The sequence below is a fragment of the Thermobia domestica genome, chromosome 16, assembly GCF_964235325.1.
Source record: "Thermobia domestica chromosome 16, izTheDome1.hap1.1, whole genome shotgun sequence".
NCBI lineage: Eukaryota > Metazoa > Arthropoda > Insecta > Zygentoma > Lepismatidae > Thermobia > Thermobia domestica.
The window spans coordinates 136,126,886-136,271,064 of record NC_137469.1 but is presented as its reverse complement, the minus strand read 5'-3'; the positions used below and the strand labels follow the sequence as shown (position 1 = coordinate 136,271,064).

The 144,179-nt window shown below is 36.0% G+C and overlaps 2 protein-coding genes across 4 annotated transcripts; one reads left to right on the top strand and one right to left on the bottom strand.

Moving 5' to 3' along the window:
- Positions 1-34,446: 34,446 nt before the first annotated feature.
- LOC145673445 (ribonuclease kappa-like) lies at positions 34,447-59,054 on the bottom strand. The gene is made up of 3 exons (XM_081743154.1): positions 58,868-59,054; positions 44,976-45,095; positions 34,447-35,213 (listed from the first exon to the last, which is right to left on the bottom strand). Exons 1-3 carry the CDS (start codon positions 58,934-58,936, stop codon positions 35,112-35,114), a joined length of 291 nt encoding a protein of 96 aa, XP_081599280.1. The 5' UTR covers positions 58,937-59,054; the 3' UTR covers positions 34,447-35,111.
- A 75-nt stretch (positions 59,055-59,129) lies between these two features.
- Positions 59,130-128,299, top strand: rush (pleckstrin homology and FYVE domain containing family member rush hour). Of its 3 annotated transcripts, none has more exons than XM_081743150.1 (9): positions 59,130-59,278; positions 103,230-103,294; positions 104,515-104,652; positions 108,639-108,702; positions 111,035-111,160; positions 113,665-113,771; positions 116,407-116,584; positions 121,440-121,537; positions 126,958-128,299. In XM_081743150.1, the coding sequence occupies exons 1-9, from the start codon at positions 59,203-59,205 to the stop codon at positions 126,991-126,993; spliced, it is 888 nt and encodes a 295-aa protein (XP_081599276.1). In that variant the 5' UTR covers positions 59,130-59,202; the 3' UTR covers positions 126,994-128,299. The 3 variants fall into 3 exon arrangements, with proteins under 3 accessions (XP_081599276.1, XP_081599277.1, XP_081599278.1); XM_081743151.1 differs by lacking the exon at positions 59,130-59,278 and adding an exon at positions 59,434-59,658; XM_081743152.1 differs by lacking the exon at positions 59,130-59,278 and adding an exon at positions 71,760-71,802.
- Positions 128,300-144,179: the final 15,880 nt, after the last annotated feature.

The following is a 144,179-nucleotide window of genomic DNA, read 5'->3' as shown; positions in this document are numbered from 1 at the left end:
GTGGGAGCTCATGTAGTTGTTATACCACTTTAAACTGTAGCGGAAACAAACGTAATAGTTTCGAAATTAAAGCTTATAATGCATTACTAAACACGTATTTACTTACTTTGTAGTTCCTTAATTAGCTACTATAATGAAAATTTTGCCTACCCATACTCCTTTATCGTGAAACTTCAGATTTCTGTGACACTACCAAAACTTGCAAGTCACTCAAATCACAATGTCTACTGATTCTCAGCCCCCAAACTTTGTAGGATTACTTTCTAATATCAGCACCTTTTCTTAATCGGAGTAAGTAATGTGCCCAACACAACACTTGGCTGTTTATGCTTCATAGAGACGCTAGAGACTTGGATGCCGGATTAGGGATAGGGGGCTGATATTGGTAACTTTCCTCTCTCTCTCTCTCTCTCTCTCTCTCTCTATATATATATATATATATATATATATATATATATATATATATATATATATATATATATATATATATATATATATATATATATATATATTCTCCAACATATTTAAATTAGAAAAATGTTTCAGAAACATTTCCAATTAAATTCATTTTAGGTATAACAAGGAATATGTACTTTTATTGTAACAAAAGTATATATTATGAGAATAATGTAAAAGTATTTCTTTGATATATAATAAAATACTATTAGCTAAAAGGACAAACTATATTTCATAAACATGATAGTAAACAGTTTCTATTCATTTTTAATATCTGTTTTAACTTTTTTAATTAAACATTAGATAAAATATTCTGAAAATAATTCTAAAATATTGTATGAAAATATTTTATTTAACCATAGGAAGTCCAAGGGAGGGGCTTCTCGAGCCTACTCGTTTGTATTTCTTGAAAAAACCCCGTCGTAAGTCTTGATGAAAATATTGAGAATTTTATTTATTTTGTATTATTACTTCTTTGATAAATCCACATCATTAATGTGCATTATTATTTAGTAACTTGTAAGTTAAAAATTATTTCTAAGTAGTGGCTCATCGAACCCCCTCCTTGGACTTCCATGTGACATATTTTCTACAAGTATATTTCCTGAACTTAGATTTTTTCGTTTGTATTTAACAAGGATTGTGTTCTTATGTTGGGAAACAACATATCAGCCACCAGTAAGTTCTGAATGCTTATTCTATATTCATTTCTTGTTTGATGGCATTATGTGAGTTATAGTAACTTATACTGTGGGTTCGAGGAGCCCCCCCTTGGACCTACTTGAGACAAAAAAATTCTTGGACTTCCTAGGGTTAATTTACAGTAGAAGGTAACAAAAACATTTCCATACAAAATTAATAGGTGTTTTAAAAATATTTCTGGAAAATATTTCTCATATTACGAACGAATTTATCTTGAAAATATTCGAAACATTTTAAAAATTATATTTCATACGTTTTCTCGTAACAATAGAAAAGATTGCAAGTAACACATTGGAAAACATTTGTAAAATCTATGAAATATATTTCCTATTCTGTTTTTTATATCATGTATGTAAACCGTTTTCAGTATTACTTTGAAAACATTTTCTTTCTCAACACTGAAAACATATTGCATTACATTCAACACAATAATAGAATTTGTGAAAATTTTCCTTAGATTATTTTCCTTCTAACGTTCTAAAAAATATACTTATTGTACTTCATAAAATATTTTCCAAACATTTTTTAAAAATATTTCCGGTAAGTATTTGGGATATTTCTCAAATATAACAAGAAATATATTTTCTCCAGTAACGGAAGAGTATATTCTGAAAACAAAGTAAAAATATTTCTATAATATATCAGAAAATGTTGTTCACTAAAAACACAAAATATTTTCCTAAACATAACGGAAAACATTTTCTATTCATTTTTAATATGTTTACATTTCCTTGTTTTAGAGTTTTATATTCAAAATCTGATAAAATATTCTGGAAATAAGACTAAAATATTGTACGAAAATATCCTATTTAAGTTATAACAGAAGGTTACCAAAATACTTTTGTTAAAATTAAGTAAACCTTTTTAAAACATTTTTGAAAAATATTTCTTATATTACGAAAGAATTTATTTTTAAAATATTCTAAACGTTTTAAAAATATATAAATTCAATATGTTTTCTTGTAAAAATAGAAAATATTGCAAATACCTATTAGAAAACATTTTTCAAATATAACTAAACTAACTAACTAACTCTATGGCCTATGGAACCCGGAGGTTCAGTGCCGCGTTCACAAAAGCTCTCCACTGACTTCTATCCTTAGCTAATTGCATCCAGTTTCTACTTTGTATTCCTATCTCTGCGAGATCCATCTTAATATTGTCCTCCCATCTGCGCCTAGGTCTTCCTAATGGTCGTTTTCCTATGGGTCTACCAGTCAAGACTTTGAAAACGTTTCTACTTTCTTCCATTCTAGCTACATGACCTGCCCACCTAAGCCTCCTAGACTTGACGACCCTAACAATGTTGGGTAAATCGTATAAACTATGTACTTCCTCGTTATGAAGCTTCCGCCATTCCCCATTCTCGTTCCTCTTGGGTCCGAATATTCTTCTCAGGATCCTGTTCTCAAATACTTTCAGTCTATGTTCTTCCCTCAGAGTAAGCGACCATGTTTCACAACCATACAGAACAACAGGCATGATTATCGTTTTATATATTTTAAGCTTCAAATTCCTCGACAGAATTCGCGACGACAAGAGATTCTGAACCGAATAGTAACACGAATTCCCTGCTTTTAGTCGACATTTAATTTCTTCGTGAATATGATTTTCGTCTGTTAATATTGATCCTAAATATTTGAAAGTATCCACTTTATCAAAAGCATTATTTAATATTTTAACGCCTCCACAATTTACCGTATTACGGTCCCGACGCACTTCCATGTATTTAGTTTTCTCTGCATTTACTTCTAAACCCATGTCCCTGCAAGCGTTTAATAAGATCTCTGCATTTATTTCTACTGTTCTCCTATCATCCCCTATTAAATTTACATCATCAGCATATGCCATAACCTGGTGAATGCCGTTCAACTCTAGGCCCTGGTTGCTATCTTTGATTTTCCTTATGGCGTATTCCAGCACAAAGTTAAATAATAATGGCGACAACGCATCTCCTTGTTTCAGGCCATTTTCGACGTGGAAGCTCGTGGACAAAAATTTTCCTACCCGGACTTTACTTTGGGATTCACTTAAACATATCTTAATTAATCTAATTAGCTTTCTCGGTATTCCAAGTTCTGTAAGAACGTTGTATAATGTTTCTCTCCTAACCGAGTCGTAAGCCTTTCTAAAATCAATAAATAGTTGATGTACCGGGGTATTGTATTCCCACTTCTTTTCGAGTATTTGGCGAATGGTAAATATTTGGTCGATAGTTGATCGATTTCGTCTAAATCCGCACTGATAATCTCCAATAATTTCATCTGCGTATGGGGTCAATCTTGCTAACAGAATATTTGAAAGGATTTTATAGGATGTTGACAGAAGAGAAATGCCTCGATAATTATTACAGTCAGTTTTGTCGCCTTTCTTGTGAATTGGAACAATGATTGATTCTTTCCACTCTTGTGGCAATTCTTCCTTGTTCCAGATAAGGAGAATGAGTTTGTGTATCTTGTTCCACAATTTTTCGCCTCCAGCTAAAATTAACTCAGCCGGAATTTCATCTACACCCGGAGATTTGTGTTTCTTCAATTTCTTTATAGCGGCTTCCACTTCTATTCGATTGGGTTCTGGAATATACGGTTCTTTGGTGTGTATCTCCTTTTCTCCACGCACATTAGTTTTTGGCTGCGTGTTCAGCAAATCGTCAAAGAAATCTTTCCATCTATTTAAGAGGCTATCCGTATCGGTATGAAATATATATATGCTTTCATTGTTTCCCATATCATATATTGAAAACATTTTTATTATCATTTCGAAAATATTTTCCTTCTCAATAGTGAAAACATATTAGATTACATCCAATAAAATATTTCTAATACATTTTGTGAATATTTTCCTGGATATACTTTCCGGCTGGCATTCTCAAAATGTACTTTCGGTAATTTCTAAAATGTTTTCTAAACATTTTTGGGAAAATATTTTCCGGAAATATTCGGAATACATTAGGGAAACCAGCATGGAAATCTCCAGAGAAGGAAAACCTTTTGGAAACCAAGCAAATATTTTCTTTTGGTTGAGAAAATATTCCTTGCTGTTTGGGCCATTGGCTCTTTGAGGTCTCGATGATTGAATAGGTGTTTTAGACGTATTTTCTGCACGCTGAATTCGAATCTGTAACTCCATTATCGAAATCGGGTCAAGTATTAATTGTTTATATAGCTGTAGTTTATTTTTGTTATTTTCTACAAGCAATATTTATGTTGACATCTACAACGTTTGTTTTTTCACGAAAGTAATATGAAAGCTGTAAAACGCTGTTACACTTAACACACATGTATATCTATAGCTACAATACCCAGATCGGCAAATTTTTGCTTCGTTTAGTGGAGGAAACAATCTGAAAGTTTGCGAAGGCAAAATTTCTTAATATTTATTAAAAGCTTTCAATATGATCTGCAAATTTTCGCTGATTTATAAAAATAAATTCACCACTGCAATTAATTTGCATCTTTTTTGAAAATATAGCGTCGAAAGTTTGCCGTCGCAAACAGTTTGCAACTCTGTAAAAAACTTGTTTCGAAAAACTTGCTGAAAGCAAATGTGATGATATTACCGAGTGCGCGCGCATGGTACCCAGAATTCACTGCGCTACATTAACTGTGACAAAACAAGCGGGAAGTGAGAATCGAGATAAACCAATACATCAGATGACTCCAGAATAAACTCACTGGTCTTTTATCCAGGGGTGCCCACAAGGGGGGGCTATGACGCAAACTGCGTCATTGAAATATTTGGGGGGGTTAAAAATCCATATAAATATGTTTGAGGGGGGGTAAAAATTAATCGAAAAGATTTTTTTTTTCATGGAAGAACACCTACAGATAGACAATTGAGGGGGGGTGCGTCATGGACATGAGGGGGGGTGGGCACCACTGTTTTATCAGATGTTTTTATTGACCCAGGTAGCCTGACGTTATTTTGTGAATGTGTGTGAGAGTAAGTACAGGGATATGATCGTTGAGTAAGTAGATAAATTGCGATATTCTTTGTCTGTGCGTTTATCGTTCGCAGGTTTTTTTATCTTTGCCAAGTAGCTAAAGATGTTTAATGCTTGCCACTAAGAAAAGACGGATATACATTATAAAAATTTTGATGTTTCATAAAGTTAGGTTTCACTTTATAAATTTGCAGCAAACATGATCTTGCGATCGTGAAAACACTTTCTGCAATGTTGCTGCAAACCTTTTAATATTTTCACCAAATTCATCAGCTCATTTCCGGAAATTTTGTCAAAGAAAATTTGCACAAAATATTTGCAGCAAAGTCCTGGTAAACTTTCTTGCTGTGCAGTCGCAAAGATTTCGTTTGTATTGGCAGATGTTTTCATTTTCTGAGGCAACTTTGCTGCAAATTCAGCCAGCGTCAACTTCGTTATTTGCATTGAACTTTCGGCAAATTTTCTCATTTGAAAAGGCAAGTTTTTTGCAAACTTTTTAGTTTGCCTTTGCAAATTTTTAAACATTTTTAAAAAGTTATCTATGCTATCTGGGTAGGTATACTCAATGTTAAACTTCGGTGTTTTAAAGCAAACACATTGACTTTTCGAACAAAACCCACAAGAATATATTTTTTTTTTCGATTTCATTGAAAGAAATAAACAAGACTTTTACTCGAACCTTTTTGCATAAAACGTCTTTCTACAGTTATCTAAACAATTAATTAATAAACATTTTTCTGCCCTTTCGTAAAACTGAGTTGCAGATTCGACTAATCGCAGATTCGTAATCAGCAATACGCGAAACCCATTATATCGGTGATACCAAAACTATAGGTATTTCAACACATACGTGCAACTATAAAATACAGTAATCTGAAAAATCCGTAGGGTAACTCGTGGGGGGGGGGGAGTGTCAAGTGGAGTAGTTTGATAGTGAAAACTGTTCTTGTTTGGGGTCCTTGTTGGGTTGATTAAAACAATCAATTGTTTTACATGCTGAAATCCCCCCCAGCTACTTGGAGGCGTTTTTTTTTTTTTTTTTTTTTTTGAGGGGGAAGGAGTGGATTTCGGTCTTTGTGCCCATTGAGACTTTTGATCTATTTGTTAAGAACTATCAAGCAGCGAAGTTTCAACAACATTAGCCGAAAGCCACTTTCCATAAGAAAAGTGCGAGGTCCTTTCTTAGGAAGTTGACTGCCATATGTATGCACACGGCTCTTCCGTGCAGCGCCTCGTGTATACATACACAAACTATATATTCCAAGTTTGTGTTCGTTCTATAGGTGTGTTTGTAATTAGATTCATATGGCGTAGAAGTCAAAATTTAATGTCCACGCTACGTATATGCAAAACAATAGACAAAGAAATTTATGAACAGACATTTATGGCGCTAAAACAAAGGACAAAAATAAAGAATTACTGGTGGATTGTTGCCCGTAGTGCACAGGTGATAACGGTTAACAGTGCTAAATTTAAACAAATAGAATTTTAATTAAGCACAAATTTAACTTATAGTGAACAGTGAGGAAAGCTCAGGAGTTCGCTAGGATCGTTACAATATCAAACCCCGTGAAATGGGGACCCGGACAAATCCGCCAATTACCAAATCTGCCAATTACCAAATGCGCCAAACGTGAAAATGACCAAATGCGCCAATTGTGAAAATGGACAAATCAGCCAATGGACAAATCTGCCAATTACCAAATCTGCCAATACCAAATCTGCCAAACGCGAAAATGACTAAATGCGCCAATGACGAGAATGGACAAATCTGCCAATTGACAAATCTGCCAATTGACAAATCTGCCAATTACCAAATCTGCCAATTACCAAATCTGCCAAACGCGAAAATGACCAAATGCGCCAATCGTGAAAATGGACAAATCTGCCAATTACCAAATCTGCCAAACGGAAAACACCGAACTCTGTTTGTATTATCATCAAATAACTGGATAGTCTAATAAAAAGCATACAGAAAGAAAGTATTTATGAATATCAAGCGATAAACTAAGAGTAATTAATAGAAAGTAATCAAATCATCGCCCAAATATTTGAGGAGTTGGACAAGATAACCATTTACAATAACATTAACGTTTACTCAGTATATGTAAAAAAAAAAAAAAAAAAAAAAAAAAAAGTTGGTTATTTTATGAAGACCGGAGAGAGATGATGTAAAAGTTCAATAAATCGTACATGCTCTAACGCAATGAGATAATTTGTTTGTTTTTATATGTTAACTTTGATGGATTTATAACTGTTAAAAATGAATGTTCTTGTTATTTGCTGGAGTGATTGCCCCCTTTCTGCACTGAAGTTATATTTTTGGGGTGCCCGACCTCTTGGACATTACACTATACTTGTTACAGTTGGCAATACTTCTTAAAATAACGTAGTTGCGAGAAATTTTTAAAACGATCGTTGTTTGTTTTCGTACCTTTGACACTTGACCAACAGTTTTTGGTAGTCGCGATTACTACATATTCTCCTAATTTCACGACTTTTAGCAGTATTGCCAACATTAACATTCATTATCACATCTTCTAAACCATGTAAAATAACAAATTGCTATTACGTGTTGTTTAACATTACTCGATTTTGGTGTTGTTTGCTACGGTATTGTTCTCTCTAGCTTATCTTATATCACAATCGTGAAGACTTATACAAAATCGACTTATAAGCTAAGGGTTGCCAGATGAACATATTATAATGATCAAATCTATTATATTATAAACAGAATGCATACAATACGAATTGTCCCAAGCACGTTATTGGGTTACTACGCTATCGGCTGTTAACGCCACAGTTAAATTTATTTAAGGTGAGTTCAAGCACTCAATATAATAATTTGTTTGCTTAGAAACTCTCCAAGTGCATTTTCAAAATTGATATTGCCTACAATTTGTTTGTGTTCGACTGTGTAGCCAACGTTAAATCTAGGCATATCATCAGGACTAACAATAAGGGGGGTATAGGAATCCAGATAAATGGGGACCCAAACCTTCTAGAAGGGGCGCGATACGCGATATATATATATATATATATATATATATATATATATATATATATATATATATATATATATATATATACAGGGGCGGATCCAGGATATGATCAAGGGAGGGGCTAAACCATATTTTGCCGTTTTATCCAGTGTAAAGCAGGATTGAAGCCCATTTTATCTAGTGTATACCTGGGGGGGCTATAGCCCCCATAGCCCTCCCCTTGGATCCGCCACTGTATATATATATATATATATATATATATATATATATATATATATATATATATATATATATATATATCGCGTATCGCGCCCCCTCTAGAAGGTTTTATAACCTTTCTAGAGATCAAATTAAAATTAGATTTAAAAATCTGGATTTAGCGATCTTTTAAACACCTTTGGTGAAAGTAGAAAAATTTAGTCTATTGGTAATACAAAAATTTAGTGACTTATGTATAGTTACTGGGGTATTTTCAAGTCCACACAAAGAGCTCCCTAGTGGATGAGCGGTTAGCGTAGGGACCCAGGTTCGATTCTTGGCGGGAGCTTATTTCGTTCGGATTCCACGTTAAATTGTAGGTCCACGTCTCATAGCCTCGATGCTGAACGGGACGCTAAGACTGAAAATCAAATCTGTCCCACAGAGATTATTAAAATACAAGGTCGGCAATCCCTCCATAGCCTTTCTGAAACAAGATGGAATGTACACGAATTGAAGTGGATTTGAGTTAAGCACCATTCTCCCACTCAGCAGAAGACTATGAGCCTTGGGCCTACAACTTAACATAGTTTCCGATACACATGAGTTTCCGCCGATAATCGAACCCGGGTCTCCCATACCAAAGGCTCCCGGGTACTCTATCCACATAACCACAAGGGAGCCCTGTGTACGATTTAAGACTATAAAAGCTATGGCAGAAGAAACGGGTAGGTTACAATTTCTCTAAGTTACAAACATTAATTCTCTCGGACGTTTGAAGATAAAATCTAGATCATATCAATGTAAGAAATTGAATCCCGCATTTGATACTGAACCACTCCGAGAAGAAATCAGAGAAGAACAATTTAAAATATTGGCTTTTTGATGTAATCGTACACAAGATCGTATCTCAGGTGGATTCTCGGTGTACAGAAATGAGATATATATTTACTTGACTTTTCAAGCAATTCTCAGAGTAAACACTTTGAATGACAGTGTCGCAATCAAGAAATTAATTACAATCTACTCTGATGACTTCAGTTGTAATTTTGTCAAAGAGAAACAAGTATATAAGTCAGTCTCTGTGCAGATACTTTCTCGGATCTTCACACTAAAACTTATAAATTGATGTTATATTTGTGTTTCCTGAACTTTACAAGGCGCACAGAATTTCCCCGCGCGATGTGGATTTTGTGGTGGACAAACAACAGTGTGTCTGAGGTTTCTCGGGGTTCTTCTTTCTCCCATTTTCTTCATTACACTATTTTTCATTCATTCTTATCATTACCATATCCTTTAGCTTACACGGCATAAGGGTAGGACGTAATTGAAATTGAAAACAGAAAATTATACAACAGGAGATAATATTAAAACTCCGTTAGAAGAGAAAATGCAATTATATCAATTTATTAAGTTATTGTGATATTAATGATGTTCTGTGTTCATTTGTTTTGAGTTTAATGTTCTCTTTCAACAGCGACTCTAATGAGACCTCTCTCGTCCCAAAGGCGAGAACATTTACCACTTGTTCCAGAGGATCAAAGCAGATGTGCCTGGCAACCCTTCCTCTTACTCCAGATGTGAGTAAATTTTCACGATAATAAGATATGATAAGATCGGAATGCAAATACTTCATGGCAAACAACACGAAAATCGAGTCGTGGCAAACAACACCGTTGCAAACAACACTCCACCCAAATTGCTGTAAACGGCATTATGATCATTACATCTTCTGAAAATAATTTACGTAATTAGATGTGATACTTATCTCAGCTCTTTTTCGAAACAAAGCCCTTTGCAAGAAGTCAAGTTTTGAATTCCTTGTAGATTTTTTCTTCTGTTGGATAGAAATACATCATATGCTGACCATAGTATTCGACACTAACTTGCTTTCGATGTGCGATGCACCATCCGTCTCACTTGCGTCCTTACTGTTGTAGAGGCCTCCAAAAGTGGGAAGTTTCTGGATTTTTGTGATACTATAGCATCCTTAGTTTGAAACACTGAACAATAAAAGTGGTATTGTTTGTTTTCGATTTGTATGTAGACTTAAAATTTGTAATAACTTAACGTAGTGCTATTTAAAAAAATACAACTTTGTGCTGAGTTGGCAACACTTTTCATCCGGTGATATTAACCAATACGTGGCTCGGTACACCAAAAACCCACCCACCAGTCACTATACCAGCTTAATTTCCTTTAATTAGTTGCAACCGCGACACCCGACTGTGTAGTCATCTTTTTTGGTTGCAATACAACTTAAGCATACACGTTAGTGACAAACAGAAATATAACGGACAGTGCAAATAACAAAGTATCTCTTACCAGGAATCAAGGCCGGGACCCCTTATAAAAAATGCTCACGTACTAGCGACTAGATTAACGCGAAGGCTGAAAGGGAGGGTTTATAGATATTGGAGATAAATGTGCAAAAAGGACTTTCAGAAGATTACAATATTAGTTTAGGACCATTTTAACTCTTATACACTCCGAAGATTACAATATTTGCTTTAGACCATTTTAACTCTTATACCCTTTGATGTCTGCCCCCATTCAAGATAAGTACATAGAATAAGAATTCATTCATCTATACGAAAGCTTGCTCAAAAGAAGAAGGGAAACTTGGTGTTCATGATTGCATCACTTGTTCGCATCAGACATATGTTATAAAGGCTGTAAAACAACGCATAATACTCATGTTAATATCACCTTCCAGCACAAATACAAGCTGCTATTTGAGCAGGTATGTAGTCTTAAAGTAGCTACCTGGTGGTCGTAGGAAATGCTGTCATAATCATGTGTCTGTCAGAATCGCATGCTAGGGCTATGTTTGATGAACCAAGGGTAGGTTATAAAACGAGGGTAGAAGGTGTACAGTGACTAGAATACACCTGATTCATGTTATGAAAACGTGTTATCCTCCTCGAAGATGAAATCGCAAAAAGTTGTTCAAATATTTATAGAGATGACAATTGAGGATGAAAGTACCCATAGCGGAACAACAGATGAGTGAGATATGTAGCTTAATGCCCTATAGTAAAAGTTTGGTATTCATCCTATATGCGAAATTCATACACACTCAATAGTCGTTATTGTGTTAAAGGGTAAAACGACAATATTATCGAAATATCAGCGTCCTCCATGTGCCTAGTCAATGACGAAGAACCTGTAAGCGATGAACAGATGGAGATAAAATCGTAGGAAAAGAACATAAACGTGCGATTCAATAGTAGATTGGTTACTGTTCGTGCGTTCACATGGGGCCACACATGTTCCAATGAAGTTGGTAGTGATCCAGGGGCGGATCCAGGGGGGGCGATCGGGGCGATCGCCCCCCCAGAACAGGAAACTTTTTAATTTTATATATAAATAAAATATATAGTTTATTTTTTGACGCCCTTAAAAGTAGCTCTAAGTAGCAGTATTACAACCCCCCCAGAAGTCCGTCCTGGATCCCCCCCGTAGTGATCGTCCTATCAATTATGGTTATCTGCACGTGTCTTACTTACGACTTACAGCGAATAACTATATACATCATTACCCACGAGAATGGTCTATAAATAAATACGTAAAATAGTGGTAAAATTCAGAGCAATATTTTAGTTTACTTTTAATAATTCAAATAATAAATTACTTTCTGTAGGAAGGAAATAAATATATCTAGAAGAATTATCTGTTTTTGCTTCAGAGATGAAAAGAGTTGAAAATTAAGTATATGTATACAGTTACTGTAAGCAATAATGAAAGTGATGTTTAATTTTGTATAGGTGAAAATTCTTTGCATCTCCTTAACATGCACAACGTTATGTTCAAAGAATATTTCTAACGTTAAATAAACCACCTGTAGACCTTGTAAACAAATTTTATATTTAACTCAATTGTCATGACAAGGTACAGCACTTTTTAATAAAAACACTGTATAAAATGAAGTTTCAATACTATAACAGTATCTTCACCAGACTTAACACACTTATCTAGAATGTTGTTTCTACTCTTTCTACATCTCGTGGTGTAGCTCAAGGTTGATTGCAATGATGTACCTAAAAGAACACCAAAAGCAATTCTACTAATGTAATGTCGTATAATGCATTGCCTTTCTTCCTAAGATGCCTCTATTGATACATAATGGGTTGTAGTAACTTTATCAAGAACGTGGTATGTATAAGCTTTAATGCATGACATTTTAACGAACATTTCTAAGACATTATAATATTTATATATGCCATTAAATTGTATCATTGTGACTCTATATTACGTTTGCAATTGTAAAAATGACACAGTACATTTTTTCTAAAAGAAAGTGACTGAATGAGAAATGGAACAAGAATACATGTTGATTTCGAAGTTATGACTACTTACTTTATAAATTTATAGTTTACAACTATTCTCAGGTTATCGAAATAAATAATGAAAAATATATAACTAGTTAGTAAATCAAAGAAATATGAGTCGAAATGTTAAGTTTTGTATAAATAAATTTATAAGTACAGAAAAGGGAACATGTCATACAGATCGTTATTTTAGAGAACCTAACCTATTCATTGAAAACCATAAAATAAAAATTGTATGTAAGAGAATAACACTTACACAATAATAAGAGAATATATATACTTTATATATGCTGTATTATAAGTAGGCAATTTGTGATACTATATAAGTTATAGCATTTGCTCCAAAGGATCTAAATATGCCCATGAATATATTATAATGAAAGAAATACAAGAGAATATAAAGATAAATATGTGAGTAATGTGTTGGCTTATCGTATATTATTTATTCTTAAAAAGAATCTAAATGTATGTCGAGGAAATATTATCTTGTAAAGGACAAACTGCGTTTCTTTACTAATATGACCGCAAAGGGGGTAACCGTGGCTAATATTGTGGAAAAACGGGTCTTTGGGGAGCCAGTTTATTTCTTTTCTTTGTTTATTTTGTTTATTCCGTTATGAGTATTTCCAGTTTGAAGTTACCGACGAAGTGCCTGTAGTGCATCAACATGTAAGTAGCCCAATATGAGAGGGATACCCTTTACACAAAAACTCTTTCAATTTTTAAATTTAAAAGTAGTAGAAGAAATAATAAAGAAAAAGGACTTGAACCATATACCATTGTTACTTGACTATTTCAACAAAAACGAAGTTGCAACTGCGCTGACAACCTTTACGGGGATGGAGATTTCACAAGTTTGGTTGGACCTCGCATAGAATTTGTGTGAAAGACCATGAAATCTACGAGCAGCCCTGTCTATGGCTAACCTAATTCATTAAGCGAATGTCTGCTTCTTTTTTACATTTTCGAAATAAACCAATATATGTATTTCTTATTATAAGTAGAAAAATGCAGTCGGTAAAAGCTAGTAATAAAAAGTCTTCAACAAGAAGCTATAATCTTTAACAGAAAATGGATAAGGAAAATAAAAAAGAAACGCAATTATTTTAGCAATAATAATATCGTTAATAAGTAGGCAGTAGTTAGTATAATCATGACTTGTTTGCAAACACGTATCTTGAGATCTTTTTTGAGTGCTCTATTTAGAACGTTTAGAATATTTAGTTGTTTTCTTTTTCATATAATTTATTAAGAGTCAGGTTTGCGGGGTTCTTAGATTGTAGGAACTTTGCCCATATTACAAGTAACTTTTGTCCTCTTGACCTGATTTACAGTCGTGAATTTTAAAACCGAAAGTTATAACAGAAAAAAAAATCTTTTACAACTATAAATTTTGGTATTTATTTTTTGTACGATCTTGTACTTGGTGAGAAATTCTAGTTTGTAATTGTGAAAGTTGTGAATATTTGAAAGAATGTGAAGAAATATTTTTCATAGCCTTGTAAAATATAAAGTAAATATTTTAAGTAAACACTTTTGTAATTTTCTTTAAAAACATTCTAAAGTGAAGGCTTATATTTTGATGTCCCTATTCAAATTACCCGTCCAGAAAACAGGTTCGTATTCATTTTAACCAATTTGAAAATACTTATTACCAAGACTTTTTAATTAACTTGATTGTTATCAGTCTTGGGAAGTAACGTAACGCAAGTAACGCATTACTTTTTAAGTAACGTTTCCTAGTAACGCGTTACATTTTTCCAAAGTAACTGTAACGGTTACGCGTTACAAATTTTGAAGTAACGTACCTAGTTTACGTTACTTTTTTCGCGTTACATTTCGGATGAGTAACTACAATATATGTATTCTTTTTTTTTCGGAAACAAATGTTTCTTTCCTGTAAGTAGGGATGCGCACGAGTCGAGATATGTCTCGAATTCGAGTCGAGACACACTTTGTAAAATTCGAGACGAGTCCAGACAAACGTACTTCTCGACTCGAATTTTCGAGTCCAGTCGAGATAGCTGGTTAAGATCTCGACTCGACTCGAATGTCTCGAAAATCTTTCTATAATTTTTAATATTATTTTGAAGAAAGTACTCACTCAGAAACACTCGGCACGAGAATTTCGGAAACTGCAGGACTTGTCAGGTGTTCGAGGAGTGCTGTGGTGATTGTCTTCAATAAGTGGCGAAACCAAGGGGAAAAGACGTCCAAATGTCGAGGGGTTGGGCGCCCAACACCTCATTACAGATGTCGGACGTCGTAGGCTAGGCAGACTGGTAAAACAGAACAGGCAGCGAACTGCGTCGGAACTAAGATCAGAGTTTAATGCTGGGCAAAGTATAAGTGTGTCTGAACTAGTGCTGTCAAATTTCCGGAAATTTTGAACCTGTTTTTTTAATACTTTTTTGATTTTCCGGAAAAATTCAAAAAATAAATATGTTTTTATTGGGTTAATTTTACTAGTAATGATATATCTTTTTTTTCAAACACGCGAAAAATGTAAATTCAAAAATTTCAATATTGCGAATATTAAAAAATAGCACTCGAAAATAAAACTATTCCAATTATTATCTATATATTTGGTCTAGGAATTCATTCGTGCGGTTGGTACGCACACATTGAAGCTGTAGTACAAACACAAAATACATAAATACCTTAAGAAAAATATTGTCCATCGCTAGCCACCACTTTCGCCCATCTGTCAGGCAATGTACGGATTCCGTGGCGAAAGAAGTCCTCATCCTTGGAAGCGTTCCAGTCAGAGACCCATGTTTCGATATCTTCTGAAGAAGTAAACCGCTGTCCAATCAAATCGTTGTTCATGCAATCGAACAAGTAGTAGTCCGAAGGAGCAACGTCTGGTGAATACGGCGGGTGGGGTAAAACTTCCCATCCGACATTTTCTAAATAGGTTTTGACCGGTTTTGCGACATGTGGGCGAGCGTTATCATGTTGAACAATAAGTTTATCATGTCTGTTCTCCCATTCTGGTCGTGTTATGGCCAGAGCTTGCTTCAAACGCATTAATTGTCGTCGATAACGTTCTCCATTCATTGTTTCACCCGGTTGCAGCAGCTCATAGTACACCACACCTTTCATATCCCACCATATGCACAGCATAACCTTTGCACAGTGAATATCTCGTTTTGGTTGTGATGGACCTGGTTCACCTGGTTTCACCCAGGCCTTTTTTCGTTTAGGGTTCTCGTAATGGATCCACTTCTCATCACCCGTAATAATTCGATGCAGAAACCCCTTTCTGCTCTGTCGTTGAAGCAGCAATTCGCAAATGGTTTTTCGTCTTTCAACGTCTCTGTCTTTCAATTCATGTGGAACCCAATGTGACATCTTTTGAATCATTCCCATGGCTTTCAAGCGTTTGGAGACTGTTGTTTGATCAACGCCTAATGCTGCTGCAAGTTGTTCCTGCGTTTGACACGAATCCTGCTCGAGCAATGCTGTCAATTCTTCGTCTTGAAATTTTTTTTGGCTGTCCAGCTCGCTCTTGGTCTGCCAAGCCGAAATCACCACTTCTAAACCGTGCAAACCACTTCTGACACATTCGCTCAGCTAGAGCATGATCACCATACACTTCCACCAAAATACGATGACTTTCAGTCGCACTTTTCTGCATGTTAAAGTAATGCAGCAGGACACCCCGCAAAAACACTTTATCAGGCACAAATTGCGCCATGTTCACTTAACTACAAACTGGTGTTGTTGACGCTTTAATCCATTGCCCTATACTACGAACGATACGCGATGACAGGGGTTTGCAACACATGTGTGGATACACGGAACTGTGGGACGCTCCGTTCGTTGCGCCATCTCTTGTCCACCCGCACGAATTAATTCCTAGACCAAATATTAAAATACTAGGTTTACGCGTATATGTTTCTCCTCAAAGAAAAGTTTATGTGTTTGTCTCCAATCCTTTCAACAATGAGATCTCGAACCCACAAGTGCTAGAAACGTGCCGTTTTCATTTGTCGGTTCCAAATTTTGTGTAAATTGTCCAGTTCTAATTGAATATTTTAAAAAAAACATGACGATTAGTTTTTTATTAGATTTTTAGGGGTACACTAGAAGTACTGTGGGGGCGAGGTGGCTCAGTGGTAGAGCGTTCACCTCCGGTGTTTGGAGTCCCTGTTTCGATCTCAGATCACGCCGTGTGGACTTTGTGGTGAACAAACACCGTGCTCGTGGGTTTTCTCGGGGTTCTCCCGTTTCCTCCCGCTTTCTTCATGCCACAATTTCATTCATTTCTCATCATCACCGTCTCCTTTAGCCTAACCGGCATAATCGTGGGACGTAAAACTAAAATATCATTTCACTAGAAGTACTGAATTTTTTGAAAAAGCATCATACCCTACAAGTTATATATTCCAACATCACATAGTTGTATATATGGGTTGTATATCTGTCAGGCGTTTGTTCCATGGCCAAATAATAATGAAAACGAAGGATAACCATTTCTCCAGTCTAAGATTATTCTTCATTGTTTGGAGAGTTTTTTTTCAATAAACACAGTTTATCACTGACATAATTAATTGTTTGTTTAATTTATTTACTTACTAAATAATGCATGCAAATGCATGCATACGCGATATGGGTATTCACTTTCAATTCAATTGAATTCAATTATCTATACAAGCCGGCCACGAGTCTTTTGATTTGGCCACGGGTGCAGTCCAAACTACTCTCCTTCTACCAATTAGGATTGAGTTTCTTACCGGATGTGTAGCCTGGCGAAGGACCACATAGATGTTATTGAAACTATTGTGCTATTGTTTCTTTGTATTCTTTGGCAGAAACTTCTGTAGATATCAAAGCCCGCCAGTGAAGAGAACTGAGGAATTAAGATTTTAAAAAATCTGATTTCGGCGACGGGTTTCGAACCACGAACCTTGTGGTTATCGAACCATGACTTTATCCATTCTGCTACGGAGAATTCTATTACTGGTTCACATACGTTTCCCTTAGCTGCGTTGAAAGCTACCTTAAGGGGATATTCCAAAAGTTGACTCGGTGGATGCGCCGTTCAGATAGGACGTAAACCTCTTGTAACTTAGTTACAATGTGCAAAATGAACTTCCTCTTCTTCAGGACACTTTTTAAAGCTTTAAAATTTGTTACTATTGTTTTAATTAAGTGACATTTGATAGAACCATCTGATAAAGTAGTGCCAAGCCCTGTGTGTCATTGTGTGTTAGGTGAATGGTTAATGTAAGTTACTTTTACGTGGATGGTCCGAGCTTCCAATCAAGAGCATTCTTATTGATTATTTGATTTGAGCTACGCTCATACTGTATATTCCACAAATTCAAGTTTGAAGTAATGTAGTCACAGCTAGTTTAATTCGAAATAATTTTCCAATATTATATTTGTTACTAAATTTACATGGCACTCCTCACTGTTTGTAGCCCTGCATAAATGCAAAATTGTTTTAAAAGTATATTTTACTTTCAAGCTTTAATGTTTTTTTTTAATTGTCCTTCAACTTTATTTTATAATTATTTTCTATTTCTTAATTATAGCATACGTTCTATTTATATTGTATTCCATGTTACACGTTTATTATTTATATTTTATGTCTTACCTTTGAAGAGGAGCTTTTGACAATTCAGAGCAGCAGGGACATACACAGGATGCAGGCCTTTGCAATCAAGAGCTTTTGCCCCCACGAAATCACTACTTTTTTTTTGTTTGTATATGGTGCTTTCCATCTCAATTCAGGCAGAGCATGTACCATCACCATCTCAGATATTGTTGAAACTTTTTTTTATAGCAACTAGACATGTTTTTAAGAGACCTATATTTTTTTGTTTAGTCGAAAAAAATTTTCCCGCCAAGTAATGGGCCATCAAAGACGGGGAGTACAATTTATGAATTGTAAAAGACATGGAAAATGGTCAACTTCGGAGCCCCACCATTTAGCTATGGTGACAGGTAGAGTTATAATTCTTGTTGTGGTATGTACATTGGGATATAAATAAACTATATTTTATTCTAGTTCGGTTTGCGCATGCGTACGTTTTTGTACATAAATTAACAAATGAACGTAAATTTATCTGAAAAGTCGAAGTTTGCGAATTTTTTTCGAGCACTTTCAGTTCGAATTTTAAAATTCTGTTTTCACGGTTGGTAAGACCAAGTTACCCGCTTTCCGAAAAAAAAATTGTATCGCTTCTGTGTGCAACCGTTTTGTCGCAAAAAATTCGAGAAATTGTAAATTTCTCAAAAATTGACATTTTTGGGCGCCATTTTCTCGAAAACACCATCTTTTAAAATTCTGAAATTTTGTCAGATGGTTTAACTTTACATGGATAGTAAACACACCAAATACCATTCTCGACCAATGCTTCATGAATTAACTACAGCCTTTTGAAGTTAGCAAAGTTTCGTTAACTTTGATATCACAGTTAGCAACACTGGAAACAATAAAAATGCAATGATTTGATGATGTTTGTGGTTCACATTAATTAAATGAAGAATAAAAGGTTTTCCTGACTGTTTTTTTATTATTTTGATCAAAAAAGCTCTCTGAAATAGTAAGATGAGCCTCCCCCTTACTCGTTCGTTTTCTTAAACCGAAGTAATCTGAAATGGAAATTACGATTACGAAACGCACAAATTTTAAGTTTACTTAAAATGGCCGTCCAATAAATTCTGATAATCTATAAAAAGCCTGAACTATTACCTCAGTGATGACTTGGAATGATTCAAACAAAATCTCAATTGAGTGCGATGTCATTACAGTGATTGAAAAATGACAAAAAGTAAAAAAAAAAAAAAAAAAAAAAAAAAAAAAAATCGAAACAATTCCTTACGCGTTCCATCCAAGAAAGTTACGGACTTTCTTTTAAACAGAACAATCTCAGCATAAGAATGGGTGATTCGGAAGTTTATAGTATTCGACTAAAGTGGGTCAGTCCGCAACCTGCTAGGGAAGTATGTGTGTGTGTGTATTCTGCAAATTTTAAGTTATCTGCTACTGCATTGCAACAAATCAAAGGTGCAACCTGTATTGAAGCTGTCATGAGTGACCTATTTCCTTTCCTTTAGTAGTATGATCCGCTGAAAATGACAGCTGTCTCCTACAAGAATGTAGTGAATGTCCTGGAATGATAGAATAAGTGTGGAGTCTTTGACCCTGCTAAAATGAAAGTGTTACGTACGCCATATGGGAAAGCAAGATCTCGTTAAAAAAAAAAAAAAAAAAAAAAAAAAAAAAACTGTGCCACTTTCCGTTTTCGTATCGTACATTGCTGGTTTAACTGTAAAAATTGTAATTCATGACTACATCAAGAAAATCCAAAGAGAATTAATTGCTACCGAAAAGCATCGTATAAAATTTCAAGATACAAATTCTATTTTACTTCATGTGGACTTCGTTGAAAACTGGACTGTTATTCTGCAAAGTGAAATTCAGTTATATCACCGGAATATGGAACAACTGACAGTTTTGTTGTAATAAGCGACGACAAAACATTCGATTCGGCTCATGTACTCATACCCATAGACAAGATTCTAAAAATACTCGAAGAAAAGCGAAAATATAGGTTATAGAAAAAAGTTCGAATACGTGGAAATAAGTGTCTACAATTTCCCAAACCGTGTCAGTGATTTATGATGGTGCTGCATCCCACTTTAAAAATCGCTTTCAGATGTTCGAGATGCAGATAGGTCCCATAAAGCAGTGGTTTTGCAGTGAAACCGGCCATGCTAGGGTCTCTGCGATAGTATTGGGGGGTGGGGTTGTAAAGAATGTGGCAACGCGGCATAACTTTAGGCAAAAACAGATACACAGTATTAAAAGTGCAGAATTCGTGAGTATAATGCAAGTACAAACTCCAGGTATTACTTTCGTTTTGTTGCCTGGAACTGAATTCGACAACTTCCGGGAGAAAAAAAAAAAAAAGCAAGAATGGGAAAGTATGCGACCGGTAACTGATATTCAACGAAGTCACCTTTGGCTTTCGGAAAATGGCGAAGATTTTATGGCAGTAACGGGTCATCATAAACTAACTTCATGCTTCCCGCAAAATCGAGCTTCTGCAATTCAAAGTGTAGATTTAAGAAGTCTGCAAAAAGGAACTTTTGTTACATACATATGCGCAAAGGCGCCGATTTCTCTGTAGATTTGGCGGAGGGGGGGGATTCAGATGCAGAAGGTATATATATGAGGATTTTAAGACAAATTGCATTCAAATTATGCCAAATATTGTATATTCATAAATACAATAGGGGGCCCACATCAGCTTGGGGGGGGGTCCGGTCCCCAACAGGATCGGCGCCCTTGCATATACTTATGATAACCAGTGGTGCGTAGCAGAAGTATGAATAAATCATGAATTGCGTACAGTTGAAGTGCTGTTTATGCTTCCACATGGACTTTCAGCAGGGTACAGGTTTCCAGAAGAGCATAAGAGAAGTGAAAATAAAGTGTTTTGTGATTATCGACAATGTGCTACGCAGGTGCGGATCCAGGACGAACTTCTGGGGGTGGTGGTGTAATACTGCTACTTAGAGCTACTTTTAAGAGCTCCAAACTCTGGAATGGGTTTTATTTATATATAAAATAAGAAAGTTTCTTCTGGGAGGGCGATCGACTCCTTGGATCCATCTCTGGACGAGTTGTGAGTGTACTACTGCTATTAGCGTAAGAAGACACCTAGCAAGCAAATGATTGATCCATGAGAAAAAAGTCAGTGAAATTTTGCTTCCGAAGACCATTTTAAGTAAGTGAACTTAAAATTTGTGTGTTTCGTAATCGTAATTCCCATCTCAGATTACTTCGTTAAAAAAAAAAAAAAAAAAAAAAACTAAGAAGGGGGAGGCTCATTTTACTATTTCAGAGAGCTTTTTTGATCAAAATAATAAAAAAAAAACAGTCAGGAAAACCTTTTATTCTTCATTTAATTAATGTGAACCACAAACATCATCAAATCATTGCATTTTTATTGTTTCCAGTGTTGCTAACTGTGATATCAAAGTTAACGAAACTTTGCTAACTTCAAAAGGCTGTAGTTAATTCATGAAGCATTGGTCGAGAATGGTATTTGGTGTGTTTACTATTCATGTAAAGTTAAGCCATCTGACAAAATTTCAGAATTTTAAAAGATGGTGTTTTCGAGAAAATGGCGCCCAAAAATGTCAATTTTTGAGAATTTTACAATTTCTCGAATTTTTTGCGACAAAACGGTTGCACACAAAAGCGATACAATTTTTTTTTTTCGGAAAGCGGGTAACTAGGTCTTACCAACCGTGAAAACAGAATTTTAAAATTCGAACTGAAAGTGCTCGAAAAAATTCGCAAACTTCGACTTTTCAGATAAATTTACGTTCATTTGTTAATTTGTGTACAAAAAGGTACGCATGCGCAAACCGAACTACAATAAAATATAGTTTATTTATATCCATCCCTATGTACATACCACAACAAGAATTATAACTCTACCTGTCTCCATAGCTAAATGGTGGGGCTCCGAAGTTGACCATTTTCCATGTCTTTTACAATTCATAAATTGTACTCCCTGTCTTTGATGGCCCATTACTTGGCGGGAAAATTTTTTTCGACAAAACAAAAAATTATGGGTCTCCTAAAAACATGTCTAGTTGCTATAAAAAAAAAGTTTCAACAATATCTGAGATGGTGATGGTACAATTTTATATTTTTTTGCCTGAGTTGAAATGGAAGGCACCATATATATCTATTTTTAGAGATGATGATAGCAGGGGCGGATTCAGGGGAGTGCGTTTGGGCGATCACATTCCCCAGAATAGGGAACTTTTTATACTTTTTATTTTAAAAATAAAACATATCCTAAGTATTTTTCATCTTTGTATTATAAACTTAAAATTAAAACCTAAAGTAGATAGGCCTTACTTTCTTAAGAAAGTTAATTCTGCAGAAGAGCTACTTCTCCTTTTCTAAATGTTTTTTCTTTTCTTTTCTTTCTTTTTTTTTGCAATCCGCTCTTACCTTGATTTGACTTCGAACGACCGCCCCTCCCAAACAATCATCCTGCATCCGCCCCTGGATGATAGACATTTTAGTAAAATATGCCCTCAATCGCTGAAATAAATTTCTGTCTACGGCCCTGCAAAACAGTGACTATTTTAGGGAGTGATCAGTTAGTAATGCCTCCCTGGAGCAACGACACTTCCCCAGAAGTCATATCTCTGATAATTCAGAATCTGATTTGTGCATTATCACTTTTCACTCTCAGTGTCTTGAAACGCACCAAAAAGGAACTGTTCTGAAGTATTTACTGGTTCTCCCTATGACCCCATTTCAATATGGCCAACCTTGGACACATACACATCTGAAATATCACCTTTTATGTCAGTGATCCCGAAAACTATCCATTCGACACAAATATAGGATATTTTCGATTCTTTATTCCTGTCACCCTCCCATTGTCAACTCGGAGCCAACCAAGGCTTATTTTGGACTTACGCAGCATCCACAGTGTCACTTTTCATCTTTGCACATGAATTCGACACTAATTTCGTTCGTATTTGACTACTTTTACATGTCACCTTCACCTCTTGGTAGGGACTTTGTCAGTATCTCGCCCCCACAACTATCTAGAAATTTCAACCAACTAAGTATAATTATAAATTATCATCTGAAACACAACAGTACGTGTGATTTTTTGCGCAGAGGAATTCGTTAACTTCTGTGTCAATATCAATGTATTGGCTTTTTTTTTTTTTTTTTTTTTTGCTCTGCATGCTGGAGATTGCCAAAGAGCTAAACTTCATTCTGTACTATTGTGCTATGAATATAGTGGTTTAATTCACTGAATACTCGCTTAGATGATGCTCTCGTCACAGGAAAAGTGAGATAGTTATAAAAGAAAAACGAAACGAAATATTTAAGTTTTACGCCCCACGTTATGCCGACTATGCTAATGGAGACAGTGATGGTGAGAAACGAATGAAATCGTTTAATGAAGAAAGTGGGAGGAAACTGGAGAAACCCGAGAAAACTCATGCACACGGTGTTTGTCCATAATAAAGTTCATTCAGCGCGAGCTGGGATCTAACCAACAACTCCATGCACCATAGGTAAAGTTATAAAAGAATAGGCGTCTAAACAAATACGAAACACTACTATCAATGAGTTGTATAAGATTAGATTTTTAATTATTTCATTCTAAGTTAAAATTTCAATCAATCTTGATCTTCATTACTGTTCGAAATCCGGACCAACCAGTATTCCCTACTAGGGTAAAGATTAATTGATCGCCAACAGAAATCCAAAATCCTCTGTATAACACCACGTTCCATTATCCCATATACACAATTGAGTCCAGCATAACCTACCAGTTAATAAGTTTTCTTCTTCTTCTTCTTATTTTTAACACCTCAAAAATATAGGCTCATAATTGAACCACTGATTGGAAAAAGGGAATAAGTACATAAAATATTTTTTCCACTTTTAAGCTTTTCTCACCAATTGCAGTGCTACAATACAAGATTCTTCTTCTTGTCTTAGAGTTTGTCAGTTCTTTTGCTACAATTAATCAGTTATACACGTGTTGAAACAAATACAAATACGCCTCGGGAAGGTTTTTTAGCGTTTCTGAAAACTTAGGTCTGATGTTTTTATTCCCTTTTGCTAGAAATAGTTGCTGCAAGAACGTGATAAATCTTTTCGGTAGACTTCACAGTCTATAGCTCCTTCACAACTTCCTTTTCATCTAAGGCTAAGTAGTTACATTTTAGACATTGAGGAAAAAGTGTGAAATTAATTATAACCCTTCAAAGTGGAGTTACGAATCTTCAATGGACCCCATTTTGCTGTTGGCCTCGCTCAACGCACTCCCGTCACTGTTCAGGGTGCACGATGGAGTTTCTCCCTTTTAGGAATACTTTCTAAGACAGTACTAGTTTTTCTTTTCTTTTCTTCTTTTTTTACAGCTGTTTCAATTGAGTTGTATTTGCTAGAACTGTCGGTTAAAGGAAACAAAAGATCCTATACTCAAACACAAATCATCTCTCTAGAAGCTCTAATGGAAAACGAAACGAATCGTCGTAAACATGTTACGTTCTTGAAGAGGAAAACAGCAAAACATTGATTGCACAAACGTATAATGGTATCATTTGCTTGCAAATTTAAAACTTATAGAAGTTGATGGCTTGTTAGGTGAGGGGTTAGTGAACAGGATTTTTGTACTGGTGGTCCAGGGTTCGAATCTCGTCCGTTCTTCTTACGTTTCGTTTCTTTAAGCTACACTGAGTTTGTTCATTCCAATTCTTTAAGCTTGAATTAAATCTAATACCAGTTAGTGAATTAAAAGTAGCTAACATTATTTTCAAATACGAGACGTTATTACATGCTTGTCACTAGCTCACAATACTCAACTTTGATATAAACTCTTGCAGCCTTCATTTAACTCATTTGTTGACGTGTTTTGTTACAAAACTCATGAATCGTGGCGAACAAAATTGCTTTACCAGATAATAGTGACTGCTTTGAAACCAAATGACAAGTATGAGAATTAAACGTATCATATCTGTAGTTTGCTGTGGAGAAGAAACCAAATAGCGAACGAAAGGTTTAAGAACAACCACGTTATTAATATAAACTATGCCAAAGATTATTGACTTATATGATTAAAAAAAATCGAAAGAAATTTTGAAAGAACGAATAATACTAACTTATAATTTTGTAACTGGAGGCAAGGAAATCTAATTTAAACACACTAAAACATACCATTTAGCGCATATAGAGCGTGGATCTGTGCTCAAGGCGCTAGCTAATAATCTGGAGGTTCTCAAGTCGGAACCATGTGTGAATATTTTGTTTAAATTTAGAATTTTTGGTGATCATTAGTCGGCGATGACACACGTTTAATTGTCTTAAGGTATTTGAATGTTTTGATCTTTCAATATTTGAATGATCAAATCTTCAATACTACTACTACTACTACTACTACTACTAATAATAATAATAGTTATTATTATTATTATTAGCAAAGTAATTCAATAACACGTTAATATCTTTAATTATTTCTCGATAACTACTCGAACTTAAGACGTCCTCGAATCTAAGTCGCACCCCGATTTCGCTGGGCTAAATTAAAGACAAATGTTATGGTTTTACTATTACTAAAGCACTCTTTGATATTGGTCATTTTCGATGATTTTATGTATCTCTCTCCCCTCTCCATGTTGGGGGCACGGTATGACAAAAATTATCCCAGGCCCGAATGTCATGTACGTTGAAAATTTGATCGAAATCTGTTGGATGGTTCAAGAGTTGTTCTATTTATTTTTATATATTAATCTCCCCTTCTCTTATCCTCTAATATGTTCTACCGTCAAAGTGAAAATATTAAAACAAAAGTTTCTAGGCCCGAACGTCGTCTATGTTGAAAATTAGATCGAGATCGGTCAGGTGGTTCAAGAGTTGTTAAGTTTTATTCATTTTTATAGATATCTCCCCTCCCCTCCTCCTACCCTACGTTCTACCATCAAAGGGATATGATAAAAACCACCCCAGGTCCGAACCTCATGTATGTTGATAATTTGATTAAGATCAGTTCGGTGGTTTAAGCGTGATGAAGTCACCAAGACAGCATTTTTATTTTTATTTTTTTACATAGTCCCCCCTTCCCCTCCCCTACATTGTGCCGTCAAGGCAAAAAATGAAAACATCCCAGGTCCGAACCTTATCTATATTGAATGTTTGATTGATTGGGATCAGTCGGATTGTTCAAGAGTTATTAAGTTTTATTCATTTTCATATATTTACCCTCCCCTCCTCTTCCGCAAGTTCTAATATCAAAATGAAATAACAAAAAGCTTCCCAGGTTCGAATTTCATCTATGTTCAAAATGTGATTGGAACGATCGGGTAGTTCAAGAGTTATTCACCACCGAACATTGTCACTTTTATTTTTATATTTATAGCTGTTATGTATCTTCCCCCTCCTCTACATCCTCTACGTTATTCCGTCAAAGTGAAATGGTAAAATCCATCCCTCGCGTTAATCGAGACGGGGACATATAGCCTCATTGCTGACGTCTCCATTAATCCCCCTACTCATACCCTTTAGTGTGTTTAAGTTAGGTTTTTTTGTCTTCAGTTGCAAATTTCTAAGTTATTTTTCTTTGTTTCAAAATTCTCGCATTTCTTGTATGATAATACAAGTTAATAATCTTTGACTTGTTTTATATTAATAATCTGAGTTGTTCTTAAACCTTTGGTTTCCAATTTTGTTTTGTCTCTACACCAAACTACAGATATGACAAATTTAATTCTCATACTTTACATTTGATTTCAAAGCGGTCGCCATGAACTGCTTAAAAGCACTTTTTCCGTCACGAAACACCCAGCAGAGGGCGTACGATATCGTCTACAGCAATGAGAGGAAACTCCGCCTTGTTACGTGACGTCACATGAAGCACGTTCCGTTCAAACACCTAAGCAAAGCTATCATTTTGCTTCTGGTGTGAAAATGGCTCACTACGAAGCTTTGTTAAAAGCAGCGTGATTGCTTTAATTGAGCATGCGGGCAGGCGCGAGATATGGCGTTAACCGTGCTACAGCACGAAGGTGGTGGAGGAGATATGAGGAAACAGGAGATGTAAGACGTAAAAGAGGAAGTGGGCGACAAAGAGTTTCCTCTGCCGACGAAGACCAGAGTGTAATTGCCCAATGCCGTGAGCACCCTTTCATGTCTGCCCGACAGTTACGAGAGGAAACCAATTTCCCAGGCGATGTTACGACTGTCCGTCGTAGACTCAAATCCTTTGGTTGAGATCATACAGGGCAGCTGTTAAGGAGCGACTAACAGAAGACCACATGGTTGACCGTCTGGCGTTTGCACAGTTAAATATTGCACGTGTGTGGGACGAGGTCGTTTTCACAGACGAAAAAATATTTTCCAGTGCAAACTTCGGGCCGAAGCGTGTTTACCCACCCCCTGGAAAAAGGTATGCCTCTGAATAAGTTTCTCGTTCTGGTCGAATGGGACATGTAACTGCCCACTGTTGGGCATGGATATGCAAGGCTGCAAATTTCGGAGGAATCTACAGGATTCCTGGTCGCCTAAACGCCCACAAGTATGTGGAACATCTGGATGAAACGCTTCCGGAAATAAAAGCTCATGTAGGTGACGGCATATTATATTTGCAACAGGACAATAGCTCGATACATAATTCAAATGTGGTTCAGACATGGTTGCAGAGGCAACCTGATGTCGAAATAGTTGACTGGGTTCCTCATGGAGCAGATCTGAACCCTATTGAAAATGTGGGCCTCTGTTGCAAGAACATTGTGGGAAACCTGGTCGAACAATCCTCCACGAACATCTAATGATCTTTGGGAGCGTGTTGAAGATGCGTGGTCGATCTGTTGCACCCAACGCTATATCTCTCGCCTGGTGGATTCAATGCCACGGCGTATGTCAGCTGTAATCGAGTCCCAAGGGGACTATACACACTATTAATAAATGCTCGCCCACAACACCATCAGCCCTCTCGAGGGCTACCTAATTCGACCCACTTATTAACAAAATTTTATGAAATACATTACGCGACACCAGTGAATGTAAGTGTCTCAGTATGTTCTGCATTAATAAAGAGGCTAACGTGCGAGACTAGTTGGCCGAGTGGTATTATGCTTGCTATGTAAACCAAAACCGCCTGTAACAGTGGTTCGAATCTAGTGAAGACGACCCCTACTTTTTATCACCAGGGATATTTGCAATACGCCTTCTGCTATGTCCGTCTTCGTACGGTCTATTATATGACACATAATGTGGACCGCCATAAGTTTTTACTTAGTAAACAATTTATAAATATATGAACAAATACCTAGGTATATTAGAGTAACAATGGAATATAGTACTTTCGTCCGACTGACGTCGCTCTGCAAATGTTCATTGTATTACACCAGATGAATTAAATAAAGACTGGAAAATTTGATATAAAAATTGATACGTAATAAGTTACAGACAAAATATGTAATTATAATATATTTGAAACTAATTTCGACTACAATTAATTCTCTACCTGCTTTCATAAATAATCCAAACCACACTTCGAGGTTTGGAATGCACAAACTAAGTGTAGCTAAGAGAAAAAAGTAACAAGAAGAGCAGAGATTCGAACCCACGACCACCAGCGTAAGAATTCCTTTTACTAACCCTTCATCTATCAAACCATGACGTGAACATGACTTTTGTAAGTTATAAATTTGTATCCAAGAAACACCATTAAGCGTATGTGCAACTACTGCTTTGCTCTTTTACTCTTCAAAAGCGTAACATGTTAGGACGATTCGTTTCGTTTTCCATTAGAGTTTCGAAAGAGATTATTTGTGTTTGAGTGTAGGATCTTGAGTTTCCTTTAACCGACACTTCTATTATAGCAAATACAACTTAATTCACACAGCAGTTAAAAAAAACCTCGTACTGCCTTAGAAAGTATTCCTAAAAGCAGAAGCTGCATCATACATCCTGAACAGTGACGTAACTAATGGCAGTGCGTTGAGGGAGCCCAAAGTAAAACGGGGCCCATTGAAAATTCGTAATTCCACTATTTTTCCTCGATGTATAAAATGAGACTACTTTAGCCTTACATGAAAAAGAAGCTGTGGAGGGGACTGCGAAGTCTACTGAAAAGATTTATCACTTCCTTGCAGCAACAACTTTAAGTTTTCGAACAGTAATGAAGAACAAGATTGATTGAAATTTTAACTTAGAATGAAATAACTAAAAATCTAATCTTATATAACTCTCATTGATAGTAGTGTTCCGTATTTGTTTAGACGCCTATTCTTTTATAACTTTACCTATGGTGCATGGGGTCCTTGGTTCGATCCCAGCTCACGCCGAATGCACTTTATTATGGACAAACACCGTGTGCATGAGTGTCCTCGGGTATCTCCCGTTTCCTTCCACTTTTTTCATTAAACAATTTCATTTATTTCTCACCATTACTCTCTCCATTAGCATAGTCGGCCTAACCGTGGGACGTAAAAATTAGATATTTCATTTCATTTTTCTTTTATAACTGTATATCACTTTTTCTGTGACGAGAGCAACATCTAAGCGAGTATTCAGTAAATTAAACCACTAAAACCTATATTCATTGCACAATAGTGCAGATGAAGTTTAGCCCTTTGGCAATCTTCAGCATGGACAGCAAAAAAAGCCAATACATTGATATTGAAACAGTAGTTAGCGAATTCCTCTGCGAAAAAGATCACCCGTACTGTTGTGTTTCAGATGATAATTTATAATTATACTTAGTTGGTTGGAACTTCTCCATAGTTGTGGGGGCGAGATACTGAAAAAGTCCCTACCAAGAGGTGAAGGTGACATGTAAAAATAGTCAAATACGAACGAAATTAGTGTCGAATTCATGTGCAAAGATGAAAAGTGACACTGTGGATGCTGCGTAAGTCCAAAATAAGCCTTGGTTGGCTTCGAGTTGACAATGGGAGGGTGACAGGAATAAAGAATCGAAAATATCCTATATTTGTGTCGAATGGATAGTTTTCGGGATCACTGACATAAAAGGTGATATTTCAGATGTGTATATGTCCAAGGTTGGCCATATTGAAATGGAGTCATAGGGAGAACCAGTAAATACTTCAGAACAGTTCCTTTTTGGTGCGTTTCAAGACACTGAGAGTGAAAAGTGATAATGCACAAATCAGATTCTGAATTATCAGAGATATGACTTCTGGGGAAGTGTCGTTGCTCCAGGGAGGCATTACTAACTGATCACTCCCTAAAATAGTCACTGTTTTGCAGGGCCGTAGACAGAAATTTATTTCAGCGATTGAGGGCATATTTTACTAAAATGTCTATCATCCAGGGGCGGATGCAGGATGATTGTTTGGGAGGGGCGGTCGTTCGAAATCGAATCAAGGTAAGAGGGGATTGAAAAAAAAATAAAAAAAAAAAGAAAAAACATTTAGAAAAGAAGAAGTAGCTCTTCTGCAGAATTAACTTTCTTAAGAAAGTAAGGCCTATCTACTTTAGGTTTTAATTTACGTTTATAATACAAAGATGAAAAATACTTAGGATATGTTTTATTTTTAAAATAAAAAAGTATAAAAAGTTCCCTATTCTGGGGGATGCGATCACCCCAAACACACTCCCCTGGATCCGCCCCTGCTATCACCATATATAAAATTAGACATATATATATATATATATATATATATATATATATATATATATATATATATATATAAACAAAAAAGTAGTGATTTCGTGGGCGCAAAAGCTCTGGATTGCAAAGGCCTGCATCCTGTGTATGTCCCTGCTGCTCTGAATTGTCAAAAGCTCCTCTTCAAAGGTAAGACATAAAATGTAAATAATAAACATGTAACATAGAATAACATAGAATAAAATAAATTTGGAGGACAATTTTAAAAAATTCAATAATACTTGAAAGTAAAATATACTTTTAAAACAATTTTGCATTTATGCAGGGCTACAAACAAGTGAGGAGTGCCATGTAAATTTAGTAACAAATATAATATTGGAAAATTATTTCGAATTAAACTAGCTGTGACTACATTACTTCAAACTTGAACTTGTGGAATATACAGTATGAGCGTAGCTCAAATCAAATAATCAATAAGAATGCTCTTGATTGGAAGCTCGGACCATCCACGTAAAAGTAACTTACATTAACCATTCACCTAACACACAATGACACACAGGGCTTGGCACTACTTTATCAGATGGTTCTATCAAATGTCACTTAATTAAAACAATAGTAACAAATTTTAAAGCTTTAAAAAGTGTCCTGAAGAAGAGGAAGTTCATTTTGCACATTGTAACTAAGTTACAAGAGGTTTACGTCCTATCTGAACGGCGCATCCACCGAGTCAACTTTTGGAATATCCCCTTAAGGTAGCTTTCAACGCAGCTAAGGGAAACGTATGTGAACCAGTAATAGAATTCTCCGTAGCAGAATGGATAAAGTCATGGTTCGATAACCACAAGGTTCGTGGTTCGAAACCCGTCGCCGAAATCAGATTTTTTAAAATCTTAATTCCTCAGTTCTGAAAATCTTTCTCTCCTTTCGTAATCATCTGATGCTCTAAAAAGAGTTCTCCACATTAATTCGACAACTGCCTAATGTGATCCTCGCAGTTTTTGTCATAATACGAATGCCGTCCGATCATTTTTTCCCCAATTCTAAATCTGTGTATACAAATCATCCCTCTGTCTCCATACTTGAATCCCCCTCTCTATCTCTCTCAGTGTCACCAAGGAAGTCATATGGCTTGAGATCAAACCTTCGACTCTTGAAACCAAATGTAAGCTCTTTAGCAATGTGCTATCGTAACTCTATAGGTTTGTTGTTAAAACCAATGTCTTTTGACTTTATTCAGGGGGGGGGGGGGGAGGAAGAGATTCTCCGGTGACATAAGATTTTCACTTTTTATTAGTGTATTACTATACATTTGATCAAAAAATACGTATTTATGAAGCTCAAGAGAGGGGGAATTACACCCTCCTGTCCTGCCCAAATGACGCCCCTGAAACATTTGCTCGCACTTACTGAAAAGAAATTCAATGAATCATTGAATAAAACTCGTTTCTGTCCGTAGATATTTTAGAGCTCTTGGCAATTTCCATAGATTTCTTAGGGAGCATCTTACATGCTTGCACTCTTTAAAGAAAGAAAAGAATGAAACTAAAGATATTTATGAAGCTCTGGGAAGATTGTGAGACTTTCCTTTAATTTAGGCTCTTAAAAATATTTCAGAACAAACGAATGGAAAAGACTGTTTTAAAGCTATAACGTTGTAAACTTGATTCCTGTTTTTTTTTTTTTTTTTTTTTTGAGCTGAATGGAAAGAGTGTACTACGTCACACACACTGCTTTAGACAAGGAGAGGTGGAGGACGGGGAGGAGTTGGAATAAATACTAGAAGCAACTAATCGATTGATACATGTATTGCGGGAATGCATAAGAAAACTGGGCAAGAGTTTGTTATTCATTTGGACTTTGAATTTTTGTAACAAATTTTATGCCGCGGACTGTACAAATATTGCGGCCCACGGATTAACACCAGTTCCCATTGCTCCATGGATAATATGCAAGCAGGATGTACCGAAATTTATCAAGATCAAACTTAGATAACATTAACCCAGTTCGAAAATGTTAACTGTGTAAATAATTACAGTATCTTGCGAACACACGCTAAAAATCACAGTCCCCATGAACACAACTGAATTAAATGTCTTTTACGTACTTTGCTGTTACTTAAGTACGGTAATCCTAGAAACCAACAGAGAGAACCTGAAAAGTACTAAAGGGTTGAGAAAGAGAGTTTGGACAGGAAATTTTGTATATATATATATATATATATATTAGGTTCTCAGTGGTTGGCATCCATGCACTCAAGATGCGATCCCTTGAGGGACTTGATATAATAAATCAATGGTTCATAATGGCATTACGTGTAAACACTTTTGAAGCTACGATAAATATATTCTATTATTTTTAAGTATTCTTCACTTTTTTTTCCTGGCCATGTTTATAATTTCCTTGACCTCTCAGTTTGTAGAATACCTCGTTTAACTATTAAAACAAAAATGACACATATACAACCATTCAATAGATCTCATTGAGATAGACAAAATGATATGCATGAGTGATAACCGCCCGATAAATTAACAACAAACTGATATTGAAGGTATATCTCGTCAAGCTTGGCGTTAGGACTCTCGCAAGGTGGCAGTACAATACCAGTACCGTATGATTGACGAGATATAACCCAAAATTATAATCAGCCCTTCAACTCCATTTTTTTTTTTTTTTTTTAATATATATATATACAGTTTTCTCCAGAGGTATGGAGATATGGACATGATTCAAACAGCTTACAATAATGATGTTCTTTCTCGGGCGAATACTTTTGAGCAGCGTCGTTTCCGTGAGGGTTACGAAGCGGTCACGGACGACCTTCTTATACCTGGTAGTTCGCTAACCGTTCGAACTGACGAAAATGTTGGAAAAACTGGGTGAAAATCATTGTCAGTCCCTCAGGATGATTACAGAGGACTTGCACATTGGTAAGGATACTGTTCGGAAGATCGTGGAACAAATCTACACAAGAGTAAGTCTTGTTCTAGATTCGTACCTCCACAGTCTGACAGCAGAACAAAAAGACGACCAGGTTTTATCGTGTCAGGAGTGGGTCCAACTGGCCAAAAATGACCCAGAATAGTTTAAGACAATCTTAACTGGTGATGAATCACTCTTCCCCCTTGAAAGGCAATTTTGACTCAAATTTCAGACATCCAAAGGACTGTGACGAAGGAACTCAACACTTCGGAGAAGAGAAATTCCAGAAAGGAACTCAGAAAGTATACAGCCGTGAAACTCCCTGTATACAACAAGGAGGGTCATATATTGAAGATCAGCAGCCATCAAGGCAATTCTCTTCTGCATTGTTTTCAGATAGTGCCAGTCTTAAAATTGAGTAGGCACTTTGTGTATATCATTCGCTCGTCCGGTGCAGTTGATAGTTTTCTGCTGGAATAGATTATTTACGTACTGTAGTTAAAAAATATGCACTATGAAGCAGCAGATTGTTGTTTGAATTCTCCTAATAGTCACACGCACATACTACCTATAAACGTAAAACTATGTCGACCTATACTTTAGGAATGAATCCAATTATTGAGTGTCATTGTATAGAATGAATAGTTCTGCTCATAAAGCAAGCAACTATAGAAATTACATGACCCACCCATACGCATATTAACATGTTTGTCGCTGGAAGCTGCTCAAAGTAAACAAAAGGATCTACGAAGAGTATTATTTTTTTTTTTTATTTGCATGATTATGAAGCGAGTTGAATCTTAAAAGTTGTGATTCAAAGAATACGACATACAGTAAGTTTTGTATTTACATATTTTATACATATACACTACTATGTTACAATCATAATTATATTACTTATATTTGGACACTGATACTTTTATACAAAATGTGGAATGTACATGTAATAATATAAGCTACAGAAAGAAACAGGATATGGAACTGCCATGAGGATTGAAATCACAACATTGTTTTGGAAGAAAACCTGAGGATGGTAAAGCTAACTGTAATCTACTTTACATAACATGAATTTGTTCTACACAATCTTTTACTTACAAACATCTGAGATCTGAACGAATTAGTTTCATAGCGTTTCCTCTCAGGCATTCAAAACAGAAGGTATATTTTACCTGTATAATTGACCATCGAGATGTTAGTATTAACAACGTATTGTGCATCTTTACTAAAATGAGATTAAAAACAAATTCCATTTACTCCCTAATATACATATATGTACACTTCGATATAACATATATTACAAAAAAGAAGTATAACGAAGGTTAGAACAAATAGAATAATACTGAACACAGATCTTTCATTTCAGTTCGTCTCCAAGTTCTCACTACAGCTGCAGAAATGAGTATTCGTATCTACTTCACATGCTTGTAGAAAGCCGATTATTTACGTAGAACTGATGGGCGGAGAATAATAACGTAAACACATATAAACACGCTGCTATCCAACAGTTGTAAGCATTCTGCAAGAAAGAAAGAAAAAAAAGTCTTTGATAAGTTTACAAAACATATGAGATCGATACCTAGTTTACAAAATGAGGCACATATACTTTCCCTTCCAATTCCAATTTCAATCCTCTTCCATGAACAGGTTTCATTTTATTTTGGCACAGATCTTGAATCTGAGTTGCTAATAATGCTAGAATATTGCTTTTATTTCATTTAATTTTTCGGTGGGTTTGAATTACCTAAATTTGTTTTCTGATTGGTAATATTTGAATGATTTTTTTATATCTAAAACTTAATACCCACTGAGCTTGACTATATATATATATATATATATTTAGGTGGCCCTTAATTTTCGATTTCCGAATTTCTTTGCTCCCAACCCCTAAATTGGTTCCGTGTCGGACCAAATTAATCTGTGAAAAAAAAAAAAAAAAAAGGTCTCAATCGAAGAATATTTAACCGACCCCCAAGCGACCTAAACATCTGCATGCATTTACAATGTATAGTATATGGCAAAAGTTTGTAATAAACTCTTGTAACTTAAAAACGGCTGAGGGAAAGGAATCATATCTTGGATAGAGGTTGTAGAAGTAGATCCATACCTGATACTGAGTAGTGACCGAGATGAGGCATATCTTTACGTTCACCATCTTGGATTCGGGCGCAAAATTTTAAATAGAAATGACCTCGTATGATATATCATTTTGAGGTAGCTTTTGACGACAAACAGACGTCTGCCTTTATTTTCCACTTATTTCTGAACATGTAATAATTATCAACTATGGAAAATAAAAGCTCCGAAGTAATAAAACTTAATATTCTGTGAGTTTATATCTCTGTACGGGCTGCAGATTTATAAGATTGTTGAATAGTTTCCCTTGAATTAAGCCATAAAGTAAAGAAAGAAATGCACATGCCCATCTACTTGGAAAGAAGATATGAACTTTCAACGTGGGTTGAATACATTGAAAAACATTGTGGTGGTGAATGATGTTGCAGAGAGAGGTGTGAAACTGATACAAGAATACGGGAACATTTTAACAAAGGACGAAAAAGAGAAACAATACATATTGCAGATAGTCAGTGAACACAGAAAAAACTATCCAGATGCTACAAAAATTGGCTTAATGATGCAGTAGAATTTGGCTAATTATCCACAGCCTTCAGCTTTCTTTTGATATCACTTTAAACATTCATTATATTATTTATATAATTTCATTTCATATAAATAATTTCAATATAGGCTGGTATGTATTTCGACGGGATGTAATTATATAACAACATATATAATTATTTCCTTGTATGTAATAGTTTATTAATATTTCAGTAACCTATAAAGAAAAAAACAATACTGAAAGATAATAAACTATTATTTCAAAGCTAAAAAGAATTAAATGACCAGAGATAAGTTGAAAATATAGGAAGATGTGTTTTTATAATGAAAGGTTACCCAAAAACGATGTCACAAAACATCATTTCCATTTAAAATTTTGGGTCCGAATACAAAATTGCGGACTTCAAAATGGCCGCCATCATGCTATTTGTCAAGGTCAGATGTGAATTACTTCCAATCCCTGTATCCAAAATTTGGTCCCCTTCCCTTCAGCCGCTTTAAAGTAAGAAGGGTTTATTCCAGACTTTTCCTATATATTAACATATTGGATATGCATTCAAACTTTAGGTCGCTTGGGGGTCGGTTAAATATTCTTCGATTGAGCCCATTTTTTTTCATGGATAAATTGGGTCCAACATGGAACCAATTTAGGGGTTGGGAGCAAAGAAATTCGGAAAAAAAAATTTCGCCATGTAATTAAGGACCACCCTAATATATATATATATATATATATATATATACACGAGAAGGGGCCCAAAAGAAACCGGACTTGTTCTAAACAATAATTTATTAAGTTTTTTTACAAAATTCTTTCCGTGTCCTTCAATGTAGTCTCCATTAAATGCGATTCATTTCTCCAATCTTTTTTTCCCCCACTGTTTAAAGCACCACTAGTGCTCTTCAACTTTCATATCGTCCAGTGCGCTCTGCGAAGTTCTTTTTATAGCCCCTATACTATCAAAACACTTTTTTTTTTTTTTTAAAGAAGAAACTTAATATATTGGGTGTATCCAATATATTAAAGAATATACATAAAAATTACATAAACATATTAAATTATAAAATAACAACATAAAATATTAATGGAATAAAAAAATAAAATAAAAGAATAAGAAAAATAACTGCTACAGAAATTAACAAGTAAATTTTCTACTTATAAGTGCTATTACTTCTCTAAAGGAATCCTTTTACTTTCCTTTACTTTTGTTTAATTCTCGGAAACTGTCATTACGTTGGTGAAAAAGTCTGGACCACTTTCAATCTGATTTTGCAAGACCTGGCTCAAATTCAGACGAATGTTTTTGATTTTGAATGAGCAGGCGAGAAAGAAACTTAGCGGCAACGTCTCATTTGCAAAACCTCATGCTGGCACGAGCTCCAACTCACTCCTGTCTGTTTTAAAATATCATCAATCATTAAACTGCGATCCTAGTTGATTTTTTGGCAGATTTTTTCGGTGTTTTCGTCTTTTCGAAATGATGAAGAGCACTCAGAACTACCATGATCTTCAACACTCATCTCACCACACTTCAAGCGTCCAAACCACTCAAAAAATTGTGTGCAATTCATATTATCTTTCTTGAGAGCATGTTGAAGCATTTGGTAAATATTTATTTCCGAGTTTCCAAGTAGGAAACAAAATTTCAAACACACTCTTTGTTCCTTTGATCTACTATAACGATTTCGCAGGCGGCAAACGAGAACAGTTGAGAATTAATACGATCATACGTTAACCTACGCAGACGCCGCTTGGTCAACTGATTTGGGAAGGTCTCTACTAGACCCACCAAGCGGGACAACTCTCCATTATGCCTAGGAACGGCAGTGCTCTTTCAATTTGGTTTCTTTTGGGTCCCACCTCATTATATATATAAAACAAGATTGTTACGCTGAAGAACCATAGTGCTTTATTATTTTATTCCATTATTTAATGATAATAAACTTTATATATAATATGGGCCATTACTTTTGTATTGATAGATTACATCAAGTAGATAAAGTTTTACATATTGTTAGGGTTGCCAACTCTGAAAAATAAAAAAAACGGATCCCCTCAAAATTCCCTACAATATAGGTCTAAAGTGTGAAGTATCTCTGTTCGGACCCATCTATGGGAAGGAAATATACTATCGTGAACAAAAGTGCATTAGCACCTGTATTCTGCATATCCTTAGTACATTCACTAATAAGCTTCATAGATACATTGTGCTATAAATGAGAAACTATAATCCACATTGATCATTTTCTTGTATTTACCAGTAACTGGCATTTCTTTAAAATTATTGAAACAGAATATCTTTACGTGACAACTTTGGATCTGGAAAATGAAATGTATTCTTTAAAATTATACTTTAATTACAGGAAATTGCTTGAAGGAATCCTTTCTAACTCTCAATAAATATATATAATTTCTTACAAGTAAATGTCAAATTTTCCCTGATACAGTCCAAGTCATCTCTTTAAAATTATCTAAACAGATGAACAAAATATTAATCGTTGCTAGATGGTGATAGGTGACAGTTTTGGATTTACAAAATGAAAGTTACTTTTTAAATCTATATTTCGAAGAACTAGATACAAATTTGAAAAAACCGGCCATAAAGGGGCTGGTAATAAGTTTGTACTGGTCACCAGCTTTACTCAAAGTAACAGCAATATTTCCGGTCAGGCCTGTGAAAAACCGGCCAATTGGCAACCCTACATGTTGTACTGAGTTTACATTGAAAGAATATATGGTTTAAATTACCTAACTCTTCCACCATACCAACACACTTTTTTTTTTTTTTTTTCTAATTTTGGAAAGTTGAGTTGGGGTTACTTCTCTCAAAGTGAGTTTCAAATAAGTTGTCTAATTTTGGATCTTGACAATTTTTTATTTTGTACCACGGTTTTGTACACAAACAGAATCAACAATCAAACAATAAATAATGCATTTTTAAAAAATGATTTATTAGATAATCCTTTAATTACTGGTTCATGAAATGCTGGTAAGATGGCGGTTAAGTAGTTCTATATTCATGTTTAAATCAATTATACTTGCAAACAATTTATACTTTTAACGAATTTTATTTTGTTATAAGTTTTTTTTATTTTATATGGATTAAGTTTCACACATTTAACGTCAATATCAAAAAGTATTTTACATCAATTTTATAGTTTTACCATTTCAACTAAGAACAGACAATTCGGCCTTCATCGGTTCAGTCCGTGCTTTATCGGCTGCAGTGAATACTCCAACTATTTAAAATTATTTAATTATTTATAAAACAATTCTAATGGCAGCGAGAGGGCTATATGGCTGCGACTTAAACTAAGAAAAACCTCTTAGTGTTTGTGAAAAAAAGAATCACTGGTTCAATTTGTCTTTGGGAAAGTTTTAATATTTACGGGCAATGAATTAATCTAAATATCACTAATTTCTTTTAAAAAGGCTTTACACGTATTAAAAAAAAAAAAAAAAAAAAAAAAAGAACGCTTCAAATAAAAACGAGGGAAGTTCATTGAAGATATCACCTGATCTTTTATAGTTAATGTATAATACTGAAAGTTCACATGTATATGAGAAACATTTCTGTGTTACAGGCACTAAAGTGAAAAGAAAGTGGCAAGATGGATCTAACTGAATCCCGAGGAGATGAAAGAGACTTATGAAGAGCAAGCTCCACTCCACTGAGCATCATTAGTCCAAGTGTGGATGGACTTCTGTAGAAACTGCTCCATTCCAGGACATTCCAGTCCTTCATTGTTGAACACATTATTGGGCAAATGGAAACCGCCATATTCAAGAATCGCTGCATAACCATACGCCAGCTTGCTGAAGATGTCAAGATAAGTGTTGGGTCTGTGAGGAATATAATCCATGAGCATTTGCATATGCATAAAGTGTCTGCCCGATAGGTTCTCCGGCTACTGACGCCTTTCCAAAAGCAGGAACGAGTCACTTGCTCACAGCTGTAGCATGAAAACCAGAAGGACTATCTGAAGGACTAATATCAGGATGAAACATGGGTTCTTCATTATGAGCCAAAGACTAAGGCCCGAAGCAACAGAAGCATACTTACTTACTAATTCCAAAGAAGGCATCTGGTTCAATCCTCAGCACGAAAGATCATGCTGACAGCTTTTGCGGTCAGCATGGATTAGTGATTATGGTTCTCCTGGCGAAGGATACTACAATTACAGGGACACATTATGCTTCACAGCCGTAGAAATTACGGGTTTTCAGCCAGACTAAAAGTCGTGCAGACATCTGTATCCTTCAGGGCAACGCTTCAGTTCACAACTCGCATGTTTCCCAAACAGACGCACGATCCTGCGACTATGAAATCCTTTTCTTATTTCTCGCACTCTCCTGATCCTGTACCACCTGACTTTCATTTTTTCCCAACCATAAAATCATTTTTGAAAGGAAAGCATCTCCAAGACGGTGAAACGCTGATTTCTGATGTCAAGTCACGGATTCTGGAAGAATCTGCGGACTTCTGTACCAACAAGGTTTCCGCAAAAGCATAAAGCGATACCAAGTCTGTATAAATGGAGGTTCCTATGAAGAGAAGGATTTATGTCTGTACCGAATTTCAGGGAACGGTAAGTAGGTTAGCAGAAATCTTTAACTTAATGAACACTCCACGTAATACTGATTAAGTGCTAAGCCCCAGTGCTCAGTAGTAGAGCGTCCACCTCTGGTGTGGGGGATTCCTACTTCGATCCCAACTCACAGTACGTGGGCTTTGTAGTGGACAAACACGGTGTGCGAGTGTTTTCTCTGGGATCTACCGTTTCCTCACGCTGTCACTCATTCTAATCATCGCTGTCTCCTTTACTCGAGCCGGCATAGACAAAACACGTAAAACTAAAGAATTAAAAAAAAAAAAAATATTAAGTGCGCTCTACAAATCGATTATTATAGGGCCTTTTTCAATTTCAAAAGATGCTTACTGATGACGCCTTAAACTGATGAAGTGTGTGAACGCTATAAAGTAATTTTTTATGGAAAAAGTTTGAGTTCTCTTTTCTTCGTTATCCAACATCAAGGTTATGAAGGACGCTACCTACTATTAACAGGGGTTCCGAATCATGTCCGGGGCTTGAACTAGGCAAGATTAATCCTTACAATATAGGTCGCACCCACTACACTAAGACACCTCCACAAGTACAACACAACCACATCACTGCCTCCAGCTGAATAGCGGAGGAAGCAAGTGAATACCATGTAATTATTGTTCTTATATACATGGTATCCTTAATCTTAATTTTTCCTCGATTAGGGGTTTTAAAATTACCTGTAGAATATTGGGTTAAAGATACTGCATTAAAAGCAGTAAATCATATTGTAAAGAAAATTTGGAAAGTAAAATGTGACAAAGATATACTTAACTGCATTCAATAAAAGCAAAAAAACTGGATATAAGGCATATATATATATATATATCAGGATTGCTGTTACAAACATGTGGAAGTGCATCATTGAAATAGGAAAAAGAATGTATTGACTAATTGTTTGTACTAAAAGTGTGTGAAATGACTGAACAGTGCTACAGTGCACATTTGATACAAATATTGTGAAAGAAAGGGAAATTCATTCCTCCCTTTCATAGTAAGTTCTTTTCCCTGTTTCAATGATTCAATTCCACATGTTTGTAACAGCAATCCTCAAAAAGGAATGAAAATAACATGTATCAATGTTGCCAATATAAATTTAGAAACAATCATACTGACTAACAAGAATAATGACCTGTATTGAGTATTGTTCGGAAAAGTAATGCGTGTCTAAATAACTCGAAAGGTGGATAATTGTGTAAATTCAAATGAATACATCATGAAACAAATGAAGTTGAATATAAATTCCTTTGGTGTTGCAGGTAAATAGTTACAGGCAAAAGGTTATCGATCTGAACCCAGATATTTACACAGTCAATATGTTGCAATGTTTGGTTTATGTTGAATTTTGAATCGGATCCCAATGAGTGCCCAAAATGCAACTTTGTGGTCTTTTAGTACACATAAGAGACTACAATCTGGACAATTTTGAAAAAATTCACGGACATTTCTGTGCGAAATTCAAAATTCAAATTTTACTTAGAATTTTTGAAGTATTATTTTTTATTGTACAGCAATATGATAGAACTTTTAGAGCAATCTTTAAGCCTCTCAATGGTGTTTGTTCCATGTCTCTAGTGCACATATTAACCATTTTAAGACAATTTTTGATAATCACTGTAACGGAAAAATGCCCTTTTTTTGACATTTTTGAATACCCTGTATGAGGACACTTTCAGGAGGAGAGGGAGTAATATTTGGGATATTTTCATCTCCCGCTGTAATAAAGCCGTGCACCAATTTTTACAAAAATCTCAGGTGGTCAAGTCTGATGGCTTATTGATTTGACATGGAATGTGTCAAATATAGTTTTCAGCGTGGAGGACGACCAAAATACAAACCACGAACCACAAAGTGCTATAGAAAACAGTTTCTGAATTTCAGATGGCTATTAAGGTATAGTTTCCAATGAAAACTCTTCGTTTAGCATGTATTTTCATAACGGAGTGGCTAACGCGCATCCTGTTATGTGCGTTGTCACGGGTTCGATTCCTGGTGATGACACTCGGTCGAAAAAGTGTAAAAGCTTTTCCAGGCCGCCATCTTGAGTGAGGTTTTCCTCATTCACACCGGGCAAATGCTGGGATGGTACCTAATATATAGGTCTCAGGCGCTTCCTTTCCTCGGATAGTGTGATCGCCGAAGGATGGCAATTCCTCATACGTGACGGGCTAACACGGCCTTAGATGTCGAAAGCTCAGAAATCAAATTCCTAATCCTAATTCCGATTCTTGGTGGAGATATTTGTCTGGATATAAATCCGAATAACTTCGGACTGCATTTTAGATGTACTGTGTATGTTCTGTCTTGTATGGCCTTGGTAAATTTTCTTCAATGGAAACCACGTTATTGCATGAAATTATAGCCGGAAGACTGATAATCGGTATTATGGTGAAACCGAAACGTTAAGAAACGGAAAAGTGGAACTTCTTATATAGTACCAGTTTGCATTATACACTTTTCACATCCGGTCGACACATGGATTAACCGTTATACGACAGGCATCTAAGATAAATGCTTATGTTCTACTTCCACAATATCCAAGTCATATGTTTTGAATTAACTCCCTATTAAAAATTGCTTATAACTTTTTTCTTTCAATTTTTTATTAAGTACTTCAACAATTTTCATGAAACAAAAGTTTGTTCTTCCTTATAGTGGTATAATTTATTACATGATCTCATTTATGTCACTGCAGATATTATGGTGCCATGACGCAACGTCTAACCTTGCGTGAATAGGCTCAGCTTGCATCCCGGTATGAAGTATGGCAGGCAGTCCGTGGTACAAGTACAGAGATGGTGGGGAAGTGTAAAAGGACTTCGTGCCTTAGTAGATGCAAAGACCACAAGAAATTGCCATTCGAAGTTAATGTATACAAGTTTCCCAGCAGGTATTAGGAGACGCGGTTACCCCTCAATATCCAGGACGAGGAAAATGTGCAAAAGGTTCGGGAAATGTTCATTCGAAGTCCTCTAAAATCACGAAGATAGATACCTCGCGAAAGTGGTTTAACTCCACACACAATCCGAACTATTCTGAAGGAACAATTGAATTTTCTTCAATGGAAACCACGTTATTGCATGAAATTATAGCCGGAAGACTGATAATCGGTTAAAGTATACGAAGATGATGCTTGCTTGATATGAAGACTGGTCCGATCTTTTCGGTAGTATCCTATACTTAAATGAAACTCTTGTTTCACGTTGGGAGATTTGTTAACCGGCACAACTGTTATTGGGCAGGAAAGAATTCGTATGTGGTCGTTGAAAAAAGCCAAAATCGTCCAAAAGTTACAGTGTGGTGTGGCATGATATCCACGAAAGTTGAGGGTCCAAACGTCATTCGGGACACAATGAATGCAGAACAGTACCTTGTAATGCTTGAATATTATGGTCACGGTATTGTATCCACGTGGAATAATTACGACGACCTAATCTTTGTGCAACATGATGCCCGCTCCATTTCATACGTCCTGTCCGTGCGCGGTTCGACACCGATTTTCCAGGATGCTGGTTGAGACGTCGTGGTCCCCTTGAATGACCAGCAAGAGACCTGACCTAACGCCTTGTGACTTTTTTCTCTGGGGTGGGTGGAATAGGCAAGTTGTTGCAAACGTACCGCTGGAGTATCTGCAAAAATCTATCGCAAACTCCTCAACCGTTTAAGAAAACTGGTGTTTTTTTATCTGGAATTTTTGCAACGCATAACAATCCTACAATTGTCAAGAATAAAATGCTTTGTGTTTCATAAAAATTGATTAAATATCAAAAAAGTTATAAACAGTTTTTAAAAGGGAGTTAATTCTCGCCCACACTGTATGTTTATGAGCAGTTATCTGAAAATATTCACCAAACTGGGAATACAATACGGTTATGTATTTAAGAAAAAAAAATACTATCATGGAAATATGTCTCTACAGTGAAGTCTCTTTCCGTTCGTTCGCAGAAGTTCTGCCAATCTGTGAGAACATTTTTCAGAACAAACAGATTCTAAAAGAATGGAACGTTTCTTGTACACCTACAGGGCAATTGAGAAGTTTAAATTAAATATTTAACTTTACCGTTTTGTATTTATTATCTGCGTCGAAATAGAAAGCGTCGACTGATTCATATACATGTTCTAAAGGCAAGTCCTCCGCCAGTGCCACTGCCCTCACATAATAAAAGATTCCCATGAGCACCTAAAAAAGAAAGAGAAAAAATGATTACTTGTCAGGTATGAACCAAAGATTTAACGATTTAATCAAGCACGTGATTACACAATTACAAGAAACTCACATTCATTCTTGCTTTTCCAAAGAAAAGAATAATTTTCTTTACTATGCTACATATATAGAAATGATCTTAATAATCATAATAAAATTAACAAATAAATGAACAGTACCCTGAGTATGATCCAGATATGCTAGGGCTCTGCAATTTTACACAATTTCATTATCTCAATAATTAGCCCAAAAGATTCTGTTGGAATAGGACTAAAGCTACAAAAGTAGGATTGTATCATGTTGAACAAAGTTGAGCATCCAATTGTGATCAGGTTCCTCTCTTTTTGAAGGAAAGCAGTCCAAAGAATCCATGACAAGATATCAGCTGTGTAAGGTAGGGAATGACCATCACATGAAATTATCCAACGATGGAAGAGAATTCAAATGTGCGAGCAGAAATCTATAGGATGTCCAAGAGAAAGGCTTCAAACACAACCACAGAACTATCGCAAATTTTGGAATAAAAATTCACGTTATCAATTATGTGCAAATGCTCACTGCTTATTATTAATTAACCTAAAACACACCTGTTGCAGTAATTTTACGACAATAGTGTTGCCAGGGACCGCGTTTGTCAAAAAACACCCATTTTACGGACTTGCATAAATTAGCCCTTTTATATGGCAACACTGCATTAACCTTGTCACATTTTCGCACCAATGGATAAATGTTGATGCACACTGTACATATACACAGGAATCGGTTTTCTGCAACTGAATATTGATTTTCTTCATTTTGCACATTTTTAATTTTACACTTACAGTAATTTCTTTCGTTGTTACACAAAAACGTTACAAGTTCCAGCATTGATCATGATCTCGAAAATATCTACATAGAACATGCTTACACTTGTTTCAAGTCTCAGGTCTTTATCATTCTTAGATCAAAAAATATACGCAATCAAACTTTGGGTTGCGCAACTTTACGGACAGACCATATATATATATATATATATATATATATATATATATATATATATATATATATATATAATCAAGGTCCTTCGACCCTACTGTTCCGCGCTTTTACAGGTCCCTTCATAACTCCTGTTTCTGCGTAGCCACTTTCTCCAGCTGTAGTGTGACGTCACCGCGGTGAAGCAGGGACAAATATCGTGTGCTAAGCCTATGTTCCGCCGTAGCGATTGCAGAGGAAAACAGTTTTTTAAATGCAATAAAAATAAAGACTACATCCAGATACAATATGTACTCACAATAGCATTGAGTAGCACTCGAAGAATAGCTTTGCCTCCACTATCTTAAAGAATATTCCTCCTGCGGAGTTTTTGTGTTTTTCTATTCAAAAACCGAATCCTGAAGTATGTCTTAGCCTTGTCGAATAGTTTCAAGAGCAAATTGTCTTTCTTAGGACATAAAACTGTCGGCCAATCACATTCTTTTTCTTTTCTTCGATTCACAGTTTTTTGTGAAATGTTCGAAATATAACTTTATACTATTTTATTGCTTCCATCCACCTGGAAGAAGGTGAAACGAGACCACCACATAGCCTCATATTGCCACCATTGAACTTCGAAAGAATCGCAACTATCTTGAATCCTGAGACTTCAACTTTCGATATGATTTCGAAGAGTAATTTTTTACTTTTTATAGTCTTATCGAAATCATAATGTACTGGCTGTTTCCACACATCTATTAAGCCTCGAATCACTGCCACATGGTCATTTCTGTGGGGTTCTAAAAATAAATAAACCTCTTGGTCATAGCGTACGCGCCTATTAACATTCAATTCATCAAATATAAGCACCGAAAATTTTTCCACACTCTTTAAGTAGCGCCCTTGCTAAGTCAAAATTTTCAAAACTGGGGTAAGAATACCAGGAAAAAAAAAAAAAAAAAAAAAACGGTAATTTTTGCATACAACGTCGAAATGTTGACCCATTGGGTACGGGGATTCTAACTTGTAACCGCAGATGATTGTATAATTTATCAATGAGGCGTGTTGCGTTAATGCACGAATGATATCTTAATCAATCCATCTTAGTTTTTTCTTGCTATTTATTAGCATATATACTTGGCCTAGTATAAAACTTTTTCGTAATATATCATCACCCAGTTATTAACCACTTTATTGAAACGATCACAACATTATATTTTAGAACTGGCCTTTGAAATTAATTCTTTATTATATTTGCTTTCCAATTCTTTTAACTTCGTTTATAAACATATTATTTTGGCTTTGTACATACTGTTGGACTTCAGTTTTTCCTTCTCTTTACGCAAAAAGAAGAGCTCTTCTTTTGGTTTATGCCCCTCTCTCCACAGAACAAACGGAAAATAACATAAACAAAGAGTTATTTTTTGTTTCAGTCACAATAGTTATTTCATCTAGCTGTACCCCAATGTCTGATTTGTTTTTTCTTTAAACATCTAACTTCCGTACATTTAATTCTTTCATTATTTACATCAACACGGTTCCGTATGGTAAGTTTAGTGAAGGCACATCTTGTTTCAACTTTTCCTTGGGTAGAATATTTAGAAGTTCACATTTTAAATTATGCCCATAAGCTTCGAGAATAAAATGATCGGAAAAGACGCTGGCGTTTTCAACTTTTTCCGACAGCATTTCTTTTGCCAAACTTTCCGCAAAGGATCCGAGGGAAATACATGATAAATAACTTTGGAACCCGTAGTACTTCTACTATAATTGTGACAAGTACTTAGTATACAATTCGACATGCTTATAGGCTAACACGAGCACTACAGTAATTAATGTTTTCTTAATACAGGAAAGCAAGAATCACTCTTTCCTGTAAAAATCAAAGAAACAAGCAAGGGTGAATGACAAGGACCTTGGGCGAAAGCTGTTTCTGCTCCCGCCGTGACGTCACAATTTTACTGCATGTTCGGTTTTCAAAGAAGGGTAGTTCAGTGTTGCCAGGTCTCCTGATATTCCAGGAGATTTCCTGGATTTTCAAGTTTTCTCCTGGTCTACTGGTTTTCCTTTAAAAAGTGTTAAAAACTCCTGGATTTGCGCGTCATCCAGAAGCTCTTAGAAAAGTAGACTTCGGAAACCAAAAAGAATTCGTATCTAAGATGAAATGTACTTTGCAACAAAAGTTTCCCTATCCATGGCATCAAGAAATCTCCAAAATTATGGACTGCAAGACTTTAAACTCAGGTGTCTTGAATTATATATTGAAGCAGTACATCAAATTCAAGAGAGATATGAACTCCTCCGTCGCTAAGCGTTAGCGTACACGATTTTGGCGTGGAAGGACTGGATTCAATTCCCGGTGGGAACTTATGTGGTTCGGATTCCACGTTAATCAGTAGGTCCACGTCTCATATAGCCTCGCTGTTGAACGGGACATTAAACTCAACTCAACTCGAGAGAGAGATACGCTTCATGATCCCGTCATGAAACATTTAGAGATGATTAGCTTATCAAATGAGATAAAGAAATCGGCACAATCAATTGCTCCTCTCGTAGCTGACTTTCCTAATGATATCGAATAGAGTAAATTGCAACAAGTAGACACAAAATGGCGGTTAGTGCGAAACACAGATTTGTAAACTGAAAATGAAGTTTCTGTTTAAGATTTTTGACGCTTGTCAGGAGCGTCATTTCAGATTTTGCTTAGGGGTTTAAGACCCTTTGATATAAGTAGAATTTCGGACATTTCATTGATTCATTACTATTCTATTGATAAAATCAATATAAATCTCCAACTCAGGTAGGGCAATTGCCCCTCCCCACCCTTCCTAAATGACGCCTCTGATGCTTGTTAGTAAGAAAAAGAAGTAGATAGTCTAACCAGTTAATAGGCCTATTTCCGAATTTATCCACATTTGTTATGTCTTTGCTCTGCCTTCCTCAAGTGTCACTGTAGAAAAAGTGTTTTCAATCATAAATTTGATGAAGGCGAAACAGACAGACTTGATACCCAAACTTTGCAAGGATTGCTGCACACAAGAAGGCTCACTTCTAACAACCCATGCTAAGATCCCCTGTGAATCGCTCTCTGATCAGCAGAGTCAATGTTGACATGTACACAGATAAAGATGATTAGCCTTTTATTGGTAAGTATAATCATTGATGGGTCCACTGTTTGCCTTGCAATAATAATAATAATAATAATAATAATAATAATAATAAACATCTTTAGATATTAAGTTGTATCTCCTGGATTTTTCCTGGATTTTGGATAATAATTTTCCTGATTTTTCGAAAAATTGGTTGGCAACACTGGGGTAGTTATGACGCGACCTTAAAAGAGGAAAGGAACAGTAGGGTCGACGGACCTTGTATATATATATATATATATATATATATATATATATATATATATATATATAAAGAGAGAGAGAGAGAGAGAGAGAGTCTGTGTGTCTTGTTAAAAAAAATTTGGAACTCAATATCTTTTTCGTTACGCTGACTTTTTTTAAAAAAAAATATATTATTTGGAAACTTCATAGAAGACTTTAATATTGTAAAATATTTCACTTAAAATGTAGATCATCTCTTACTATCACTAAAATGTTCTATAGAGAAAATTATTTCTGTGATACCGGTATTCAAATATAATAGTCTACTTTAATATAGCAATGAACAAAATGAAATATAGTACAAATATTTTTCCAACTTGTTTCATTATTTAACACAGCTACAAAAACCAATCAAGAATGCCCAAGTCACAGAATGGGTGTAGGGTGGTGTATAATAATAAGAGCAATCTGTAATTATTGGGAAAGGTTTGGAGACCGTAAGTGTGGATAATATACAGGATGTTTCAAAACAACACCGAAAACGTTTGGGAGGTGATTCCTGACACCAAGATAAGACAAAAAGTATAGACCAACCTGGGTGCACAAATGCTTCCTTTCGGAGTTATACGCTACCGAAAATGTGAAAAAAAAAAAAAGAACTTTAACGGTAGGTCCTACAGTTTTGGAGCTATGGATCTTTAAAGTTTATTTTTTCATGTTTTCGGCAGCCTATAACTCCGAAAGGAAGCATTTCTGCACCCAGGTTGGTCTATACTTTTCGTCTTATTTTGGTGTCAGGAATCACCTCCTAAACGTTGTCGGTGTTGTTTTGAAACCACAAAGGCACTGCATTAACAATCTTCGCAAGAACTAGTGTTGACTTACAAAGAGAAAGAATGTGAAGATCGTGTTGTAAAAAACACTTAGAATATCGTGGAGCAATTGTTGCAAGTGCCTATAATGTCTATATATTTCAGTGTAATACTTCAATTCAATGTGTTATTTAGCATAACATCTGCTCAAGGTCAGCATAATTGTTTAAAAAAACTTTTCTCAGAAGCTGGTAGCGACAAAATAACCTGGTTCTAAGTAGTCTTGGGAAGTAACGTAACGGAAGCAACGCGTTACTTTTTAAGGTTTCCTAGTAACGTGTCACATTTTTCCCAAAGTAACTGTAACGGTAACGCGTTAAAAAAATTTAAGTAACGTACCTAGCTTGCGTTATTTTCGAATGAATAACAACAATATATTCTTTCGGAATAAACGTTTTTTTCTCGTACGATAATTTCTCAGAATGAAGCAATGGAACATGGACTATGTCTGTGATCGACAGTCAGTTACCGACACACAGAGAAACAGATAAGATCTTAGTGCCACTTGCTGTTTTTGGAGGATGGGTACGGCCTCGGGAAAATTACGTGTAATGATTGCAAGCACCTGAAAGATTTTGTCACAGATTTTGACAGCTCCAAATCAATACATACACTCTGTGAACTGTGAGTGCAATGGTAGTCTAGTTTACTTTCGTTGATGTTGTTTTTATAAAGCTGGAGAACGAAAATATTTTAGCGTTCGAACATTTGTTGATGGTATGTGATATTGGAGTTCTTTCAGATCAGTTCGAGCATCCTAGAATTCCGTTGATTATAGAATTTAGAACAACTATCTTTAAAAAGAATGTATCGATTTTAGAGTTACTGGTAAGGTATGATTCACTTCCAGTTCAAGTGTGCTCATTTTATTAGTTGTAGTGTAATGCTTCTCTATATTCTCTATTTTTAATTGTACACAATATTATTATTATATAGTTTTTTTTTTTTTTTTTAACAGAATAATAATAAGCAGCCATTTTTATTCTAACGCAGCATGACATCTTAGTGTTACATTATAAGAAAATATCCATATAGCTGTCAAGTAAGAATTCTTGCATCTACATAAAGCGATTCAGAAGGTATAATATTGCGTTTATAAAGTCAGTGAAGGACATCAAATTTCCAATAAAGTAACTGTAAGCATAAAAGGATATAGCAGCGCTATTATTATCAACCTACAGTTCTAAACATTTACGATGATTGTGGAAAATCAGAACGTGCAATAATAATAATAATGGTGGTAGTTTTACTTACGGAAAACTGAAATAAGAATATATATATATATATATATATATATAAACATATTCAAAGTTTCGGCCCTAAAAGTAACGTAAAAGTAACCCGTTACATTTTCACAAGTAACTTACCGAAGACTTGTTCCAAGTGCCGCACAGGGATTCCGGGCATTAATTATTTTTGAACTAGCTATTTTTTAAAAATAGCTTCAGTGAGGTAGGTAGTTTTAACATGTTCTAAAATACTATATAAAAAATAATCACATTAGTTATTACAATAAACGATATGATTTACCAACGGTGCTACACCCGACCCATTTGTTATGCTATAGGGCAATTATGGCATTGTTCTCTTTTAGCGTGAATATAACATTTGAAGCAGAAAATGTGACAAAGCAATGCTTACTGGAACTCTAAGGTCTGCTAAATTCGAATGTCTTTGTAAGTAACTGTTACATAGATACCTACATTACAGGTGAAGAACTTCTTTTCCCACGCCCTTTTACCCTTGACGGACATGAATTATTTATGGTAGAAAACAATGGAATATCTCTAGATATAAAGATGCATTTTTCTCAATAAATCCGGACTCAGATTTTGATTGACAGGTCGCTAGTTACGTTGTGCCTTCAGCTAATCTCTCAATGTAACTGACAATATATTTTCCAACATATGCAGATACCGTAAGTATTTTAAATAAATTGAGGCATAATAATAGCAGTCTTTTTTACTCTGGCGTTTTTATTCATAACTTCCTTACAATCAGAGCTAGAAAAAATTTAAAATCACCATTTTAAAGGGCTAGAATAGGCCTATGTGACGACTGCCCAAATCAATGCAATGAAAATACAAAAGCAGCCAGGAAATTTTGGCGTAAGTCCTCCGTTCAGGCAATTCTAAGACTTGGGAGTTCAAAAAACAAATACTAAATTTCTCTTACAAGGGATGAAAATATTCCTTTTTAATCCATGCAAGTAAAATAGAACTAACATAGACGTAACATATTTGTCAAAATTAAAATAAAATATATTATTTTGGGATATACACAGTTAAAGTTAAGGTTTACGTCTACATGTCGTAATTTCCCTTCATCATCCCAAGGTTTTGTAATGAGTGCCGGAATGTTTCACTCGAAATATTGAAGGAAAGACTGAAGGATATTTCTTCGTAAGTGATTTGCAGTATTAAAATGTGTTAAACAAGTTTGTTAGGCAATTTATTTAGTTGATTCTCATTTCCCTTCAATTTACCTGACTTTTTATTGTGCAATGTTGACTATACCCCCCCCCCTCAACAATCGTACCTGTAGTCTTTCTAGGATCATATTTCTTCTTTGCCTCTTAAGTCTTTTAATATATTCCCCTAAATTTTATCTACTAGCAATGGTAGATCTTCTTTAAATGTTGAAAAATGTTAGAATGTGACCACACATTCTAAACTAAAATACGCAAATACTTGTAAAATAATAATAATAATAATAATAATAATAATAATAATAATAATAATAATAATAATAGGTAACCAAGGCAATTCTATAGCTTTTTGTGGAGGCCTGTGTTCAATTGGCCGCCACACTGTGAGTTGAATGCAAATGGAGATAAGGCGAAGGCCAGTCGTTGGTGTGGGTATATCCAATATACTACCTGGTTGTGACACTTCAGTTACACCGTGAACTTGCGTAGGACAGAGTGAACATGAGACCTCCACACAGCGTCATAAGGGCGTGTATGTTGTAAGAGTTCAAACTGCGATGAAACGCCGCTCCAGCAGGGTGGAAGATATGTCAGGCCTTTGGTGAGGATGTCGTGACTACGCAAACAGTACAGCGGTGGTTTAACAAGTTTAAGGACGGTGACGAAACACTCGAAGACGTACCACGTGCCGGAAGACCAACACATGTACAAATTGAAGCTATTCAGGCAGCAATTGAGGCGAATAGTGGTCAGACATGTGAGGAACTGAAATTATAATTCAGTGTGAGTGGAGAAACTATTCGGCAGCACCTTTATGAACTTGGGAATCACTACAATTTGGGTCAATGGGTCCCACATTATATGATTCCGGGCCAGAAAGCAAAGCGAGCAGACACCTGTGTTTCTTTGCTGTCTCGTCTGAAGAAGGAGACTTTTGATATGTTATGTGTAGTGGGTCCTGTACGAAGCTCCACGGCGCCGTCATCATTAGTTAGCATCCCATGCACCGGTTCCATAACAGCCGAAACCAATACTGCACCATAAGAAGGCCCTCCTATGTGTTTGGTGGACTGCTCGCGGCATCGTGCATCGGAAACTGCTATCAATTGGTTAGAGCATCAATGCAACTGTGCACTGTCAGCAATTGAGCCATGTTCAAGAAAAACTCAAAACACTGTAGCCGGCATTTCTGCATCGCAAAAGGGTCCTCCTGTTACAGGACAACGTTAAGCCCCACGTGGCTAGGATGACCCGGGACACCATTCTACGCCTTGGATGGAAAACCGTATTGTATCTGCCATTCTCTCCGGACATTGCATCGTCCGATTTTAACCTGTTCCCATTCCTTGGACAATTATCTTAGAGGATGCCAGTTCAAATTCCTAGAAGAGGTGCAAAATGCATTTGATTTCTTCGCTTCACGGCCCACCAAGTTCTACTTCGATGGAATCCATGGCCTTCCTGAATGTTGGCAGAACGTCGTCGATGGTGACAGGGACTATTTTGATCTTCCAGGTACGTCTTAGGTGACATCGATGTTCGAAGGTGATGGGTGAAAAAGCAAATTTCATTAAATTTATAATAATAATAATCTTTGGATCTACCTTATCGACTTCTTTCTCCTTTATTGACATTCTGCAACTGAATCATGTTACTTTTAATTAGGGGCCAGGCAACACTGTTAGCTCAGGGCCTCCAAATAGATAATTCCTAGACAAGGTCTAATTGGAATGAATGCTAGATAAATCGAGATTGCATGTTTTATCAGAAGCTTACATCACACAGCAGTGACTGTTCCTCCTCCTAATCGCCAGATCATGATATCACACAAAATTTACTCCCCTATTATTTTCAACTTATATATTAAGAAATAAAAGTGAGACCTCAATTACCAATTTTGAGGAGGTACTGTAAATTTTTTAAAATTCAACCAATATATTTTTCTCCCTTGGAGTGAGATTTCACTTCAAAATTTTAAGTGATAATACATGTTCTGTTATCTTCTTTGCAAGGACGCATGGTCTTTTATAACTGATAATTTCGAATGGCATTTATTATTTCTTCCAAATCCATCGACGGCTCTGGAGCCGGTACTGTGACTTACAGTGAATACAATGACCCACTGTCGGTGACGCGACTGCTTCCTACGGACACACCCCTCGCTACCACTCGGACCCTCCTACTACGTTCCTGCCTTGATTCAGTTAGATAGTATTCATGCTTTTCAGTGGCCACCTAGCACAAGTTTGTTTGTGTTTTGTGCACTGTAGTTTTTATGCCATATGTCCACATTATATTTATACTCATCACAGTTACAAATAATGAACCGTACTCAGTACAAATGAGTCAGTCACCGCTAAGTGATTTGGGTGAGAAACTAAATAATATCCATAATTTCTTTGAAGAAATAAATGCATGTGCTTTGAGGAAATTGTGTTTTAAAACATTTTAAGATGGTTTAAATATATTGTTTTGTAAGAGGTATTTTTTGATCAAATCTGACTGATCTGGGTTATTTATTTACGAAACTTTTAAATATTTCTACGTAATTTAGTACAAGGAATCGATTGGTCAAGGTCTCCATTTCTGGAGGTGATCACACTAAAATCGAAGATCAAATAGTTGAAAGCTCACCTCCAGAAATCGGGGCCTTCACCAACTGATTCCTCGCATCAAATTATGTAATAATAATAATAATAAACTGTATAATGATAATCCACGTAACTCCTGTTTAAACCTACTTTTCTAAAACATTCAGAAACCGCATTAGTCAAAACTATAGTACCTGTGAGCATATCAGTTATAAGAAACCAGTTCTTAGAAACAGTTTAAGGGGTAGTTTTTAAACTACTCAACAGAATTAGTTATTGACAATTCGCTTCACTGAATGCAAAATTCGCAACACTACAAGAAAATATTAAATGCCAAAGTTGCTGAAGGAGGAAGTATTCGAATTCATTGTTACTTTAACATCCCTAGAGAAAGTATATATAGACCTACGGTGAAAATGTAGCCTATATTATATGGAAATGCTTCTTTTCTGAAGGATTAGAGTAATTTAACTTACATACCGGTAGTTGATATTTTTAATTTGCTACTTCAGAGGTATGGCACCTGTGTTCCTCACATATTAGCTATTTTGTGTACCTATTTGAATCCATCTTTATCCTAAAGTTTCCAAATATCTGTAGTTAGATATTGGACGCTAATCTGTATCTTTTTTATTATTTATTTATTTTTATTATTTATTTATTTATTTTTTGCTTGAAGGTAGCACAAACCAAATGTAATATTATCGCCTGTAGCAAAAGTACGATTACTTCCAGCGGTGCTGGTTTAGAATTTTGAGCCACTGATTTATATAATTCGCAGAACAAATAAGTAATCAAAATATATGTGAATCTCACCTATGACATACGAAATAAGGTGCAAACTTAATGCTTATAACTACATAATACTGAGTACGAAAGTTATTTTATGTTTGTTCAACGCCCCACGATTATGCACAGAAGCTAAGGGAAACTACGATGATGAAACGAATGACAACAGTGGAATGCAGTAAGTGTGGGAAGAGGTGGAGAATCACGCACACGCTGTTTGTCCAAATCGAACTGCAGTGGTATGTGAAGGCAGTGTGCAAGTCATGATAATAACAATTTCTTGTTATGAGCGGCAATATGTTTCCAAAATGTATAGTAACATAGTATTTTTTCATACACAATTTTATCAGTAATTGTTTAGAAAAAGCTCCTTCTCATTTCCCGTGTACATGGATGCTTCTTAAAGTGGTACTACCTAGAAAACTGATTCTATTTCATGTACAAGTGGTAATAGAACACACAAGAAACCCAAATCATGTTGTGTTCACACTCGGAGTGTGAATACAGCGTGGTCTGGATTTATGTGTTGTATTACCACTTGTACATCAAATAGAATCATTTTTGTAGGTAGTACAACAGTAAGAGTACCCACGTGCACGGGACATACAATGTGTGTTTTCAGATCCCCCCACGCATAGTCATACATTAAGTACAAGGACACATTATTATTATTATTTCCATACGATATAAAAACAGATATCCCTAGAAAAACATCTTAAGTACAAGGGAAAATTTCAAGAATGCACTAATAAAAAAGTACCAGGCGGAAATGCTCACACATCAAGTACAAGGGCAAATTTCAGGAATGCAGCGAAAAAGAGAATAAGGACCAGGAAGCATTCATCTTCACATACCTCAAATCGTTGGTGGGTATATGCGACCAACTTCCAACAGTAAGTTGTGAAACCGCGTTGCGAAGGGATAATTTTTTTTTGAAAAGAAAGGGGGTCAGATGTCCAATGAAATGGTGTCTCTTGTTCCCGATAATTCTTCTCATACGGGAAGTGTCGGTCCGTAATTTTAACCAAGAAATATAAACCACTCTAAAGTTGATGCCTAGAATGACTTACTCAGGAGCATAGAAGTGCTTAGCGTTACTAGCAGGGTCGGCAAAAACCATGGTTTTTAATGAACCATGGCTTAAACCCGGTTTTTTGGGTTTAAATAATTTACTCTATGTATTTATATTATATATGGACAGAAATTATTATGTTTCGCCTTGGTGTTATTATACAACAACAAGGTTATGCTGGAAGAGGTCACATAAGCTTAAAGCGGAATCCAAATCGCTTCTCGGCTTCATCCAAGAAAAATAGTCCATTTCGACATGAAAGCGCGACTGATTGGTTACAAATGCGATTGCCGAGTCACGAAGGACTCCTGATAAAAATACGTTGTACTGATCTTTACATAGGCCTGGTTAATATAATTGTCAAGAGTCATTTCAGAAGGACAAAAAGATAAACAGTTACACAAGTAAAAACATTATACAATTATATATAAATCGGGTAACTACCGCCTTAGCCATTAGGAAAATCCTGTTATCACTTTAAATGTATTTGTATATAAAATTTTAAGGTCAACCTATCATAATCACTACGCTAAAACTGAGGTAATTAATTACAAATTTGGTATGTAGATATCATTCAATAAAATTAAAACAAAGTCAAATCCAAGCTGATGTTGGAAGATACGTAAGCAGTTGATAAATTTTGCCAATTTCTATCAATATATTTAAGCAACCTTGGCTTCTTTATAAAACAACAGGCATTCAGGCAAGTAGATATGTATAATTTGGTTTCGTTTCGTATGTTTAGGCTTAACATCCTTATGAAATACCAAGGTTATCACGGAGACTTTTCCTTAAAGGGACACCTCGAATCCCTACTTGGTTTACACTTGAAAGATGGGTTGTGGTTCGACCGAGAATTGAATACGGGACCCCTTGATTAAAAGGTGAAAAGTACATAAACGCAATGCAGATGGTTTCATGTGCGGAGACGTCACCATGAAGTCTTTTGGTTCTTTTTTAAAGCATTTTTGGCTCTTTTTTGTTTGCTTTAAACCAGTTGGTTTTATGAAAAAAAACAAAAAAAAACAGTTGGTTTAATCAAGCCAATCCTTGTTACGAGGTTGTAAAATTCAAAATGTGATATGCTGTTTGTTTACCTAATTATGATATTGACCTAAAATAATAATTCGTAACATGTTTAGAATTATGTACTTTTTCCTTTATAAAAATATCAGTAACAAACCAATTTGAGAATTCCACCTTAGAACTGTCTGCAGTGATGGCCATCGGCACATAAAGCAAGCGATGATTTCTAATACAATATTGAATACGTTTTCTGCCTTTATTACAGCTAAATAGCAAGGGGGGCCTGTGATTTAGAACCTTACCATGTATTTTTATGTAGATACGCATCGCACATATAATAACGCAACATATTTATTATTTATACTTTAGTCTATTATATTATTATTACAAATTTGTTCTGTAAACTCCACAAATCTGTAGATCCGTACAGTATATCTGCACCAGGTAATTTATTTCTTTGTACTTTCCTTAACAGATTACTTGTTTGTAAAATTTCGAAATTTAACTTGTTATATAAACACTGTTCAGAAAGTTTTTCAGTCTATTAAATGAGACATAAAATACCTATTCCGAACTTAAAATATTATTTACATTTAAAATAGTATGTATATTTAACTACAAGCAAATACTTCATCTAGCAGAAAATGCATCCTTGTTACTTGCGAACATATCGCTCTTACTTACCAGTTGAATTATTCCCCATACACTAACGATCAACCCACAAAGGGATAGTTTTGGCCCACAGATCTTCATAATTTAGCTATTTTATATAATTTATGGCTTATATTATAAATAAATTCAGTTAACCTCCTTTCCGTTCCACTTGCGCTCCCTCAGTCTACACCTTCATCTTATCATGTGATTGATGTCGTACTTCATACTCTCTACCACAGCGCATAATCCTTTCTCTCAAATTAAAGTAAAAATAAGAAAATTAATAGTTCAAATATGCATTGGAAATTTATACAATTTATATAATAATTATTTAGTGTATTCTGATTTAATTAGATATCATACGTATGAATCATCAATTTAGTTCTCGAGCACTGAAGATGAGCAATGGGGCAGGGACTAACAACATGGTTGACAGGTTGGGTAGGTGTTATGAAAGATGTGTTAATTTTATTATTTAACTTCAATAACTTAGTTTTATCTTTTGGTTTTGTATTATGATTAGATTTTAGGCTTATAGTATGTAGATTGTATAAATATGTGTTGAATAGATGATTGTGCTTCTGTAAATACTACATTTGCCGTAAAAGTGCATAGGACATTTGATATGCGTGACAGACAGTGGAACATACGTAGCTTGTATTATGAATCACACAAATATATGGTGTTAATCATCATTTTATTGTGATGGAGGAAACCGAAATTGCTATCTATTTTTCATTGTCGCATTTTATAGAGACCTTTGTTCTTAAATTATTGTTTCGGACACTTGATGATCACCACCGAATCAACCAATCGAGAAGGTAAATGACCCAACTGATTTTAGCACTTGGGAGTAGCGAATGTTGTTGAAGTAAATTACGATCGTTTTGAAGTTATTTTGTTTCGTGAGATAACAAACTTCGTAATTGTAATCAAACAAATAAATGTTGTAATTAAATGAGTTTACCGGCCGGCGTTTATGCTGATAATCTAACGATCAGCAAACCTTCACATCTGCTAATTGTAACTTTTATATTAATTTTTAGTAAAAAGACGTTTAAATGAAAGGAGTAATTCTCGGTAAGGTATATTAAAATAAAATTAAATGGTGGTACAATGCTCAAAACAAGTTCATCGGTATATAATACGGTCCAGCCATCTACAGAAGATTTACCGAGAATTTACATTTGTACATTATTTTAAGTCGTGTAATACCCGCTGATTGAATATCCAGGATATTTAATATGCTCGGCGATGGCAGACTTTTAAATGTTAATCACAGTTATTTTCCATTTTCACGCTTCCATTTCTTACTGGAACGTATTGATCTGTGTTGTATTACTGCGCAAAATTAGTACCTTCCAGCTATTGTGTTACAAGGTACGCACGATTCAGAAATAACTAAAAGGATGAATTCATTTTCTATGTTTCCAACCAGTGCTAGAATATTATGTAGACTAAACTTGTAGAGGGGAGATTGAGAGCGGAGCACCTATCAAATACAGCTTCCTGAAACATCAAAAATAGAGAGAGAGAGAGAGAAAAAAAGAAGTACTGCAGTGCATAAACCACTAACATGAAAACACAGACCAACTTAGGCCTTTATTTCTTTAAGTCCTGCCATGTTTCCAACATGACAATAATTATGAACTGGTTAAGTTAGATTAGAGTAGCTTAAGTTAGGTTCTGCCTGGTGGGGCTTATCGGAACTTAACCCTCAACTTGTGCTAGGTGGATATTAAAAAAGCACAAATGTTATCTAACCAAGTCAGTTCACAGCAGGGGGGTTGAGAGATAGCGAAGGGGCGCATCCGTGGGGAGAAGGCACGCCAGCGATGGTAGGTGTACGCATGAACTAGGACAATAGAAAAAGAGTATATGGCATAAAAACGCATATCTTGCATGTGACATAGCTTTGCGACCGTCATATGATTACTTTGTACACTCTTACCGGTGGGGGGGGGGAAAAAGTGAAATGAAATCTCTCAGTTTTACGTCACACGCTTAGGCTAAATTCGGTCGAAAAAGTGTAATACGCTTTTCCAGGCCAGGATCGCAAAAATACGAACAGTAAATCAGAGCGACACAAACTCCGTGGTATCGTTCATCAGAGTTATAACCCAGCTTGATCTGATGTATCATTACCAGGGTTGGCAAAAACCATGGTTTTTATTAAAAAAACCGGTTTTTTTGGTTTAAATGATTTGCTCTATATATTCATATCATATATGGACAGAAATAAGTTTGTTTCGCGTTGATGTTATTATGCAACAACCGGGTTATGCTGGAAGGGGTCACATAAGCTTAAAGCGGAATAAAGACCGCTTCTCGAGTTACATCTGAGAGAAATTGTCCTCCATTTGAACTCAGAACCAGGACTAATTGGCCACAAATGCGATACGTCTGCCGACTCACTCACGAAGGAATCCTGATAAAAAATACGATGTACTGATCTTTACCTGCTTCTTAATATAACCTGTCAAGAGTCATTTCAGAAGGACAAAAAGATAAACAGTTGCACAAGTGAAACCATTACACAGAATTACATATGAACAATTTCAAAGTACTACGGAGTACAGAAGAACTAATTTAGTTCAAGTTAGTTAACAACGACTTTTATTGGTCCAAATTAAAGAAATACACCGACTTAATCTGCATATCAATAAGAAAAGTGAATAAAGATACGAATTATTTGAGTCCACTTTGGCTCAAACTCATTTATACATAAATAGATACCAAAGATACTTATTTCACTAAATGCCTCTCGTGGGGTCTGTATGACCCCCCCCCCCACCCACACACAAAAAGTACGGCATTTTCGATGTATTTTATCAATAGTAAACATTGAAACGAAACAATATTTAGAATTTTTCTTCGATTGCAATTACATAATAATAACAACTACAAAAAATCACAAAATAAACATTTATAAACTTGTAAAAAAAAAGTTGCTTTTGTAGTGTAATCTTTTTGAGTAATGAATGGGGAATTTAGGTCTGAATATAATACGAATAATATACGGGAGTGAAACGTGATAACCCACAAATGTGTGTTCAAGATTTTACAAACACTTACACTTTTACGAACATTTTTTGTTTTTTGGTTTAAACCAGTTGGTTTTTTTGAAAAAACCAGCTGGTTTAAACCACCTTGGTTTAAACCAGCCAACCCTGATCATTACCTCATTATTTATGGATTTACACCTTGTAAAGCAAAAAGATAGGAATCGAACAAACATTCAATGTAACAAAATACAGAAGTTAACTACAGTGTGTGTAAGTATGAACTACAGTTCATTGTTGTGGGACTGCAGTTCATTGTGGTAAATGGAAACACGAGACTCAGTTCGTCCAACCTTTAAGAAACATTTAAAATTTAACTTTTGCATTCACTGATGCCCTCAAGGTAGCGACCAACCATTTCTTTTCAGATGTAATGACACTTTTCCGTGTTACACCCGAAACCGGTGCTAATATCAGGCCAAAATTGGATGTATAGAAGGTGGTTCGCTCTATATTCGACCATTTTCAATTCGGTGCTACCACTTGGCCTATCATGCAGGAACTATGGATTTGCTGATGGGAACAATAGTGTCTGACCTTGCAGGTGCCTGAGTGTTATCAAGTGGCGCCGAAAATCAACCGGTATTGGGAGGGTTCATTCCTTTTCCCGGAAGTTTTCGTACCTACGCATTGTGAAACATTGTCGGGAGAGTGGGTTAACACTTGGGGTGACAACTGCGAAAGCTATTGTGACCAGTTAGAACAGGCTCCCTTTGTGAAACATTCACCCACGAAAACTACCAGAAGGAGGACTGCAAGCAAAGAGATGGCCATAGTGCTAAGGGGGATGAGTCGATTGGATGCCGAGAAAATTCTCCAGCTCAACGTAATATAGACCACAGATTCCACCTCGCACTATCAACTGTGAACAAAACAATTCGCAAGCGCCTCAGGTTGAATTGTATACGGAAGGCCTGTGTACACTACCTGCTGCCGCGTCAGATTGCCGAATGTATGACGAACTGCAAGTAACCGTATGAAAAGTACCTGGCGGGTTCCAAATGGAAGAAAGTTGTCACAGTGGATGAATCATATGTACATTTCACTGCTCGTGGTCACATTCGGGCGATTATATCGACAGCAAGGGCGCAGCAACTTCGTTCGTCAGCGCAGGAAAAGTTTCCTTAGTGGCCTTATTGTTGTTACGGAATATGAGGGAAGTTAATGGTACGCAAGGTGGACAAAAACTTGAAGGTACGGACAAGGTTTCAAGTCATATCACCAGAACATGACTACGTTTTTATTACAAAAAGATGGAGGAATTAGGAATTCTTGTCATTCCGTTTGAACACATTCCTGTGAAAAGCCCAGATGCTAGTCCAATGGATTTTTGCGCATTTGGACTGTTGAAACGAGGTCTTTAACATCGCCGTCTGCGTACCGTGGATAATAAATGGAAAGCATGGAAGGAGGAGTAGGACAAAATTCCCATGCCTACCCTGCGCCGAAGCTTGCTGCAGTGGAATCTGTGATGCTGTGTGATAGTCCACAATGCTAGTGGTCCAATAGAATATGATCGGTGGTGGCGGTGCGGTATCTCCACGATATCTCGATGAGTACCCGCCAAAACTGGTCGGATATGAAGCGAAACTCCTTCTGTTATGTTTAAAATAGAACAAATAGATGATGTTTTGTCCATGACATCTAGGAACAATTTTCTTTAAAATTTACGAGATGAGATCAGATTGCCGTCTCGTCTCGTTGGCAACACTATTCGTAAATGTAAATACTCAGCGTAAACAAACGTCAGGACAACACTCAATGCAAACCTTAAATCATATTTATTTAACAATCACCAAATACAGCTCAGAGGCCATTTTATACTGGATATCCAACCACAACAATGGAAAGGATTTGGGAAGATATCGGCCAGGGCCTGTTTAGTAGGTACCATTTCGGCATTTGCCTGGTAGGACTGAGGGAAACCCTGGAAGACTTCAGTCAGGATGGTCGGCAGCGAGATTCGAACTCACGACCTCCCGAATGCGAAGCCAACGCTCTACCACTTGAGCTACTTAGCGGTTCGCTTTAACGTGACAAAACTTGACTTTAGTTTGCAGTAATAATCATCAGACATATTCTCGAAGTGATTGAGCCAAGGTCTTTCCTGAGAAGTAATATTTATTTTAACAAAAGCGTATTAGTTAAGTGACAAAGCTAATTAATTATGCGACAGTAACTGATGCTTGAATTTAAGGTTACCCTAATTATGTAGATATGAAATATAATCAATGGTTTCAATTTCTCGTACTTTTTAATAAATTCCTGTGTAAGAACTGAACGATCTTTGGCACAGAAATAAGTAAACCTTGCCCCAAAGTCGTGGCTGGCCACGTTCGAAGCTAATCGTGGATAACTTCACTAAGGTGTAGCCAACACGATAACTGCAGATTGAATATGTAATTTTTAGCACTGGCAACTTATTTTTCTCGTTTGGGTCGCCGACTTTCATTTTTAGAATGTGGCAACCCTGAAATCACTAGATTTTTAATTCACGACGCTGAAGTGTAGAATTACCCCGGAGCTCATTTAATTGGGGCACGGCGTTAATCTATATGTCCACATCTCATGTGTGCCTCGGTGCTGTAATCCATCGCGCTTGGAGGTGAAAGAAAATGGTGGAGATCAGCCTTGGTGGGTGACCTTGCATGGTGGTCTTTACCCACGTTAATATGAGGTTCTGTCCTTCATAACCTAAGTGTTACACAGTGATGTAAAACTAACAAGCTCAAATTTGTCTGTGAGCAGCTGAATAAGATAACTAGATATGTTTTATTAATAAAACATAATTCAAAATGCTATATCTTAAAACCTGGTTTACTGGTAACTGGTATTACAATAGCAACGAATTCTCTTCTTATAAGTTTATATCAATAGCTCTTCCACACACATTTCTTTATGCCAATACGGTCGTTAAGAGCTGTTATTATTTAAGTTCAACGTCCTACGATTATGAACCAAGGCTAAAGGAGACGTGATGATGAATAATGGTGGAAGGAAAACGAGAATATATCCTTGGTACAGGCTGAGATCGAAGGTCGTTAGGAGTACTCATGATACATAACACTGGTACACTTAACACATTATTATTAATATTATTTTCAGTGGTTTGGAACCAGACCAATGAAAATAAGCTCCAACAGTGAAACCTATTTTGGTCAATTAGCAGACTTCGTCACGTTCTAGTCTCCGAGGTGAAGCGATCCCGGACATTCTGACTTAGCGCGTGGTTCTAACCATCCTCTTGAGAAGACTATGCCTCATGGCACTGAGTATTCGGCATAATCACACCTGAACAAACGTTTAGGACTGTTAAAAATTCTTGTAATCAGATTTTCGAAGTAGGTGGTGACTATACCTAACCCTACTTTTATTCGTGAGATTGGAACAGTTAAGTTTTCTAAGAGGTTTTTTGTTATTTCTATTTTCCTGTTTGTTTTCAGTCTTGACGTGTTTTCACTTCCTTTGTTTTAATTTCTTAATTTGTAGAAGTTACATGAACCACCTGTCGTAGGACTCTTCAATGTGCATCATCGTGACGGTGACAAAACTAGCTATAATTAATCAATTTTTACTACTTGTAACACGAACACCATCAAATTATTATTGTATATCATTAATTACAGAAAATCCAACAATCCAATGTATTGATGAGTACAACCACCTATTAACTTAATAATGATTCACCTGTAATGTTTATTCAATGCGTGATCTTTTAGCCTAAACCGGGAAAAGCCATGGAATTATGTTAACTGTTAGGAAATTTCGATTTGCTAAGAGTGAGATTTAAAAAAAGAAAATGAAAATTTGAAATGTGGCAACTTCAAACATTGAAACATATCTGTGTTTTCCACAAACGATAAACATAGTTCTGTGCACATTATCGTTGTTTTCGCTTATGCAGTGAAATATCAGGCTTTGGTCAATCATCCATAATATGCAGTTGGATCAACGATCCAATGGAAATTCATTTTCGACGCACGTATAATTCTAATCTCGTTTCTTTTTCGTTCGCACTAGTTTCTATTTTATCGAAGTTTCCTGGCCTGCATTGAGTGAGGTTAACTTATTACACATATGAAATAATTTTTGAATACGGTACTTGAATTTGAATTTACAAAACTAGCTGATGAAGTTGAACATCAGCGTATGCATTGGGTCAATACTCAGTTGATAGCCGCACTAATTTCATCGGACTCTGAATCTTTAAATATGGGATACGTCTGTAGATACCAAAGTGAAGTTCCTACTTTGTGCTTCTAATACAACATTTATTGTTATGCATTTATAGGTACACACCTGTTCACAAAAAAACTGGAAACTCGTTCAGAAACTAAGTCCGAAAAAGTGAGCCTAGATCCATCACAATTCCCGCAGATCTATACACAGGGAATTGCATCTTCCCACCGTTCTTTATATAGACACTAGCTGCAAACCGTATTGTCATCCGAGCGATGTGAAAATGTAAAAACAAAATCAAACTACTTATTTCTGAGATTAATATTGATTGCACACCTCATGCACAGTTCCAATATGCAAAATCAACCATTATCTTAAGGAGAAATTGCTGAAAACGACAGAAAATGGATATTTAAACCTTTAAGTAGGAACCTGTGCTCGGAGCGATTCTATTATCAATATTATAACACAATCTCTTGTAAGTTGGGTCTGTGGTCAAGCGGGTTTAGTACTGCTGCTGACATTTCTGAAACGAAGGGCGACGGTTCGAACCTCCTAAAGTTTTTCTTCCTTTTTTTAAATATATGAGAATTTTTATATATATATATATATAAATATGAATTTCTGCTGTGAAGTGGTTGGAAACACATTATCCGACGAACTGTCACTTCAAATCCCTGTCACATTTACTAGCCCGCCATATCCATAATTCATATATGAAAAGGCTAAAATGAGAAATGTGAACACAGTTGGATACCTAAAACCATACGTCCAAAATGAAAATTATTCATATATATATTTCGGAGGGCTTTGCTAACTTCATTCTTGGAAATGTGAACATTCTACAAGATATTTCATTCACTTTACAATATTTTATTTGAATAAACATAAAATTTCGGGAAGGAGGGGGGATCAAGCCCGGAAGTCCCCTAAAATACACCTATATATGCTGTTTTGCATTACAAAAACTTAGGGTACCTCATAATCTGGATTCTTATAAAGCAATTTGAACAATTATTTAGAAAATATGTACTGCTTAAAATCGGATTAAATCGCAATGCCAGTAATCTGTAATATCTTACATTTGTATTTATTTACATTGAATGTGTACTTGTTTTGTACTGTATAGCATGAATATTAGCTGCTACATAAGAAACAATTATCTATAATTGAATTTAAGTAGGAAATCGATATATGTAGTTACCATAAGAAGAAGCTAGTGAAAATGAAGTGTATAATGGTTGTATCTGAAATAGATGTTGTGTAATGGTGTAATTGGTTACCCCGCCACGTTTGGAATACTGGGCTCTTCAAACTGTCCATCCTTAGGGATGCGCAGAGTAGAGTCGAGACAGAATTTTCCTGACAAAATTCGAGTCGAGACACAGCTCTTCCAATAGGAAATATACATTTGTCGAGCATATTGGAACTGTGCATGAAGTGTGCAATCAATATTAATCTCAGAAATAAGTAGTTTGATTTTGTTTTTACATTTTCATATCGCTCGGATGACAGTACGGTTTGCAGCTAGTGTCTATATAAAGAACGGTGGGAAAATGCAATTCCCTGTGTATAGATCTGCGGGAATTGTGACGGATCCAGGCTCACTTTTTCGGACTTAGTTTCTGAACGAGTTTCCAGCTTTTTGTGAACAGGTGTGTACATATTTAATCATTTCTCATTAATAACTACAGACTTGTAATGATTTAATTATGATGATTCGTCTAATAAGTTTTAAGAGTCGTTGTTATTCTTATTTTAAAATTATTCTGACATTAAAAATGATGCGGCAATTAGTGAACAATATTTGTGGAATATGAGTTCAAATAAAGTTTCAATCTCTCTCGGTTTAGTTATTCTTGGGGCCAAATTTTTGTATGCTTTTCAATGTCATTACGAAGTGTTCAAAGCTTCACGAAAAAAGAAGAAAAATCAGACAATAGGTGTAAAAAAAAAAAAAAAAAAAAAAAGGAACTGAAATGCAGCTTTTGAGAGAGTATTGGAGAGTGTGCTCCCATGGGTACACCCTGCCAACACTCCTCTCCAAAAGTACTTAACGAGGACTGGATTTCTTTACTTAGCAATTCGCAGGGGAGTGTGAAACAAGAAAAAGAGGCGGGAAGACTTTGCGATTCAAATTATTGTAAAATAATATTTCGTTTGTTTTCAATACACTGAGAAAGGAAGGAAGTTTCACGATGTCCAATTGTTGTTTTAGTGTTCACATCTTCATACGTTTACCGGAGGAAAAGAAAATCTTAAATGGGATCTCCATTATGATCTTATGTTATTGTTGTATATCTGAGTTTTCGCCAAAATCCATAGGTTTAGTAAATAGCGAAGCAAAATGAATTCCTTTTTATTGACTGATCATTGTCACGTGTTACATTGAATGAAGAAGACTGATCCAAACGATCGATCATATTTCATATTACGGGTTTGAAGTATTGTGCATGTTGATGCTAACTTAAAAACAAATTTGGTAATATAGTCGTTAGAGCGTTCACTTCTGGGTATAAAGTCTTTGCGTTCAAACCATAGGTGCGTGATATTTGTTTTGTGGTAGGTAAACACCGAGTGGGCTAGTTTCCTCGGGGTTATATTGTTCCTCGCTCTTTTAACTTCATTTCGTTCGGGAATTGTGAAACTACGAATTTGCAATAATTGACTTCTTTCACCCGTATAAATAATGTTTCGGGATACGATTTTATTATTCTCATGAATAAACTGTTCTCTGCTTGCTTTCTGGAATGAGGTTGTAAACATCCAGTGTGCGAACCTAATAGTTAATACAAAATAAGAAAGAGATTTATTACAAGGAATCACGAATGAATAAATAGCTACATGAGAATAAGTGTATACACTTTATTATCGTGTTAAGCATGCGATTGTATTTCATTGTTTACGTATTTTAGTTCATTTTCATTCATCATCTTAGAAACTTAACAATGCCTCAACACCTAGGCTAAACACAGAAATTGGCTCTGTTCCCAAAAGAAAGAGCGGTAGCTAATGCAAGTAGATTTATACAGTGGATAGAGGCGAGGTACGTTGCAAAAGAAATATATTTCACGCAATTATCAACAACAGATATGTACGACACACATTGTTGTGGTATAGAAAGGCGGTCACGAAGTGAGGGACGGAGTGCATAGTAACAGCTTTCTGCTGATTTAATGCAGTTCTTCAAATAGCAGAGGCAGAATCAAAAGTAAAGAGATGTTTTAGTTTTGGTGTTGTGTATTCCTTGTATCCAGTGTTCCTGTGCAAGTAAGCATATCAGCTCCAAATATTCAAGCCCACATTCAGTCCTTCCTGGTTGTTGGGACAAAATGCAGAATATCGAATGACACCTAAAATTATATTTTTCTTTTTACTGTTGTCCTACCTGATCAATGAAAAAAAAATGCGTGACGAAGAATCGAATACCGATCTTACGGGTGAGAGTCCTGCACGTATCCAATGAACCATTGAACAACACGCACTAATGCTCGTGTACTCTGTAAATGTATAACTAATAACCATAAAGTTCAAGTTTTGAAAGAACATAGCTTTTTATTGTCTTCTTTGTATTAAGTTTTATAATATTTCTATAAGAGAAAAATAATTCATTTATCGATTTTAAGAGTTAGGTCTCAAAAACCTTTAAAACATTTAATTAAATCGCGAGGTGGTAGAAAGGTACGTGTACCGGTTTCATTCTCATAGAAAGGGGCACAAGATACTATCCCGCGAAAACCATGTATTATCTTTTGTGACAGATTATACATACATCCACCCTTTTTCGGAGAGTGTCTCACTGTGACATTTTCCTGTAATGAATGACGAAATTTTCACCATGTGACTGAAGTTGCAGATCCAGGTTTCAAGAAAAGTGTTTAATTTCTTGCTTTGTGCATTAATTTTTATCATTTTGTGGTGGACAAATACCGTGTGCGTGGGTTTCCTCGGCGTTCTCCCGTTTCCTTCCACTTTCGTCATTCCACCGTTTAATTCATTCTGAAACCATCGTCTCCTTTAGCATGCAGACAACCATTGGACGTAAAACTGAACGATCTCATCTTCCGAATAACCTACTAAAAGCCGCCGAATTTCTTTCGAACCATTGACATAAAGTAGAAATCGGATGTATGCAAGCGTCGCGTGGAGAATGTAGAAAAAGCTCTACAGAAGAAGAAGGCAGAGGCATTTTTGATCGTGGTAGCTGAAATCTCATTTCTCACAGTACGTGAGAAATGATACCGAAATTCACTAAAAAGCATTTCAGGCGAGAAATTGATGATACTTAAAATGTTATGGTCTCCGTTTCATTTTCAGTCAGCTTCGCAAATTCAAAATTTCGATGTGGCGGCTAGAAGGGTTTGCGGACTGATAAATACAATTCCTTGATATTTAATGATGAACTGCTTCAGCGAAATATAGAGAACATGCATCGGATACTTTCAGCTGAAGTTAAAATTTGAATGTTGAAACTCAGTTCACAAGTTACACTTACCACTTCTGTAACTTTGACTTCGTCAAGAGATGCATTTAGTCAGATCTTTGGTCGTTACCAACTATGAAATGGTAAGGAAAAGGAATTAAAGGATTATGCTAATTATGTAAGTATCGTAAAATCCCTCAAATCGTAAAATAAAAAAAAAAAAAAATAAAAAATAAAAAAAAACTTGACAAATTTCAAGAAACTACTCTCTTTCAAACAGTATATAAGCTCATTGCTAATAGCGAGTCACTTTTTTTTTTTCTTTTTAACTAAAAGTTACTTTTTTTGGGAGATAAAGTGAATTTTTCTTGTGATTTATGTTTTGCATTGGCAGTTTTTTAAGAAAAATATAAAAACAAATGGAAAAAGGCAGAAACTTGGTACTCATTACTAGAGCAACCCAAAAGCATAAAAAGCGTAATAGCAATTTAGACATATGGTTGGAACTTTGAACATGGTTGTGGTTATTTAAGGGTCCAGAAGAAACTAATTTTAAAAGCATAATTTTAGAAAATAAAGCATAATTTAAAATATATAACACAATTCTTGGAAAATTATGTTTAACTGCAAGCTTAACATACTATATTAATATTTTTTAAAACCAATATTTACAAAGCAAAATCATTGAGAACATAACAATGCAACAATGAAAAGCTAATTTTTGTTTCTGTAAACTTTTCGGTGTAATCCCTTGATGTGGAGAAAAGATAAAAGAAAAAACTTTCTGCCAACAATGAATAATACACAAGAACTCCACATTATATTATTATGTGTACCTCTTGAACTTGAGTACTTTCTGTATTTTTTGGTGATATCTTTTACTTTCCCTTTCTGTATGCACCTCTAAGGCGCACACAAGTGAAACAAAAACTGACTTGAGTAAAGCATGTCTTTTTACAATGCATTAAGTAGAAGTTTCATTAAATATGAAAGAAACTGGTTACATAAAGTATTAATAAATAGATCAAGATATTTAGAATATTTAATGTATAGTAAATATTTTACATTATACACGATTAATATAAAACAATGACTGAAATTAACAATAAAGCATAATAATTTGGAAAAAAATAAAGCATAATTACACAAAAAATAAAGCATAATGTGGGTTTCTCTACTCATTACTCTTCAGAAAGCTTCAGTACTTACTGCCACATGTGAAACAGTCAGCTTTATTCTCACTTCAGCTTTTATTCTTTCTAAAGCACAGTGAATGGTTGGTGGATGCTTAAGCTCTCAAGGTGGGTTAGAGACCTCTTCTGTGTCTATTCTTCCTTCTATCATAATAGTCTTTTAGTTTTCTCTCGTAATAGTTAACGCTCCGCTCAACGTTGTGTGTGTGTGGTTCATCGTGTTCGTCTTGTGTTATGCTTCTTGTATGTTCTTCTTAAGAGTAGGTAATGAATTTGAATATTTCACGCCTTTGAGAACTCTCAGTGCTAAGTTAAATATAATGTCTGGGCTGAAGAAATTCGGAAACAGGCCAGAACTGGTTCCACTTACTCAGAAGCTTCTTACATCAGCTAAGTCTGCTTACCGTAACTACAAAACATACATAGAAAACCTAAGAAAGGAGGAAGCTCAAAAAGATATAAAGAAGAAAAGATGAAACAAAATAACAAAGAGAGAGGTGATAGAGAAATTGACAAAGGAAAAAAGGGGCATGATGAGATTTTGGTCACTTTCCAACTATTTACAAGAGACCAGACCACTATGAGCCCTGTAAACTTACTATATTAGTGTAACATATTAACAAGGGACATCACCCAAGTGTCCGGCTCCGGTTTCAATTGTGTGTGTGTGTGTGTGTGTGTGTGTGTGTGTGTGTGTGTGTGTGTGTGTGTGTGTGTGTGAGAGAGAGAGAGAGAGAGAGAGAGTGAGAGTGAGAGTGAGAGATAGAGGGCATGATCCGTCATTTTGAATTAAAGTGAAGTTTTGAAAAATGAAAACCATAGCATGTGACCTCATTTTAATAGCAAATTTTCCCAAAAAGCCAGTGGTATGCTTATTTGTGTTGTTAGCAATTTTTGCCATGATGCATTTAAAACGAAAATTCGTTTGTATGCGCGTCTGATTGTTCCCAGATAATAGTGGCGTATTTAGAGGGGTCCGATCCCTCTCCGATTTTTTTTTTTTTTTAATTTTATAACTTTACGCAAAATTTATGTATTTTATATACGTATTTCGTGCCGCAAGTTCCAATTTTTTTAAAATATGTCCCTGCCAAATATCAGGAACTTGTGTGAAAAAAAAAATGTCATGTTGGTAAACGTTGCTGTACTTTTTCCTTAATACTTAAGAAACATTGTTTAGGATTGAAATACGTTAACGATTGGTGATTAATTCAAAATTGAACGCCAATACTTTCACTTAAATGGCTTAATTAACATTTAATACTAATTCCTAATGTTTTTCCTTCAGCTCGCGACTTGTATTATACGAGGAGAAAGATTTGATTTAAATTAAAAAAATCGATTTAAATAAAATTAAAAAAATCAACAAAAATGATTTTTTTTAAAATATTTTTTTCCCACCCTGATCAGTATGAAATGGTCTTTAAGGTTGTATCTGGAAGATTATTGCTAAATGTACAAACGAAACAAAGTATTAGTTATGCCTTTACTCATAAACTTCAAGCTCCTCCCAAATAAAAATTAGGGTTTTAGAAAAAACAAACATTAATCAGAGAAACCTCCCAAAATACTTTCCTAAATCCGCTACTGATTATTTTCCACCCTGATGAGTATAAAATGATATACAAGATTGTATCCGGAAGATTATTGCTAAATCATTGCACAGCTACAGTATAACAAAAATGTGGAAGTACGCTCTGACGGATATATTAAAAAACACAAGTTTAACTTATGTGCTAGAAGCTAGAGTTCTAAGCTCTAAGAAATGAAACACAAATGACTAAAAATGAAATGATCTAGAGAAAAAAATAATGTTGATAACCCAGAAGTTAAAATAAAGTTAATTAGCCTCTAAAATTGCCCTCAAATACTAAGCACTTTGTGTTTACTGTAATTCATACACATTTTCCATCCCTGATGATGGTAAATTCCAGGGCAAGATATGGCATTTAAGTCATGAAATCTTATTTAACTATAGAGTATACCGTAAAAAAGCTATTTAGATCGAAAAATTAAAAATTTAATTTTTTTTCAAAAAAGCCTGCTTTTTATGTGAAAAAAACCATCGATTCAAAAAACGCCGGCTTTTTTGCATCTCTAGTCTGTATGCGGATTTGTGTGTGTGTGTGTGAGAGAGAGAGAGAGATAATACACTTTAGCATCTATCTAGCATTAAATATATATTGCAGGGTGTCTACTGATACTGGAAATACTTGAATTATACTGGAATTTAATTTTGATACTGGAAGTTTGATCCACATACTGGAAATATCATGAAGCTGGTAATTTGTCAACAATACTCTTTTGTAATTGTTTTAATAGTCTTAGAAACAATTTTGTATTCATTGAGATTGTAAATTTTTCCAAAGCAAGAGTTGTATACATTTTGTCATTGGACATTTAAAACAATGGGTGGAGTGGAGGGCTATGAGGGAAGTTGGGAGGCCCTTTAAAAAAAGTTAAAATATTTGTATTTCAAAAAAATCAAGGCTAACTAAATTTATTGAAAATAAAATATACTTTTGATGGTAAAACAGTTACAAACCTGAAATCATCAAGAGTCTGATTATTCTTAAAGAACTTTAAAAATATAATGTAATAGGTACTGGAATTTTGCTGATAGTTATACTGAATGTATTGGAAATAAACCGAAATTTTGAAAATGAAACAGTAGATGTCCTGTATTACAAAGGACTTACTTATGTGGAGCCCATATTGTAAACTTGCGTCTTATATATCGTATTCATAAGTGTATGAGATCACTTAAGAGAGAGTACACATGATCAGGTTTTGTGGATGAGACTTGTTGAATACCCATCAAAATGACATGTAATTTGTCATTTTCTTATATGACAGAATAAATTTGAGTAGTTTTAAATTAGAACAGTAATATGAAACTCATTGTATTTTGTTGTTAATACGTATAGTACGTGCCGCAATCCAAATCGTACTGAAATTAAAAAATGTTGGCACCAATAAAACATGAAAACAAAACAACGAACCTAAGGAGGAAGTATACCTTTATCAGAAAGTTGTCAGTGAATTTTTGCTTACGAATACATATGTCGAAAATTATGGAAACTCTTCTTAATAAGGAATGTGATGACTCCAAATTATTACCCAGATCCCACAATTGTGATCTGTATTCAAAATAAGGTAATTGATGAGCCGCAAACCCCGTTCTTCGGTAAGTTTTATTTTATTTTAAGATGTGGGTAGCATTCTGCTGTCCGTCTGTGTAAAGCATGTTAACACATATTTGATTGGGTTAGGTCGGGAATGCCGCATGACCATTCCATCCGAGCAATAAGGAATTTTTCGTGACATACTGTCTCTGAAAACTAATTCGGTGCAGCAACATCTAACGGTTAAAGAATCAGCATCAGTAATATGGAGGACTAGGGGTGATCCTCCGTTGTAGAGATCTCTGATGTTAGAAAAGGGCATCATTGTTTTCGGCTCTCGCCAAATAACCATATGTTGGAATCACTTCATGGGGCTGAACATGGATCCAGTCACGATGTTGTCGATACCTCTTTAGACGGCGTCGTCTTTGCGTTCGAATCTTGGATGAAGCCTTCGAGACACAGTGCATCTTGACAGTCCGCCCTGGGCCGCAGCGAGCTCTTTGGTCAGTGTACATGCAGAAAAGGTGAGGTGTCGCCTGACAATTAGGCCTAGATAACAGTCAGATAGATGTGTAGTCCTTGTGCAACCTTTGTTGAGTTTTTACGAGTCACCACCTGTCCGTTAAATTTTGTTCTTTACATTTGACTTAATACTTTTAGGTGCGGATTCATGTTCCTAGATACTTTTACCGTTCCTCCATGAGAACTCCAAATGATCACCACAAACACGAAACAGTACAAACACTTTTCCACTTGAACTGGTGCTCTGCGTGCTAGGCAAACAGAGAGGCTAAAAGCTATGCTGTTAATTGATCTACTAATAATATGCTTTAAATTTTTCGCAAGAAAATTGTGAGGATAACATAAGCTGTTCAGAGCAAACTTAAACCATAATATTTTGCGACGAAAATTCAAAATATTTGCTAGATTTGAGAATTCAGAATAATTTGGGTGGATATTTTCATCCAGATCATATTTCGGATTCCGAGATCATACTTTGTCATTTTCCTTACTCAAATAACTTTCTGCAGGCGTCCACTAACTTTATATATCGTCGCATGAGAACCAGAGGAACGTAACTCCAAAAATGCTCTTTCCGTGTTCTTCATGTTTGAACATAATTTTGAAAGCCCCACTTGGTGGAAATGGAACGTAACGCCATCTGTTCTTGATCACCTGTTGTAATGTAGCTCAATTACCATCTTATTAAAAACCCATCTTTCTAAGAAATGGTTCTCATGCGACGATATGTATTAACCGTATATCAGGGTGTCTATCAGTCACGAAATCAGAAAACGGTCATGAAAGTCAAGGAAACGTCACGAAATTTAGCTTTAGGGTCACGATTTTTTTTTTTTAAATCTGTACGAATGTAATTACAAACTGGAAAATTTTCAAAATTCACCACCAAAAATACATATTGTCGGCTTTAAACGCTACCAAATCCCAAGCAAAGCACGCTTCTATCGCATGCGTGAAAATTCGACCTAATTCACATTCAGATTCACTCTTGAGACTGTCCTTCAGCTGGCATCATTGAGCAGTGGCGGTACAAATCGCATCGCATCGCCGAAACCACGACTCATCTAACCAGTTTATTCAACTGAGAGAAGATAGCAACCTTGTATCACAGCCTTTGAAAATAAAGATAAGATAAAGATCAGTGCTGAAGAATATAGGTACTGTTATTAGTTTTTGAATGTTACGAAATTTTATGGTTTGATAAAGAAAAAGTCACGAAATTTCATTTTGGAATTTTAGTAGACACCCTATATATTGATATTGTTATACAGTGTATAAATTACCGACTACGTTTTATGGAACTAGTGGAAGCTGACATTAATAGATGCCATTCTGTCTTCTAATACAAATTTTCCGGTTATGGTAAATCAATAAAAATAACAATCCAGAATTGAGAATAAGTAATCCGTACCTATATATTGAATAATTTTTAGTTCTTTAGTAGCTACGTATATATTTATGTCGATATAGATTTCAAGATTTTCGACATATATATGTTCTAGTAATAATAAAAAGTTTTCCTTTGAATGAGTCAGAAGTTTTTTGTTAACTCGCACGACAAACTGGATGACTCATTTCACGAATTCGAGCCTACGGATGAATGAAACGTTACGAAATATCCCTTCCTTTCATATATATTTTTTTATCAACTTCCTTTTCATGTTTCCTCGTATGTTACTTTAATTCTGTGCTAGAAAGGTGAGACCTTTCTTGTAAACTGCAAAACATGCAGAAACTACCGATTAACTGATGGGCTAGTTAGTACACGTCGCAGGTTCAAACCTTAATGAGTGCACATAGATCCCACCTTCTTATTTGACGGGGGCATGTGGTAGAGCGCTTACTTCTGGTGTGTGTGTGTGTGTGGTCTCTGGTTCGACCCCGGCCATGTAAGTTTGTGGTGGACAATATCAAGTCCGTGGGTTTTCTCAGGGTGCTCCCGTTTCCTCCCACATGATCATTCCACCAATTTTTCCATTATCATTCACTTGCTTTGATCATTCGTTTCCCCTATCGTAAAGGACATAAACGTGGGATGTTAAACTGAAAGATTTCAGGTTTCTTCTCATTTAACTAATTCATCAGTCATTCACTAGCAGTTGAATCGTATGCACGAACAAACATCTATGTTACATGTCGTGCGTATGTAACATAGAAATTTGTTTGCACATATCATTCAGGCATATGTAACATAGAAATTTGTTTGCACATATCATTCAGTTATATAATGCCTCCTTCATCCTAAAGTTGTTTTGTCTTGTGATTGTTCTGCCAGAAGGCAGGTTCTAATCCGTAATATAACATACAGTTCCCACTTGTCCTGGAAATCGTGGAAAACCTGGAAATATCTTTGAATTGATTTTATCTGGAAACATCCTGGAAATGTCCTTGGAAATGCATTTCTGTCCTTGAAATTTACAGAAATACTGAATGTCAGATTTTTCATAATTATAATGGAGATTTTAATTAATTGCTATTTTTGTTTGCTTTTCCTGTTTTTTGTGCTGAATAATAATTTGTCATAATCCTACATGTGTGGGTTGTTGGTGGGGTTTCTTTCTCCCAACAGGGTGGTTGCCTGGGAGCATGGGCGTCGTTAGCGGGGGTCGCCCCCCAGATTTTAGTCAAATATATTTAAATAAACTATACTACTTTGTATATATAACTTTTGTCAGAAAGAGAATTTTGATTTTGATTCATCCGCCCTCCGCCCCCCACCCGGATTTAAAAAGGTAACGACGCCATTGCTGGGAGAGCTTCTCTCTTCTTTTTTCATCTCCTTACTAGTCTGTCAACTCATTCTTGGATGCTGTCTTCACAAGCACTATCCTCCAGAAACTGTGTTTTGTACCAGCATTAATCCTCCATAATTAGTCTATTTTCGCAACAGTACTTACTCTTCGGTAAAATTTCATATGAATATTTGTAACAAGATCATAAAACAGGAGGAAAGAGATAAGTGAAAATGTACAGCAGCTACAGAGAAAGAAAAGAAACTTGACGGAAACAAGTGAAGCTTTGGAGACTGAAGGAAACCAGCTTGTACATAAAGCAGAACAGAAGTCTTTGGTTACTTTATTTACAAAAGTCAAATGCTATCCATAGAGCAGCTTCGCTAAGGAAGGAAATCACAACTCTATACTCAATTGAAAAACTTGTAATATAATTCCTTTTCCCCCTAATTATATCTGTCACACTGTCACGCAATGAAAATGCCATGTACGAAAAATAGATTTTTGTTGTTTGTAAATTTGTTTGGTGCATAATTAAAATGTCATGTAGAGAGGATGAAAATACATGTGCTGGATGTGGGTGGATCGGGTGGCTATAAGAGAGTTGAGAGCCCCCCCTTCCCAAAAAAAGCACATTACGTTCCGCTTTGTGTATTTAATTATTGTGTATTAATACTGTACTTGCATTAATATTCACTTCATAAGCTGCTGTACTTTTCATTTCACTGTTGTGAGTTTTGAACCTACAGTTGCAATCCTGTTGTACCTTCCTGTATCGAAGTCCTGGAAAATTGATTTGTCCTCGAAATGTCCTGGAATTTTTTGGGGAAAAGAGAGTGGGAACCCTGAACATCGGTAGTGAGTAGAGTGGCTAGTCGCTTTTCGTTGGGTCAAAAGCGTATTTGGAAAATTTAAATTAACGAAACCGTAGCGAAAGTCACTTATAGGATTTTTTTTCTTTATCGTTGTCCCTTATGTATGTTAATATTGATTATAGCTGAATGGTTAGAATTGTCGCTTTGCAATCAGGAAACTCCTGATCTAACCCTACGGTCAGCCATCCAGGTTGAAGTTTTTCTATCGATGAATGTTAGGATGGTATAGTTTGTTTCTTCAACCCGAGTGCAGTTCGTATATAAAGAATGCCACCTTGTACGTGTGGTAGCTCGTGTCACAAATAAGTCATCGTCCGGGAGATTTTGCGGAAAACAGCCCGATAACTAAATGGCCAACCAGAACCCTCAATCCAGGGGTGCTCACAAGGAGGGTCTATGACGCAAACTGCGTAATTGAAATATTTGGGGGGTTAAAATCGATATAAATATGTTTGAAGAGGGGTGTAAAAATTAATCGAAAAGAATGTTATATTTTCATGAAAGAACACCTACGGATAACACAATGCATAATTTTTTTCTTCCGTCCTTTATACCACGATACTGACCATTTTGGTTAATGGTTGAAACGGTTTTAAGGTTTTCGGTTGCATTCCATACCTCAAAATCATCTTGTCTACGCCACTTCAATCTGCACTTTTTCTGAACTTTATTACATCAGGGGATATTTACGAACTTTTTTTTTTAAATTAGCTGATAGTTTAATTTCGATGTCGAAAGCCCTGTTAATTAAGTAACTAATCATCCAACTTTAGCTTGAAGGTCATGTGTGTTTTGTCCAGAGTTTGGAATATGGAAAGTGGTATTTAGATAGCAGATCCTTGATCAGTCATTACTCTTGTCCATGTTTAACCAGAGTCATAATCCTCTTTGATTAAAGCGTTGTTTTGATTTATATTTTATATGCGTTAAAATTCGTTTCATCAGACCAGATTGATATTTGAATTAGTTGGTTATAGTAGTTTTTTTTTATGTAACAGCATTTTAAATGTTTTATAGTGACGACAACTTCCACGTATCAGTAGCCTCAGATAAGATATTTGTTATCCTGGGCCGCTATCTTGAAATTGTTTCAGGATTTCTTTTTTACTTTTGGCATACTGTAGTTGAGCCTGAATTTTAGCCAATGTTCTTTGGATTTTGCTTGCTGAGAACTGCTTGTGGTTCGCAGGAAGAATTTTGTATCTGAACTTAAAATTACGGATAGTAGAACAGACGATTTGGCAAGAGAAAGTGTTTGTATATACATAACTTTTAAATTTGAATTGTCATGATTATACGATCAGGCTGGAAGGGGAGGGGGGTAAGTCAGACAGTTGGGGGGTGCGTCATGAACATAAGGGGGGACACCACTGTCATATCAAACAATTGACAGCCACTCATCAAATCCACGTGGAGTCTTCGTCACAGTTCCAAATGCTGTCCTTTAAGTTAGTGCTCGATTCCCTGTTCCCAAGATCAACTTCGTTGTCGTTAAATTGCCTGACATCTGTTTCATATTAGCCGTAGTGTTAGGGAGAAAGAACAGACATAGTGTGTGTTAAGACATTGCAACTCCGCAAATGCGGTCGAAAAAGGGGTGGAGGAAGAAAAGTATACTGTTGTAAAATTCAGTTTACTTCAAAGACATTTGCCAAACTGCACTCTTATTGAGTGAATACGCTTTACCTTTATCTATAGTACCTTAGACGACTTGCCTTCTAAAAGTCTTTCTCAGATTTCATTATTGAGTAGCTGTGTAAGCACCTGTCGTTGCCAACTCTTAATCCAGAACCTCGATTATAAGAGAGGAAAACGTCCTTATTCCATTCCCCAGTATTTATCCTCTGCTGTTATATAAACCCGCATAGCTGTGAGGTAATGGGGGTTGCATACACGCATACGATGTCAAAAACCGAGAAAAACTACTATATCGTCCCTTTCCGGCATTAATGCAGTAAGCGACATTTTCAGAATTTTACAGGAGAGCCGAAAAATTAAAATTTTGATGGTTTTTCTTGAATAACGTTTTTGTTTTCTGGACTATTTTCGTAAGAAAAATACAGCTAATATAATTAAACAAGCTCCGTCAAATAGGACAGTGACGTATATAATAGCTTAAAAATATTCACTTATTTTGGCGCTTAATTCATTTTTGCTTACAAAATTTTTAACAAATCAATGCTTCAAACGACATTCATTCAAATGTACTAATGCATTAAGGCACACGGCGTCATAGTGAGAATGCGTTAAGCGACATTTAGGGGGAAAAATAAATGGTAATAAATTGCTGATTCGTTAATTGAAGAATGTTAGTTGTATACTGATCGGTAAAATACTGAACGCTTCTTGAAATAATGCTGCTTAAAATAAATTTGGCAAGAAAAGTGCTTTGGCTTACCTCTCCTTTATATATAAAAATTAATCTAATCTTCTGGATAGTTAAGTTAATAATAACTAACACCATTATTTAGTTTTCTCATTTATTTTTAGCGTTTTTTTAATTTATTAAAGCTTAAAATATTGCAAATTATTACTGATATTTTAAGCTTACTGATACAATGAAAATTTGCATCATTCATTTACTAAAAAAAATGTAAATTGTCGAAACCACAAAACTGTAACTTTATCAATTTTTAACTATTGCGAGAAAAAATAAAAAATGATGACAACGTGTTTCAATCTTGAATTTCTTCTTCATCTTCATCTGTCTCGGGGAGGGTATCTTGTGCTTCTCCCGTGTGTGGTAACTGCTGGTAGAACTCGTGTAGATGCTTTGGTAGAATATTCTGATTACACAATTTGACAAGATCCTGGTGCTTGGCTTTACTGATAGGGATGGCTGCTGCATAAAGTCTGCTTGGCTGCTTTTGTCTTGGTGAGCGAAGCTTCAGTGTAAGATACACCGCGTCCTTAGTCATTGAATACTTAACTTTGCCAAATTAGCTATTTTTTGAAAAAGTGACAACTCCCATTTTTGACAGGAAGAAAGGTTCCCCTGACTCATGTTTCTTAGCACTGAAGATTTGGGCTGCCAAAGTTGACCAATTTCTAAAAGAACCATGCTTCCACAATTCATGGATGTTGCTTTGTTCTTGCCATTCTCATGACAGTAATCCACTCGGATGGACTTTCAGTTTTTTGATTATGAGATGCTATCTCAAATTGACTATGCACACTGTCCACAGGCATATGTGTGTGACCCGGTACCAACTAATTGATCTAGATTCTTAGTAAGTTTTTGGATTTTTCAAGTTCATATTTCAACATGGCCAAAATATTTCTATTTTTTTTTGACCGGCACAGTTATCGCAATACAAAATTACAGTTGAAACGTTACCTCGTTCGTCCACTACATCTATATATCTCGAAAGGATAGAGGCGATTTCATTCTAACCTCGTTTACCTTCGCTCTCACCCCATACATAATTGTTCTGCTTTTTGATTCTTATATCGAGAGATTGTATACGGAATGCTTTCGTCTGTAGTATAAAAGCATGGAATCGCCATGAGGTACGCTTAAAACTTTCTGCAAATCTGAACTCGCGACAAGTGTTCCTTCCTGACTACCTCTAACTCTGCTGCTCTGAAACGAGCCTTAGTTTCTTCTTCATCCTCAATATGTCGCGTGTAATCAGCCTTCTCTTTTTGGGTTTTGTCTGTCTTGTTGGAAAAGGCGATACATTTCTGGCACTTGTCCTTTTTGTGTCTATGAAACCCAAGGTTGAATTTTGAGTTAAATATATAACGAAAAACTCTTTCCCTCATAGGAATATTTCCTTCTTCGTTCATTGCACGTGAGTAAATCGTATAGAGATAAGTGACGTTTTTGAGATCCTCGGGAAGATATAGTCGTGTTGTTTTATTTCTACAGTAGAGGTAAGGCACTGCAGGAAGTCTTTGAATTAATTCAACAACGAGCTACACATTTCGCTCGGATGTCGCATTAGGGCGAACTGAGTGGCGTCCTCGGCCATCAGGTTTTGCTGAGCCTTCAGTGGATTTTGTAACAGTGTAATTCTCAAACTTTTGTGAGATATCTAACGTTGAGAGCAAGAATTGAAGACAAACTCTTCTATAGCCTTCACCTTCGTTAACAAAATACTGAAAAGATTATGCCCGTGGGCTCTCTCCCTGAATCCTCCTTCTGTTCACTGGAACTTGTCTGGTTGCTCCTAAGATCCAATTTCTTTGATCATTCGGTTTTAAAGACCAAAAGTGTCTAAATAAAAATTGGCGCCTCTCTTCCGTAATATCAGAACATTTATTTGGGCAAGACTTGCATTTGTTTGGTTGTACAGTATTTGTTTCTTCTCCACTCTTTCTTGCCTGTTTCTGTTGTAAGCTTGGCCACTCTGCTTTAATCTTTTTTTCTCTTTTTGAATAGTTTTCTTTTTAATTCTCAATCCCTTTTCCCCTATGATGTTCTTTTCTGGTGTAAAAGTAATCTTTCTACGTACAATCTTCCTCCGTTTCCTAGCACCGCTTTCCTCATTACAATCATCACCTGAATTTGACTATCCAGCTGAATTTCCTGAAACCCTTTTTCTCTTAACATATAATATACCTAGGTATATTCATCTGATGAGGTTGGTGTTTTGTTCAACCAATCTATTGAGTTTTTGGAAGGACAAGCCTGGTTAAATATGATATCATCGTCAAAGAAATAGTCTAAATAGCTCAGTCCCAAATTTGTTCTTTTTCTCAAGTTCCGTTTCTCAGCATAATAATGTTCATCTCTTTCTCGATTCTTTTCTAAAGTTCCCTCTTCATTCGGGTTTAGGGTCTCTTCCTCTACTGCTGTCTCCTGATGTTTGGGTTTTTCTTCCCTTCTTCAGTCTTCTCCTCATCCTGGTTTAGTGTCTCTTCCACTGCTACTGTCTCCTGAAGCTTGTTTGGGTTTTTCTTCCCTTCTTCATTATTTTCCTCATTGTGGTTTAAAGTCTCCTCCATTGCTACTGTCTCCTGATACTTGTTTGGGTTTTTCTTCCCTTCTTCAGCTTTCTTCTCATCCGAATTACGGTATCTTCCACTGCTACTCTCTTCTGAAGCTGGTTTCGGTTTTTCTTCTCTTCTTCAGCCTTCTTCTCATCCGGGTTTAGGGTATCTTCCACTGCTACTTTCTTCTTATGCTTGTTTCGATTTTCCTTTCCTTCTTCAGCCTTGTTAACATCCGGTTTCTAGGATATCTTCTACAGCTACTTTCTTCTGATGCTTGTTTGGGTTTTCCTTCCCTTCTTCAGCCTTGTTTTCATCCGGGTTTAGGGCATCTTCCACTGCTGCTCTCTTCTGCTGCTTGTTTGGGTTTTCCTTCCTTTCTTCAGCCCCAATTTTCATGATCTCACTCTTCAAACAACTAACTATATTGGAATATGTCCCGTTTGGTACCTTCGGCTTCATGACTTGTTTTTCAACTTGCTGTTTGGTTAGATTTAAAATCTTCCTCCCACGGGAAAACTAAAAGCAGAAAATAGCAAAAAAAAAAAAAAAAAAGAACCGACCTAAAATGTGATAAAAGTAATATTTTTTGTAAGTGTAGTGCAAAGTAATAGTTTTAAAAGCTTTGACTAATAGTACTTCCTGTCTACTAAATAAGTCTCACTTTTGAAGCTGGCAGAAATCTTACATCCATTATATAAATTAGGTAGCTTTGATTTCCATTGACCTAAAAGGTCAGCTATAAGTGATAGTGTAATTCGAAGCTTTAGGAAAATATCACTCTGCTATTTTTATCACGCTCTTTGAAATCGGTTTAATTTTTATATAATTAACACTGACAATTTGTTACCTGGCCTGACGGGTAGGGGCAACTTGCCTGCCTGCCAAACAGCATTGGATAGGTCGAATGTGAGCACGAACCTTGTTCTAGCCAGTCATCCAAACTGAAGATCTCCGTGATATTTTCCAGTCTTAACAGGCGAGTGCTGGGACGGCAATTCTGTAAGGTCAGAGCCGCTGGCTTTCCACATCCTTGCCCTCTATTCTTCTCCGGCCTGACCCTTAGTTTCCTAAAGGCCACAACTAATTGTCATTGCTAATTAGTTACTAAAAGCAACCTTTCTTAACAGCTAGGTTTTATATGCACAGAACGATCATTACAATAGGAATAACCGCCATCAAATATCGATAACACGTAACTTCCACGTCATGAGCAGGTAACATAGAAGACGCGCACGGCTACCGAACATAATAGCACGCAGCTGATGCCCGTTATGGGCAAACAAAATTATGTGAGTAAATTTTGATTAGCTCAAACTGTTGGGGCACAAATAACTGCCCCACCTGAGACAGTCGTACTTGTGGGATGTTCAAGCGCTACAGTGTCAAGATTTTACCAACAGTGCTCATGACGGTCAGTCAACCGCCAAGCGATCACACTTGGATCAGGTACGTGCGGTGGGCAGAAAATGAACAACGTATAGCACTATGGTATCTCACCACAGGCGTATGTCAATGGAGGAATTGACGCACCAGTACAATGTGGGCCAATAAATCCTACAACAAATTTCAACCATGACCATGTGACATACCTTACATCGGTTAGGGTAACAGCCGTAGACCAACACTATTACAATAACACAGAAATAACATACGGCTGACATGAACAAAAGCAAAGGGATCATTGGACTATGGATCAATGAAAGAAGGTTATCTGCAGTGGTAAGTCCCGCTTTTCACTTAACCATGTCGATTATATTGTTGGAAACAGCACGAGTATACGTCTCCGGGTTGCAGCATGGTAATTCAATAGGACGGTGTCTGGGTCTGAGAAGTGACGCACAAGTATTTCTTACTCGATTAAACTTTTCATGGCCCATACCTCCAAGTCCAAGAGAGCAGCGCCATATTCTAGCAGGAGAACGGAGGGTGTCATCGGGCTGCGTTTTTTACATAATGGTTGGAGGAGCATGAAAATGAGTTGTCAATACTACCCTGTTATCCAAAATTGCCAGACTTAACCCTATTAAGCATGTATGGAACATGCTGTGATGTTCTGTGCAATATGTTGCACATCGTCCAGTGTGCACCACTTGCAGGAACTGCTGCAGCATAGAAGGCTTGGACTGAACCTGCAGAATACAAGGAGTATACCTTGAGGAATCTATTCATAAGCGTTTAACTGCTTTGATTACCCAGAATGAACACGCTATTAGGTAAGTGTCCCTAATGTAGAGATAGTTTAGTCTTAGTGTATAAAATAATCATTCCTAATAACTTATCAACAATAGAAATATTTTATATAACATGTTTACTGAATTTTAACGACTCTTTCACGATTCCGTAAGCTGAACAGTGTTACCTAATGCAAAAAGCTGTGCTGAAATAAGAATTTTCGAAGATATTAGTGGACAAACATAAAATACATGCACACATAGAGGCATCCTAAAAAAAATGAATTATTGAAGTCCTACGTTATTTTCAGTGTGTGAAACCGGGATATTGTTCTGCACATTTCCATTTAAGTGATAGGATGTTAAGAACACACTTTTTGTGATTGTTCATATTTTACCTTGACTTTTATCCACTTGTACACAGGTAGTTTTTTAAACACTGAAAAACATGTTCTCGAAACTTTGATAATCGTTCATTAAGCAGAAAAATGTCCGGCTTTTCAACGATATTTTAAACGTTTTAAATGCAAAGTTTAAACTTCTAAGACCCATTGATATTCTTAAAAAAATCTTCAGTCCATTACGGTGAATATCAACCTATGTATGTTGATAGTAGTTCCCCGAGATCATAGGCGTATCGATCCTAACAGGAAAGTCTAGGATGGATACGGTCATGTGGGGTTATGGAATGCTCCATCAAAGGGGTCCTTGTATAATTGACATACTAAAGTTAACTGTAAAACAATGAATAAATAATTTCTAATAGTTCTTAATATAAACTTACTCAATAGGAAAAACAAAATCTCAGTTAAATGTATATTTCTGACTTCAATGAAAATATTTGTGGAAGTGGATGCAACTGGTAGAATTTAATGTCAAAAAATCATAATTATTTTCATGAATTTTGATTTTTCTAGGGATTTTCTAGACTTTGGTTTAGGTAAGGATTATGCCCCCTAGACCTGCTGTTTACACCTAAGCTACACCTATTTACACCTAAGTTTTCTTTTCTGCCCGACAACAATTACCGGTACCATCGTTAGGCTTATATTCACACAATGCCGTTGCATGTACTGTCTGCGAATATTTTGTTGTTTAGGATTTTAATTCAACTCCCAGAAGCATTGTTGTGCTAAGGTTAAGGAAACATAAATTTGCTTTCCCCCACCTATTGTTGAAAAGGACGCATATGTACAATAATTTTACCATTCTCCCTGAAACCATTAAAATAGCACCGACTATTTAATACACACCAGGCCCACTATGGAATTTCTGTTCCTATTTTGTTGACAAGTTTTAAAATTATTATATTTATTCTAAATGAAAACGAAATTATTGATTTTAGCGTACTATTTAGTGAAATGATGTTAAAAAATTGATATCTGAAACCATACAGTAAATGGAACGGAAACAATCATTGTGAAAACTTGCTAAAAGTTGCTTCAAACCTTACCAATGTTTTCCTCTTGCATGGTCAATACAAGTGTCACTTTCAGTCTACTGGGAAAAATGTATTAAACGCCAAGCGTAGAACCTCTTAGCTCCTTCCCCCTTACTTGCTCGCAACACACTATTTTTTTTCCAATAGGCGCTCTGAAGTCGTGTAAATTGACACTGTGCACCTTCGGAAGTTTTCGCCGAAGAACTTCTGCACCGAAATATGAAACCTTAAAATGTATTATACGACGTTACACACTGTTATTGCAAGTAAAATAGCAGTAAGTAGCTATAACAATATTACCGTTTACTTCAGAAGTGAGGCTGAGAGCCTCTTACGTATATTTTTAAGATAGCAAAATTGCTGTAAGGAAAAGTATTTGTTCTTAGCAGGTAAATAGAACTGCAACAAATACTGGAAATCATTGATATCATTACATCAAAATTGTTTCAAGCGACTCAGAACCAACTTCAATCTGTCGCTTACTACACTTTTGCCATGAAATATTGTAATAATCTTGTTCATACCACATTTATTTGCTCCAAGCACGAAAATAATTTGGTGTTTCAAACAATCTAGACTACAAGTTAGTTTCTTCGTTTTATCGGAAACATTTATGCAGTAAATACAAACGACTGAGTGTTACATACAACATTTTTGCCTCCAGCGAGTCTAATTACACCCGTGTAAGCGACATAGCTATCTCGGCAACGGTTAAAGATAGAAACATGGCGATTAGACCATTCGATGCGCCTTAAAATTCTGAGCCAAAAACTGCAAAAAAGTCAATTTCGAAAAAAATGTCGCTTACTGCGTTAATGCCGGAAAGGGACGATATGTTCTCGCATTCATTTTAACCCCCCCCACCGCCCGTTGACTATCCGAGCCGAAAATCGAAAAAAAAGGGGGGGGTTATACAAGAATAGATCTCGTCAAGCTGTATTTGTGTACAAGTTTCAGTGGTTGTAGGTTACTGTTTTCTATGAGAAAAGCTGATGACAGACAGACAGATACATACACATTGTTAAATTAGTATAGATCATGGTTTCTCAACCTGGGGATCGCGAAAGGGTTTTATGAGGTGAAAATAAGCGGAAGAGATAAACATAATTAAAATCTAATACTGGAAAATATTTTTAAATATTATTTTGAAGTTTGTTCTGATAGGCATATTTTTATTTTTATACATTCAATAGGTCTACTAAACATTTTGAACAGTTTTTTTTCTTTATCATATGACCCAAAATTAAGGGAGTTATGAAGTTTTAAAATTTTCAGATGGCCTTCATTTCGAAACAGTATGACGGATCGGATTCGATATTTGTAATATGAATGAACTGACGACCAAATTTGGTTTTAATCCATTAGCTTTTAGGGAAATTATTGTATACACTATATGCAAGAAATGGATTTTATTATATTATAGAAATAAATGGATATCGTGAAATCTCCGCAATAGGTATATTAAAAATTACACAAAAGCTAATTACAAACCAGAAATTATAAGGGGATCGCCGACAAGAGGATGTGATAAAATGGGGGTCGTGATGGGAATTAGGTTGAGAACCACTGATGTAAATTGTTAGGAGTGTGAAATAACTTCGCAAGTATGTCGATAAATTAATTATGAAATAAATTTTCTTTAGAAATCCATTGTGCGGGTGGGGCGGGGGAAATAAATCACACTTGAGGTTTTTGAAAACCATATAGAAGACGCCAGTTAGAATATTTCTTAAGAGTAGTATGATGTAATCGGAAATCACATGCATGTCTCTGCTGATGTAGTTTGACGCTTTAATTCATGAAAAGAGGAAATGTGTTTCCTGTTTCCTATTTCCTTTCCTTGAAAACAAAGTATTATTTCTAAAAATAGTGGTTTTACGCTAGTGTCTACATTCGGAATTTCCCTTGTAAAATGTTTAAATAATCACTGTAATATTCAGTTTATCGTAGACGAGTGACCATGCCAGACATTGAAAGTTTAGGTAAGTTACATAATTATGAATTATTTGTGCAGCTTGTTAACTAAAGAATATTCTTAAAAATTTACGGTTCGTGTTAAAGTGTGAAGTGAAATCGTGTCTCCTATACGATGATAAGTGTTACAATACTTCAGTTGCTACATAATATACCACGAAAATTTCTAGTAAGCATTGTAATGTCATTCAAAAGTGGTGTTACAGTAGGTGACCAACTTGACGGGTCGTGGTCATCTGAAAGCCTGCTTCTTAAAGCTTCGCATCATCATCACCCTTGAGACCGCGGTGGCTTAGTGTTAGAGCGGTCACTTCTGGTCCCCTAGTATATCAGCTTGCGCAAAGTGGACTTTGGCGGACGAACACCATGTACGTGGGTTTTCTCGAAGTTCTCATGTTTCCTCCACTTCATTCAGATCATCATTTGGTTCATTATCATCACCATCTCCCTGGCCCTCGGTACATAATAGTGGGACGTTAAACTCAAACTCATAAATTTTCCTTTGGGAGATACCAGATGGTTAAATGATTAATATTGCACCTTTGGCGGGACAGATGTAAGGTCTTTACCCGATGGGAGCTCATTGGTTACGGTCCTCGTCAACATTTCATACAGCCTCAATGCTGTAAAGGAACGTTAGATCCAGAATAACCCAAAACAAAAAACAGGATTATTGTACTTAAAAATCAAAATTAGAAACATTTGAATCTAGTTATTTGAAGAAAAATAGCAAAATTGATAATTTCCCGAAGAAAAATTTCTTATCCGTAACTTCCATGTTACTCTCAACCATATAATTTCAGATTTATCTCCTCTCTCAGTAACAAGTATCGATTTATTTGGATTTATTTTTGGATAAAGTCTTCCTTTTGCTATCTTTTTATTTAAAAAAAAAAAAAAAACTAGCTGAAATACCCATTCTTCGCGTGGATCAAATAAAAAATTTATGTAAACAAACTGAACAACGAAAGGAAAAAATATCGGTCATTTTCTACTTTCACATATCCCGGTAAACGCCCCCCTGAATACCCTGGTTCGAATTTAAAAAAAAAAAATCGTCTGGCCCCCAGCCGATGGAGGCTGTATTTGGAAGTCAACGCCTGTGGAGTATCACCATTGATCTCAGCGACCGCGAAAACTATGGATTTGACACTAATATCGGTCATTTTGGATTATTTTTACGTGTCTCGGTATCACCCCCGGTGATCCCCGACCCGCAGCCGAATGGAGGTAGTTTTAGAAGTTAATGCGATCATTTCACCATTGATCTCAGCGACTAGGAAAACAATGAATTTGACACTAATATCGGTCATTTTCTACTACACTTTTACATATTCTGGTAAACGCCTTCTCCCCCCTCCCCCTGAGACCCCTAGTTCGATTTTTTTTAAAAAACGCTTCCTCTTGGTCTGGGGCCTGGACCGAGTTACTCATGACTAAAATTTGGTAACTCTGTCCACTCGTCTGGTCCCCAGGCCGCACACACACAGACAGACACACAAACATTTTATTATATATATATATATATATATATATATATATATATATATATATATGTGTGTGTGTGTGTGTGTTTGTTTGTTTTTGTGTTTTTAGTACTTCCGTAAACGAGGTACGTAACAAAATATAAACGTACATTATGGTTCTGCGTTTTAATTATTCTATTGCTTTAAACAAAAAAATAGATGTTTTATTAAAAAGTCAACGAAGGTCCTGCTTTGTTCTAACAGATATTAAATTTCCTTTAAAATGGATGAATTATATTTTTAAAAATTGTTTTTTAATATTGCAGTTATATTAGCAGTCTGGAGACGTCATATTGACGTTGACTTACAGAACAGAACCAAGAACATTTTATTTTTATTAGTATTAACATTTCATTTGCTTTTACAATTCTTTCATTGGGTTATTGGTTTTATTGGAAAGACGCCTTTAGGAGGAAAAAAATACTATATTGTGGGACTTTGAACAAAGAGTTGAGAAAAAGACTCATAAAATGATGAGAAATGACACTGGAAGCTTCCGAAATGTGGGTATTGAGAAGAATGGAGCGAATTAGCTGGGTCGAGCGGAAAACAAATGAGAGGGTCTTACAAATGGTGGGAGAGAAGAGAAGAATTTTAGATGTTGAAGAGGACGAAGAAGAGGAAAAAGAAGTGTTGGGACATTGGCTAAGAAGGGTTGGGAACTGTGTCATGAGGGACGTTCTAGAGCGTATAGCCATAGTGGAAGGAAAGAGAAGTAGGGGCGAAAGAAACTACAATTAATGGACGATATCAAAACAGAAAAGTCGTACGTGAAGACAAAGAGGTTAGCGGAAGAACGTGCAGCATGGAAGCTTCTCAGTTCAGTAAGTGACCTCCCGATAATGGCAGAATACCTATTATTATTATTATTATTATTATTATTATTATTATTATTATTATTATTATTATTATTATTATTATTATTATTATTGGGTTACTTGTCTGTTAGTGTCAAACCTTCCAATGTAAATCTCATGCACTTTCATATTAGCTAGAGCTGTGAAATTTTATACAGTTTCGTAAACCAGAGGAAAATACAATATTTTCACATAATTTTTACTTTGCCTTACCGTCTTGCACTAAAATGAAATGAAATGAAATCTTTAGTTTAATGTTCCACGATTATACTCTTTTAAGCTAAGGGAGACGGATAATTAAGGCAAATAAATAAATAAATAAATAATAATAATAATAATAATAATAATGAAAGACTTGGTGGAATGAAAATGTGGGACGAAACGGGAATACCCCGAGAAAATCCACGGACATGATATTGTCCACCACAAACTTACTTCGCTGAGATCGAACCACGGATCCCATGCACCAGAGGTAAGCGCTATACCATTGAGCCACCGTGCCTCCCTTTCGGTAAAATTAATTATTTTAATTGCGTGTGTGCGTAGGCAGCCCGTTATTTCAATAAACACCAGAGTGGTTCGGTTCTATTTCGAGATCTGTTTATATCTTTTTGAAAACATTAGAATGAACTGTTTTAAATTTTGTGAAATGTCCTTAGAAAATAACACACATTGAAATCATGTAGTATTAGTATTTTCAAGTTAAAAGTTAGAGTAATATTATATCGCACTCAATGCTTTTAATCTTAGCTCCATATCTTCAGTTTACCTCCCTCCCCCCCCCCCGACACACACATACGTACATAGATACACACAAAGTAGTGAATTTTATAAAATACTAGCAGAAATGCCCGTTGCTCGCACGGGGAGAATAAGTTTATGGGAAATACTTAAATTCCCTTACCCTTAGAATATTTATTTTAATGAAAGTGGAATGATAAAAATACAGAAGATACTCTACTTTTGGCATACATATTAAAATACACTGCCCTCACAATATGCCTTTAATCAAATTGATATCAATAAAGAAAACAGCTCGTAATGAGTACTATCGTCAAAAAATCATTTCAAGCGGGTCAGACATTTTCCCGTGCCCTAAACTATGATTCGATACAAATCTCAGTTATTTCCGACATTTTATTTTTCACCTATGCTTCCCCCTCTTCCTGCGGATAGAGGCGGACTTAAACGACATTGAGAGCGTCATTGTTCATTTCAGCGACCCCATAAACTATAGATTGCATACAAATATCAGTCATTTTGCATTATATTTAGATGTCACTCCTTCCAACTTCACCTATTGTATTCCCAGTGTATATTTTTCCAGATTCAACATATGTCTACCGTGTTTGATTAAAATTGTGAGAGCAACGCCTTTGGCGTTACCTGTTGCCCTTGTATATTCCCGATCCAATTGTCATACTCGTCCATGTGTAAACTTGAGATTAAACGTTATTGCAATTGTAACCCAATAGCTTGACGAACCCAAACTATGGATTCGTACTAATGTCAGTCATTCAAGACATTTTCTTTTCACCCCTTCTCACCTTATACCGATGAATACTGAACCACTGCTCGAGAGTGTAATTATTAATCTGTGACATCGAAAAGTCAGTCAAATGTAATTATTAATCTCGGCGATAATACAATATTTTATTGAAACTTCCTAATGGCTATATGCGTAGCGTACGCGCCTTCGGGTCGGAAGACCAGTTCTGTTTCCGGTGAGAGTTCATGTGGTTCGGATCCCACGTTAAGGTGTAGGTTCACGTCTCCTATAGCCTTGGTGCTGATTCCTAAACGGGACGCTAAACTCCAGATCAACCAGTCAACATTATTTCATTTAATTCCGACCGAGGTTCTGTACGTTAATTACGTCAAAAATAATCTTTTTGAGAAAGCAAATATCACAACATTAATTTTTCAATAATCGTTATGAGTGACAAACCGAAGTTTGAACTTCAACAAAATACATTTTTTAAAAAAAGCCTTGCTCAGCCCGCTTCGTGGAATCAGTTAAACAAAATGTAACTGATACTTAAAAATAAATAAATAAATAAATAAAAGTTAATGAAAAAGTTTTCAGGTGATATGAAAATAAAGGAAAATTAACAAATAAGTCCAGATAGAAAGAATTGTACATAGTAGGGCAATAGTCAACAGTAAAAAGCATGTGCAGAATGAGTGTCTATTACAGTATTGGTGCAATTTCTATGGAATTTAAAAGCAATGCACATGCACCGTAACCAGCCTCAAGATGGTAAATGGGGTCCATTGTAATACAGTGCACACTTTGATGACCGATTATCTCAGCTTATTGATAATTGATTATCAAAGAGAAATTGTATGAAAATACTTCCCATTATAAGCGATGACTATGTTCAAACTTTCAGCCGCTTTGTTGTGAAAAGGCAGCGTGTATGGTCGGTTTCAAATTTTTTTGTAGAGCTAAAGGATCTTTGAGTGTCATGATTTGATTCAAAAGTTCGCTAGAAAATAAATGTTCTCTATTATTTGTGTCCGTAATTTTTAGTATGCAACGAAAAATAAATTCTTATAGTTCTCGTAATATAATTAGTGTGATTAAATTTGTAGGTCAGCGATCCAGTGTTATATTTTAGTGATTCTTATTATATTAGTATTATATATCTTATTTAGCGATTCTTTTAGTGTGGATGTAAAAGCTTCAACGCATTGAGAACATTAAACCGTGTATCGCCATAGTTTGCTCAAATTCCTTGTAAATACTAACAAAACGCTGAGAATTTGTGATCATTCAGAATATTTCTTTGCAGGTTTTTATAGTCCAATAACTTTCTTTTGCATCAATGTAGAGGACGCGCGGTAACAAGCAATTCGTCCGCTTAGTTGTTGTCTTTTATAATTCGCATGCCCATGAATACGAGCAAATCACTCGAGTTATTCACGCCATTAATTTCAATAGCACTCGAGTACTCTTATCTTCAAATTGACATGAATACGTGAATTCCTCTACGGTAGAATTCAATGAAACTGCTTAATATGTGTTGTGTTCTGAAGAACTGAGGATATGGTTAGGTTTAATTTCTAGTATTAACGTGACAAGCAATATTTAGGAAGTAAGCCACGAGTCAAGGAAAATTTAGTTCGTCCCAGTCATCGGAAAAAATTTCGTAAACAGTGTTCCAAAAACGTCAAGTTCATATTGTGTCATCAGAGTTAATAATGATATGTTAGAATAATGTCTTTTGCCGACAGTAATTTTAAAAAACGTGGAAATTATAAGGAAATTTTATGCAGTTACACAAATTTGTTGTCCTGCTACTGGCTGTTCCAGTGTTTCCTTCTGATAAACAGTGACTCAGTGGTAGAGTTCCCATTTCGAGTGTGAAAGGTCTCTGATTCGATTCCAGGCCAATTGTTTGAGGCAGAGCAGAGTGTTCATGACCTTCTCGGAATTCTTTCTAAACGGTTACTCCTCATTGTCTTTATTTAGCTATTCTTCCGTTCCCTCCCACATTCTCATTCTATGATTATGCTCCGAGAGTAAGGGAGACGGCAGTGATTATAATGAACAAAATGGTGAAACGAAGAAAGTGGTAGAAAATGGGATAATCGGAAGAAAAACCACACACACGGTGTTGGTGTACTACTACAAGCCCACTTGGCGAGAACTGGAATCGAATCAGGAACCCCACACATCGGAGGACCCTTCTATCACTGAACTACTGCGGCCCTAATCACTTATATCTTTTAGCTTAAAAGGCGTAATCATGAAACGTAAAACTGAAAATTGACTTACGGAACAGACGCAAGAGGATTACTATTTGCCGTTACATGGTAACATAAGAGTGTACGGTACTGGAATGTTACTAGTACTGCTACCAAAACAACAACAAATCTTATTCCTTGAGAGACTGTGTCATGGTATCTCAATATTACATATAACATCTAGTCTTAAATATGTCAGTAATATCAGAATCTTAGAGTAAAACTTGTTCCAAGCGGTACCGAATTATTTTTCCAAATTGGACAAGTTTCCGCATTATACAAAATTGCATACAAAAATTACTATAAATCTAACTGATTTTATACTAATATAAGTACATACCAATAGGCATGTCTGTTGTTTGGAAGTGTAAATTTTCGTTTATTTCATTCTTACACTGATAAATGTTAAATCTCACAGTACATTTACTAATGTTAAATCCCACAGTACACGTAATTATTTGTTACTCTTGTTTACTAGATTTCATATCGTATTTCACTGTACTACAATCCTTGTACTACATCAAACTATACTGTAGTACATTTTAGGAGCTTTATTTTGTAATATTGGTCGAAATATGTGCATATTCTTTGACTTTGCATTAGTAAACCATTCCCAAATGACTTCGTTAACTTCCTCGTTGCCGGTTTTCTTTGGTTTCTTCTTGATTTGACCATTTCCTTGTAGATGTTGACTTATTTTATCTTTACGTTTTAGCACATCATAAATTAGAGCTTTCCCGCATTTAAATCGCGTTATTACTTCCCACATAGAGATTTTCTCTTTTTCTTTAGCTTCGATAACTTTATTATTAAGAGACAGTAAAACAAAATGGCTTCAACACCTGGAGAACAAAATGGTTTGCTGAAATGTAAAAAGGTCATTGGATTGTGCTGTAAAATTAGAGCCCTTCTATTTCAAATGTGCCCTCGGAAAATATGTGAAACATACTTTGGCTCCATTCTCTTATGGAGGAAACTCTTCCTTTGCTTTGGGGAAAGAAGTGAATGACCTCGGCTATGTTGCTAATTTGTCATTCAGTCGTTTGGTCTTGTCGAGTGAAGATGGTAGGCTACTTTGAATGGCTAACAAGACAGTGCACAGCGAAGTCAGTGAAATAATTCATTGGGACAACATTGTCCGCATCCAACTGTAGACTGAAATAATGGGACGTCACATCCGTTTCGTTGCCATGGTGATCGTAGTTTTATTTTCTAAACAACATGGCCTAAGTACAAAGCGAAAACAGTGACGTGTTAACTTCCGATTGCAAACATTAGAGTAAAATAAACACTTGTTTATGTTTAAAACAAAGTCCAATGAATGAAACTACGGGAACAGAAAAAGTAAGCAATTGGGTAAATAGCATGTTAAAATATGTCAGGCATTGAAAGTGAAACGTTTCCCCTGATACGGTAGATTTTTGATTGATACATTTGAAAGTTACGTTAAGTGTCAAATTATACTTAGCTTATTTATTATCGGATATTAAATTTAAATAATTCTGGAAATTTTTTATTTAGTACCATCAGTATCACATATTACATTCCAAACGTGTAGGTCTACAGAAATAGTGTTCCAAACTTATGCCGAACTACTCATAATTAGATGTTTTCTTGTACTCTCAGTATATATTTTTAAGAAGAAAAAATCCGATGCACGTTAACCGATCAAAAACTGGTCCAGATTGAAAATTGTCAGAACACATACGGTTACAAGCTTCATTTTTTGTCTTTTTTTTTTATTGATTGTTTGTTGCTTTATTTTGTAGCCACTGTAACTATGCACTCATATTTTAAAGGGTCAGCTAAAAATATCTAAATGCGCCAATATAATTATAATTATTTTCATATGTTCTATTTTCATTGTGCGGAAAGCTCATCAGTTGTACCGTAAGAGTTTATACATTGCGTATAGTTGCTTTTGTTCATTGCGCATTACGTGGTAATGGCTCTGGCATTACTTGTGCAATTTCTTTCATATCAAGTTACCTAGAGATATGGCCCCTGTAGAAAAAGGTTCCTTATATGTTACTTCGTTAATTACTAGATTTCACTTGTAAATTTTCTAAGTAGTGAACTGATATTCTTAATCTGTATTTTTTCCTGTCAACTTTACTTTGTCCTCAAAATACTGTAAAATTATTATAAACTGTGTGTTCTTATTAACAGTATACTTCATAGTATTTCTATCGCTTCATGCATTTGTTTAGAAAAAAACATGATGATCACCATGGTAACGAAGAGGAAATGACATCACTATTTCAGTCTATTGAAAGATCTTGGCCACAGCGACTTGTCCCTCCTCTTTCGAGGGAAGTACGGGAAAGCAGCGCCAGCAGGGGCACGCTTGAAATAGAAAGGCTCTAGTAGGCTTAATAGAATATTCTCCAAATTATTTAGATGTTTACATCCCCTCTTCCGTCCCTTTTAATTGTTGGTTTGGAGTATTACGCATAAAGGCACTCAACATTGACAAAAGAAAGAATATAGTTTGGACTTTCTCTCAACTTTGGGTGATATCAATACAAATAAGTAACTACTCGTGAGAAGTCCTGCTCGAGAATCGGAGTAACTACAGCTGGAGCAATCTCCTCCCTCAATTTCGTACCAATAAAACAAGCCACTACTCAGGTCTAGACTGCTCCAGATTTATGAACGTTCACTCGCGTTTCCTCTGCGCGTGGCAGTGAGTCGTATCAATAAAAGAAGTGATTACTCATTTCTCCCATCCGTCGCGCGGTCATTTCGTTGTTTTTAATCTATGGCGTAATATCCTAAACGCCACGGAACGGGCAAGTAGCAACGACAGCTTCAATCAAATTGCATTTGTGGATGTTATAAAAGAGTTTCCAGTGGTACTTTCAAAGTCACAGTTACCAGAAAGTAAACGAAGGAAAGCCGAAGCCTTGAAGGCAATTACAGTGAAATGCAACGAAATATCAAATACATCGACGACTGAGACACAAATCCAAAAGAGAATATTTAATATTCGAGCGAAAATAAAGCAACAAGAAAAAAACGGGAAACAAGAAAGTAACACCGAAACCATGGGAACGAACCTATTGGAGCTGATGGATGTTGATTCGCGTTTATATCAAGCTTATCAGCAATATCAAGATTAACACGACAAGTGCATATCACGTGTTGTCCAAGGTCTTTGTAAATTGTTTGGCTTTAAGAACGAAATCAGACACTTAGCCGCTTTGTTTCCTTTCAAAAAAAGTCAAGCCAGTCACGTCATAAAGCACGTCCATCTGATGGCGTTTTCTACACCATGCGTGTCCCCTTTCGCCTTGACATAAACAAAATACATTCTCATGTATACACCCTTCCTATCAACGTTGAGTTGAGTTGATTTTGAGTTTAACGTCCTTTTCAGTAACGAGGCTATATGAGACGGGACCCACTGACTAACGTGGAATCCGAACCACGAGCTCCCGCTGGGAATCAAACCAAAGGCATGTACGCTAACCGCTTAGCCACGAATGAGCTCTTCCTATTAGTGTATTCGTCTCCAAAATACGAGGTTTCTTTATTGCCACGTGTGTATAGTCAAGTGCTCCGTTAGGACCCGGAAATGTATATTGTTCTTGCCACTCTGCCTTTGCTGTTTGCATATTACTCGCACTTCCGGAAACAATCAATTTTCAGATTTCGCAATAATCGCATCCATTACACTTATAGTAGTCATAGACACAGTACTTTGAGCCACACCAGAGTCCCCTGACATCCCGACCTGGAATCCCGGATCACTCACGTAACGCAGGAAAACCCGCATCTTTTCCTCATTACGTAGTGCACCACCCCGAATTTCGGTTGATTCTCCTAAAAAAAAATGTTGTGCTAATCACTCTACATTTTCTTTCATGAACCTATAATGTTTTTTGTAATCTCCATTTGCAACATTTCTATGCAGTTTATAAGTTTTTCTACGTAGCAAAACAATCATATACTCTGCCATATTTCGCACGGAGTCACCTATTTAGCTTGCTCCACAAATTTGGAGAAGTTACTAGCATCACAGAGGAGTCTGATTTTTATTGATATCAAACGCGGAGTAGTTATTCGGCTCGAGAATAGAGGTCTGGTTACTTCAGAAGGGCGGGGCTTCTGCGAGGTCAGCCGAGAATAGTAGTGCTCAGTTCTCTCTTTATTGGTACCAATGCGAGTAACTACTACAAAATTGGGAATAATGAGTAACTTCTCCGTTTTATTGATATCACCCTTTCTCTCGTTTTTTCACTGTCATATCATTATTCGTACCCTGTCAAAAGGTTTGTACTAAGTTACCCGTACACAGCGTCTAGCAGGCGAAGATGAAGAAGACTGTTAAAACATCGAATATACAATACTAAAAGTAAAGTTCTGTGTCGTGGATTATTATTCTAAAAATTTTACGAAGGAATTCTTCAGTTACTGCTTTCCGTTTCCTTGTTCGATAGTTTTCGTATTATGCAAAATAATAATAACGTTGCATAATCTATTTTCTGGCTGAGACCGTGGAATTTGTTCACAGGGGGCAAGTGTACGTCATATCGACGTTAAACCTATTAAATTGCGTACAAATTTGATAAAATTATAAATGGAGGCAACTTAACGTCACTTTAATGACACTTTTAGTCAGAAACAAAAGTAATGGGGGCAAAGGACAAAGAATGTCCTTCACTATTTGTTTCGGCTGTTAGTTACATAAAGTTTTAAAAAGAAACTTTAGTTATCATATTTTAAAAAAAAAAGTTACAACGAGTGATTTTGAGAAGTTGAAATGATAATTATGGAAAATGACTTGATGTAGTGTTTCATGCCATGATCAGACAACTATTATTAGCAACTATAACTCATCTGCATATGAAGGTAAAGAAGTGTAAAATGTGAATATAAATGATGAAATAAGAAGTTGTAACTATCACAGATCTGTGCAGAAGTAATATTGGATTACAGGTGTCTTCAAAATAAGTTAAGGGCTCCTTCGTGGCTAAGCGGTTAGCGTGTGCGCCTTTGGCGTCGTGGTAGACCCGGGTTTAATTCCCGGCAGGAGATCATATGGTTCGGATTCCACGTTAATCAGTAGATCCCGTCTTATAGCCTCGCTGCTGAAAGGGACATTAAACTCACAATCAACTCAAAGTAAGTTAAATTATTTATAAGTGTAGATAAGTAGTTAACATGACTCTGTAAGCAGTATCTTGCGAAGTTCGTAAATTGAGATACTCTGTGTGTATGTACGCACTGTTCATAACATTATATATATATATATATATATATATATATATATATATATATATATAGGGTTTGTCCGGGAAGTAATAGGACTGATTTTATTCCGCCATGACTGTACTTCGGAGCGTGCGCGCACCGACTGGATCCGGTAGAAGGTGTTCCTAGCTAACGAACGAGCGGCTGGTCAGTTATCTCCGAGCACACGGAGAGTCAGGACAGGCTTTTTCGCGCGACGTGTTTCTGTGAGTGGTGCAAGCCGAAAATGCAGCGTTCGTTAGAGCAGAGGTACGCGATTAAATTCTGTGTTAAACTCGGTAAATCTGCGACAGAGACGTTTGATATGATCAAGCAGGCTTACCCAGATGATGCTTTAGCAAGAAGTGGTGTGTTTCGGTGGCACAAGGCCTTTTCGGAAGGCCGGGAAGAGGTCGCCGATGAAGACCGTGCTGGAAGACCTTCGACTTCGACAAACACCGACAATGTGACTCGTGTACGCGAAGTTTTGAACTCAGACCGTCGACTAAGTATTCGTTTAATTGCCCAGATGTTAAATTTACCAAAAACTGTGGTTCATGAAATTGTGACGGAGCATTTGAACATGCGCAAGGTGTGCGCGAAGGTTGTCCTAAAAGTGCTCACTGACGACCAGAAATTGCGGCGAGTGGAATTGTGCCAAGAAAATTTGAACATGTGTGAAAGTGACCCCCAATTTTTGAATAACGTAATCACAGGTGACGACGAATCATGGATCTTTGAGTATGATCCCGAGACAAAGAGGCAATCTTCCGAGTGTCACACGCCGGCGTCTCCTCGCCCAAAAAAGGGAAGAATGAGCAAATCCAAAGTGAAAACGATGCTCATTGTCTTTTTTTGACATCAAAGGCATCGTCCACCATGAATTTGTTCCTCCTGGACAAACCGTCAACGCCAAGTTTTACGTGGAAGTGCTCAAGAGACTCAAACGAAGGGTCAATCGGGTCCGACCAGACATCGGAGCCGATTGGAAGCTGCACCACGACAACGTCCCGGCTCACACCGCCTTTCTTGTGAACAGCTACCTGACCAAGGCCGGCATCCCAACGCTTCCGCAGCCGCCCTACAGCCCAGATGTGACCCCCCGGACTTCTTGTTTCCTCGCCTGAAACGCCCGATGAAAGGCAAGCATTTTGAGACGACAGAGGGGATCCAAGCAGCTTGCACCGCGGCTCTCAAGGCTATTCCGGAGAATGACTTCCGTGACGCCTTCAATGCTTGGAAATCGCGCTGGCAAAGCTGCATCGACGCAGAAGGAGCCTATTTTGAAAGTTTTTAAAGAATTGTAACGATTGGCTCAATATATTTTTTTTTTTTTTTTTTAAATCTACTCAGTCCTATTACTTTCCGGACAAACCCTGTAGATCAATTCGTCTCAAACTCGTCGGAGCACGTCATTGTTAATACTGTGAATTGTCGTCCAAGTTTTCTTTCGTTCTTTTTTTTCTTCCATCAGTGGAAGGACAAATACTTTCCTATGCTATAGGCGCTTGATCGCATATTGCTTTAAAACGCTGCTGTAGAGCAGCTTGCGCTAATTTAATTACACAATAAGCTCTTTCGGCGGGATTAGTGGCAGTCTTGTTAAATGATCAACAGCTGGTGCTGACGTATTTAACAAACTGGCGTCGTTCAACTTTCATTTTATTTCCGTTGCAACGCATATGAAAGATTTCTCGATAACTTGCAATTCCTATCCCGGATGACTTTCACATTTTTTTCCAAAACTTAAATTTTATTTAGTAATGTGCAATCCATATGAGGAATTTATAATCTCAAGTACGGTGCAAAACAAGTCGTAATAGTAATGTGCATTTCTGGTAGAGATGTTGCACTAGTGTAACTAATACCTTCCCAGGCTGTGCTGAATGGAAAAGTTAAAGTTTGCTTTATAAAGTGACAAGTGTATGTTAATAATGTAGTGGGATTTATATCCTCCTCCTTTGTACTGTAGATAAAATAGGCGAACATTTTCTAATTCGAGTAGATCATGGTCCTCTTTAATCCCGATTATTGGGTGTTCATAATCGGAAATCTGTTTATTGAATAATTCAATAAATTAAGTTTATATATATATATATATATATATATATATATATATATATATATATATATATATATAGTGTTAGGAAGTGTTTTACTTTATTGTAATAACTCTGCATGACTGATTCATTACAAGTAAAAAATAAATAAATAAACTAAGGATAATTCTATTAAATTAACTTGCTTTAAGCTGAAATTTGTGTATTAAAATAGAACATACGTAGTATCGTCCAATAGCATAAAAATCATATTGCTGTATGTTATCTTTTTGTCTATTTTATTAGTCTGCAAGAAACTTATAATAATAATCGGTAATTCTTTTCAGTCAACAGCGAAGCAAATGCGCGACGGATCGCCATGGTGGAAAGCTGCTTCGGCAGCTCGGGACAGGTATGTGTTCTTTATACATCTGTGCTGATTATATTTATCTCAACAAATGAGTCATGTTGTTTCAGTGTTATATGCACTGTTTTCCAACTAAGAAAAATGTTAAAATCATGTTTTATTTTATTCTTTATTCACATATGCATGTAGAAAAAGGGCCAACTTCTACACTCTTGTTCCAAAGTAACTATTTTTCACCCTCAATTTTGTAAAAGACTGTATTCTCAGAACTATAAGTAGAACAATTCAGCATATTTGGCATGATATGAAGATATCAAACATGCAAAAGCATGCTTGTTGGATTTATTTTTCTTTTAGAGAATAAGGCATATTAAAGAAAAATGGGTGACTAGAATTTTTTAAACAAGAGTGTACATGACATTTGTACAGCTAATTGACCTGTTTGAAATATGTCAATCTCAGGAGGTTTGTCCCATTTTTTCCTATGTAATTAATTCCTTTGAAATAATTAATGGACCTAGTTTCATACATAACTGTTAAGAACAATATATTCCAGTTTCTTTCGCATCTTATTATAAGAATTGTAATGCGGACCCTTTTTTCTTCTCACCTCCTTCCATTTTAGGTTAAATATCAAAAAATACTAAAACACGGGTTTAATTATTTTAAATGAAAAGTACATACTCCGAATTTCATTTCTCTAACCATAAGAGTTTCCGAGATGTGAACATTTTAGTATAATAATTGTCCCAAAAACCTTTCTTTAGTGGCACTTGCATCACAAATTCTGTGCACTGCTTAAATTTCAAGTTTCTAGTTTAAGTGGTTTGGCCTGGACGTTGGTTGTCACTCAGGACAACTACTTTTATATAGAGAGATAAGATTAGTGTGTTGATCTCTACAAATTAAATTACATAATTCTGTTTAAGATTTCATTTAAAGCGTTGTTAGTTAAAGCTACAAAGCATAAATTTTCAGTAGCAAATAAGTAGAGTCGGATGACCAGGGGGAAATGGAGTCAAGTTTCAATAATAAAATATTTTGTTGTTAGATTTAAGGATGAGACTGTTGCACAGTTGAGGTTTTTTCGTTTGTTTGTTTACTCAGACTTAATTCATTGTTCGGCACAGGTAAATATGTTTTGGAATATGTTTATTAAGCATGGAATGTAAATAGAATGTGTCACATTTTCAACTGAAGTGGAATTAGTTGAAAGTCAAGAGTGCAAATTTGTTTATTAATGTTTCTCTTTTTTTCTTTTCCAGCCTTTGGCAGTTCCAGGGAGAGTTCTTGTGGGTGAAGGAGTACTTACGAAAATGTGCCGAAAGAAACCAAAAGCTCGACAGTTTTTCCTTTTTAATGATATTTTAGTATACGGAAATATCGTTATTAATAAAAAGAAGGTACGTTTTGTATATGTTTGGTCGTTAACGTATTGTATTTAAAATGATCGTCGTTTATTTGTACTTGTCCAATCTAATTTGCTGCCAGAAGCTGTAGAATAGATTGGACCAAGCCAGACGTCACTTGTTCTACTTAGGTAATTGTGCTGAAGATGAATATGTTGTAAAGAACTAGCATGTTATAGTAGCACAGACAAGTGTGGCACGAACTGTTAACAAACACTTTCTGAAGGCTTTTCGCAAACTTTGCCTCCACCTTTTTGAATTTTAGAGAAAGACAATGAATAGTATCAAAAATGTAGAAAGTAATCCAGATAATACCTACACAATGCTATTCTATGAACTAATTATTGTTTTCAAACTTTTTTTTTTTACCGTATAAATTTGTGTGCTCAAGTTATGACGTCCTAAACTGTCCACCCAAATTTCTGGTAACAAAAGATTTGGAATCAGGTGTTATTTGATAACATTTTGTATAGTGCGTTTACTCAATAGAAGTTTAGTTGGGCAAATTTCTTTCAAGCTCCCATGCTGATTTCTACAACAGCATCCTTTCCTCCCTTCAAACCTCTTTTGACCATATTTATGGGGTTGCAACGTCCTAATACCTACTGTGTCTCCACGTGGAGTTGACTAGCGACTGTCAACTGTGTGAGATGAGGGTTTTGGTTGGCCATTTAGTTATCGGGGGTATTTTCTGCAAGATCCTTCGGACGATGACTTATTTATGGCACGGGACACCAGACGTAAGGCAGCATTCTTTATATACGAACTATAAATTGTACTTTGGTTACTTTACACTTTCTTTTTTATATGCATTCTTCATTGTCTTTAACTTATTCAGTAAAATTTAAAAAGTTGGAGATGAGCTTAGCAAATAGTCTTAAATGTATTCAACACCTGCACCGTCTTAGTTTTTAGTGCACTGGTTATATGAGATATTATTTTCTCCGTTTTCTTTGAAATGAAGCGGAATTTGAATAGTACTGATTTCTTCTTCAGATTCCGTGGCCCCGCATAGGGTAGTCGCTGGGGCTCTCGTCTTTAGTTCGATCATTCCCGGTGGGGACACTTGGTTGCAAAAGTGTTTTCCTCATTCACACCATACAAATGCCGGGATGGTATTTGACATGCAGGTCCCAGGCCGCTTCCTTCTCTTTCCTCGGATAGTGTGATCCCTGAGGGATGTGACAGGCTAACATGGTCATAGATGCCGAAAGCCCAGATATCTAATTCCTGATCCTAATCATCTTCAGATCTCGTACTTCTTGAAAATTAAATGTTATTTTATAGACTGAAAGTATTTGAGAACAGGATCCTGAGAAGAATATTCGGACCCAAGAGGAACGAGAATGGGGAATGGCGGAAGCTTCATAACGAGGAACTACATAGTTTATACGGTTTATCCAACATTGTTAGGGTCGTCAAGTCTAGGAGGCTTAGGTGGGCAGGTCATGTAGCTAGAATGGAAGAAAGTAGAAACGCTTTCAAAGTCTTGACTGGTAGACCCATAGGAAAACGACCATTAGGAAGACCTAGGCGCAGATGGGAGGATAATATTAAGATGGATCTCGCAGAGATAGGTATACAAAGTAGAAACTGGATGCAATTAGCTAAGGATAGAAGTCAGTGGAGAGCTTTTGTGAACGCGGCACTGAACCTTCGGGTTCCATAGGCCATAGAGTTAGTTAGTTATTTTATTTGGTCTAGGAATTAATTCGTGGGTTGGTACGCACACATTGAAGCTGTAGTACAAACACAAAATACATAAAAACCTTAAGAAAAATATTGTCCATCGCTAGCCACCACTTTCGCCCATCTGTCAGGCAATGTACGGATTCCGTGGCGAAAGAAGTCCTCATCCTTGGAAGCGATCCAGTCAGAGACCCATGTTTCGATATCTTCTGAAGAAGTAAACCGCTGTCCAATCAAATCGTTGTTCATGCAATCGAACAAGTAGTAGTCCGAAGGAGCAACGTCTGGTGAATACGGCGGGTGGGGTAAAACTTCCCATCCGACATTTTCTAAATAGGTTTTGACCGGTTTTGCGACATGTGGGTGAGCGTTATCATGTTGAACAATAAGTTTATCATGTCTGTTCTCCCATTCTGGTCGTGTTCTGGCCAGAGCTTGCTTCAAACGCATTAATTGTCGTCGATAACATTCTCCATTCATAGTTTCACCCGGTTGCAGCAGCTCATAGTACACCACACCTTTCATATCCCACCATATGCACAGCATAACCTTTGCACAATGAATATCTCGTTTTGGTTGTGATGGACCTGGTTCACCTGGTTTCACCCAGGCCTTTTTTCGTTTAGGGTTCTCGTAATGGATCCACTTCTCATCACCCGTAATAATTCGATGCAGAAACCCCTTTCTGCTCTGTCGTTGAAGCAGCAATTCGCAAATGGTTTTTCGTCTTTCAACGTCTCTGTCTTTCAATTCATGTGAAACCCAATGTGACATCTTTTGAATCATTCCCATGGCTTTCAAGCGTTTGGAGACTGTTGTTTGATCAACGCCTAATGCTGCTGCAAGTTGTTCCTGCGTTTGACACGAATCCTGCTCGAGCAATGCTGTCAATTCTTCGTCTTGAAATTTTTTTGGCTGTCCAGCTCGCTCTTGGTCTGCCAAGCCGAAATCACCACTTCTAAACCGTGCAAACCACTTCTGACACGTTCGCTCAGCTAGAGCATGGTCACCATACACTTCCACCAAAATACGATGACTTTCAGTCGCACTTTTCTGCATGTTAAAGTAATGCAGCAGGACACCCCGCAAAAACACTTTATCAGGCACAAATTGCGCCATGTTCACTTAACTACAAACTGGTGTTGTTGACGCTTTAATCCACTGCCCTATACTACGAACGATACGCGATGACAGGGGTTTGCAACACATGTGTGGATGCACGGAACTGTGGGACGCTCCGTTCGTTGCGCCATCTCTTGTCCACCCGCACGAATTAATTCCTAGACCAAATATATAATTTTAAGACTAGAGTAATATGAAATTTATAATAATAGAAATACATTTTTTTAAGAAAATTAAGAAACACTTGTGGAAGAAAGTAGTAAAATCTCATCATTTAAACTCCAGTTCATTGCAAACAAGAGCGCACATAGATTTCATGAGCCCCACTGTTGCGAACTTGAGTTTTTATGAAAATAGCCGAGTAATTCAAAAGTCCTTAAATCTATATTTTTAAAATCTAATTTTATTTCATTCAATCTCTACAAAACTACTGATTATTTTCTTGCTGCCAGGAATTTCAAATTTGAAAAATTCATAATTGATTGAAGTAAACTTTAAAAATATATTTTTTAATGAGTCCCTCAAAGGTGCGTTGTCCCCTCTTATAGACAGCCCTGATTGCAAAAGAAACAGGAAAAAAAAATTACGTATGTAAATCAGTAGGTTGAAACAGAGATGGCAAAGGTACTCAACATTTACAAGGCTTTTCGTCGCGGAACGACGAATAGAAGGGCCTGCCATACGTAGAAACAACGTGTTTACTAGTTGAACACTTGCTCGATTGTGATCGCAAAAGATTTTATTATTTTTAAACAGAAGCCCGAAAGTCTTTAAATTGTACTCTGGTACTTGTTTTCATGTATATTGTGACAAACGTGATTTGTACATATATCAATAGGTCTCCAGTTATCTTCTAATGCAGGACCAACACTTAACCATAGCATTTAATAAGCAGTTGATTACACACAAGTACGGTAGTTTCCAGTATAAAATGAGGAATGTAAACTTTTCTTTCAACTAGAATTTATTGTTAATAGGTATATGTTGTCAATTAAAGTGATTTTCTGCTCGCTTCTGGATATAATACAATATATATATATATTTCTGTAGGCCGTAAAAAAGATTTTAAATATTTTTTACACGTAAGAATGTTTTAATGACCGGTATTTGCTTTAGCAGTACAACAGTAGTGATATTGGTAAACCTTACCTGTAGTTTTCTTATTTCAGTACAATAAGCAACATATTATACCTTTAGAAGAAGTGAAACTGGAGTCACTGGAAGATGATAATCGTAAGTATTTTGACTGTATTGTAGCTATGTAAAGCTTTAATTTTTTGTTAAAATCTGCTTACAGCCACGTGTAGAATGTTTCATACTTCGAAATATAATTAAGATTAATCAGGACGCATATCGATGGAGCAAATCTCGTATTAATAAGACATTTTCTGCTTCTGTAACACTACTTGCAGTTCCTTGTCATAAATGCGTGTGGAGAGACTGGGGGCTCTGCGCAGCCAGAGACCGAAATTGAATCCGAACCATAGGCGGAGTAGTTACAAGTACTCTAATTCACATTGGGCCATTGATTGATAGTGCACACTGTTAAACAGTGAAGACTCCAGTTCCATAAAAGTAACAGCAGACATGTGGTGGTATGTCTTGACAACCGCTTGGTCCGGCAGATAGAAAGTTACTTCTTGGTCTGTTTCACTTTTTTCTATCTGAAATAGATGTTGGCCATTTTGTTGGCCTGATCCTCATATGTTGATTGTAACGTCCTTTCGCTTGTACTCTTATGTGCGGTCGTCAGTTCTTGTTGCATTGTTCAGTAGCATAGCAATTAAATCTCAGACGCAACGTGTACCTGTCCTCATGCTTTTCCGAATTTTTTTTTACACAACTAATGCGTGTGGTTTCTGTATGTCGCGTCTTATGTACTATTTCTGAGGGAGAAATCCGTAAAAGATAATAGTTATTGAATCACATTCTAAGGGCCGCGGTGGCTCAGTGTAGAGCGTTTACTTCTGATGCATGTGTCTGGTTCGATCCCAGCTCGCGCCAAGTGAATTTGTGGTGGACAAACACCGCGTGCGAGTGTTATCTCGGGGCTCTCCCGTTTCCTCCCACTTTCTTCATTCATTTCTCATCATCACCGTCTCCTTTAAGCCTAGCCGGCATAACCGTGGGATGTAAAACTCAAAGATTTCATTTCATTTTTGAATCACATTCTTGCCTGGTTTATTTTCACCCATATGTGTGACGAATACTTAATTTTCGTATGCGTTACAGAATCCTTAGACACTTATTTCCAAACTGTTATCATATACAAATGCTTATTTACAGGCTTATGTACAAAAATCTTTTGTTACTAACTAAAATATTTTTGTACATAGGCCGGTAAATAAGCACATAAATTTTATAATTTTTTGTAAACAAGTGTCTAAGGATTTTGCAGCTCAACCGAAAAAGAAGTATCCATCACATATACGGATGAAAATAAACTAGGCAAGCATGTGGCTCAATAACTTGATTTTCGTCAACGGATTTTACCCTCAGGAAGTTCCCAGCATAGGGAATGAAATTTAAAGGTAAATAAATAAGCGTAAGGTATGATTTTAAGATATATATATATAGCTGCGTAAAGTCAAAATGAAAACCTCAACTCTTTATACGTGAAGTTCGCTGTCTCGCAAGCCAAAGCAACAGAATCCCTTTTCAGCAAGCTGTGTCTTGTCTGTTAGTTGTTTCAGAGTTTTTCCTGTCTTAAAACCTTCATGTCAACATGTCGCAACACTTTCTTGGACATATATAAAGATGAATGTAGGTAAATCTAGTTTCACTCTGGAACTGAAATAATGTACACTCATGTCCAAAATTATTGTCGCATGTCTATAAATATGTTGTTATAGAAATATAATTTGATAACAAATTCGACCGGTATTTCTCATAATGTTAGTATGTGTATAATCGGCAAAGACATGTATGTGGCAAATTTCATGTCAAAAGAGCAGTAAATAAAAACAATAAAACGAAAATAAAATTTTCTTGTCCATTTAGCAATATTTTATTTTACTCATTATAATTTTCGTATTTATAATTCTTTTCTGATAAAATTTACCAAAAATATACATTTTCAAATTATACACATAGCATCAGTATTAAAAGTACCGTGCAAAATCATTATCAAAATCATTTTATATTCTTATAAAAAGACAGTTATAGATATGCGACAATAATTTTGGATATGATTGTACATGTAATCACAATACAATACTGCTTGAGCTCAGTTTTTACGTATAGGTATATAAGTAGGCTCACTTTGAATCATAGATTTTTAGGTTTTGCGATAAAATTCGAAAAGAGAAGTACAAGACTGAACCTCTTTGTATAGCTTCATATATAAATTTGAAAAAAGAAGAATTCCAAAATATTTTGAAACTGACGTATCAACTATATTTACAAACGACGTAAAAGAAAGATTTAAAAAAATTGTTTTCGTATGTTTTGAATATATAAAACTTTTCAGGTAATTTGTATTACTACTTCACAAAAATATGAAATTACTTTCAAGGTTTCATTTATGAAGAAAGGTTTCAAGGTTTCTTTATTTCGTTTATTGCAGAGTATCGCAATGGGTGGCTAATATGCACCGCATCGAAGTCATTCGCCGTGTATGCTGCTACATCTACAGAAAAACAGGAGTGGATGGCACATATAAACAAATGTATTGAGGATCTTCTTAGGAAGAGTAAGTATTTTGAAAAGTTAACTAGTTTCGTCATGAGTAGATTCCGGAAATTCTTTCCAACCAACCAAATTGATGTATAACAATTTGTATATTGGTCAAGTTATTTTTTGACACCTTCTTAGTCGAAATACCAGTAAAAAATAGTTTATTTTAAGAGCTGGAAGCGTATGTAAATCTGAAGTCTAGAACAGATGGATAGATATACCCGGTCTTTCAAATAAAACTTGCAGATATTTATAAATCGCAAACGTTTGGAGATAAAAGAATAGAGATTAAAAGTGAGATAGAAAAATGTCAAGAAGGTACATTGAATGGAGCGCTCTGCGCTCTGATTGCTCAACAGAGATCCCGAGACGGAAATTTTAAGTTGGTAGCTATGTTTTGATAACACATACATCGGCATGGTGTGCCGAATTTCCCGGGTTCGAATCCCGGTCCAGTCAGTCACGTTTTCACTCTTTGTTTGTTATAGAATCCACACCTATAGAGGATTCTGGTGTTAAAAAAAAAAAAAAAAAAAACTTTCCTCCTTTTATTAGTATGTTTTGATACATTATTAAAAGGATCATGAAAGAAAAAAAAAATTGTAGGGAAAAGACTTCTGTGCAGGACATCTTTTACCAAATGGCCAACATTTCATTGTGATTGTTTTTGGAGTCAGATAAAATTCATAGTTAAATGGTGGCTGTTTCGTAAACGTTGTCCCACAAGAAAAACTTCTTCCTTTTTTTTTTTTTTTTATGATAATTTCAATGATGTAAACATTGACATACCTTGCTATTTAAAAACTTCTGGGTGACACCTCGAGGCTTAATGATAGGGGAACCTGTTCAACAACCAGACGACTCCATTCGCTGCGCGCTCTGACATTTTCCTAGCTCACTTTTATTTCCATCCTTTTTATCTTCCACTGTCTTATGATTTATAATTACTGGGCGTTTTATCTGAAACAGCCGGTACACATGGAGCAAACAATCCTAAAGAGTAATGGAAAACAAATTATTTACATTATACAGACAAAGAGTACGCTATAGGCGTTTCGCTGAGCGCATCAGTAGATAGGGAAGGAAAGTAGGTGTGAAGCGTCCAGCTAGACGCCGGAGTGAATCTTCTATCACGTGATAGTTTTGCTAGGGTGAAATTGGGAAGTTAGATTAGATAAAAACTTAATGGAACGAGTTCATTGATAACAAAACAAAGGAGATTTTAAAAAATGCATAATATAAAATAATAGGAAAGGTACAACGTATAATAAATCATAGCTTTTAATAATAACGATTAATTAGGTCCGGTGTCGTGACTATGTATATATTGATTGCTTTGTATCTTATTATTAAACTTCATAATGAACATCGAACTGTGTCCCAAATACATTTGATGTTCCATTCTTGTGGTGGAATGCGTCCCTCTGTTCGCTTTTCAACCCATTAAATGAATTTGTAATAAAATATAGGAACTTCGTCCGAATGCACTTTAATTGCACTGATCTTTTTTGCCTTCGTCAGTAATTTTGGGGAACTACTTTTTAAAATTTCATTTGTACTTTTTTTTGTGTGTCTGCCAAATTGAAAAATATTTGTTAAAACTTTTGTGAATGTAAAGGCGTTATACTCGAAAAACCCTTCTTTTCAACGATCTGCCACTTTTGGACTAGAGTTTCTTCTGTAACGACATGCGTAATGTAGAATTAGTTGTGTAAAATTGTGTTCACCATTATATAAACACTTGTAAGGTTTCAGTTATAATTATAGACTTACGAAATTCCGTGCTTACCACTCGTAAAATTCCTATATCGACATGTATTTTGAGTTTCAGACTGTGAATCTTCCCAACTTTTTTATCTGCACTAATATTAATCGCCGTAGAAAACTTGAATTAGTCTGTGCCTGCTTAGTTAGCTACAGCATGTTTCTCTTTAGTTACAAGGGCTGTCTATAGTTTATTGAGTTTTTGGTTAGTAACCAAATCTTGGCGATTTTTACTGATCGTTGTAGACATTGTATTCGGTTTTGTGGGGACGTATACTGTTTTCAAACTGACAAACACAGTTGATTGTCTTTCGAAACTAGTAGAAATAAAGAAAACTGGCAGACGATAATTTATTCTTTTGTGGAGGTAAAAATAGTATAACTTTCAAGAGTGGAAATATATTTTACGCTTTATATATCAGATACGTTCTCGTTTTTTGATACGTTATCAATCAATATATGCGTTAAATTATCGTATATGTAATTTCACTTTGTTGTTTACTGTGAAAAGTACATCAAGCAAAGTTTATTAACGGCGTATAATTGATTGCTGTATAACAAAAGAAAGTGGACATATAGGAACCGTCAAACCGATATCATAAAAGATTTCGAAATATGTCTTTTGTTTCAAAATGTTAATTCTTAACAATGTAAAAGCTCTTGAACTTGATAGAAGCAATAATTCGTGAGATTCTGGCTGGACTGAAATTTTCTGTAAGATGAAGCAGCTCTGAAAAGTATAAAATGTGTTTTCAGGTGGGAAAAAAGCTGTAGAAGTCCATGCTGCGGTCTGGGTACCGGATTCAGAGGCTGCTGTGTGCATGCATTGCAAGAAAACTCAATTTACTGTGATTAATAGGAGGGTAAGTGTGCTTTTATTATGTTTTGCTAAGCACAGCAACGTGAATGTCATAATGCACTAGGTTCGTGATACTCATCTTACGTTACATATTTTTATTTGTTTTCTGATTTCTGTTGAATTTTTATTTTATTTGTTATACAATATATTTATGTTGTTAATCAATTATTTGCTGTGTAATTTTGTTTATGTGAAGTTCTGTAGAAATGTTACCGTTGATCAGGACGTAAATCTGTCATGCAGATTCCAAAAGTGAAAAAACAAAACATGTAATACATCGTGAAACAAGATATAATCAAGATTCACATTAAATGAACTGCAAGTTTAAAAAGTTCACTTTTGAACTTATGCAAGTTAAATAACTTTTAAGCTAATTGCATTATTTGAAATGCAGAAAAAAACGTTGAAGTTAGTAATGTAACGAGAAATTGTAAGCGTATGAAAGTTAATTAGCTCATTGTGCAGGAATTTGGTCTAACTATTAGTACAGTAGAGTCCCAAAAACTTGGTTTAATGAGGACCGAAGGGTAGTCGAGTTCGTGGAAATGCCTGGTTATCGGAAATCGGGGTTAAAAAAAGAATAAGTACGAGTGTTTCCTCAGAAAATACAGTACTGTATTTGTATGAATTGGTTGCTTGAAAATACATCAGAAAATAAACTGCCCAATTGCACTTAAACAAAGGAAAAGTCGTATTTTATGAAGGCATAGAGCCTTTATTATACATGAAAGTGATAATGGATATACAGTGTACAGTAATTTGCCTGGTAAGACAGACCTCAGAAAAATACCCGGCAGTGCTTGAACGGGTCTGCGAGCGGGGCTTTTTCATCCTGCCAGGGTGTGGCCGAGTTACCCGGATTGCCGATCAAGAGTGTATAAAACTTCTTTCTCGTACTTGCTAATTGACAAATATATTTACTGAGTAAAATGACAGTAAGTAATATGTTGCAGTGCTAAATTTCGCATCGAACCCAACAAAGTCGTTATATTTTATTTACCTTGAAAGAAAATCTAAAAATGTCAAGATAGCTAAAAATACGTATCTTTTGACATCTCAAGGTATGGATATAGTAGTATACATTCTACTTAACATTACGGTACGTAGACCTAGAATTCAAGCTATAGGATTGGTCACCAGGAGCTGTAAAATTAATAAGATTACAAATTACATTAGTTCAAACCCTATTTTGAAGAAAATGTTGCTGGATCTTCGTTGTGTATTTCAACACTGTTCATTATTCGTACGATTTCTTCTTAAAATATTTTCTTACTGCCGAAGATGTCGCCATAAGACAGAAAAAAAAAAAAAATGGGGGGGGGGGGAGATATGTAAGACAATTTCTGGTGTTGATGCAACATCATGAGACGATTAGAAAGCACTAAAGAAGTAGCGGTCTCGGATTAGAGATATATATATCTTATAAATAAATTCACTATTAAAATGTGTAGGCAATCCATATTAGTACTGGAGAGTAAGGGAATATATATTTTTCTCTTCGAATATACCTAGCGCATCTTTTGTTTGCTTATTGTATGCTAGTATTTATATACTTTCTCATAAGTAATGATGATGTAGCTTCTTTTTAACATCGCTTGCTTTTTCAGCTATACAATGTATTATGGGGTCTACCCAAAATTATTGGATGTGGGGATTTAATTTTTTCTAGCCAACAGGAAGTAATTGTGACTTCCATTAGCAGGGACGTTGGTAGGATATATAAGGTATGCGACGCGATTAGATCAACTGCTTCTGAGCCTTCGAAGTGTGAATCGCGCCCGAGGTGAGCAGTTCTTTAGTGGTGTCTTCAGGAATCGAGATGTTAGGCGATTTGAAGATGAGGGAAACATGTTCCAAACTGTTTTCTTATCTTTTTCCGGACAACGGAAGAAACCCGAATATTGATTTTGTGACAATATCGTACCTGGTGACGAGTTGCTGTCAAAGTACAACGTGGAAATGCTGTTTCAGCCTCTACAGTCCAGATGTGGTTCCGGCCGACTTCTTTCTCTTTCTTCAGATGAAATGGAGCCTGAAAGAACGCCGTTATGGGGATAGAAAAAAGTGCAAGCAGCTTGGACACAGTGCCTGATGAGATTTTGGATGTAGACTTTCAGGGAAATACCAAACGGGAAGAAGCAGTGACCACGATGCAATGATGCAAAAGGATCTTGTGTTCAAGAACTTTAAATCATTCTGTATATATCTGCGATAATTTATTTTTCGTGAATGTAATTCCAATACTTTTTGGATAGACCCTGTATTATACATTAATTTACGGACTTTATGTGTAATCCAATAATAAAGATTATAACTTCTTACGCTAATGAGTAATTCTATTTGTTCCCATCATTTCTGTTGTACCATTATGGTGCCTTAAGCAGGTCTGTTCTTCAAATGCTGGTTGAAACTAGAATGTCTAAGATATACAACATTATAATGAAATACGTTTAGGCCACATTACGTTGTCTAAACAAGGAAGTCAAACTATGTAAAAGAATTTTGATTTCGACCAGTATTTGAAAAATAGACCAATCGAATGAAGGCTGCAGGATTTAAAAATGAAATTATACGGTGATTAATGATAAATAAAGTTACACGTTTCAATGACCCAATTAACATAATTATTTATTTTTCAGCATCACTGTCGTAAGTGTGGTGCAGTTGTATGCGGTCCATGTTCTAACAAGAGGTTTCTGCTTCCTTGTCAGTCGTCCAAACCCTTACGTGTGTGCCTTACTTGTTACGATAAACTATCTAGAGCCAAAGCCCAACAGAATAATATTGGGGGCTCAACTGAAAATACAGTAAATAAAGGTAAGTGGGTAGTTTTTTAAAAATTTATTTATTTATTTATTTATTATGAAGGTTGTTCATAAGAGATAAATTCTACTCATGTGTTTTCTCAAAACATTGCAGAGTTGATTAAAATTCAGTAATTATTCTACAACTTAGAAAATTTTGAAGCAATACTTTTCAGTGACTGTCCTCAGTGGTTTGTAAAGTTAGTAAAATGTCTCGAATTCTGGATTTTGTGGGCGATTCTGTTGCGTTTGTCAATAATTTATTTTGTGGTGAAAATACACGTTCTGTAGTCCTCGAGGATTTAGAAAACTTATACAAAATAGTATTACAATTTTGATCATTTCTGAGTAAAACTATTGATATCGACCAATTCTGTAATAATTAGTGATGTATCAGCACAAAAGAACTATCATGTGAAATGAAAAACCGAAAGAAGGAACAAAACTACTACTAATGTTGATTGATAGAAATACTTCGGGGCATGTACTTTGTGACATATGCAAAGCAGCTTGAAATCTTGCAATTTTATAGTCACGTTCATCCTTTTTTTCTTGAAATATCTACGAGATCTGTCCACAAAGTATTGCATGAAACTAATAGAGAGCGGACAGGATTTTTAGTTTCCTGTCTGAGGCAGTTACACACTACTTCCAGGCCCTCTTCCTCTTTCCAAAACACTCTTCGAAATCTTTCCTTCGAATTGTCGTCTGTTCTCGTTGTGTTCTCAGTCGCATCAATGGCATGAAATATTTTCTTATATTAGGTATATCAGAAATCGCAGGCGGACTGATTTGAGTTGTAATCCAGCTGCGGTACTGGGATATTGTTTCTTGTTTTTGTTTGACGCCCCACGATTATGCTCCGAGGCCAAGGGAGACAATCTAACGTAATTTGTTTTGCTTGAAAACAATACCCTAAATGAAATAAAAAATGGGCTGAAGCTTTGTAAGGGTCGACGTGTCAAATTACTAGTTACAGATAAAAGGCTTTTCTTTGCACTTGGCCATCAACATGGTCTTCTACAATTTTCGACCACCGCTCAAGTAGATGTACCACTCTTACATTTACGATGCACTCATTGAATTGTCGTCCAAGGCCTCTTTTCTTTGATCTTCACATATTCCACCAAGGAATGCTCCAGTTTGGCGTAGCATTCGATGTAACTTAGCTATTCTACTCCGTCGGTTGTTGGTAATACGATAATCTTACTCTATATACACTCACTCAGTGGTGTCTAGCACCAAATTGCTTCAGATCGTTGAGTTTTGATATAAGTACTTGTTTTGTAACATAATAATTTTTTTGTAAAAATTGGTGAAAATAATGGATAGTGATGAAAAATTGGGAATGAAATGAATTTTTAAAGATGAAAACTACAGACAAAAATGTTAAAAAGAAGCTTGAAGAAGTGAATTGGAAAATTTTCTTCTATTTTAATGCCGCACGATAATTCCGTTAGGCTTAGGAAACGGATGATTAATGAATGATTATGAAATTAAATTTATGTGCTTTCCTATCGGGAATCAAACTCAGGGTCACGTGTATCAAAGGCACACGAGATAGCCACTAGACAAGCGGTGAGGGCGAAGAAGTCAATTATATTTCATGTATATTTAAAACATATGAAACACATACTTATTTAAACCAGCGATCAACACACACACACATGATCATAAGCATGAATGTGGCGAAAGATACATAAGCAATACTAAAATTAACGAATGTTCTACATACGGAGCATTTATGTTCGACAGTTTGAAGTAACGAAATGGTTTTATATTTTACGATTTGTATTTACCAACCGAACATTACGAATTCGATCGCTAGTGGGGTGGGATTGTCTTTCCAAGGCTTAGGAATTCACCCAACGTCCATAAAATGGGTACCTGGGAAGTAAACTCCAGGTAAACGTGGCGTAGCATGATGTGAACTACATCATATCTTGTACGTGTTCAACTCAGCTGAATAGTTATTTAAAGGCCAAACGTGTGCAGTTGAGTACAGTGACCAATCCAAAATTCAGAGTTATAGTTATCTGTGAATCCTGTTAACTCTCGGAAGCTCAATAGGATACATTTTGTACCCCACACTTTCAAGTTTGCTTCTGTTTCATGTATTTTTTTCGATTTTGGCTGTTCATTTCTAGCTCAATATTTTTGACCCTTCTATATTTTGTATTGAAAGCTCCGGTGAATGTAATTAATTTTTGTACTACTAGGGTCCAAAATGTACTCCTATGAACTTCCATGTAATAGTTTTTTGATGGCTCTGTTCTTTGTGATATTAGTAAGATGTTATTCACCAGTAATGCAAATATTCGAGAACTTTACAAAATTTAATGTAAATGGATATTTCCTTCAATCTCTTGCACTTTTGTTCCTTGGGGTTTGCTTTTCTAGGTCCATGCTTTATTTTATTCAGCAAAATCTCTTGTTGTTATAATAATCGTAATTCTCTTTTTGCTTTTCAGAATATTGTATCATATTATTTGAATTTATCAATATTATCAATAAAAGCTGTGCATGGAAACAAATAATAATCTTAATGCTTTCCCCTAATATTAAAGTAAATAAGTTGGGATATAAAATGTACCACACTAGGCTTTTGCGAAACAAAAGAAGCTAGGGATTCCGAAGGTTAAACCTGAATTGTTTTGTTCCTCGAACTATTGATTTACGTGGTTCATGTTTTAAAAGCAACATACCTTTGCTACAATCGTGTTAATACTTAAGAGTACAGAAAAGCTCAATATTGGTAACAATGGATATATTTCTCTAATTTATTATTAGGTTAAATCGATTCATTTCTTATCTGAGTAATAATTAAATATGATGGGAAAACTTAACTGGTATTTTACAGCCATGAGCTAATGATAATCTCATTTAATCATTAGATACGTATATAAAATTTGTTGTTTGTTATCTAATGGAAATCTAAATTCAGTAAAATCTGTTATTTATCGTATTGTAAATAATGCAGAAAGAATATATGTTTAGAAAAAAATCTTTAAATTTTGTACATAGAATATTTAAAAAGATCGGGTGAAAGTTGGAGCGAATTGGTTGCGAGGTAGCATACGCGTTTTCCGTACTGGGTTTGATATCTGGTAATATATTGAACTGTAGTTTACATGTCACATAGGCTCAAAGGTAAAGTTGCTGTTGTTTACAAAAAACTAAACGGGTTAGGCGAAGTAGTTTTTTTCTTTTAATAAATTAATTGTATTTTCGTATTCAGACAGGTTTCGATTTTTTCTCATTATTTTCAAGAGTTGCAACTGAATTTACATAAATTGTTATATACACTGCGTTTCGTAACAGTAATACCAAGAAAGGCACATGAGAGTGGAATGAAACGAATTCGTTACATGACTACAGAAATGGAAACAGTTTCTGAATTGTATTAACTTTGCTAAAGCAATACAGTGTGAAACTTTCATTTGCTATAAACAGAACCTCTGAACATCGAATCAAACAGTGGATGCGTTCATAAGGAATAAATAGCCGCGAGTCCACAAGACATCACTGTCTGCTAGAGAACGGTGACAAACAATGTGTCGACCAACCATATTCCGCACGTGTTCGCTACGCGACGTGCCAGACACATACCACAGACTTATTTGAGCGGAAATCGAACCAGCCCCCCCCACGAACCAGAGGTAAGCCATCGTGCCCCCCTCCCCTTCCTTGTCCAAAGAATGTTAATTGAAGGTGTGATTCCAGTTGCAGAATAACCTCTTCAAAGTGAGTACGCATGATAATCCAGATCCATGTTAGGGATATAGAGTCAATTTCAGACGCTGTTTTAGATACGAGAAAAAAATTCACTGTACAGAGTGAAATCATGGTCCGAAAGCGATTTAAAAAAAAAAAAAAAAAAAAAAAAAAAAAAGCTATGATTAACAATTGCAAATCACACAACACTAAACACAGTATTTAATAAAGTAGGATAAGAAGTGGAGCTATCTTGCAAAAATCTACTGAGAATCAATAAATTTGTGTCTGAGAAGTTGGAGATTTAATGATGTTGCTAAACGTACTCAGATAGCGTTGACAGTTACTGCCTCATCGAAACACTGTGGTGCTATCTATTCATGGCTACATAAAATATCTAAAAGGCTATTTCTGTCTCTTGTCGAAGCCATTTAGTTTATTATTATTATTATTATTATTATTATTTCTTACGTACTAAAATTAGACATATTGATCATTTGTTCTCATCCAGGTTTCTAGGAGTAGACGAATAGAGCACTTGGCTAGATGTGCGCGTAGTTGCGAACTCAAAACTTGCTGCGAAAGAAACCCGGCCAGCAGGCCGTATCTCTTTAATAATACATTCCATTCTTCATAACATGGTGTTAATTTTTTTTTAACGTAAAAAAATCTATATTAATTAAAATGGTGTTAATTAATATAGGCAAAATTGAAATCACGTCTCTCCCAAATATATCACGCTGTACAATAGAGAAGCCTGAGAACGGCCATGGCTCAGTGGGGATAAAATGAATTTGTCGGAAATTTTAGAGAAAAAGTCGAAAATCTAAAACATCAAATACTTACATTTTAATTGCAACTCGAAGAAATAAGGGCTGATAAGATAAAATATCAGGTAAAAAGAACCTCTGTTGAATAACTTCAAGTATATAACTGTTTTAATTCCGCTCTCTATGTTCAAGCATTAAGTAGGTATGCACGTAGCAGTTTAGCATTGTAAATGAACTTTGTCAGTTGTCAATTAGCGTAATAGTACGTGAATTGTAATGGGAGAATTTGAGTGGAGTTATTTTTAGTAATTTGTATTGATTGACAGTCTCATGTTCTGGTTGAAAGAGAAGAGACTTTAACGCTGTTCTTTTCCATTATTTCAGAAAAGGAACGCAGTGGATCGGCTGATTCGTCTGGTGAAGAAGATTCCGATGATGATGATGAAGCTAACCGGTCACAACAGGAAGCCACACATGATGAGGTAGTTATTTTATCCCATTCTATTTTCCTAGATCTCTTGATGATGATACATACTTAAAAAGGATAGAAATTATGAGCGATGTGAAGTATGAATAGTGTTTTCAGAAGTCAGCAAATGGCTTGCATAGTCGATTGTTTGAAGCGCTAGGCCAACGAACATAGAACGTTGATTTTATCATCATTTCATAATTTCTAATCACAATTAACTTTGGTTTGAATTGGAGCTTGACATCCCTTTCAGCACCGAGGGTATATGAGATATAGTCCTAAAGCTTAACGTGGGATTCGAACCACGTGAGCAGCTCTCTCGTGGCTATATGATTACCATACACGTCTTCGGCGCGGCAGACCCGGATTCGATGATCACACGTTAAAGTGTAGGTCCACATCTCATATAGCCTGTATGTTAAACAGAACGCCAAACTAAAATAAATAAAATCAAACCACAGGAGATCGAACCTAAGTCTCCCAAGACAAAGACGCCTTCGCTAATCATATAGCCATCGAGGGAGCTCTCACAAGTAATTTTATGTAACATAACTCTTAATATGTTGGGCACAATAGCGAAAAATAAAGGGAAAACAAAACAATGTAAAATCAATGCAGACATTATGTTCCGCGCAGTTGGTTATGTTTTGAATAAGGCTTTTCGAGCCTGTGTGTGTCTAAGAAAAATTCTCAATATAGTTCTGTAACATATCGCACACCCAGTGGAAGAGTGTTATAACTCAAAAAAAAAAAAAATGGAAATTTTGAGTTATTATTGCTCAAAAGAGAATGGAATGAAGACAGCTGTACCTGATGGTATTTGCGGGAAACGGAACTAAACAAATTAATCCCTAGATGGCAGAAATGCCAATATTTCAGGGAGTGATTTTAATAGATTAACAGACTTTAAAAGTTCTGTTCCCACAAATGTGTATTTTTGACTTGTAACAGTCTTCCACCGGGTGTGCGATATAGATGGAAATAACACTTTATGCAATTAGTACAGTAAATATTAGGAAAATACTTGCTGTAATAAATGGATGTAACTTTTGTCCACAAATTTACATGGTAAATCATGTAATGCATATATGGATATTGAGACTCTGTTGTGTTTTTATAACCACAGATTAACCGTTGGAATATTCAAGGGAATTTAGCAGAATGGAACACGATGAGAGCAACTGTTATTTAGTACGCTCTTTTCTTGGTATAAATAAATTTTTTTGAGTGTGATTGAACTGAATGTAGAGTAGATATTAGTGTGCTTAGTTAATACTCAGTGCCATGGATGCATTGAGCACAGATAGCATGTAACTAATATTTCTAAACACTAGAAAACTTCGGTCCAGTGTTTGATTAGTGCCTGAATCCTCTTGATTATAAAATGCGTCTAGTAAGTTACGTTTTTACTTTAAAATTTCTAAAGCGTTGTTTTTGTTTTGTTTCACCCACCATAATAAGTAGACATGGGTTGCATTTTCCCTGCTTTCGAAAAGAAAGAACATGCATGATCAAGTCCCTGGAAATATGGCTTCTGTAATCTTTGCTTCGAAAGCATGTTTTTACTATGATGATAATAATCATAATTTTAAAATTATCTTATTTCATGTCTCGTAATTAACTTTCTATAAACGTTGCTATTGTACTTTGACATCGGGGCAGGATTCAGTTACAAAGTGCTCAACTCCGGTCCGCGGGGTTGGAGGTTGCTCCCAGTGAGTATGAGGAGGTGGTGGGGAACATTGTAAGTTCATGTGGGTACTTAAAAATAATCACGTGTTGTGTAATCTACATAACATATGCTTGGGTCCTTTACTAAAAGCTCAATATCATTCGAAGTATTGAAATTGTATGATGAACTGATATAATTATAACAGAGGGAAGGGCATTCAGAAGCTAACTAACATAGTTACTGAAAATTTAGAAAATCATCTTCGAAGAGGTATATTGCTTTATGAAAAGCAACTGTCTTTGGAGAGGCGAGCGGTAAGCCTGCTTGCCATTGTTGCTTGGCTTCGTACATTCGGATCCCTTACGTCTGATCGTTGGTGTTGATCAAGAGGTAATTGGAAAATACTTAAAATATGACCAGCAAATTGGGTTTCAAAAATCAAAATTATTGGCGATGAAAATCGATATTTTAATTTAGCGGTACCATATCCATCATTGAAATTTAACTTCATTAGCATGTAAATGTAAATGGTGAAAAAAAATTTACTCTACCCTAGTAAATTCTCACTCATAAAACCACCTCCTTGCACTATAAATATTTTCTTTCCTTTGCTTGTATGTTACTGAACTGGTACCATATTCTATGTTAGAATTGTTAATCTCCTGCTCTAATTCAATGTCTAAAAAATGGAATTTTACACCTGAGTTCATAAGTCCGTTTTATGAGTAGTACGTAACCAATCAAAAGTTTTCGTTAGTAGTAGAGGAAGCAATTGGGTGTGATACAAAATCTATTGATTCCTACACTTATCATAACGACCAACCTCCAGCTCGCGCCAAGTGAGCTTTGTGGTGGACAAACACCGTGTGCGTGGGTTTTCTCGGTTTTTTCCATTTCCTCCCACTTTTTTCATTCCATCATGTCATTCATTTTCTCATCATCATCACCACCTTTAGCCTAACCGGTATAACCGTGGGACGTAAAACTTAAAAGATTTCATCTTTTTTTTATAACTACCAATCTGTGTACTGGGAATCCTATACAAAATAATCATTAAAATTATCTTGAACAGCATTCATTGAGATTTCGATTTTAATTCGAGAAAAGAACAAGACGTTTTCGTATCACGAAAAATCTTTTGTTAATGATAATATTTCCAAATCAGTGGGATGAGATTTGCTTCTACTGGAAACAAAGAGGTGGCCGTTAAAAATAAGTAGGCGAGGGGTTGATATAGGCTGCGATAGATAAATAAAATAAAAGGAAAGAAACCAAAGTTATAAATAAATAAATAAAGGAAAGAGAAAAGTTTTGTTTTTAAGTAGTTTTAAAAGATTATTTGTACCTTGGTCATTGTATCTTCTCTCTTAAGAATGATCGTTCTTCAAAACTTGGCGTGAATTGCTAGTCTGGATTTTTCTTTTAAATACCAATTTGCTACTAAAAACGTCTAAAAGTCAAGGCGTTACGTAAGGTTACGTAGGAAAGAAATTGAAATTGGACCATAGGATTAGTTTCTTTTGTTTAAAACTTTACGTCTTAGACGCGGAAGAAATTTAATCAGCTCAGACACAAATACATAAGCATAACGAAAGTGTCGTTGTACGATGTCAGTGAACACATGCGGAAACATTTTGTTGTATTGCTTCATTTTTATAAGTCTAGTACAATAATATTTTCAGATCCAGAAGAATTACAAACTAGAATCAAAGAAGTGAGGGTTGAAAGTTTAATAAAAGAATTAATTAAAACGATAATTCACAACCAACTTGTGGAAAAGAAAGGTTCAAGTGCACGGAGATAAAAGATGGCAACAGCGGATGAATGAATATCTGCACATAGGTCAGCTAGAAACATTGAGTATCATGAGGAATAACGATTAGTGTGTGTAATAGCTGTGGCTTAAAATTGTATGAAAACACACATACCAATACTAAATATACATGGTTTCTATATTCGCCAGTACCTCAATAAAGGCCTTGATTATAATTGTTAAGACGGACAAATGACTGTCAACCCTTAAGAAGTACAATATGGCTCACAAAGCGTAATTACAAATTAAGACATATTAATATAGAAATGTAGAGATTCCATTACCAACCACGAATAACTAAAATAGTAAATAAAGGTGTGTAGGAATTAAAGAAGTATAAGAGCCAACTTCTCGGAATCAAAATCAAGCAATTCTTTCCCTCTTAACATTTCGTTCTTAATTATTTATTATCTTCTCTATTTCGTTAATTTCTTGCACGAAACCGAGAGATCAAATAGACGATCATTAGGATACAGACTTCAATTGTTACAAAAAAATTCTAATTGTTTGGGACCTCGTTCACGGGTGATGAACCTCTCTTAATTTATAAAGGCTACTTTTATCACTTACGGCTAGCCTAGCCTAGGTCCCTATTCGTCATTTAGCTTTATGAAAGCCAAAATCACTATCAAGGAATTCTACCTAAAGTCTCGTAAAGAGTAAGTTTGGCTAGGTAAAGAATATTACCTCTTATTTGAGATATTTTAGTCCGCACTCGAGACTAAGGCCATTGTGGAGTAAAGGCTAACACAATGAGAGTGAACGCTTCTACACCATCGAACAGGCTGATTACTAACCTGCCTTCAAAAAGGCAACACGAACTAAGTACATTGACTTCAAAAGCACATTTCCTACGAATGGTTCTTATATAGAGCCAGATTTCTAGAGAGCTCATTCAAAACACAATTTCCTTATTTGGAATGCGGTTAATATAACAAAAATAATATCTATTCTAATCCATTCTTTAATAAAAGTCTAATTAGCGGTGAAAAGCTAGCTTACTAGAAACAAGCGTAATACTATCTCCTAATTAAGACAGCATAGCTTCCTTTAAATATTAGCTATCAATGAAGCTAACATTTATTCCTGCCAGCTAAATTCAAAACTAGAACCAAACACGACTACTTAGAATCATGATCCCAAGAACATAACATTTCATGTAAACGTAAATTCTTTAAAACAGCAATATTGACATAACTGCTATGGCTGAAACAACTGAAAATAGCCCTTAGATCGAAATGACATAAACAGCAAAGATAATAATTACACCATTTCCGTTTTTGTATTCTCTGGATTGTGACGTCCCATCCACCACAGAAAGAGGAACTTTACGGAGCGGGGCAAACTACCTTCTTCTAGTCTTCCTTCTTCTCAGCAACTCTACTAGCCGGCAGAGCGATGGAATAGCTACGTTGCTAACTTCTGGAAAAATAGCTGAGAGGAAAAGGAAAGATTTTCCTGTAATGTAAAAGTTGCGCTAACTAAAAATATACAAGGATTACTACATATACATATCAATAATTATATACTATACTAATAAATATTTACCAGTAGCCACTTATGTACACAATTAAGATATCAAAACGTAATAAATTATATGAATTAATATATTCGAAAATTATGATAATCAAATAAAATAACAAACAACAAGAAACAGCAGCACCAGAATGGCCTGTTGCAAGTGTATTAAACCCTCATTGCGTGAGCAGTTTGATTGATGGCTAAAAATTGCCCCGGCTTGAAGTTAATCGTTGGCTGCTGTATTTTATTTTGTTAATATTTTGAATGAAAGAAATTATTCCATACCCTTTATCGTTTCACATTAGGGATCTGTCAATACAATTTTTTTTTTTTTTTTTAACCCTGTTGCGAGATTACCAGTAAATTTTCATTTGTTTCCCATGTTCCTTGTGATTTTTACTTAACAATTTATTTCTTTATTTTTTAGGCCAAATTCTATGGCACAGGTGGTGGCGACAAATAGTTGGAAAACAAACTAACCGAGAGCAGGCAAGTTGTTTTACTAAGAAGCAATGGCAGCAATTGGAGGAATCAGCCTTCTAACGAAAGCAGTACTGATCTCCCGAAGTATAAAATGAACGATTTAGAAAGAACTGAATTGACTTAATTCATAGGCATAATATTTGTGTGTGTACGTGTGGTATGTATGTATGTAAATGTATAGATGTGTGGGAGTGTGTGTGCAATGGCGGTAATTTTCGTAAAGCTGTTGTGTAAGAAAAGGAGATACGTACTTCTTAAGTTGGGATTTTTTTCTTGTACTGACTTCTTGAAGTAAGATCCCCTATTAAACCCGGTTCCAATTTTTTTTTTTTTTTTTTTAATAGCCAATATCTATTGCTCCATTCCTATCTCAAATCATCTGTTGAGAACTTCTAAAAACTCTCCTGAATCTCAGTATACATATCTTGTTGGACTGATTAAGATGTATATATACTTTCGAAAAACTATCTATATATATATATATATGTAGGATATGTGGAAGGGTTTGTGGTTACCAATCTTTTTATCATACACACGAAGAAGCTTCTGTGAATAAAGCTGGGTGCTTAAAGGAGAGATCAAGGCGAGCAGATTCAACAGCTTCATTACGAAACTTGTCAATCAGGTTATACTGAGAGCTTTATTATTTGATGCAGAGTGGTACCGTTTGCATAACCAATAGATTAATTATCATCATTATTATTGCTGTTATTGATATATCCTCCTGTTGTATGTAGCAACTTCTTTTCCATCCATTTGTATTGTAATGTATCATTTTTAACAAAAGAAAAAAATATATAGAACTGATTTTTGTCTTCCTACCAATCACCGAAGTTTTCTATTTTGTGATATGCTAGGAGTAAAGATATGTCTTAACTGCTGGGAAAGTTTTGCTAACTCTGCTGATGCACAGATAACTATCTCATTTCTATTGAGAAACACTTCGGATGTATTACTACATGCCATTGGTATTGTGCCTTTTTAATAACTTAAATGTAGTGTCATATCACGTGGAAGTTGTGTTTTGATTATAATGCAAAGAGATGTAATAACATTCCTTCAGTTTTCTGTTATTACACCTATTGAAAATATTCTCTGTAGGACACTTATTACAAATTTAAACCATATATATATATAAAATGATATACATGGCGTACATCTGCTAGTTTTTCTTGTATATAAGCTGTTAGTTATCATGTGATCCATTTTTCAGCAAAAGGATAATGGAGGTATGAGTGTGCTTACACTCGAAACTAAGCAATAAAATCGTCACAAAAGTTTAAGAATTGTTTTTTATTTACTTTAGTTTTACTGTACACAACCGTGTAAAATAAGAATTACAGAGTCAAGTTGCTGCTGTTTCAGTAATGGACAAAATTATTTAATCATGAATGCAAAAAATCTACGAAATAACCACCCCTAAGAAAATAATTATTTTTTATTCAGCATGAATGCTGCAGAATTTGCCATATAAGATGCTTTTTTTTTCTTTCTTTGAGAATACCTAAAACTGAATTCGTCTTACACGCCAATACATAATTTGATTATTTCAGTTTCAGTAGTACACCCGATTATGTTCTTTGATGTCTTTATTTCCTTACGATGTATAACAGAAAATGTCCCCCTATTTACCATTTCATGGTATATATGCATTTATCTGGACGAACATGGCCTATATATAGACATCAAGTCGCACGTTTGATTCTACATTTATTTGAGCATTGTAAACTCCGCATGTAGTTACTAACTGTGCTCTTGAGTACATAGTCCAAAACTCAGAAGTACAGAAGATTTTGAGCTTGTAACTCCGCATATGTTTCCTTGCTAAAAATGTAACTTTTAAAAAAATACAAAGTAATATATGCAATGAGAATATTTTTCCTCGAAGTTGAATACAGAAAGTGGAATGCGTCTTATATGTTGGGAAATACGATAACGTATAATAGTGCGCAAAATATTGGAATATTTCACGAATACCAATGGTTCTTGGACACACTTCTCACATATGATTATAGAATCAATAGTAATGTAGGGTGTCTTATCGATCACGAAATAAGAAAACGATTATGAAAGTCAAGAAAAGTCTCGAAATTTATATTTTGGGTCACGATATCTTTATCTGTACCAATATAAGTAGTGACTGGAAAATTTTGGTCTATAAAACGTCAAAATTCACCGCCAGAAATGTCTGTGGTCGGCTTTTAGACGCTACCAAATCGCATGCATGGAAATTCGGCCTAATTTGGCCAAATTTGCTCTTGAGATTGTCCTCCAACTGGCATCATTGAGCAGTGACAATGCAAATCGCATAGCATCGCCGAAACCACATATTTATCTAACCAGCTTATTCAACTGCCGTGGAAAGTTGAAGCAGAGGAGGAGATGGAAAAAGCTCAAAAAGTTGTAAAACAGTATCAGCCAACTTAAAAGAGAGAATCCATTAGTACAACTGTTTACAATCAATGTTACATTTTTAAAGGATTGCTAAGGATTTGTCAATATAGGTGCATCATATGTATTTAGATATCTAATTTTAAAATTAGTGGATTTGTGAGTGTTTGGTGTTGGTTAGTTACCGAACAAAACAGACTGTGTACAGTAAATATACTTAAAGTGATGTGTGAGAAGACACCAAATTTTTATCGCTCCAGGGAACAGCCTTTGAAAGTAAAGATAAGTGCTAAAGAATATAGGTACTGTTATTAGCTTTTGAATGTTACGAAGTTTTATGGTTCGGTAAAGAAAAGTCACGAAATCTCATTTTGGAATTTTAGTAGACACATTGTAATGGCATTTGTTGTTGAGAATAAGCTAAAAAATGATGATTTTGTTCGAGTAATTTAGAGGTTTGTTACAATACTTAAGAGGTTTGTTTTCTCGTCTGTACCACAAAATAGCGAAAACTATCACACAGCACTTAAAGGAACTACACTTAAGCTCACACCAATCCCGATACAGATGAGAATTTGTTACACTCTTAAGCTCTTTGCTAACCTTCATCAGATAGATAAGAAAGAAATGTTGCCATCTTAAAATGCGTTCCGATTGGCGTTTTTCCCTTAATACTTAAATCCTTCCAACATATCGTTGACCTTACTTACGGCACCATTTTAGTATACTACTTTTTAGCTGTCCGAGTTGCTGTATATGTTCCGGTGATAATTCGATGGTAAAATCGAAAGTCGAGGAATTTGAAGCTTAAAATATATAAAACTATAATTATGCCTGCTGTTCTGTATGGTTGTGAAATATGGTCGCTTACTCTGAGAGAAGAACGTAGACTGAAAGTATTTGAGAATAAGATCCTGACGAATATTCGGACCCAATGTGGATGAGGAATGACGGAAACTTCATAACAAGGAACGATATAATTTATACCGTTTACCAAACATTGTTAGGGTCATCAAATCTAGGAGCTTAGGTGGGCAGGCCATGTAGCCAGGATGGAAGAAAGTAAGAGGGCTTTCGAAGTTTTAACTGGAAATCCAATCGGGAAAACGACCATTAGGAAGACCTAGGCGCAGATGGGAGGACAATATTAAGATGGATCTCGCAGAAATAGGAATTGGATCCGGTTGGCTAAGGATTGAAGTCAATGGAAAGCTTTTAGAACACGGCATTGAACCTCTAAGTTCCATAAGTCATAGTTTTTTTTGTCGTCCAAAGTATAAGTCTGGTGTAGAGTATCGTTGGTACCTTTTAACCATTTTTTTTAAGTAAAGTTATTGATTCCTTATATTGACATCATGAAGATGTCCAATTTTGGAGAACTTTCCAGTTTTTCTTCCTTAAATGCAATCCTGCTGTGAATTACATTCTTAGGCGGTGACTAGCTGAACTTACGCTCTCTACACAGCGTATCATTTACATATGAGCATGAATCTCCTTGTCATTCCTCACATCATCTGTATATGTCCCTTTACAAACAAGTGAAGTCATGATAAAACTCGGCAGGGGGTACCACATAAAGTGGAGATTTTTCTATTATTTTATTTATTTATTTTCAATATATCTCACCGTTAGCAAGACTTGAGCCTGCTTTCTGTTGGAGTTTCTAATTCATATATGATCAGTTTTCTTTCTTCTTGCATGCAGTATGTAATAAGCAGATACAGTGCATACACAATTATAATGTCAGTGATATATGGTGTTCATTGGACAAAACACTCCAAATAATATTCACCTTAGACTGGAGAAATGGTTATCCTTCGTTTTTCATTATCTTTTGGCCGTGAAACAAACGCCTGAATGACATGCAACCCTTGTATACAACTATGTGGTGTTGGAATGTTTAACTTGTAGGATATGTTTTACTTTTTTTAAAATAAATAAATAAACACTTCCAGTGTACCCCTAGAAAATGTAATAGAGGAATAATGGCCATGTTTTTTAAGCATTCAATTAGAATTGGGCAATCTACACAAAATTTGGAATCGACCAGCGAAAATGGCACGTTTCTAGCACTTGTGGTTTTCGAGATCTTATTGTCGAAAGGATTGGAGACAAAGATATAAACCTAGCATTTTAATATATAGACTAGCTGAACCTGCGCTCTCTACACAGCGCATCATTCGCATATGAGCATAAATCTCCTTCTCATTCCTCACAACATATGTACATGTCCCTTTACAGACACAAGTGAAAGACGTCTTGATTTTTAAAAAAAATCGGCAAGGGGTATCATAAAGGGGAGATTTTTTCGATTATTTTTTTCTCAATATCTCGCACCGTTTGCAAGATTTGAGCCTACTTGTGGTTGGACTTTTTAATTCAGCCGTTTTACTTTCTTCTTGCATGCAGTATGTAATAAGCAAATACATTACATATACAATTAATTATAATGTCAGTTATATATATGGTGTTCATTGGGCAAAACACAAAAAATAAAGATTTATCTTAAGACTCGAGGAATGGTCATCCTTCCTTTTCCACTATTATTTGGCCATGGAACAAACGTCTGAGACATAAACAACCCCAATATACAACATTGTGGTGGTAGAATGTATAACGCATAGGATATGATGCTTTAGATTTTTTTTTTTAATTTGAACGCTTCCAGTGTACCCTAAAAAAATGTAATAAAGAAATAATGGCCATGTTTTTTTAAAAAAATATTCAATTAGAACTGCACAATCTATGCAAAATTTCCAATCGATCAGTGAAAACGTTATCTTTCTAGAGCCTGTAGTTTCCGAGATCTCATTGTCGAAAGGATTGGACACAAACATATAAACATAGTTTAAAAGAACTCGGAAGATGGAAGCACAATTCACATCTATTGATTTTAGAGAAGGCTTATTAAAATACAAAGGCTTTGAACAATAATTTTATATCATAAACTTTATGAAAAATATATAGTTAACCAATTTAGACTATTTAAAGTACAAATACTTAAAATGTTTCTCTCTGTTAAACGTGAAATCACACATAACCGTAAATGAAAGATTTGAAAGCCAAAGTTATAGGTTGGAGCTCAGGCGCTTTTATTTTATAAACCTAGCATTTTAATATATAGACTAGCTGAACCTGCGCTCTCTACACAGGGCATCATTCACATATAAGGATGAATCTCCGTGTTATTCCTTACATCTGTACATGTCCCTTTACAGGCACAATTGAAAGACGTCTTGATAAAAGTTGGCACGAGATACCATAAAGGGGAGATTTTTTTGATTACTTTTTCAATATCTCGCACCGTTTGCAAGATTTGAGCCTACTTCCGGTTGGACTTTTTAATTCAGCCGTTTTACTTTCTTCTTGCATGCAGTATGTAATAAGCAAATACATTACATACCCAATTTAATTATGTCAGTAATATATGGTGTTCATGGGCAAAACACTGCAAACAATAAAGATTTATCTTAAGACTCGAGAAATGGTTATCCTTCGCTTTTCATTATAATTTGGCTATGAAACAAACGCCTGAGATATGCAATCCCTGTATACAAATGTGGTGGTTGAATGTATAATGCGTAGGGTATGATATTTAGTTTTTTTCTTTCAACACTTCCCGTGTACCCGTAAAAATGTAATAAAACAAATAATGGCAATGTTTCTTAAATATTCAATTAGAACTGGACAATCTACGCAAAATTTGCAATCGATCAGTGAAAACGTCGTCTTTCTAGAGCCTGTAGTTTCCGAGATCTCATTGTCGAAAGGATTGGCCACAAACATATAAACGTCCACAAACGTTTAAAAAAACTCCAGAGATGGCAGCACAATTCATTTGCATTGATTTTGGAGAAGCCTTATTAAAATACAAAGGCTTTGAACAATAATTTAAAAAAAGACAAACTATGAAAAACGGATCTATTTAAATTATTTATTTAAAGTACACATCCTTTAAAATATTTGTCTTTATTTAAACGTAAAATTGCAAATAACCGTAAATCAAAGGTTTGAAATCCAAAGTTATACAGTAGGTTGGAGCTCAGGCCCCTTTGTTGCTCGTGTAGCATTTTAATAGATAGATGATTTTTTGTTTATTGTGGTAAACTCTTAATTTTACATTCCATGAGAATTGTTAAATCTAAAGTTCATTGTATTATTCCATTGCTTGTCCAAATTTAACTCAGGATTCTTTTGTTCTTATAAAAGTGCGAATTATGCATGTTTCTCTACACAATCAGAGATATTTTGTGTAAGACGTTCGCTTCTTTGAACTTATTTCGTGATTGGATTGGATTGGATTGAAGTTTAGCATCTTTTTCAGCAGTAACGCTATGACACGTGGACCTAGAGCTTGAACGTGAGATGTGAACTGCATGAACTCTCACTGGGAATCGAGCCCGGATCTCCTGCGCCAAAGGCTCGTACTCTCTCTCTCTCTCTCTTTTATATATATATATATATATATATATATATATATATATATATATATATATATATATATATATAGTCACGAAGGAGCTTTCATCCTGAATTATTAAAGTGTTCAAGTAATCCTGAGATCACTGAATCACCGTTTGTTCCTGAATCCTAATCCATCTATACCGTTTGGCTACATGATCACATTCACAATGAACTTCATAGATGAGAGGATCGAATCATTCTTACAACCAGTCTTCGCGGGATTTGAATGAAATCTTAAAACCATACTCATTAGGTATTTTCTTTAGTCTGTATTTTAAACTTGTCCACAAGAAAAATGATATTAATTTTTCGGTAGATTTACAAGTAGAATGTGCGTCATTAAAAGCAGAGAATTCGTGTTATTATTCAATTCAAAATCTTTTGTCGTCGAGGAATTTGAAGCATAAAATATATAAAACTATAATCATGCCTGTTGTCCTGTATGGTTGTGAAACATGGTCGCTGAGAGAAGAGCGAAGACTAAAAAGTATTTGAGAACAAGACCCTAAGACGAATATTCGGATCCAAGAGGAATGGGGAATGGCGGAAACCATAACGAGGAACTACATAATTTATACGGCTTACCAAACATTGTTAGGGACATCAAATGTAGAAGACAGATCATGTAGCCAAAATGGAAGAAAGTAGGAACACTTTCAAAGATTTAACTGGAAATCCAATTGGAAAATGGCCATTAGGAAGGGCTAGGCGCAAATGGGAGGACAATATTAAGATGGATCTCGCAGAAATAGGATTACAAAGTAGAAATTGCATCCGGTTGGCTAAGGATAGAAGTCAGTGGAGGGGCAATCCAAATGAAATCGATTAATTTCCAGGTCAAAGGTTGCTGACAAAATTTATTTACTTGTTAATTTTTTAAGATTGTACCACATTAAGGGAGTTGTAAACGGGTATTCATTTATTTTTTAGCTGCGCAGGTTTGTTTGTAGCGGCCATTTTGCACTTTTCAGAGGATTCCGTTAAACGCTCTAATTTTTTAGGTTTTCAAGATATTTAGTTCAAACCGAAACTATATGAAAGATAATGAAGTGGACAACATTCTATATTCTGTGCACATTGAGACGTACTTTAGAACGTCGGACAAAAAAAGCTCTGAATATTAGGGTTGGAAACCTAGAAATGGCCATTTTAGAATGTACAGTTTGAAACGGTCTAAAAAATAAGACTCACCTTCATTTTTTTTCCCTTACACACACTAGGTAATAGACAACGTCCCAAACAAGTTCAGATCTGAAAACTATATACTTAATGCTTTGGAAATTTTTAAACATTGCGAATTTTCGAAAATCGAGTATTTTCACCATCAAATATCTCATGAAGGACGTAAGTGAAAATCTTAAATATGCACAAAATAGAGCACAGCAACAAATGAGTAAAATTGCATCACTGAGACGAATAGTTTCTGACATTAGTTATTGCAATGATGTGAAATTCGCGATTTTAACAGCTGAACATTGTACAGGTTTTGTGTTGATGGTATCTCAGGCATACAATGTATCTGTTTCATCAGAAGTGCAGTCAAACAGCAAGAAATTAGAGGTTCGCTACTTGTAAAAGAATTACCAAGATCATATCATAGATCTGTACCTCTGACGCAAACACAAATCAGATGTTACGAATACTCATAATCAGATGAATTTATTGATTGCAGTACTTCAGTACTTCCAGCACATGGCATGTTGCAATTTGCACTTAATGATACCGTAGCCTGTATTTACAACGAGAAATGGTGGATTGGGAGAATTAAAAACATGTCAGGAAAATGACAATCTTTTTGTTCACTTTTTCCATTCCCATGGGCCAAGAACCTCTTTTAAACTATATACGAATGATGAAGTGTGGGTGCCAGTTACAAAGGTTCTCCGGAAACTCTCACCCACAGAGTTCACAACTCCTACAGGTCGTACTCTCAATATCAGTGCCAAACTCCGTACACAAATTAGTTAACTATTTACCTCACTGATGTCTTAACAGCAGCGCTATAGGCAGAAGAGAAATAACAGACACGTTTCGTTTTTTGTACAAGATATGATTCATAAATTATGCACCCATTTAACATTACTGTCGTGTTGTTTTGAATTTTGCTACAAAGTTTATATTCACTCCAATGGCGCTTCATGACATTAAGTCCCAGTGAAGAAAAACCTTATAACTCAGAAACTACTCGAGTCTCAGTGATGCAATTTTACTGCACAACTATCGTCTATTTTGTGTAAATTTGAGATTTTTCACTTGTGTCCTTCCTGAGATATTTGATGGTGGAAATACACAATTTTTGAAAATTCGGAATGTGTAAAATTTTCCAAAAAATCAAGTATGGTTCTCAGATCTGAAACTTGTTTGGGACGTTGTCTATTATCTAGTTTCTATGTAGACAAAAAATGAAGGTGTCTCGTTTATTTCGTTTCAAAATGTACATTCCAAAATGGCAATTTCTAGTTTTCCAACCTCAATGTTCAGAACTTCTTTTTCGACGTTCAAAAGTACATCTCAGTGTTCACAGAACATAGAATGTTGTCCATTGCATTATCTTTCATATGGTTTTAATTTGAACTCATTTAGTTTTGTGCGACATTGTCAAGAAAAGACGAACAATAGATATAACCTGCTACTTAACAGTTCATTATTACAAAAACAATAAAGAATCTGCTGCAGCAAAATGAAAGCTATCAATTATTATTGGCAACGAAACACATTTAAAGAATGAGTTTTCTCTTTTCTTTAAGAACTATACATGAGAATACCCCAGACATCTCATTTTGTTAAGTTAAATGTGGTTAATCAATTAATACGTGTTTTTATCTTTAGGCAATATTAAAATTAAATGAAAAAAATTAAGAATGAATTCTAATTTGGGCTGTATCTCATTAACCATAGTTTGTTGTGTCTGATGTTATCTCCAGTAAAAGTTTCTTCTTTTGACAGCTGGCGTGATTATCGTACAGCATCAGCTTTTAAGAAGTTCAGTTTACTAAAGTCCTTTATATATTTACTGTTCGTCCAAGAGATAAAAAATCTTAGGACCTACTTCGCTCAGTGGCAGAGCGTTCACATCTGGTGCATGGGATCCTTGGTTCGATCCCATCTTGCGCCAAGTGAGCTTTGTGGTGGACAAACTCCGTGTTTGTAGGTTTCCTCGGGGTTCTCCCGTTTCCTTCCATCGCCGTCTTCTGTAGAGCCTTACCTTGCATTATAGTAGGACGTAAAACTAAAATATTATATATATATATATATATATATATATATATATATATATATATATATATTGTAATATCCTATGTGATGTAAACAAACAATTCCACGAATCAATGTTTACATGTTTACAAACATCATCACGTGGTTCGGCAAGAGGATCTCCCACCAGATGGATCTACAGTCACATGCAGACGACGTCTTCTGGCCCCTCCCACGGAACAGAAGACGACATCGGAGCAGCAGCGCCACCGCCACCCAAAGGACTCTATAAATTGGATGGACGAAGACAACTCGATACCAGTTCTCTGGTGATCCTCCTCTAGTCTGCTTCGGGACTTTAGGAGTAACCTAACCCCAGGGCCTCCAGTCTGCTACGGGACTCGCCTATCCTTTCTCCTGGCTTAGCCTGCTTCGGGGCTCTGTCTGGGAGTCCTAACCTCAGCCGCTTAGCCTGCTTCGGGGCTCTGTTGGCCATCTAACCTACCCACTGCTTCCTTCGGAGCTTTGGGCACCTAATTCCACTCCTCTTAGCCTGCTTCGGGGCTCTGTTAGAGATCTTGTCTGCGACCTTACGGTCAAAGACCACCTATAACTAACCTTTGATATTAGAGAGATTAATTTGTACAGTATTTTATGGAAATACTTTTATAGTGGAAGCTTTTATAATAAAATTGGTAGTGGGAGATAGATTCCGGACGCTCTTTTTATTAAATGCTCTACCCACAAATCCTATATGAGACTGTTTTTTTGCTAGCCGAAGGCTAGCTCCCTTGCGAGGGTTACGCCCTCTATCCGGGTTGATAGGTGAAATTATTGGGTCAGAGAGTATATTGGAGCTGGTCTAAGGGATATGTAGGAAGACTGGAACATCATTTTATATATATCACTTTATTATATGTAATCTTTATTTCATTATATTATGGAAGTATGGTATCCACTTGGTCATTATGATTTTGTGATCATAATCATTAGGGCTGGGAAAGATGATGATGAGGTGCACTTGACAGGACAAACACAAACAAGTTGTTAAAAACACGAATGCTGGTTATCTTCTTGTCCAGGGGCTACTCTGGACAGTGATGAAGACGAGTGAAGCCCTGTTAGTATGATGAGTTTACAGTGCAACATATGTGGGCGAAATGTGATGGGGAAGATGGTCGGAAGAGTAGGCAGAAGCGACATAATGATCGGGGTGGTCAGGGGGAATTGTTTTCAGATAAAGGGAGAAGAGCCAAGATAGAGGGCAAGTGACGAAATTATATCCCAGATCGTAGTTGCGGTCGATGTCCATTGTGTCTAGAAGTAAAGGATGTCTTTGCTGAAATCGGGTGGTAATGAATTTGAGCCTTAACTTTTCTATGTGATGAAGTATGGTAGGAAACGTTATGCGGTCATACAACTCCTGCGTTGGACTCGGAAGCTTGATTCGATAAGCTAAACGGAAAGCATGGCGTTCGAGTACTTTCAATTTGGCATAGAAAAAAAGGCAAAGCACTAACCCAGACAGGGTGGCCGTACGTCAAGATAGGACGTAAAAATACCTTATAGGTATTCAGGACTGTAGTAGGCTGTAATCCCCAGGTGGTGCCAATAAGACGTTTAAGTAGATGTAGACGATTGTAGGCCTTACGAATGATTTCTTTCAAATATGGCCGTCAAGTTAGGTGATGATCGATAGTGAGACCTAGGTAAGAAATCTGTTTGGCGGTTTGAATCCGTGTGCCATCGACACTGATGTCAAGAAGATTCGGATTTTTTTTTTTTTTTTTTTTTTTTTTTTTTGTATTCGAGAGTGCTTGCGAGATGGAATAAAGACTATTGCCTGCGTCTTAGTGGAGCTGATGTGAAGTCGCCACGTATTACACCATCGAAGGAAGGAGTCAATCGCTATGCTGAGAGAAGAATTAATATGTTGAATGGTCCGGGCTGTGCAGAGAAAAGCAGTGTCATCGGCATATTGAAAAGTGTGCACATTGAGAGGAAGTGTCGGCATGTCAGCTACAAACAAAAGGTATAGAAGGGGTGAAAGAGCGGAGCCTTGAGGTACACCAGAGTGAATAAAAATAGGATGAGATAGAGAGCTATTGATGGTTACGTAAGAGAGGCGGTTAGAAAGAAAATGAAAGATGAAGCGGAGATAAGATAATGGAAGCCGGAAGCGGTGAAGTTTAAACATGAGAGCTAAGTGCCAGACTTTATCAAAAGCTTTTTCGAGATCGAAAAGAATGAGACAAGACGGACGTGCAGTATTATAATGATTCGTAATGAGATTTATGAGTTTGAGTAATTGGTCATTGATGCTAAAATTAGGTCGGAAACCAGCCTGATGCACAGGTAACATATTATGGGTAGTGAGATGAAGATGAAGTCTGATGACAATGATGCGTTCTAGGATTTTACTAAGTACGGAGGTTAGTTGAATCGGTCGGTAGGATGCAACAGAAGCTGGAGGTTTGTTAGGCTTTAGAAACATGGGGGTAGAGGAGGTTTTCCAATCTGGGGGAAAGTAGCCGGTACGGAGAATGAACGTAAATATATAAGAAAGAAGGAGAAGAAGACAATAAGGTGCTTCTTTGATGTGGCGGTACGTTATCCGATCCAGACCAGGAGCTGTATTCTTTTTGCGAGTTACAACAGATGAGATGTCAGCAGTAGAGATAGGAGCGGTAAGAGGGTTATTACTGGGGAGGATGTGCATTTCACTTGGTTGTAGATATGGTGCTGATAAGTTTAAGATGTCAGTAGGATGCCTCCGGAGAAAGTCTGGTGAAAAGGGTGTGAATGTAGTATGCAGGTGGTCGGCAAAAGCGTTGGCTTTTTCTTCGTCTGTATGGAGCGGACAGTCGTTAATTAGCAATGGATAAGGCGTCCAGGTAAGCTTGCCCGTTAGCATATTAAAACGCTTCCAGTACTTAGTTGGGTGGGAAGTTTCTGCTAAGGTGTTGCAAGTCTTTACCCAGGTACGGAGTTTATATGCCTTGACATATTTTCGGACTGTGCGCTGGAGCTTGCGATGATGTCGAAGAGCTTCTAAGTTCGCAGTGCGCTGAAACTCACGGAAGAATTCACGGGAACGGTGTATAAGAGGTAAGTAGCTTGGTGGTAAGCGAGGTTAATACCTGGTTATTGCAGTGGTTGGTATGTGGAGGTCAGAAGCATGACGGATAGAGCTGGTGAGGTCGGAAATACGATTATATAGATCTTCTTCTGTAGTAGGCGGCTCAATATGGGGTAAGTCGGCGGTAATGGTTGAACGATAATCGTCCCAGTTTGCTTGGTCGAAGCGTGGAATACGACGAGGTTCTGGTAATTCTCGAGGAGTAGGAGCCTGTGGTTGATCTATGTGAAGCTTGATGGGAAGATGATCACTACCAATGGAATCTAGTACCTCAAGAGTGCACCGTTGTGAAAGGTTGATAGAGGAAATTACTACGTCTGGTGTGGTTTCAGTGATAGGTCTAGTGGGCTTGGGGATGTGAAAAATATGGCCTGTGGTATGAGTAATGATATAGTCGAAGAAACGTTGTTTTTGATTATCCGGACGGCTATGAATGTTGACGCCGGTCATGATGATATAGTTTTTAAAGGTATTGGATATATATTGAAAGAATGAATGGAATTGATGTCCAGGGCTTACATAGATGGTGGCTATGGTAAGGTAAAGAGAGCGAAAGTACAGGGTAATAATGAGATACTCTGGCAGATTAGGCAAGGATGGATGATACTGGCGATGACTGATTGAAGGATAGAAGCCGATTGCCACACCCCCGTTTGCTAGGCGTGCTGCTACCGTAGAGTCGCAACGAAGAAATGTATATCGAGGTACTTTGAACGACATGGATGGTGTAAGATGAGTTTCGTTGATGAGGAAGGCTTGGATGATTTCTTCTAAGAGAAGCTGCTCAAAAAGGGTATAGTGAGAGGCAAGTGACCGGATATTAACAAATAATAGAGAAATACCCATGATTACGATGCAGCAGAAGGGTTGGAAGTTTCGGGTGATGCATGTTCCTCGAGTGGGGTAACATGAAAATATACGTGTGGGCCAGAGAATGTGGCTTGAAAGGAACATTTAAAGATGAGGCGAGCAGAGTGGTTGACCACACCGAGAATGTGTTGGCGAAGGAAAGGATGGATATTTTGCATAGCGATCGTGAAAAATGAAAGTAGTTGTTGGATAGTAATAGCTTCGTCGGCAGTTGGTGGTGGTAGAGCTTGTTGAGTTGGTGGTAAAACAGGTCTTAACGGAACAATAGCTCCGGATTTAGAGGCTCAGCTGTAGGCCGTGCTTTGCAGCGATAACTATAAGTCGGGTGCTGCTCCGGACATGTAGAACATTGAGGGGGCTTAGCTAAGTTAGTGCAAGCCTTGGTGTCGTGGGCACCACAACAGTATCCACATTTGCTAGGTTGTGTGCATTTCGAAGTCGGATGAGAATTGTACGCCTGACAGCGTTCACATCTCAGTGGTAGAGGAGGCGGTGATTTGGACGGCTCGACTCTGTGCTTCTTTTTATAGATGAGAGCGCCATAAGTTAACAGGTCATCAATGGTAGTTTGTGAATTAGTTAAAACTCGTACCATGTACGTGGCTCCATGATCGCTTTTAATGCGAATACACTTAAGTATGGAGTGACCCTCGAGAGTGAGTTCTTCCTGAATCTCGTCGTCTGTGAGGGAAGGATCAACCCCCCTAATAACGACTGACAGAACTGGTGGTTTTCGTGGTGGTGGCGTCTGTTTAAACACCTTGGAGTCGAGTTGCTTCATTTGAGCATGCTTGCCAAAAATTTCAAAGCTGCATTTGTTACGTACAGTGGTTAAGAATGTTGACTCATAGGATTTGAAGATTATCCCGTTTCGTGTACCAACAATTTGAGCGACTGAAGCGCGGGGTAAGTATTTGATGAGCTGTTGGAAAGCCAGCTTGGTGTTTTCAAATTTGTTATCGAAATTAGTAAGTAAGAATGAATGCAGACGAGGTTTGGAGGAATCTTGTAAAGATGGAAATTCATTACCGTCATCGAGGTTCATGGACGAAACAGACTGTTCTGATTCACTTACGCTGTGATGACGCTTAGACGGTGGCTGAGTTGAGGAAGCGTTCTGTTTATCCGGTGTGCGTGATCGGGATCTACCAGTATTTTTGCCTTGAGAAGCAGATGCATGCCTTCGGTCAGTCCCCTGGCCCACTGACGTGGGGTTCAGAGATGGCCCAAGAGGTTGTTGTGGTAGTCCCGGATGGCCACCTGATGCCATCCAGATGGGCGCAAAAGACTGCGGCGAAGAGGATGAAAGTGACGATGAAATGAGGTTCAAAAGCGTTCTCGATCGAGAGGAAGCCCACTGTGGCTCTCACTTGAGGCAGCAATACGTCCTCACGGAGATGTCGGTCAGTGCAAGCACTGGCCCTCCACAAAAAGAGATGAGAAGACGAATATGATGATGGCCACGGGCTCCCACTTAAGTCAGCAATACGGACTGCAAGGGGATGTCGATTGTCTGTAACAGTACAATCCTCCCTAAATGAGCAAAAAATGCCAACGAATGCTCGTAGAGCGTTAGCAATCGACCTCAGACCTGTGAATCGATGATCGATTCTGAATTCTGAGTGGATATGTATATGAGACAAAGATTTACAATATATATATATAACATACAGTGTGTCCGTAAAGTTGCGGAACCCAAAGCTTGATTGCGTATATCTTTTGATCTACGAATGATAAAGACCTGAGACTTGAAACAAGTGTAGGCATGTTTTATGTAGATATTTTCGAGATCATGACCAATGCTTGTAACGTTTTTGTGTAGTAACGAAAGAAATTACCGTAAGTGTAAAATAAAAAATGTGCAAAATGAAGAAAATCAATATTCAGTTGCAGAAAACCGATTCCTGTGTATATGTACAGTGTGCATCAACACTTATCTATTGGTGCGAAAATGTGACAAAGTTGATGAAGTGTTGCGATATAAAAAGGCTATTTAATGCAAGTCTGCAAAATGGGTGTGTTTTTGACATGCGGCCCCTGGCAACACTGTTATCGAAAAATTACTGCAACAGGTGTGTTCTAGGTTAATTAATGATAAAAAATTAGAATTTGCAGATAATTGACAAAATGAATTTTTATTTAAAAATTTGCGATATAATATAATATGGGAGGGGATTAAAAGTTGGAAATTAAGTTCGTTGACCGAGGTGACATTCAATCCGGAGGCGTTTCCTATTTTTACGTTGATCATTATAAAACAAAGATGGTAATAGATAGCGAGACGCGGTTTCCAGCAATCTATTAATATATGTCATCTCCATATTTAAGTCTATACTTAAAAAAGAAGTGATAGAAATGCACTACAACTTCCGTTTACAATATTGATCTACGTAGTGCAGAAACAAGAAAAGACGGCAAGCAGCGATTTTTTTAAAATCGATTTAATATTCTAAGAATAGATTGGCACGCTATTTGAACCGGAAGTGACAGATCAACGAGTTCCGGTTTTAACGTTGACCACCAGAGTTAATACGGTAATAGATAGTGAGCAGCGGTTCAAGCGTCTCAAGAATATATTCCATCTCCCCTATTCTCTGCACTTAAACCAGATGTGGTAGAAAACTGGTACCAAATCCGGATCCCAGATCTTGATTCTTATCCAAACCCACATCCCACCTAAATTGTGATAAACTTGAATATGTAAAATTCGCCGAAAGTAATTTCACAAAGTCCTGAAAGTGAAGAAAACAAAATTAAGACGAATATTGACATGTCTATTTGTCTCCTTCATTCTACACTAAAGATCAAATGCTTGCCTTACTTAAAAAGATCTGATTTGATCCGGATGAAAGTTCGAATATCGTATCTAGCTCCACCCGGTTGCAGGACCGAGATGAAATATACACATATATATTTGAAACCGGAATACAAAACTCGAATATTTAAAATTCCTCAAGAGACCTATTTCATTGACAGTTAAGAAATATAGATAGTTAAAACAAGTATTGACTAATTTTTTACGTATATTTATCTTGCTCAAAATATCAAATGTATACCTTACAATTAGATTTAATAATTACAGTGAAACCTGTCTATGTTGGCCACCA

Excerpts from the sequence above, each read along its gene's own strand:
- rush (XM_081743150.1), top strand. The coding sequence starts at position 59,203 with ATGAATCATCAATTTAGTTCTCGAGCACTGAAGATGAGCAATGGGGCA. Across the intron at positions 103,295-104,514 it reads GCTTCGGCAGCTCGGGACAG|CCTTTGGCAGTTCCAGGGAG; the intron begins GTATGTGTTCTT and ends TTTCTTTTCCAG. Across the intron at positions 108,703-111,034 it reads GTCACTGGAAGATGATAATC|AGTATCGCAATGGGTGGCTA; the intron begins GTAAGTATTTTG and ends CGTTTATTGCAG.
- LOC145673445 (XM_081743154.1), bottom strand. The coding sequence starts at position 58,936 with ATGAAGATCTGTGGGCCAAAACTATCCCTTTGTGGGTTGATCGTTAGT. Across the intron at positions 45,096-58,867 it reads TATGGGGAATAATTCAACTG|GTGCTCATGGGAATCTTTTA; the intron begins GTAAGTAAGAGC and ends TTTCTTTTTTAG. Across the intron at positions 35,214-44,975 it reads CAGATAATAAATACAAAACG|AATGCTTACAACTGTTGGAT; the intron begins GTAAAGTTAAAT and ends TCTTTCTTGCAG.